Source organism: Panthera tigris, chromosome B3, assembly GCF_018350195.1.
Source record: "Panthera tigris isolate Pti1 chromosome B3, P.tigris_Pti1_mat1.1, whole genome shotgun sequence".
In the NCBI taxonomy this organism is placed as follows: Eukaryota; Metazoa; Chordata; class Mammalia; order Carnivora; family Felidae; genus Panthera; species Panthera tigris.
Window position 1 is genome coordinate 36,472,043 of NC_056665.1, and position 144,179 is coordinate 36,616,221.

Sequence of the window (144,179 nt, forward strand, 5' to 3'; positions counted from 1 at the left end):
GGCTTCTGGTTAAGGTGGCCCGAAGTCTGCCCCTTGAGGACCCCTCATCTATACCACACACAAAGCAATGACTGATAAAATACTTTAAAAAATGTAAAAGACCAGCTGCTCTCAAAAATAGGATAAATATCTCTGTCGGCCAGAGATGAAACAGAAACACACAATGGCTGTAAAATGGAATCTCTCGTCTCGCTCGCCTCTGGGAGCAGAGGCTTCTAAGAACTCTGCTCCTGGGGTAGGATGCGAGTCTCCCGACTGATGGATCAGGGCTGAAAACAGCTGTGACCAACCATTGCCGGGGATTCACTTATTTTGTACTTGGGAGAAAAAGAGGAGTTGACATTGTCTCCTCACCCAGACCTGGACAGGCCAATGCCTGTTTGGTGACTGCACTCCCAGTGCCCTCAGATCTCCATGGATGGGAGCCCTGGGCCACCAAGGTAAAACCAGTACTGAATTGGGGAGGAGGGGTAGGCAGAAAGCTGGATGGAAGCAACAGTGAAACGTCTAGAGGAAGACTGAGCATGAACACACACACACACACACACACACACATACACACCCCATCCAAGATGAGCCAACAAGCTAGGATTCCAAAAGTCCCCAAAAGAATGGATGCTAAGAAGACAGCCAATCAAACCAATAACAGGGAGAATTCATTCTGTAAGTTGTGAAAATCATAGACTTTAAGCCTATGTAGATTCCTTGAAAAGAGAAAAGAAAGAAAAACACCCATTAGAAAAAAGAAATAAAGAAATAAAAAATGGACAGAAGGGAAACCAGTTTCAGCCGGTGTGAAGAAAACCCAGCTAGACATAGGGAGAATGACATGGGTATTACAATTCAATAAATAGGATAACGTTTTTAAACTAGACATATTCTAAGCATTTCTCATTATTGGCAGATATGAAAGTGTCCAAATGTTGTAAGCTAGTGTTCAATGTCTAGACATTTGATTTTTCCATATATATTCCATTACTGTAAACAAGTTTCTGAGAAATCTTGTGATTAATCTTTGCCCAAGTTTTCAATGGTTTCTCTCCATTCCCCAAAAAGGGATTGCTGAGGGTAAAAGGAATAAACTTTACAAAGCCTTTTGGTAAAGCCAAAGAGCCAAATTGCTTCCCCCAAACCTTGGGCCAGTTTTCTCTCCCACCTATGTTTTATTTTTTTTATTATTAAAAAAATTTTTTTAATGTTTATTTATTTTTGAGAGAGAGACAGACTGTGGGTGGGGGAGGGGCAGGAGAGAGGGGGCAGAGAGAGAGGGAGACACAGAATCGGAAGCAGTTTCCAGGCTCTGAGCTGTCAGCACGGCTTGAGCTTACGGACCTCAAGATCATGACCTGAACCGAAGTCGGTTGCTTAGTTGACTGAGACACCCAGACACCCCTCCCACCCATGTTTTAAGAGAATGCCTACTTCACCAAATACTTGTGAATAATAGGGATTATTCTTTAAAATACTCGTCAACCACTGGGGCGCTTGGGTGGCTCAGTCGGTTAAGCGTCTGACTTTGGCTCAGGTCATGATCTCAGGGTTCATGAGTTTGAGCCCCGCGTGGGGCTCTGGGCTGACAGCTCAGAGCCTGGAGTCAGTTTCAGATTCTGTGTCTCTGTCTCTTTCTGCCCCTCCTCCACTCATGCTCTGTCTCTTTCTGTCTCTCAAAAATAAATAAACTTAAAAATAAAATAAAGTACTTGTCAATCAGGCAAAAAAACGATACCTTACAGGTTTTGTTTGCCTTTGTCTGATTAGTGAAGAAGTGAAACATCATCATGGAAGGAAAAGTTGTAAAATGCTCTTTTTCTTTTTTCTCAGATGAATTGGCACATATTTTACCATAGAAGGGACATGAGCTTCTTTTTTATAGTCATGTTCCCAACTGGTGGATTTTTTTTGTTTTTTTTTTGGGTTTTTTGGGGAATAAAGTACCTTTTTTTCCCTACTTTTTTTTTTTTTTCGAAGGCATGACATGTTTTCATTCTATCCCTATGGCAGATGGCTGATTTTTGGGCCTGATTTTGAGTCTCGAGTCTGTAGCCCATAGATACTTCCCTGCTTGCTGGAGGATGGAGACACTGCTATGGCATTTCCTCTGCCAGGGAAAGTCAGGGAAGGCCGCTGAGATGTGGACAGAGGGCAGGGGAGACCGTGGGTCACTGGCCTGTGCTCCTCTGGGTGGCTAGTCTGCCACCTGTGTCCTGGAGCCCGAATCCCCTTACCCCCCTCGACGTCTCCGGCTATTGCCCAATTTCTCCTTAATAGCAAAACTTCCTGAACGAGTTGCTTATACTCAGTCTCTACTTCCTCATTTCCTTTTTTTTTTTGGAGAGGGTGGGAACCCACTCCAATCAGACTTCTATCCCAAAAGAAGCCTTTCTTAATGAGATTACCAATAAGCTGTCCATGGCTATGCCCAGGGGTTATTCTCAGTCCTTAGCAGCCTTCAGTGAAGGTGAGGGCGCCCTTTCCTTTTTGAACCTCGCTCTTCATTTGACTTCCAGGATCTCGTCCTCTCCTGGTGTCCTTTCTAACTCACTGTCTCCTTCTCGGCCTCCTGCCTTATTGGTACATACTGTCCTTTCATGTGACTTTGAAAGTTGGGCTCAGTCCTCAGACCTCTTTTCTTTTCTCTATAGGTTAGCTTCCGGCTAAGTGCATCTAGCTGTAAGTGCCTGCTCCGTGTCTCCACTTAGATGTCAATGTGCATCTCAGACCGAACGCCTCCCAAATTGGACTCGCGGTGTCCTTAACTCTGAGTCACCTGGCGTGAATGATCTCAGTGAATGATCCCCTCTCCATTTTACCTAGCTTTTCTGACGATAAACAACGGAGTATTCATCTACTCTTTTCTTCCACACACCTGACATCCAACCCACAAGCAAATTGCTTCTACATTGGAAATAGATCCAGAATCTGACTGCCTCTCTGCGGCCATCACCCCAGCCAAAGCCACCATCACCGCTCACCCGGACTCTGACAGCCTCATTCACCTCCCTGTTCCACCCCTGTTTTCTACTCAGCCGCCCTGGAGATTCTGTTCAAATGTAAGTTAGATGAAATCACTCCCTTGTTTAAAGTCTTCGCGTGGTTTCTTGTCCTGCAAGGCCCCCCCGTAGTCCCTCCATGACATGGCCTCATGACCTGGTGCCCTCATCTTGGGCTCTCCCCCTCACTCACTCAACTCCAGCTACACTGGCCTCCTCAGTGTTTCTTTCTTTTTTTGTAATGTTTATTTATTTATTTTGAGAGATTTTGAGGAGGGGGGGTGGAGAGAATCCCAAGCAGGCTCCATGTTCAGCACAGAGCCTGATACAAGGTTCTATCTCACAAACCTGAGATCATAACCTGAGCTGAAATCAAGAGTCAGGTACTTACCTGACCGAGCCACCCAGACACCCCCTCAGTATTTCTTGATCATACCAGGCACACTTCTGCCCCAGGGCCTTTGCACTGACTATTCCCTCTACCCGGAACACTCTTCTCCCAGACATCTACCTGGCTAACTGCCTCACATCCTTCAAGCTTTTGCTTCCCTCACACCTTCTCAGTGGAAGTCTACCCAGAGCACCCTATTTTAAAATTGGGTGTCACCTTACCCCAAACTGCTAATTCTCATCGCTCTGCTCTCTTCTTTCCACAGCATGTATTATTTTCTAACATACTATACAAAAATATACTTCCTTATGTTTGTTTTTTGTCTGCCTTCCCCCTGACTAGAATGTAAGCTCCAGGAGGGTGAGGACTTATCTGTTTTATTAGCAAATGAATCTAGAGACTAGCACAGTACCTGGGCTGTGAGTACCCCGTAGAGAATCTCCCCACTCCAGCTGACCGTTCCCAATGCCCCACTCTGGTTCTAAGGAGGGTCAGCAGGAACTGAGGGCCACCCAGCTCCAGGCATTAGTAAGGAGAAGTGGCCCGGCGCAACTTTGGCCTCCTGGAGACCCTGACTGCTGTCCCTAGCCCTGAGTGTCCTGTGTTCCTGCAGCCCTTACTGGCTGCACCACAAACTTGGCCTGAACACGTGCTGTCTTGCAACATCTCATACCATTGTTTTGTATGGTAATTTAGTCCTTGGGTCATAATTTCCCTTTGTGTGTGTGTGTGTGTGTGTGTACCTCTTCTCTTCCCCACTAGCTCATCAGCTCTAGAGAGGCGGAAACCATCTCCATTCATTGTTTATTTCATTCATCCATTCCTTCAAGAGATAAACTGGTGATCAAGGGAGACACGGTTCCTGTCCTCACAGAGCTTTTATTCCCTATTTATTCCTTATATCCCCACACAACTCAATATAATCCAGCTATATAACCAGCAGGCAAGAGTTCATGGGGACAGCCTCTAGCCGGCGAGTTCCAGCACCATGTGTCCCTTTGGTCTGGTCAAAGCCAAGCAGGAAGGACCACAGAGACAGGGTCTGTGTGGGGCACCTTCTAGGTGACAACCCCAGAAAGGAATTCCTTCTGGGTCCTGCTCCGGGGATACTTTGGGGGCCCACCCATAAAAGGGTCAAAGCCCTCAGGCCCTGAAGAGGCCTTAAGGCTCACCAAGGGAACATTTCTTGGCATAGAGGGGGAAACCGAGGCACCTAGAGGTCTGTAGTCGCTCTCCTAGCCCAGTGCTCTTCTCCGAGGATCCCACTGAGGTAGGATTTCCTGCCGAAGAGAAGGACTGTTTTGCTGCCTGGCAGTTGAGAGCAATTCTGGTGCACAGGAGTGTGTGGGTGGAAAGAGACCCCCCCAAAACCTGAGCTCTCAGTAGTGGGGCTCTGTCCGCTCTGCCCATCGTTCTCCGTGCTTGGGAGGATTAGATGAAACGCCTGGCCCAGAACAGACACTCAATTCGTTTTCACTCATTCAGAAGACCATTTTGATTATTTTCAACCAAGTTCCTGAAAAAGAACCCTAGTTGGTCTTCTTGAAGCAGAAAGAGCTGAGTGCACGTGACCTCAACTGCCGCCCCAGGGGTCTCGGTCCTGATGCTCCAGCTCACCCTACCACCCACAAAATGGGTGCTTTGGGTCCACCCCTTGATGTCTGAGGCCAACATGCTCCTTTCCCTATTCCTTGTTTTCTCTGCCTGTTAAAAAGGGGCTGTTCAGCCCTGCCGCCTTGAGGTTGTCAGACTCTGCTGAGATGCCACCACGGATACACTTCTCTGCAGGTGGCACTGGATCATGCTGGCTCCTGTCCCCCGTTGCTTCTCCTCCTGGAGGAGTCTGTTCTCTAGAGAGAGTGGGGCAGGGTTCCAAGGCTGGGTGAAGGCCTCTTCTCCTTGGCCACCCCCACCACCCCCTCCCAGCCGCCTTCAGAAACACACGCGGCCAGAGCCAACAGCTGCTGCCCCCACTGTTCAGCTCAGGTGACAAGTGTGAGGCACACTCCCATCGGTAAAAGAAGGCAATGGGCGGGCAGGGGTTTTTGTGGGGACCCCTTCCCCCTCCTTCCTCCTTGCTTTGTGAGCTTGGAGAAGTCTAGAGACTTACAGAAATTATGTCTGCATACAGCCTTGGAGATGACGTATTCCAGTGGCTTCCAAACACTTAACATTAATTTCTAGCTCCTTGGGTCATGTTTTAACTGACCTCAGTAAAAAAAAAAAAAAAAAAAAAAAAAAAAAAAAAAAAAAAAAAAAAATGCATACAGATTTTTTTCTATGAAAGATCTAGTACAACCTTTCCTTTCTAGAAGGGGAAGGTGAGGCCCAGCCTGAGGAGTGGGTGTGGCTTCCTAGAGGTAACTGGGGAGTTGATGTGGCTGGGACTAGATCCCTGGTCCCCTAACACAGCATTCTTTCCAGTAGCCTTAACACTGAGGAGGTGCCTGCAAAACTGAGGCTCGTCTCAGCATTGAGAAGGAGGAGGGAGACAGGATGGGGTACTTGCAGCTTACATGAGAAAAGAATCTTCAGCTAATCCAGGAACTCTGCAGATGTGTATCTTAATCCGGTTCCCTAAGAATTGGTTCTTGGAATAAGGCTAGCAGCTGTAAACTCAGACTTTTTATCGGAAGAAATAAAAATATTATCCTTGCCTTTTGTCGTTAAGAGGTTTTGTTAAGAGCCACCAGGCTTTGGGAAGGCCAGAGGAAGGAAGCGTGGGCTCAGATGTTAGACTTTGGAGAATGCCTATCCCTGGTTCCCACCGAGAGTTGTGGCCTGAGATCTTCACCAAAGCTGGCTTGCCTTGACTTCCCCTCTGCCCCCCGCTTCCCCCCTGCCTCATTTCTCTACCTTGCCTTGTCCTTCCTTTTGTCCCTTCTCTTGTGTTCCTTTAACCCTTTAATTTGCACCCAAGGAACCACAGCATGAATGGCAAGGCCTTACTCTAAGGCAATGGCCCAGCCTGTGCCCAGAATGCTGGTTCCACAAGAGAAGCGATGGAGCATCTGGTGATTCGGAGTATATTGGCATATTACAGGCTCTGGGTTGACCAAACATGTCCTAGCCAATGACAAGAGGGCATTGCCTCTCTCCAGACTCAGAGTTCACCTGAACCTGCTCCTTAAATCCTGGAGATGTGGAAGGGCTGGGGTCGTGGCAGCATAGGATAGTTCGGGAAGGCTCTAGATAGAGTCAGGCCCTTGGTTTAAGCACCAAACATATGATACCTCTCCTCCTCATTTCTTTACCTGGTAAACTCTTTTTTTTTTTTTTTAATGTTTATTTATTTTTGAGAGAGAGACAGAGACAGAGCGTGAGTCGGGAGGGGCAGGGAGAGGGAGACAAAGAATCGGAAGCAGGCTCTAGGCTCTGAGCTGTTAGCACAGAGCCCGATGCGGGGCTCGAACCCACAAACTGCGAGATCGGGACCTGAGCCGAAGTCGGACGCTTCACCAACTAAGCCACCCAGGTTCCCGTAAAGGTGCTTTTATACGAGAAACACTTGTCTTCAGAGAAGGTACACCGTGCAGCACAGAGCACAGAATACAGAGTCCTAAAATAACACTGCTGACTCACTCACACACTAGTGTTACTAGAGGCATCTTTTGGACACTTGGGACCCAGATTGGTGTGAGGATGCTGCTGTCCCAGTGGGGAGGGGGTGTCCAAGCCCCCTGCACACAGGCCAGGCCTATATGTTGTGTCACCAGGAGCAATGGCTGCCATGGAAACTAGAGGCTACAGACCCCCTTTTCAGACTGCTAAATCCTGAGGGGGAGCTTTTGCAAACCCCAGGGAGAGGAGAAAGCAAGGATGTGACAATACAGAACTTCTGTTCAACCTTGCTTAAGGAGGGTCCAAATGGGATTTAACTTCTTTTAACAAAAGCCAGGCATGAAGGAAAAAAAATAAATAAACGAGGCATGCATGCATGCACATAGTGAAAACTGGAACAGCACAAGAGAGTAGACAAGGGAAAAGGAGCCCCCCTCCCTCCTCAGCCCCTGGTCTCAGTTTCCAGGGGTGAGAGCATTCGTGGTGTTATGTTTGTGGACTTGCACACAGTGGATGATCACAGAGCCACCTGCACGCACCACCTCGTTCTTTTTGGTGGCTGCAAGCATCCCATTTCCAGTCCCGTTTCAATGGACTTCCTTGATTTAGACACTCTCAGGAATGTTACATTAGCTGCACCTGGAATGATTTCATTTCTACATTTATCTAGGCATTTCTGTCGACATATATTTATGCCTAATATTCCACATATTGCCAGGATTTGTAATCTGCATCTCCCTCCCTCCTAGGCTGACCCCCCCCAAAGGCAAGGTCTGGAAGGGAAAGCAGTGGCCAAGGGTTAGGAATGGAAGGTAGGGCACAACGACGAAAGGGAGGCACAGGGAGCTCCTTTGTGGCGACTGAACAGCTCTGTACCTGGATCGTGGTGATGAGCACACAAATCTATACATGTGACAACAATACACAGAAGTACGCACACACACATACACACAAAGCTCTGTGGGGTTGTACCAATATCAACTTCTTGGTTTCAATATTACATGGTAGTTTTACTTATGTTTTTACTATTGGGGGAAACTGGGTGAAGGGTACCTGGGACCTTTCTGTGCCGTATTGGCCACTCCCTGGGGATCTAGAATTATTTCAAAAAAAAGTGAACATGACAACAAGGTTGGAGTCTCCTGCATCCAAGTATTCCATTCCTGGCTCTGGTGCAAACCCTGGCACAGAGATGTGCTCAGTAAATATAAGTGGAAGAAGCAAGGGGTGTCTCATTTCTAGGCCTCAGTGTCCCCATCTGGGAAATGAGGCCATGGACTGAATGATCTCCAGTGGCCACACATCCCACACGTTTCCAGTCCCCACATTCCATTCTGTTTGGTCAGCACGTGCCCCTGCCTGTGGAACCAGTCACCCGACTCTCCTCCTAGCTGCTGATCTCCCGTACCGTCACCCCCTCCCTCTCACTTGCCGGCCCCATAGGCTGATACCCACTAAGTTTCCCAGCAGAACATAATAGTAGTGTGATGAACTCACCAGCCAAATTAAAATGGAAGATGTAGCACTTCTTGAAAAATGATCTTTCTTAAAGTCTCTGATGTGAAGAGCAAAAGAAATTTGCCAGCTATGTCTTAGGGTGGCCTGGTTTGCTCGATGGACTGAAAGTATACAACCAAGTGAAAGAATAATGTAATAGTGAAGACAGGGTTCCAAGCTCCAACCTTCCTTCAAATGAGGCTGCCACAGTCTCTGTAGACCAAGCCTCGGGCTTGCTAGGATTTGAGGAGATACTGGCTTATAGTGGATAGTGTTGCTGCTCCACACAGACCCCTTTTCATCATTTCTGTGCCCCTGTTCACATTCCACAGGTGGCACCCTCACCTCTTCTGAGAAAACGGCTGAGGCCAAGAATGCTGGGCTTGGCCTGGGAGCCAAAATCTTCCTCCTCTCCCACTGGGTGATGGGCAGGGCAGCATGAGAGCCCAGCTCCCTGGCCCCAGCTTGGGACATGTGAGTGTCACTTACACTCTGGACTCTCCCTGTGGGATTGGGTGGCACTCAAGAGATAGGTGAGGCCTTTTGTCTGAGGCTGCACTGGCTTGGATTTCCCCTTCCCTGTTCTGCTTCCCAATCAATCCCCTTACAAGTGTTCCCTGGGAGCTTATTAAATGATTTGCTTACAAATTCACATCTCAGTACCCGCTTCTGGGGAATTCATTTGAGCTATGGTGTCCTCAAACAAGTTCTAGCCATTGAGATTTGTCTCAATGCCACTCCTAAAGGGTGGGTGTCATCATGGAGGGTCCCCCTCTCAGACTGAGGCTTGGTGAGTTCCTCCAAGGGTGCAATCAGGCAAGATGGTTAGAAAAGGAGTTGAGAGAAAATTAACAAGGGAACAGGAGCTTTGAATAACACACTGAATCAGATGGACTCAACAGATAAATTCAGAACATTCCATTCTAATACAACAGAATACATATTCTTTTCAAGTGTACATGGATCATTCTCCAGAATAGATCACATATTAGGCCACAAAACAGGCCTCAACAAATTCAGAAGATTGAAGTCATACCATGCACCTTTTCTGACCACAACGCTATGAAACTAGAAGTCAACCACAAGAAGAAATCTGGAAAGACAAAATACATAGAGGTTAAATAACATACTACTATTAAACAATGAATGGGTCAACCAGGAACTCCAAGAAGAATTTTAAAAGTACATGTAAACAAAGGAAAATGAAAACACAATGGTCCAAAACCATTGGGATGCTGCAAAAGCAGTCATGAGAAGGAAGTATATAGCAATACAGGTCCTCCTCAAGAAGTAAGAAAACTCTCAAAAACAAACAAACAAACAAACAAACAAACAAAACACCTAAAATTATACCTAAAGGAGATAAAAAAAAAAGAGGAAAAAATGAAGCCTAAAACCAGCAGAAGGAAGGAAATAATATAGATTATACCAGGAATAAATGACATAGAAACTAAAAACAACAACAACAAACAAAAAACAAACAAAACAAAAGAAAAACCACAAAATAGTAGAACAGATGGATGGAACTAGGAGCTGGTTCTTTGAAAAAATTAATAAGATTGATAACCTCCTAGCCAGACTCTTCAAAATGAAGAAAGGACCCAAATAAACAAAATCATTAATGAGAGAGAAGAATTAACAACTAACACCACAGAAATACAATTATAAGAGAATATAAGAAAAATTATATGCCAATAAACTGGACAACCCAGAAGAAATGAATAGGTTCCTAGAAATAGATACATTACCAAAGCTGAGGAGGAAGAAATAGAAAATTTGAACAGGCTGATAACCAGCAAGGAAATTGAATGAGTAATCAAAATCTGCCAACAAACAAAAGTCCACGGCTGGATGGCTTCACAGGTAAATTCTATCAAACATTTAAAGTAGAGTTAGTACCTATTCTCCTCAAACTAAATAGAAAAGGAAGGAAAATTTCCAAAGTTATTGTATGGAGCCAGCATTACCCTGATATCAAAACCAGATAAAGACACAACACAAAAAAGGCCATGTTCTGATGAACATGAATGCAGAAATCCTACACAAAATACTGCCAAACCAAATCCAACAATACATTAAAAGAATAATTTACCACGATCAAGTGGGACTTATTGCTTGGTTCAATATTCACAAATCAATCAATGTGATACACCACATTATATACCACATTAATAAACGAGAGGATAAGAAGCATATGATCCTCTCAGTAGATGCAGAAAAAGCATTTAACAAAGTACAACATGCATTCATGATAAAAACGCTCAACAAAGTAGGAATAGAGGGGACATAACTCAATATAATAAAGGCCATATATGGAAGACATACAGATAATATCATCCTCAATGGGGAAAAACTGAGATGTTTCCCTCTACTGTCAGGAAGAAGACAGGGATGTCCACTCTCATCATTGTTATTGAACATAGTACTGGAAGTCTGAGCCTCAGCAATCAGACCAGAAAAGAAATAAAAGGCATCCTAATTAGCAAGGAAGAAGTCAAACTTTCCTTATTCACAGATGACATGATACTATATATAGAAAACCCAAAGGATTCCACCAAAAAATTGCTAGAGCTGATACACGAATTCAGTAAAGTCACAGGATATAAAATCAACGTATAGAAATCTGTTGCATTTATATACACCAATAATGAAGCAGCAGAAAGTGAAATTCAGGAATCAATCCCATTTACAATTGCACCAAAGCCAATAAGATACCTAGGAATAGATCTGCCCCAAGAGGTAAAAGACCTGTACTCTGAAAACTATAAAACACTAATGAAAGAAATTGAAAATGACACAAAGAAATGAAAAGATATTCCATGCTCAAGGATTGCAAGAACAAATATTGTTAAAATGTCCATACTACTCAAAGCAATCTACACATTCGATGCAATCCCTATCAAAATACCAGCAGCATTTTTCACACAGCTAAACAAACAATCCTAAAATTTTTATGAAACCACAAAAGATCCAGAATAGCCAAAGCAATGTTGAAAAAGAAAAGTACACCTACAGGCATCACAATTTCAGACTTCAACTTATATTTCAAAGTTATAGTGATTAAAACGGTTTGGTACCGACACAAAAATAGACACATACATCAATAAAACAGAATAATAGGAAGCCCAGAAAGAAACCTACAATTATATGGTTAATTAATCTTCAACAAAGAAATAAAGACTATCCAACGGGAAAAAGACCATCTCTTCAACAAAATGGTGTCGGGAAAACTGGACAGCCACATGCAAAAGAATGAAACTACACCATTCTTTTTCACCATACACAAAAATAAACTTGAAATGGATTAAAGACCTAAATATTAGAGCTGAAAAGAGAAAAATCTTTAAAGAAAGCACAGGCAATGATTTCTCTGACATTGGCCATAGCAACTTTTTTCTAGATATGTCTCCTGACGCAAGAGAAACAAAAGCAAAACTAAACTAAACAAAAATACTAATTCAAAGGAATACCTGCATCCCAATGTTTATAAAGGCATTATAAACAATAGTCAAACTATGGAAAGAGCCCAAGTGTCCACTGACTGATGAATGGATAAAGAAGATGTGGTAGATGCAGACAATGGAATATTACTCAGCCATAAAAAGGAATGAAACTTTGCCATTTGCAACGATTATGGGTGGAGCTAGAGAATATTATGCTAAGTGAAATAAGACAGAGAAAGACAAATACCACATGATTTCACTCAGATGTGGAATTTAAGAAACAAAACAAAGGCGCCTGGGTGGCTTAAGTCGGTTAAGCGTCCGACTTTGGCTCAAGTCATGATCTCGAGGTTCATGAATTCGAGCCCCCTGTTGGGCTCTGGGAGGACAGCTCAGAGCCTGGAGCCTACTTCAGATTCTATGTCTCCCTCTCTGTTTGCCCCTCCCCTGCTCTCTCTCTCTCCCCCTCTCTCAAAAATAAACATTAAATTAAAATTTAATTTAATTTTTAAAAATTTTTAAAAAGAAACAAAGCAAATAATCATAGGGGAGGGAGAGAGAGAGGCAAACCAAGAAACAGACTCTTAACCATAGAGAACAAACAGTTACCAGAGAGGACGTTTTAGGGGGAGGGGTGAAATAGGTGATGGGGATCAAGGCGTGCATTTGTTGGGATGGGCACTGGCTGATGTATGGAAATGCTGAATCGCTATATTGTACACCGGAAACTAATATCACAGTGTATGTTAACCAACTGGAATTTAAATAAAATCTTTAGAAAAAGAAAAAGAAAAGGAGCTGAGAGCAGGGACTGGCTGCAGAGGGAAGGGGGAAAGGTGGCTGTAGCAAAAACTAACATCACGTAACTTGCTGTTGATAACTGCAGCCTAGCGAGAGGCCCAGGAAGAAAAGTTGCAGTCTGCCTCTGGGCCAGTGCAGCCGGTACCAAACACGAAGCTGGGCTATGTTTGCCCTCCACTCTCCCTTATATTCTCCACTTCCCTCCCTGTAGGCCCCCAGCTCCAGGCACAAACTCTCCAGACTGTATTATTTAAATAGCACTACTGAGGTATGATTACACGCAATAAACCACAACTATTTCAGGTGTGCAATTTGAGGTTTTGGCACACGCATATAACCCATAACACCATATCACAGTGAACAGCAGGTATACTCATCGTCCCCCAAAGTGACTTGCGATCCTCAATCAGTGTCAGAAGGACATAGCAACATGGAGGTGGAAACAGCGAGAATCCAGGGACAAGGGTGCCAAGTGGTGTCCAGATCACACTGTTCCTGAAGGTGACTTGGCTGTGTTTCTGTCTACCAGCTTCCTTTAGGTGTGTGAACACTCTGACCCTGGCTTTTCAACTTCTCCATCAATCTGTGAACACCCTGATAGCCTAATCAAGTACTGCGGAAGTTACTTATAACATAAAACCTCAACTGACAGATGAAGGGTGGGGAATGGTTGGACTTAGGTCCCTGGACAGAGATTTCTAGGCGGGGGTTGATCCAGGGACCTTCAAATCCATCGGTTTCTCTCCTTAAACCTCATGAGCCAATCTCTGCTAACTTCCCAATTTTCTTCGGCAGCCTCCTCACCTCTCAGCCTATGTAGAATTGAAGAGGGTTAGGGCCTTGCTCTGGATTAGGCTTTGGCTTAAGGAAATGTGGCTGGTTTATCTTTCTTTTTTTTTTTTTTTAATTTTTTTTAACGTTTATTTATTTTTGAGACAGAGAGAGACAGAGCATGAACAGGGGAGGGTCAGAGAGAGGGAGACACAGAATCCGAAACAGGCTCCAGGCTCCGAGCTGTCAGCACAGAGCCCGACGCGGGACTCGAACTCACGGACCGTGAGATCATGACCTGAGCCGAAGTCGGCCGCTTAACCGACTGAGCCACCCAGGCGCCCCTATCTTTCTTTCAGATCACTAAAGCTTTCTCCGTATCAGCAATAAGGTCGTTTTGCTTTCTTATCACTCATGTGTTCACTAGAGTGGTGCTTTTAATTTCCTTCAAGAGCTTTTCCTTTGCATTCGCAACTTGGCTAACTGTTTGGCACGAGAGGCCAAGCTTCTGGTTTGTCTCTGCCTTCAACATGTCTTCCTTACTTGCTTAGTCCCTTCTAACTTCTGATTTAAAATGAGAGATGTGTGACTCTTGGTTTCACTTGAACACGCAGAGGCCATTGCAGGTCATTAATTGGCCTAATTGTGATATTGCTGTGTCCCAAGAAACAGGGAGGCCGGAGAGGGAGAGACACAGAGAAATGGCCGGTCTGAGGAGCAGCAGAGACACATGAGATATGTATCAATTAAGTTTGCCATCTCATATGGGTGTGGTTTGTGGAGCCTCAACAATTACAACGGTAACCTCAAAGATCTCTGATCACAGGTCACCATAGGAGATATAACAATAAGAAGGAGAAAGTTCCAAGTATTGCAAGGATTACCAAAATGTGACACAGAGACACAAAGTGAGTGAATGCCACTGGGAAAATGGTGCCCCTATGCTTGCTCGATGCAGAGTTGTCACAACCCTTTAATGTGTGTAAAAAAAAAAAAAAAAAAAAAAAAAAAGAAGCAATATTTGCAAAGCATAATAAAGTGGAGTGCAATCAAGTGAAGTGTACCTGTACCTGCAGATTCCCAGAAACAGGAGGCATGCCACGCCTCTCAGGGCCACATGGGTAAGCACCAGCATCAGTGGGGAGGTGGAGGGAAGAGGGGAAGCGGTGGGCAGGAGACTTGTGGTCATTTCCATGGGAAGGATGGGTGAGGCAGGGTAGGCAGGCTCAGGATTGGCTAGTTTGAATACTTTTAGCAGGCTCTGGGACATAGGGGGTGTCTGTCCCTAGTTGTCTGGCACCTGGCCCTGAGGTGAGTAGTTTCCCAAAGTGCAAGAGGAAGGGGTTGGGGGGGTGGGGGCTCCAGAGAGGCTGGTTTGCACTGAAAAGTGCTCTCACACTACGGCCACACCACCTGAATATGCCCAATCTGTCTGAAAGGTACACTCATATATGTGAGTTATTTGCTGTCTCTAGCAATTAGCTCACCCAGGGAGGGGCAGTTCCTTTAGGGGCAGCAAGGCCCCAGATGTCAAAGATTAAATTTAGAAAATAAGGAGACGTAGAGGCACCCGGGTGGCTCAGTCGGTTAAGCGTCAGACTTCAGCTCAGGTCATGATCTCACGGTTCGTGAGTTCGAGCCCCATGTCAGGCTCTGTGCTGACAGCTCAGAGCCTGGAGCCCCGTTCAGATTCTGTGTCTCCTTGCCCGCCCCTCACCCGCTCACACTCTGTCTCTCTCTCCTTTAAAAATAAACAAACATTAAGAAAAAAAGGAAAAGAAGAAGGCATGGGTAATGCACTGATGCATGCCTAATATGTTTTTATCACACTGCTAGGCCATGTGCCACAGGCCTGTAGACATTATCTTGTGCCTTTCCAAACAGCCCTGAGACATCAAGCAATTTATCCAGGCCACAGATCGGTAAGGGACACAGCCAGGACCGGAAACCGTTTGACCCCAGAGCTCCATGCTATGTTGCGTGCAGGTCCTTGAGTGAGCCCCCTTCCCTTGGTGGGCACCCAGAGGGCTTCTTTGGTCGGCACAGAAGAGTGGCTTTGTCATTGGCTTTCTGTCAGGCCTCACCATTTAAGGAGGCTTTAACTTTCATTTGAACTGGCCTCCAGCCTGCACACACGAATCACACCGATGTTCCAGTCCACCCCTTCAGTGGGAGATGCACCCCCCCAGTCATAAAAGGGTGACATCAAGACATCTGTGAGACTGGGGAGGCTATCAGGACGGAAAGCCATCACCCAAGAGTCTCAGTGCCCCTTTGTGCATCTGGAAGCCCAGGAGAGGGCTGCGGTTTGAAACAGAGGAGCGGCGAAGGTCATGGAGGTGAGGATATGTAGGGGGGGGGGGAGGGAGGGGCCGTAGGTGCATTGAGTGGTGGCGGGTCTGCGCTGAGGGAACAGATGCATTAAATCGTCCAGGATGCATTTCCAGATCCTTTCCCCACTGTACCCACCTGAGGAAAAGGTCTGTTTTGGGAGCGCCTGCAGGGCCTAGTTGGTTAAACATCTGACTCTTGGTCATGATCTCACAGTTCATGAGTTCGAGCCCTGTATTCGGCTCTGCCCCTCCCCTGCTCATTCTCTGTCTCTCTCAAAACTAAATAAATAAACTTAAAAAAAAAAAAAAACAACCTCACTTTTACAAAAGAAAACACAAGGTCTGTTTTGTACCTTCTTCTGGACCTCCTACACGGGCGTCATTGGGCAACAGCAAACTGACCTGATAATGGGCTATATCATTATTTACTAGGGTTTCTTTTGTCTTGGTGGGGCCTTGCCACTATAGCTAAAACCGACATGGCACTTCTTCCATTCTCCCTGTGTATGAGTCTCCCTCCCCCACGTGCTCGGGTGGGATGCTGAGGGCCAGCATGGGCTTGCCTGGGCCCGTCTCTTGTCACCACTTACCTGGATAGGGACAGAGCACTTGGGCTCGGGCAAAACCCCTGCTCACACTTGCATCTGTTGAGCAAATTCAATGGAGGAGACTACATAGGAACTACATAGGAACTGAAACGACCCCCCTTCTGGCCTCTTGAGCTGTCCCAGACTAGAGCGATCGGGGCTTTTTCAGTTTAGCACTAAAAGTCCTGTGTCCTGCAAAACCCCTGGCCCCAGGCACACCGGGACAGTTTGTCTCCCTGCTTGGACACTGTTGGTTCCTGCCCCTCAAGCTCTTTCCCAGAGCAGACCTGCTGGAGACCTTTCCAAGGTGTTCCAGGCACAAGCCCTGCCATAGCTCCCTGACTGTTAGCTTTTGGCTCCAGTAGCAGGTTCAATCCTTCGGCAGTTTGGATTAGATCCTACCAACCAAGATCATGCTGATAGAATGCCGTGAGGTCAGGAAGGAAGTCAAATTGAAAGAGGTTGTTTCGAAGGGTGTGATTTTGACTTGAGACAAGAAATATGACAGGATGCCCCGGGAGGTGGGAAACTGCATGCTTTTAATAAAGGAAGACAGATAATAGACTCTCACCCTCAGATGGCAGCTAAGATTAGCAGACAGCTTGTGTGTTCAGGCAGGGGTCCCCGCCCAGGACTGCCAAAGAAGACTTACCAGCAGATAGGGACACTGCTAGAATGAGAGCACCAGAAAGACTCCAGTAGAAAGGTTAAAAGCGGGGTGCCAGTTGGTTAAGTGGCCGACTTCGGCTCAGGTCATGATCTCTCAGTTTGTGAGTTCGAGCCCCGCATCTGGCTCTGTGCTGACAGCTCGGAGCCTGGAGCCTGCTTCCGATTCTGCGTCTGCCTTGCTCTCTGCCCCTCCCCTGCTCGCACTCTGTCTCTGTCTCTCATAAAATGAATAAACATTTAAAAAAATTAAAAAGAAAGCAAAAGAGAAGTTAAAACCGCAGCTAAGGTTTTGCAAGCAAGAGGACAAGGATAAGGGAGGTGGGTCTGGAAGGGAGTCAGGAGCAAGCGAGGAAGGCCCAGCCTGGCTTGAGCTGAGGCGAACAGAGGAGAAGGAACAGAGAACACGGAGAAGGCAAAGCCCTGAGTCCTGGGAGAGGAGGTCCCCACGGGGCTGGGGGGCGACTCACGACTCATTTACTGAGAACCAAACCTAACCCAGGCCTTGCCCAGGTACAGAGCGTTACACTCTTTCAAGGCTCAGATTAGCGGCTCAAGCCTTGGCCTGCACGGCCTATGTGGATACGTGCAAGGCTGCCAGGCCGTCATGGTGGAGCACGGCGTATCTTATCACCGGTGTTGTTTGGAATTGCTCATGCATGATGATAACGAAAAGCGGACCACCTTTTACTTCTAAGGTCACCAGGTATTACTATCTAAGGTCACACCTCCTATTAGGAGCTCTCTCACACAGCACGCTCTGTCCCCGGGTTCTGGTAAGTCTCCTTCTCCTCCCCATTCTGGGCTGAGGGAAATAATGGTGTCCCCGCTGTCACTTGCCCTGGGACGCTGCACTCTTCTTCGTGGTATCCCTGCCCGTACCTCTGTAAAAGTTTCTTTACTAACTCTCCTAAAATCACGTAATTTGAGAGGGCCATCTGATTCCTGAGTGGTATGGAATGTGGCCCCCAGAAAGCCCCTCAGAATGGGATTCCAGGGTGAGAGTGCTCACATATTTGTGCAGCACAAGGATATATACTCCTTGCTTGGGAGAAGGGGTGAAGCAGACAATCCACAGAGTATAGTGGTATCATAAATGCTCAAATTATCACCTGAGTGCTGTGGTGGAAATCAGAAGTGCTCTCAGGCTACCTTCTCTGGGCCCATCTCTGATTTCAGCCTCAGATACCTCCCTTGTTCTCACCACCCTTTTGCCTCAGGCATTTCCCCTGCGCCAGAAGAACGTGCTCAGCCTGCATGGAAGGAACACCCAGCTTGGACCTGTCGGAGAGCTGCCCTCCACACTTGGGAGACAGCCGTAAGAGTCAAAAGATGGCCACACTTCCTCTGGGGGGGACACGCCTGAGGTATATGCGTCATGATCTGTTAGAGGGTCCCCAGAGTGATTAAACCCCGGTTGCTCGCAGAAACACCAGCTCAAAAATACTCTTTGCATTTGCTGTCTTTCTCTTCAAACGCCTTTATCCCTGCTCTCTTGGATCATCTGGCAAATAAACTTCCTGTGTCCACATCTTTGTCCTAAACTCTGCTATCTGGGAGGAGCCAAAGGAACGTAATGGGTGCCAGGAATGGCCCGAGAAAGGAGTCCCCTTGGGATGAGATTCTGGAACTGGGCCATTAAGTCAGATGGCAGCACACGTCTCATTGCTGGTCGTAAGTGGGGCAGTTGCGCCCCCTGGTATGTTGAAGCTTCAGAACTACTAAGAGTATCCCGTGCGGTGAGTTGGCAGGTGGTTAAAAGAGGGAGGGGAAGTACACGCAAAAGCTCTACACTCGGTGTGAGGCCATCACAGAGGGCCAAGACTAAGGTGAAGCAAGTAAGATGTCTGGGCACAGCATCCAAGGAGGTGCATGTTCTCAGGGCTGTGCAAGTGCGGGGTTGGCATTTGAGAGTGTTTCCTTGAAATCTGCACTGTAGGTGCCTCCACTTGGTCACCCTCATCCTGGCCTGGCATCCTGGCTCCTGGTTAGAGTGGGGATTTAGGACCCCAGGTGGTCAATTGGTTCTTTGCTCATATTTGTTTCACACTGCTTCCAAAGGCTCCATACACTACCCTCTGGTTATTTCACTGTCCCTGAGTATATTGAGGCAGAGTTTCTTAGCAGCAACTAGTCCTTACGTTGTCTTCCTGACCTGTAGCATTTGGGTCATTATATAGGAAGGGCAAGTGAAAGCTCCTAATTTAGTGCCCCCCCTCCCCCAACAACCAAGATGGCAAATCAGTAGAAATAATGAATCCTTATGCATTTGCTGAGTGTCACTCTCAAAAATTTAAAGGATGCTGGGTGGTAATCCCCATCACGTCCCCCATTCAATTCACTTTTATGGCCCCTGCAAAAACTAGACAGACTGTGGCATCACGTGATGTACAACCAAAAATTAAGCCAAGTGGTAGCTCTAATTACAGCTGCTGGGCCAGGTGTTACAGGTTTGCTACAACAGACCTGATACTTAGTATGTGACTAATGTTTTGGCAGATGCAGTATTTTCAATCTCCATCAATAAAGAAGAGCAAATGAGGATAATATTTACATGAAAAAGGCAGATGTACACATTCATTGTCTTGACCCAGAGCTATATTAAACACTCTTGTTCTCTGTCATGAGACAGTCCTCAGGGATTTTGATAATTTTATCATTTCACAGAATATCGTGCTGGTCCACTGTATTGATAAAACATCATATTAATCCGTTTCAGTAAACAAGAAGTAGGAAGTTCTAGGGAAATGTGCCAGAGGGTAGGAGGTGAACCCTACCAAAATTTGGAAGCCTGTCATATCAGTGAATAGTCTGGCCATGCCAGTTCATCCTTTCATAATATCAATTTTTTGTACCTCTTTCCCCCGTATCTTTAAGAAAGAGACACAGCACGGGATGGGTCTCTGGATTTTGGAGACAATGTATACTTCATTTGGTATTGCTTCCATTCATTTATCGGGTAACTCAGCAGGTTATCAATTTTGAGTGAGGCCCAGAATAAGAGAGGGCTCTGTTGGCTCTAGGATGTGAACAGCACTGACATTTGGGCCATACGACCCAGCCTATCCAAGGCACTAGAGATAAACAGAGTAGATAAATACACAATGAGGAGTCTCTGGCAAGCCCTGATAGGAAACCTATGATTCTGACCTATAGGGTTTGGAGCAAAGCCAGGCCTTCTGCAGAAAAACAAAACAAACCAAAATAAACAAAAAAACTCTTTCTGCTTGGAAAAGAGGTCCTGAGGTGAATCTTAGTGGAGACTGAGCACATAACCATAGCATATCAAGTGACCATGAAACACCCGTCATAAGGTGTTTATCATCATATCTACCACCTCAAAAGATGGATAGATATAGCGGTAATCCATTGTCTCGTGGAAATGGCATAATCAGGATTGGGCTCACGTGGGCGTGGAAGGCACAGATAATTCACATGAACAGGAGACCCAAACATCCAAGATTCCCACAGCAACAATACATGAACAGGAGACCCAAACATTCAAGATGCCCGCAGCAACACCTCACCTTGAACCTTGGGGAGGGGTTCCCTACAATCAGATAAAGGAAGGAGAAATAACTCGGATCTGATTCACAGATGGGTTAGCTTGGTATGTTGGTATAAAGCAGGAAGGACTGCCTGCTGCAGCACATCCTCCGTTAGGAGTGTACCCAAAGAAAGTGTAGGTGGTGGGGAATCCTCTCAGTGAGTACAGCTTTGAGAACACAAGAGTTTGGGGAGGGAGAAATGACTTAAAGATATATGGGGGTGTCTGCATAGTGACAAATGGCCTGAAAGGAGAAAGAATGGAGATTAGCGGCTCTGCGAAAGAGACAGGTAGATGTTCCATATGGGTGGGCATGAGTGTGTAGAACTTTGACTCTCAATCAATGCCTACCTGAGAGTATCTCTTCAGAGGAGCACTGCGAAACCCAGTGAAAATGATGATTCATCAAGTGCAGGTAAGCTAGTCTCTGTCTTTGGCTACCTCGGTGCTTGCAAAATGATCCCATGAATGGAACAGCCATAGTGGAAGGAGTAAGGCCGTATGTTGGCCCAACAGCATAACCTCCTTTTCACTAAGGCTGATCTAGTTACTGCTACTGCTGACTGCCTGACTGTACAACGACATAGACTGAACCTGAGCAGTCAATGTGGTACCATCTCTTGAAAAGAACAAGCAGCTAACTACATCGAACCCCTTCATCATGGAGGGGGAAGTTATTTATCCTTCCTCTTCTTTATATATGGGGATTTTCTTTTCTGCCCACAGCACTTATGCCAAAACTGCCATCTGAGGGCTTACAGAATGCCTGCTCATGGGATCCCGTGTTACATTGCCTTGGACTAAGGTACCCATTTTATGGTGAAGGAAGTATGACAATGGGCACATGACCAGAGAACCCCATTGGCCCTAACATATCCCTAGAAGCAACTGAGTTTATTGACTTCAGTGTACTCACCCAAGATTCAGGACTTAATATGATGGCTTAAGCCCTGGAGGGGGTGTGGGGGGTAGCATTAATAGTCTGCTAGATTATCTAAATGAGGCCTGACCTCAACAGTGGCCAGCACTGTCCTTAGACCTACTTTTCTTCCAGGCCCTTACCCATAGACAGGGCCACCATACTCCAGAGTGGATTCCAAGGAGTCTTAGAAAATTCTAAATCTTAACCTTCTATATATATTTTTTGAGGTAGGAGGACAAATTTAACTTTTCAAAACTTGATTTATAAATGTTTTTGTATTTTAAATATTTAGACAATTGAACAACACTGCAAGCAAACTAGACCTAGCAGACATATTGGACATTGTACCCAACAACAAGAAAATACAGTCTTCTCAAGGGTACATAAAACATAAATCATATGTTAGGCTACAAGAAAGTCTCAATAAATTTTTAAAAATTGAAATGGTTCAAAATATTCTCTCCAGACACAATGGAAAAAAGTAGAAATCAATAACAGAACAAAAACTAGAAAAGTAAGAAATATGTGGAAATTAAACACTACTCTCTAAAACAACCATGGGTCAAATCAAAAATCACAAAGGAAATTAGAAAATACTTAGAGGTGAGTGAAAATGAAACACAAGATCTCGAAACTATTGGGTGCAGTAAAAGGGAAATTTATAGCAGTGAATTTCAGAGTGCTCAGAGGGAAATTTATAGCAGTAAATGCCTACATTAAAAAGAAAACGGGAATTATCTTGGGATGCCTGGGTGGCTCAGTCAGTTAAGCATCTGGGTTTTGATTTTGATTCAGGTCGTGATCTCATGGTTTGTGGGAATCAGCTCCCATGTTGAGCTCCACACTGAGTGTGGAACCTGATTGGGATTCTCTCTCCCTTTCTTTCTGCCCCTCCCCTGTTCATGCATGCATGTGCTCTCTCTCACTCTCTCTTTCAAAATAAATAAATAAAACTAAAACTAAATATATATATATATATCTTAATAAATATATAAATATAAATATAAATATATCTTAAATATAAATATATCTATAATATATTTATATTAAATATAAATATATCTATAATATATTTATATTAAATATAAATATATCTATAATATAAATATATCTTAAATATATCTTAAATATATCTTAAATAAATATATAAATACATAAAAAATATATAAATATATATTATATATAATATATTATATATAATATATTATATATATATTATATACATAAATATAAATAAATAAATAAAATATATCTTAAATATATCTTAAATAAATAACCCACTTCACTCCTTAAGGAGCTAGAAAAAGAAGAGCACATTAACCTGAAACCTAGCAGAAGGAAGGAAATAATAAATATCAGAGTGGAGATAAATAAAATAGAGAATAGGAAAACAAAAGAGAGAATCAATCAAAACTAAATTGGTTTTTTGAAAAGATCAATAAAATTGACAATCTTTAGCTAGAATAACAAAAAAAGAGAATGAGAAGTTTCTTAAAATAACTAAAATCAGAAATGAAAATGAGAACATTACTACCTACTTTGCAGAAATAAAAAGGATTACGAAAGAATACTATGAACTGTTATATGCCAACAAATTAGACCTAGATGACATGGACCAGTTTCTAAAACACAGATACCAAAACTGGCTCAAGAAGAGATAGAAAATCTCAGGGCACCTGGGTGGCTCAGTCAGTTAAGCGATAGGCTCTTGATTTTGGTTCAGATCATGTTCTCATGGTTTGTGAGATCAGCCCCGCATTGGGTTCTGCACTGAAAGCACAGAGCCTGCTTGGGATTCTCTCTCTCCCTCTCTTTCTCTCTGTCAAAATAAATAAATAAACATTTAAAAAAAAAAGAAAATCAAGGGGGGAGACAAGATGGCAGAATAGCATGGGAGTTTTTTGTGTGTCTCGTGTCCATGAAATACAGCCAGACCAACACTAAACCATCCTGCACACCTAGAAAACTGATGTGAGGATTAACACAACAATCTGCACAATCTGAACCACAGAATTCAGCAGGTACATGGTGCAGAGAGGTGAACTTGGGGAGCAAGAAGCTGCGGTGGGCAGGGAGCTGCTTTTGCGGACAGAGAGAGGACAGAAACAGGACGGAGATGGGGGGGGGGTGGAGAATATGGGAAAAGCACCCCTCCCCCAAAGCAGCTGGAGAGAAAGTGGAAAATTGGAAACAGCCATAGGGACTAAACTAAAAAGGGAGAAAGGAGAAAGGAGAGGGTTTAAATTCCATTAAGACTGTAAACAAGGGGAGCGCAAAGTCTGCAACTCCGCAGCTCCATACCTGGCAGTGCTCTGGTGGGAAGGGCAAATTCCCAGGAGCAGAGTGGGGTCCAGGAGGTTCTTGGGCCACACGGGGAGAAGAGGTTCCACTGCTGGAAGGACATTTGGTAGAGACTGTTGAGGCCCTCTGGTCCCAGCAGACCCCAGAGAACGGCCACATTCGCTGGTGCTGGAACAAGGTCATTAAGGGTGAAGCCTGGTGCCAGATGTGTGTTGTGATTTTCCATAATCCCTGAAATGCTACTGCTACACTATCTTACAAACTTTTTCTGGGGCAGGCTGGCACCTGGCCGCAACCTCAGGGCACCGGCAGCAGCAGAGTCCAGCAATCGTTCCTGGGGGCAGCTGGCAGCTGGCATTCGGCCATTGCTTGGTGAGACCCTCCCACAGAGGGGCGGGATGGGTCAAAGCCGCAGTCCTTCAGAAGTAAGGGGTCGGGAAAACCAGCCGTATCAGAGACAAAACTCACGAGGGAGGTGCTGCCTGGGGCTTGGTCACGGATAGTGAAAAAGCAGGGAGTGGATGAAAGCTGAAGATAGGACAGGTGCACGATTGCTGATCAGGGAGAACAGAGTTCCGATACTAGAGACTGGGTAGCTGGGTGATGCCATTTTCACTGCTCACGCGCATGCCCATCCCGGTAAGCTAAGCAGCGCCATCTAGTGGAGAACGGAGCCGTTACACTTAAGCCCCGCCCAGCTGGGCCAATCTTGCTCTTCAAGAACACAAGTCTCACCGCCTGCTTAGTTTATGGACTATAAAGTACTTCATAGTCTGACTTCTAGGGGAAAGTGAAGTAATTTCAGTCATATTTCAATCTGTTAGCAGATCCATTAAATTTTCTTTTTTCTGTTTTTTTCCCTTTTTCACTTCTTTTTTCTTGAATACAGAAAGAAAAATTTCAGTTTTATTTTCAATTTTTATTAAAAATATTTTTATTAAAAATTTTTTTAGAGCAGAATGGATTCTCTGGAGCCAAGCATAGTCAAGAGGCCCACAGAAGAGGGTAGGAAGGGCGGCAAGGCGGTGCACGCTACACGGACTGGCAGGAGGGAGCGGGGCGGAGGGGCGGCCCGCCGTCAAAGCAGAGCCCCTGAGTCTGGCTTGCAAAAGTGGAGGGGCCGGACAGAGTATGTTCGAACAGCAAGTGGGACTTAACATCTGGAAGGTTATTAAGTTAACAGCTCTGCTAGGAGAACGGGCGGGTTGGAGGACAAAGGGAGGGAGAGTTGTTGAGCCTTGGACGACAGAGCTCAGCTTGGCGGGGAACAAAGGTGCTCGCCAGCGCCATCTCCCTCGCCCATCCCCCAGCCAAAATCCCAAAGGGAACCAGTTCCTGCCAGGGAACTTGCTTGCACAGCGCAAACACCCAACACTGTGCTTCTGCGGATCCATCCCTCTGGCGGTGGGTCTGACTCCCTCCCGGTGCCGTAGGGCCCCTCCCGAAGTGGATCACTGAAGGAAAAGTGAACTGAGCCTACCCCTCCCGCCCCTGTGCACCTTGCCGATCCACCCCAGCTAATACACCAGATCCCCAGCACCACAAGCCTGGCAGTGTGCAAGTAGCCCAGATGGGCCACGCCACCCCACAGTGAATCCCACCCCTAGGAGAGGGGAAGAGAAGGTACACACCAGTCTGACTGTGGCCCCAATGGTGGGCTGGGGGCAGACATCAGGTCTGACTGCGGCCCCGCCCACCAACCCAAGTTATTCAAGACAGCACAGTGGAAGTACCCTGCAGTTCCACACCACTCCAGGAACTATCCAAAATGACGACACGGAAGAATTCCCCTCAAAGAATCTCCAGGAAATAGCGACAGCTACCAAACTGATCAAAAACGATTTAAACAATATAACAGAAAGTGAACTTAGAATAATAGTCATAAAATTAATCGCTGGGCTTGAAAACAGTATAGAGGACAGCAGAGAATCTATTGCTACAGAGACCAAGGGACTAAGGAACAGCCAGGAGGAGCTAAAAATGCTATTAATGAGCTGCAAAATAAAATGGAGGTGACCACAGCTCAGATTGAAGAGGCAGAGGAGAGAACAGGTAAACTAGAAGATAAAATTATGGAAAAAGAAGAAGCTGAGAAAAAAAGAGAGAAAAAAATCCAGGAGTATGAGGGGAAAATTAGAGAACTAAGTGATGCACTAAAGAGAAATAATCTATGCATAATTGGTATTCCAGAGAAGGAAGAAAGAGGGAAAGGTGCTGAAGGTGTACTTGAAGAAATACTAGCTGAGAACTTCCCTGATCTGGGGAAGGAAAAAGGCATTGAAATCCAAGAGGCATAGAGAACTCCCTTCAGATGTAACTTGAATCAATCTTCTGCATGACATATCATAGTGAAACTGGCAAAATACACGGATAAAGAGAAAATTCTGAAAGCAGCTAGGGATAAACATGCTCTGACATATAAAGGGAGACCGATAAGACTCGTGACGGATCTCTCTACTGAAACTTGGCAGGCCAGAAAGGAATGGCAGGAAATCTTCAATATGATGAACAGAAAAATATGCAGCCAAGAATCCTTTATCCAGAAAATCTGTCATTTAGAATAGAAGGAGAGATAAAGGTCTTCCCAAACAAACAAAAACTGAAGGAATTCTTCACCATTAAACCAGCCTTACAAGAGATCCTAAGGGGGGATCCTGTGAGACAAAGTACCGGGGACATGGCTACAAGCATGAAACCTACAGACATCACAATGACTCTAAACCCATATCTTTCTATAATAACACTGAACGTAAATGGACTAAATGTGCCTACCAAAAGACATAGGGTATCAGAATGGATAAAAAAACAAGACCCATCTATTTGCTGTCTACAAGAGACTCATTTTAGACCTGAGGACACCTTCAGATTGAAAGTGAGGGGATGAAGATCTATCATGCTACTGGAAGTCAAAAGAAAGCTGGAGTAGCCATACTTATATCAGACAAACTAGACTTTAAATTAAAGGCTGTAACAAGACATGAAGAAGGGCATTATATAATAATTACAGGGTCTATCCATCAGGAAGAGCTAACAATTATAAATGTCTATGCGCCGAATATGGGAACCCCCAAATATATAAAACAATTACTCACAAACATAAGCAACCTTATTGATAAGAATGTGGTAATTGCAGGGGACTTTAATACCCCACTTACAACAATGGATAGATCATCTAGACACACGGTCAATAAAGAAACAAGGGCCCTGAATGATACATTGGACCAGATGGACTTGACAGATATATTTAGAACTCTGCATCCCAAAGCAACAGAATATACTTTCTTCTCGAGTGCACATGGAACATTCTCCAAGATAGATCACATACTGGGTCACAAAACAGCCCTTCATAAGTATAAAAGAATTGAGATCATACCATGCATACTTTCAGACGACAATGCTATGAAGCTTGAAATCAATTACAGGAAAAAGTCTGGAAAACCTCCAAAAACGTGGAGGTTAAAGAACACCCTACTGCAGAATGAATGGGTCAACCAGGCAATTAGAGAAGAAATTAAAAAATATATAGAAACAAACGAAAATGAAAATACAACACCAAAAGCTTTGGGATGCAGTGAAGGCAGTCCTGAGAGGAAAATACATTGCAATCCAGGCCTATCTCAAGAAACACGAAAAATCCCAACTACAAAATTCAACAGCACACTTAAAGGAAATAGAAGCAGAACAGCAAAGACACCCCAAACCCAGCAGAAGAAGAGAAATAATAAAGATCAGAGCAGAAATAAACAATATAGAATCTAAAAAAACTGTAGAGCAGATCAATGAAACCAAGAGTTGGTTTTTTGAAAAAATAAACAAAATTGATAAACCTCTAGCCAGGCTTCTCAAAAAGAAAAGGGAGATGACCCAAATAGATAAAATCATGAATGAAAATAGAATTATTACAACTAATCCCCCAGAAATACAAGCAATTATCAGGGAATACTATGAAAAATTATATGCCAACAAACTGGACAACCTGGAAGAAATGGACAAATTCCTAAACACCCACACACTTCTAAAACTCAATCAGGAGGAAATAGAAAGCTTGAAAGGACCCATACCCAGCGAAGAAATTGAATCAGTTATCAAAAATCTCCCAACAAATAAGAGTCCAGGACCAGATGGATTCCCAGGGGAGTTCTACCAGATGTTTAAAGCAGAGATAATACCTACCCTTCTCAAGCTATTCCAAAAAATAGAAAGGGACGGAAAACTTCCAGACTCATTCTATGAAGCTAGAATTACTTTGATTCCTAAACCAGACAGAGACCCAGCAAAAAAAAAGAGAACTACAGGCCAATATCCCTGATGAATATGGATGCAAAAATTCTCAATAAGATACTAACAAATCGAATTCATCAGCATATAAAAAGAATTATACACCATGATCAAGTGGGATTCATTCCTGGGATGCAGGGCTGATTCAACATTTGCAAATCAATCAACGTGATACATCATATTAATAAAAGAAAAGATAAGAATCATATGATCCTGTCAATCAATGCAGAAAAAGCATTTGACAAAATTCAGCATCCTTTCTTAGTAAAACCCTCGAGAAAGTCAGGATAGAAGGAACATACTTAAACATCATAAAAGCCATTTATGAAAAGCCCACAGCTAACATCATCCTCAATGGGGAAAAACTGAGAGCTTTTTCTCTGAGATCAGGAACACGACAGGGATGTCCATTCTCACCGCTGTTGTTTAACATAGTGTTGGAAGTTCTAGCATCAGCAATCAGACAACAAAAGGAAATCAAAGGCATCAAAATTGGCAAAGATAAAGTTAAACTTTCACTTTTTGCAGATGACATGATATTATACATGGAAAATCCGACAGACTCCACCAAAAGTCTGCTAGAACTGATACATGAATTCAGCAAAGTCACAGGATACAAAATCAATGTACAGAAATCAGTTGCATTCTTATACACTAATAATGAAGCAATAGAAAGACAAATAAAGAAACTGATCCCATTTACAATTGCACCAAGAAGCATAAAATACCTAGCAATAAATCTAACCAAAGATGTAAAAGATCTGTATGCTGAAAACTATAGAAAGCTTATGAAGGAAATTAAAAAAGATATAAAGAAATGGAAAAACATTCCATGCTCATGGGTTGGAAGAACAAATACTGTCAAAATGTCAATACTACCCAAAGCTATCTACACATTCAATGCAATCCCAATCAAAATTGCACCAGCATTCTTCTCAAAGCTAGAACAAGCAATCCTAAAATTCATATGGAACCACAAAAGGCCCCGAATAGCCAAAGTAATTTTGAGGAAGAAGACCAATGCAGGAGGCATCACAATCCCAGACTTTAGCCTCTACTACAAAGCTGTAATCATCAAGACAGCATGGTACTGGCACAAAAACAGACACATAGACCAATGGGATAGAATAGAAACCCCAGAACTAGACCCACAAAAGTATGGCCAACTAATCTTTGACAAAGCAGGAAAGAATATCCAATGGAAAAAAAGACACTCTAACAAATGGTGCTGGGAGAACTGGACAGCAATATGCAGAAGGTTGAAACTAGACCACTTTCTCACACCATTCACAAAAATAAACTCAAAACGGATAAAGGACCTGAATGTGAGACAAGAAACCATCAAAACTCTGGAGGAGAAAGCAGGAAAAGACCTCTCTGAACTCAGCTGTAGCAATTTCTTACTTGACACATCCCCAAAGGCAAGGGAATTAAAAGCAAAAATGAACTATTGGGACCTCATGAAGATAAAAAGCTTCTGCACTGCAAAGGAAACAATCAACAAAACTAAAAGGCAACCAATGGAACGGGAAAAGATATCTGCAAATGACATATCAGACAAAGGGCTAGTATCCAAAATCTATAAAGAGCTCACCAAACTCCACACCCGAAAAACAAATAATCCAGTGAAGAAATGGGCAGAAAACATGAATAGACACTTCTCTAAAGAAGACATCCAGATGGCCAACAGGCACATGAAAAGATGCTCAACATTGCTCCTCATCAGGGAAATACAAATCAAAACCACACTCAGATATCACCTCGCACCAGTCAGAGTGGCCAAAATGAACAAATCAGGAGACTATAGATGCTGGCGAGGATGTGGAGAAACGGGAACCCTCTTGCACTGTTGGTGGGAATGCAAACTGGTGCAGCTGCTCTGGAAAACAGTGTGGAGGTTCCTCAAAAAATTAAAAATAGACCTACCCTATGACCCAGCAATAGCACTGCTAGGAATTGACCCAAGGGATACAAGAGTACTGATATATAGGGACACTTGTACCCCAATGCTTATAGCAGCACTCTCAACAATAGCCAAATTATGGAAAGAGCCTAAATGTCCATCAACTGATGAATGGATAAAGAAATTGTGCTTTATATACACAATGGAGTACTATGTGGCAATGAGAAAGAATGAAATATGGCCTTTTGTAGCAATGTGGATGGAACTGGAGAGTGTTATGCTAAGTGAAATAAGCCATACAGAGAAAGACAGATACCATATGTTTTCACTCTTATGTGGATCCTGAGAAACTTAACAGAAACCCATGGGGGAGAGGAAGGGAAAAAAAAAAAAAGAGGTTAGAGTGGGAGAGAGCCAAAGCACAAGAGACTCTTAAAAACTGAGACAAACTGAGGGTTGATGGGGGGTGGGAGGGAGGGGAGGGTGGGTGATGGGTATTGAAAAAGGCATCTTTTGGGATGAGCACTGGGTGTTGTATGGAAACCAATTTGACAATAAATTTCATATATTAAAATAAATAAATAAATAAATAAATAAACAAACAAACATTAAAACAAACAAAAAAAATAAAACAAAAGAATTGAAATCAGGATGTTGAAGGATATCTGCCCTCTTGTGTTCACTGTAGCATTATCCACAATAGCTAAGATATGAAAGCAACCTAAAGGCCCATCAATGGATGAATGGATAAAGAAAATATGGTATATACATACCATGGAATATTATTCAGCCTTAAAAATGAAGGAAATCCTGCCATATGCTGCAACATGGATGGATCTGGAGGATAATATGCGAAGTAAAATAAACCTTGTTGTTATAGAAGGACAAATACTGCATGATTCCATTTGTATGAGGTGTATAAATAGTCAAACTTATAGAAATAGAGAAGAGAATGGCGGCTTCCAGGATCTGGGGTAGGGGAGACAAGGAATTACTGTTCAATGAGTAAAAAGTTTCAGTTATGTAAGATGAATAAGTTTTAGAGATCTTCTGTACAACATTGTGCCTATAGTTAACAACTTAACATTTTGTTGAGAGGACAGATCTCATCTTAAGTGTTCTTACAACAACAACAAGAAAAGTCATCACAACAACAACAACATCTCATAACGATAGCACCCTATAGGGGTTGAAAGATAAAAGAAAGAATGGGACACAGTATCCAAGAATGGGACAGTATTTGCAACTTGTATTACTGAAAAAAGTTTAAATTTGGAATAAAGAAACAAATAAATTTTTTAAAAAATTTTACTATTTTTTTACTTTTGGGTAAATCTTTTCAAATTCTATTTTACTTCCATCATTTTATTTTCGTCTACTTCAGTACTGTATTCACTTTTTCAAATTTTCAAATGATTTCCTTTTTTCCTTTTTCTTTTTTCTCTTTTGCATTTCTTTTTCTTGAATACAGAAAGAAAAAATTCATTTTTATTTTCAGTTTTTATTAAAAATATTTTTCTTTAATTTTTTACTATATTTTTTACTTTTATGTAAGTTTTTTTCAAATTCTATTTTACTTCCATCATCTTATTTTAGTCTACTACAGTGTATTCACTTTTCAAATTTTCAAACGATTCCCTTTTTTTCTTTTTCATTTCTTTTCTTTTTCTTGAATACAGAAAGAGAAAAAAATCATTTTTATTTTTAATTTTTATTAAAAATATTTTTCTTTAATTTTTTCTACTATATTCTTTAGTTTTGTGTAAATTTTTTTCAAATTCTATTTTACTTCCATCATTTCATATTAGTCTACTTCAGTGTATTCATTTTTTTCAAATTCTCAAATGATTTCTTCCTCCTCCCCCCTTTTTCTCTAATCTATCAAACCACTTTCAACACCCAGACCAAAACACACCTAGGATCTAGCATCATTTATTCAATTTTGTGTGTGTGTTTTAGTTTTTTAGTCTTACTTTTTTTAATTTTAATTTTTTTAATTTTAATTTTTTCTACCCCATTAATTCCTTTTCTCCCTTCAAAATGGTGAAACCAAGGAATTCACCCCAAAACAAAGAGCACGAAGAAACGACAGCCAGGGATTTAACCAACACAGTTACAAGCAAGACGTCTGAATCAGGATTTAGAATCACGATAATAAGAATACTAGCTGCAGTTGAAAATAGACTACAATCCCTTTCTGTAGAGATAAAAGAAGTAAAAACTAGTCAGGATGAAATAAAAAATATTGTAACTGAGCTGCAATCGTGGATGGATGCCACAGCGGCAAGGATGGATAAGGCAGAACAGAGAATCAGTGATATAGAGGACAAACTTATGGACAATAATGAAGTAGAAAAAAAAGAGGGAGATTAAGGCAAAAGGGCACGATTTAAGAATTAGAGAAATCAGTGACTCATTAAAAAGGAACAACATCAGTATCATGGGGGTCCCAGAAGAGGAAGAGAGAGAAATAGGGGTAGAAGGGTTATGTGAGCAAATCATAGCAGAAAACTTTCCTAACCTGGGGAAAGACACAGACATCAAAATCCAGGAAGCACAGAGGACCCCCATTAGGTTCAACAAAACCCAACCCTCAACAAGGCACATCATAGTCAAATTCACAAAATACTCAGGCAAGGAGGGAATCATGAAAGCAGCAAGGGGAAAAAAGTCCCTAATCTACAAGGGAAAACAGATCAGGTTTGCAGCAGACTTATCCACAGAGACTTGGCAGGCCAGAAAGGAGTGGCAGGATATAGTCAATGTGCTGAATCAGAAAAACATGCAGCCAAGAATTCTTTATCCAGCAAGGCTGTCATTCAAAATAGGAGAGATAAAAAGTTTCCCAGACAAACAAAAAGTAAAGGAGTTTGTGACCACTAAACCAGCCCTGCAAGAAATTTTAAGGGGGACTCTCTGAGGGGAGAAAAGATGAAAATAAATAAATAAATAGGCAAATAAATACCAAAAGCAACAAAGATTAAAAAGGACCAGAGAACACCACCAGACACTCCAACTCTACAAGCATCATAATGGCAATAAATTCATATCTTTCAGTACTCACTCTAAATGTCAATGGACTCAATGCTCCAATCAAAAGACATAGGGTAACAGAATGGATAAGAAAATAAGACCCATCTATATGCTGTTTACAAGAGACCCACTTTAGACCTAAAGACACCTTCAGATTGAAAGTAAGGGGATGGAGAACCATCTACTATGCTAATGGTCAACAAAAGAAAGCCGGAGTAGCCATACTTATATCAGACAATCTAGACTTTAAAATAAAGACCATATCAAGAGATGCAGAAGGGCATTATATCATAATCAAGGGATCTATCCACCAAGAAGACCTAACAATTGTAAACATTTATGCGCCAAATGTGAAAGCACCCAAATATATAAATCAATTAATCACAATCATCAAGAAACTCATCAATACTAATACCATAATAGTAGGAGACTTCAACACCCCACTCACAGCAATGGACAGATCATCTAATCAAAAAATCAACAAGGAAACAATGGCTTGAATGACACACTGGACCAGATGGACTTAACAGATATATTCAGAACATTTCATCCTAAAGCAGCAGAATATACATTCTTCTCCAGTGCACATGGAACGTTCTCCAGAATAGACCATATACTAGGACACAAATCAGCCCTCAGTAAGTACAAAAAGATCGAGATCATGCTGTGCATCTTTTCAGACCACAACGCTATGAAACTTGAAGTCAACCACAAGAAAAAATTTGGAAAGGTAACAAATATTTGGAGACTGAAGAACATCCTACCAAAGAATGAATGGGCTAACTAAGAAGTTAAAGGGGAAATTAAAAAGTATATGGAAGCCAATGAAAATGATAACACCACAACCCAAAACCTCTGGGATGCAGCAAAGGCAGTCATAAGAGGAAAGTATATAGCAATCCTGGCCCTCCTAAAGAAGGACGAAAGATCTCAGATACACAACCTAACCTTACATCTTAAAGAGCTGGAAAAGAACAGCAAATAAAACCCAAGATCAGCAGAAGACAGGAAATAATAAAGATTAGAGCAGAAATTAATGCCATCAAAACCAAAACAAACAAACAAACAAACAAACAAACAAACCCACAGTAGAACAGATCAATGAAACCAGAAGCTGGTTCTTTGAAAGAATTAACAAAATTGATAAACCACTAGCCAGTTTGACCAAAAAGAAAAAGTAAAGGACACAAATAAATAAAATCAAGAATGAAAGAGGAGAGATCACAACTAATACAGAAGAAATAAAACCAATAATAAGAGAATATTATGAGCAATTATATGCCAATAAAATGGGCAACCTGGAAGAAATGGACAAATTCCTAGAAACATATACACTACCAAAACTGAGACAGGAAGAAATAGAAAATTTGAACAGACACATAACCAGTAAGGAAACCAAATTAGTAATCAAAAATCTCCCAAAAAACAAGAGCCCAGAGCCAGATGGCTTTCCAGGGGAATTCTACCAAACATTTAAGGAAGAATTAACACCTATTCTCTTGAAGCTGTTCCAAAAACTAGAAATGGAAGGAAAGCTTCCAAACTTTTTCTATGAAGTCAGCATTACCCTGATTCCAAAACCAGACAGAGACCCCACTAAAAAGGAGAACTATAGACCAATTTCCCTGATGGACATGGATGCAAAAATCCTCAACAAGATATTAGCCAACCGGATCCAATGATACATTAAAAAAATTACTCACCACGACTAAGTGGGATTTATACCTAGGATGCAGGGCTGGTTCAATATCCGCAAAACAATTAACGTGATTCATCACATTAATAAAAGAAAGGACAAGAACCATATGATCCTCTCAATAGATGCAGAGAAAGCATTTGACAAAATACAGCATCCGTTCTTGATAAAAACCCTCAAGAAAGTAGGGATAGAAAGAGCATATCTTGAGATCATAATAAGCCATATATGAATGACCCAACGCTAATATCATCCTCAATGGGGAAAAACTGAGAGCTTTCCCCCTAAGGGGGGCAAGACAGGGATGTCCACTCTCACCATGTTATTCAACACAGTATTGGAAGTCTTAGCCTCTGCAATCAGACAACACAAAGAAATAAAAGGCATCCAAATCGGCCAGGAGGAGGTCAAACCTTCACTCTTCGCAGATGACATGATACTCTATATGGAAAACCCAAAAGATTCCATGAAAAAAACTTCTAGAACTGATTCATGAATTCAGCAAAGTTGCAGGATATAAAATCAATACACAGAAATTGGTTGCATTCCTATACACCAAGAATGAAGCAACAGAAAGAGAAATCAAGGAATCGATCCCATTTACAATTGCACCAAAACCCATAAAATACCTAGGAATAAATCTAACCAAAGAGGTGAAAAATCTATACACTGAAACTATAGAAAGCTGATGAAAGAAATTGAAGAAGACACAAAAAAATGGAAAAAGATTCCATGTTCCTGGATAGGAAGAACAAATATTGTTAAAATGTCGATACTACCCAAAGCAATCTACATATTCAATGCAATCCTTATCAAAGTAACACCAGCATTCTTCACAGAGCTAGAACAAATAATCCTAAAATATGTATGGAACCAGAAAAGACCCCGAATAGCCAAAGCAATCTTGAAAAAGAAAACCAAAGTAGGAGGCATCACAATTCCGGACTTCAAGCTCTACTACAAGGCTGTGATCATCAAGACAGTACGGTAATGGCACAAGAACAGACACTCAGATCAATGGAAAAGAATAGAGAACCCAGAAATGGACCCACAAACATATGGCCAACTAATCTTTGACAAAGCAGGAGAGAATATCCAATGGAATAAAGACAGTCTCTTCAGCAAGTGGTGCTGGGAAAACTGGACAGCGACATGCAGAAAAATGAACCTGGACCACTTTCTTACACCATACACAAAAATAAACTCAAAATGGATGAAAGACCTAAATGTAAAACAGGAAGCCATCAAAATCCTCGAGGAGAAAGCAGGCAAAAACCTCTTTGATCTTGGCCGTAGCAACTTCTTACTCAACATGTCTCTGGAGGCAAGGGAAACAAAAGCAAAAATGAACTATTGGGACCTCATGAAAACAAAAAGCTTCTGCACAGCAAGGGAAACAATCAGCAAAACTAAAGGGCAATCAACAGAATGGGAGAAGATATTTGCAAATGACATCAGATAAAGGGTTAGTTTCCAAAATCGACAAAGAACTTATCAAACTCAACACCCAAAAAACAAATAATCCAGTGAAGAAATGGGCAAAAGACATGAGAAGACACATCTCCAAAGAAGACATCCAGATGGCCAACCAACACATGAAAAAATGCTCAACTTCACTCATCATCAGGGAAATACCACAGTGAGATACCACCTCACACCTGTCAGAATGGCTGACATTAACAACTCAGGCAACAACAGATGTTGGCGAGGATGCGGAGAAAGAGGATCTCTTTTGCACTGTTGGTGGGAATGCAAGCTGGTGCAGCCACTCTGGAAAACAGTATGGAGGTACCTCAAAAAACTAAAAATAGAACTACCCTAAGACCCAGCAATTGCACTACTAGGTATTTATCCAAGGAATACAGGTGTGCTGTTTCAAAGGGATACGTGCACCCCCATGTTTATAGCAGCACTATCCACAATAGCCAAAGTATGGAAAGAGCCCAAATGTCCATCGATGGATGAATGGATAAAGAAGATGTGGTATATATATACAATGGAGTATTACTCAGCAATCAAAAAGAATGAAATCTTGTCATTTGCAACTAGGTGGATGGAACTGGAGGGTATTACGCTAAGTGAAATTAGTCAGTCAGACAAAGACAAAAATCATATGACTTCACTCCTATGAGGACTTTAAGAGACAAAACAGATGAACATAAGGGAAGGGAAACAAAAATAATATAAAAACAGGGAGGGGGACAAAACAAAAGAGACTCATAAATATGGAGAACAAACTGAGGGTTACTGGAGGGGTTGTGGGAGGGGGGATGGGCTAAATGGGTAAGGGGCACTAAGAAATCTACTCCTGAAATCATTGTTGCACTATATGCTAACTAATCTGGATGTAAATTATAAAAAAAAAATTAAAATTAAAAAAATCAAAAAAGTAAAAAAAAGTAAACTCACAAACAATAAAAAAAGAAAAATAAAATCAATCAGTGTAACATATCACATTAATAGAATAAAGGAAAAAAAACAATGCAATCATCTCAATTGACACGGCAAAAGCATTTGACAAAAATTCAATACCATTTTATGATAAAAAAAGAAAACAGAGAAAACTAGAAATAGAAGGGAACTTTCTCAACATGATAAAGGGCATTCATAAAAAACCCACAATTAGCATCACACTCAGTGGTGAAAGACTGAAAGCTTTCTTTCTAACATCAGGGACTATATAAAGATGCTCACTTTCACTGTTGCTACTCAATATTGTATTGGATGTTCTAGCCAGAGCAATTAGGCAAGAAAATAAAAATAAATGCATTCACAAGGAAAGGAAGAAGTAAACCTTCCATCTCTATTTGCGAACACATGTTTCTATATATAGAAATCCCAAATGATTCACAAGAAAAGCTACTAGAACTAATACACAAATTCAGGAAAGTTGGAAAGTACAAGATCAACACACACACACAAAATCAGTTGTGCTTCTATAGACCAGCAAAGCTGAAAATAATTCTATTTACAATAGCATCAAAAGGATAAAATACCTCGGAATAAATTTAACCAAGGAGGTGAAAGTTTCATACACAGAAAAATATAAAATATTGCTGTCAGGCATTAAAGAAGAGCTAAATTTTTAAGAAATTCCTACGTTCATGATATATTGCTATTTTAATATAGTGACACTATCCAAAGAGACCTACAGGTTAAATGCAATCCCTATCATCATTCAAACAGCAGTTTCTGTTTTTCTGTTTTTGTTTTTGTTTTTGCAGGAATGGAAAAGCCAATTCTTAAATTCATATGGAATTACAAGGAACCTTGAATAGGCACAACAATCATGAAAAAGAAAAACAAATTTGGGGGACTCATACTTCCCAATTTCAAAACTTACTACAAAGTACAGTAACCAAACCAGTGTGGTAATAGCACAGAAATAAACATATAGACCAATGGAATAGAATTGAGAGTCCAAAAATAAACTCATTTATCTATTGTCAGTTGTTTTTCAACACTGAATTTGTGCAAGCCAATTCAATGGGAAAAAAATAGCCTCTTCAAAAATGGTGCTGGATATTCACATGCAAAAGAATAAAATTGGACTCCTATTCCATACTATATACAAAAATTAACTCAAAATGGATCAATGACCTAAATATAAGAGTTAATACTATAAAACACTTAATAAAATATACACGATCATACGTATCTTGAAAAGCAAGGACTAAAGAAAGAATTTTCAAATGAACGAAGAAAAAGAGCTAACACTATAAACTCTTAAAAGAAAACATAGAGTAAATCTTGATGGCTTTGGATTAGGCAATGGATTTTTATTTGTTTTTATTTTTTATTTTTTATTTTTTTATGAATATAATTTTATTGCCAAATTGGCTTACATACAAAACCCAGTGCTCATCCCAACAAGTTAGGCAATGGATTTTTTAAAAGGACAGCAAAAGCACAAGCAACAAAAGAAAAAAAAATAGACACATTGGAGTACATCAAAATTAAAACCTTTTGTGCATTGAAGGCCACTATCAAGAAAGCAAAAAGAAGGGCACCTGGGTGGCTCAGTCCGTTAAGCATCTGACTCTGGCTCAGGTCATGATCTCACGGCTTGTGAGTTCGAGCCCCACATCAGGCTCTGTGCTGTCAGCTCAGAGCCTGGAGCCTGCTTCAGATTCTGTGTCTCCCTCTCTCTCTACCCCTCCCCAATTCATACTCTGTCTCTGTCTCTCAAAAATGAATAAATGTTAGAAATTTTTTTTAAAAAAGCAAAAAGATAACTCATAGAAGAAAATATTTGCAAACCATACATCTGCTAAGGAATGGTATAGCATTCAGAATATATAAAGAACTCTTACAACTCAAAGCAAAACAAATAAACAAACAAACAAAAAAACAGCTCAATCAAAAAATAGGCAAAGGACTTGAACAGTCCTATCTCCAAAGACGATATATAAATGGCCAATATGCCCAAAAAGACATGCTCAACAGGGGTGCCTAGGTGGCTCAGTCAGTTCAGCATCTGCTTCTTGATTTTAGCTCAGGTCATGATTCCAGGTTGTGAGATCAAGCCCCACATCAAGCTCTGCATTGAGCATGGAGACTGCTTGGGATTCTCTCTCTCTCTGCCCCTCCCCTGCTTGTGTGCTATCTCTCTCACTTGAAATAAACAAACTTAAAAAAAACAAGTTTCTTTTAATACTTTGCTTAGAGAAGTCATTTGAATAACATTTCTGTCTTTATATTAAAATATCTGATTAATAAAATTTAAATTATTTTGTCATACTGATGTGTATTTTGGAACATTTACTTTTATAAGCAGTTTTAAGAGTGAAGTTCATAACAATAAATGCCTACTTTAAGAAATAAGAATGATTCCATATAAATAATGTAACTTTTTGCCTCAAGGAATGAGAAAAAGAACAAACAAATCCCAAAGATAGTAGGAAAGAAATAACGGATATTAAAGTGGAAATAAATGAAACAAAGACTAGAAAGACAATAGAAAAGATCAACAAAATTAACATCAGATTATTTGAAAAGCTATACCTCAACATAATAAAGGTCATATATGACAAGCCCACAGGTAACATCATACTAAATAGTGAAAAGTTTTGTACCTAAGATCAAGAACGATACAGGGCTGCCCACTCTCACCACTTTTATTCAGTATAGTGTTAGAAGTCCTAGCCAGAGCAATCAGGCAAGAAAAACTAAACTGAACTAAACTAAGCTAAACTAAGCTAAATGGCATCCAAATCAGAGAAGAAGTGAAAGTATATCTGTTTGCAGATGATATGATCTTCTATATAGAAAACCCTAAAGATTCTACCCTAAAAAACTGTTAGAACTAATAAATGAATTCAGTAAATTTGCAGGATACAAAATTAATATACAAAAACCTGTTGTATTTCTATACATTAATAACCATTAGAAAGAGAAATTAAAACAATCCCATTTACGATAGCAACAAAAAGAATACAATACTAAGGATAAATGTAAACCAAGGAGGTGAGACATCTGTAATCTGAAAACTACAAAAAACTGATGGGAGAAATTAAAGAAGACACAAATAAAAAATAATTCCATGCTGGTAGATTAGAAAAACTAATATTGTTAAAATGTCCATACCCCCAGAGAAATATACAGATTTAATGCAGTCCCTATCAAAATTCCAAGAAATAGGAAAAACAATTCTAAAATTCATATGGAACCACAAAGACTTGAATGACCAAAGCAATCTTGACCAAGAGGAGCAAAGCTGGAGGCATCACACTTCCTGATTTCAGACTACATTGCAAAGCTATAGTCATCAAAAAACAGTATTGTACTGGCATAAAAACATACACATACGTGGAACAGAAGAGGGAACCCAGGAATAATCCATTCATATACAGTCAATTAATTTTCAATACAGATGCCAAAAAACAGTGTCTTCAATAAATGGTGTTGGGAAAACTGAGCATTCACATGCAAAAGATTGGAATTTGAGCCTTATTTTTCACCATACATAAAAATCAACCCAAAATGATTAAAGATCTGAATGTAAGACCTGAAACTGTAAAACTCCTGGGAGAAAACAAAGAAGTAAGTTCCTTAACATCTTGGCAATGATTTTTGATTTGACAAATAAAAAGTAAAGGCAACAAGGGGTGCCTGGGTGGCGCAGTTGGTTAAGCGTCCGACTTCAGCCAGGTCACGATCTCGCGGTCTGTGAGTTCGAGCCCCGCGTCGGGCTCTGGGCTGATGGCTCAGAGCCTGGAGCCTGTTTCTGATTCTGTGTCTCCCTCTCTCTCTGCCCCTCCCCCATTCATGCTCTGTCTCTCTCTGTCCCAAAAATAAATAAAACACGTTGAAAAAAAAAAATTAAAAAAAAAAAAAAGTAAAGGCAACAAAAGCAAAATAAACAATTGGGACTACATCAAACTAAAAACCTTCCGCACTGCAAAGGAAACCATCAAAAAAATTAAAGGCAATCCATAAAGTGAGAGAAAATATTTACAAACCACGTATCTGATAAGTGGTTAATATCCAAAGTATATGAGGAAGTCATATAACTCAATAGCAAAAACAAATAACCTGATTTAAAAATGGGCAACTGGAGTCGCCCTGGGAGGCTCAGTCGATTAAGGAGCCAACTTCAGCTCAGGTCATGATCTCGCAGTTCATCAGTTCAAGCCCCACATCGGGCTCTGTGCTGACAGTTCAGAGTCTGGAGCCTGCTTCAGATCCTGTGTCTCCCTCTCTCTCTGCCCCTCCCCCACTTGTGTTCTGTCTCTGACTCTCAAAAATAAATAAACATTGAAAAACAAAAGGGCAACAGATCTGAACAGACATTTTTCCAAAGAAGACATATAAATGGCCAATAGGTATATGAAAAGATGCTCAACACCACTAATCATCAGGTAAATGCAAATCAAAACCACAGTGAAATATCACTTCACACCTGTTGGATATCTATTAACAAGAAGAAAAGAGAAAAATACTGGTAAGAATATGGAGAAATGGGAACCCCTACACACTATTGGTAAATATAAACTGATACAGCCATTATTAAAAAAAAAAGTATGGGGTACCTGGGTGGCTCAGTCAGTTAAGCATTTGACTGCAGCTCAGGTCATGATCTCATGGTTCATGAGTTCAAGCCTCGTATCCAGCTCTGAGCTGTCAGCACAGCTTCAGATTCTATGTGTCTCTCTCTCTCTTCCCCTCCCCTGCTCATGCTTATGCTCTGTCTCTGTCTCAAAGATAGATAATAAACATTAAAAAAAATTTAAGTAATGAGGTTCCTCAAGAAATTAAAAATAGAACTACCGTATGATTCAACAATCCCACTCCTGGTTATATATCCAAAGGAAATGAAATCATGATCTTGAAGGGTTTTCTGTACTTCCACATTCATTGCATTGTTCACTATAGCCAAAATATGAAACAACCTAAGTGTCTGTTAGTGGATAAATAAATAAAGTGTGTGTGTGTGTGTGTGTGTGTGTGTGTGTGTGTGTGTGTGTGTTGGAATATTATTCAGCCTTAAAAAAGGAAACTGGGGCACCTGGGTGGCTCAGTCAGTGAGCATCTGACTCTTGATTTTGGCTCAGGTCATGATCCCAGGATTGTGGGATCAAGCCCTGTATTGGGCTCCACGCTGAGCATGAAGCCTGCTTAAGATTCTCTCTTTCTCTCTCTCTCTCTCTCTCTCTCTCTCTCTCTCTCTCTCTCTCACTCCCTCCCTCCCTTTGCCCCCTCCCCGCTCATGCCCCACCCCCAAAAAAGAAGGGAACCCTGGCACTTATGACAACATGAATGAATCTTGAGGGCATTATGCTAATTGAATAAACTCGACAGGGAATCACATAAATACCACCTGGTATCTTTTCCATGTGTTAGCTAAAAGGAAAAGACAAAATCATAGAAAAAGAGAGTACAATGGTGATTGCCAGAAGATAGGGAACGGAGGAAATGGGGAGAGCTTGTTAAAAAGGTACAAACTTTCCATTATAAGATGAATAAGGTCTGAGGATCTAATGTATAGCATGCTGACTCTATTTGGTAATACTGTATTGTATAATTGAAATTTGTTAAGAAAGTAGATCTTGAGTGTTCTCACCAAAACAAAACACAGTAACTATGTGAGGTGATGGATGTGTTAATTAACTTGTGGGAATCCTTTCACAATGTATAATATATCAAATTATCACATTGTATACTTCAAATATATTACCATTTTATTTTTCAGTTATACCTTAATAAGGCCTTATAATAAATACCTTATTATAAATAAATACCTTACTTCTTAAATAAGAAATATGACAAAAAATAAGCATAAAATAATTTATAGAAAACAAACTTCCATTTTGTAAAAGAAATGCTAGCAAATTCTTATAGGAAATATTAGCAAAGTCACTAGTGTATTTTTTTCTACAGAATACCCTTCATTGTTTTTATATCATATTTGAATCAGAAATGATCATTTTTCTTCATAGTGTCTATTACAAAGCAAAATGCAACGTACAGCCCAATAGTTGTCTACTAAATGCTGTTCTTTAAAAGACAATACATTGAGGAGGGCACCTGTTGGGATGAGCACTGGGTGTTGTATGGAAACCAATTTGACAATAAATTTCATATTAAAAAAATAAATAAAAAACAATAAATATATGTTGTGTTAATTTAATGAAACTTATATATGCTAATTTGTGACCTTATTTTTGAGAATTAAGGCATAATGTAGATTTTTGTCTATCAAACCTCTGACTACATATTAAAGCTTTCCTAATTGCACATGAAGGCAAACAGGATTGAGCAGTCTGGCAGGAACAAATACTCGACTGAATTCACAAAGATGTGGTAGGCAGTGAAGGTCAGATACAACTATCTACACGGAATATGTAGTCTATCAGGCAGAACACATGGATGAGAATATAGAACATTGATGTGCTCTCAGTGGTTAACACAGTGCGACTGGGTGCCCTAGAAAGGAGCAGGTGTTTATGGTATAGTGGTTTTCAAACTTTAGCATGCATCAGAATCATTTGGAGGGCTCATTACAACATAGATTTCTAAACTCCATTCCCAGAACCACCGAATTAGAAACTCTGTGTGTGTGGCCCAATAATGTGCATTTCCAACAAGTTCCTAGGCAATGTTCATGCTGCTGGTTTGAGGAGCACAGTCTGACAACCAGTGATGTAGAGGAAAAGAACACTCATGAAGGCAGGAAGCATCAGGTAAGCCTATTAGTGCCAACTCAGTGGGCTGGGATCTGGCAAAATTCTAGCCCCTGAACAGGAATTAGTCTAGAGCAGTACGAAAGGAATGATAGATTACTAAAGTTGGGATTCAGGTACAAGGTTCTGGTTATTAAACCTGGGGTGTGAGGTGGCGATGAAGTCTCAGGAATAAAGAAGGAATAGGGATCTTAGAACTGGTTCACAAGATCAAGGCCAGTGTAATAGTCAAGGTGAGTTGATGCTAAATCCAAAAGTGTTGAGTTATATTATTCCTGCTTAAAGTCAAAGCTGGTCCTAGGTTCAAGTCTCGGTCTGCAGGGAACACCAAAAGAGATTTTAGTAGAGGGACTCCTGGCTGGTTCAGTCAGTAGAGCATGCGATTCTTGATCTCAGGTCATGAGTTCAAGCCCCATGTTGGATTGAGATTAATCTAAAAAAAAAAAAAAAACTTAAAATGGATTTTAGTAGGAATTAATAACAGTTTTAAATCAAGTAGAAGTTGGTTTCAATTTAAAATAATATATTCCACCAAAACAAGAACATACAAAACAGATAAAGCAGTTTCTGACTATGCTTTAATCCAATTTAAATGTTTTCTCAAAGTAGAGTTTCAAGCACTTTGTCAGACTATAGGGGAGATGTTTGAATTTTCTCAAATCACATTGTACTACATTGGTCCTATATAATCATATTCTTTAAAGCTATAAGTAACACAAAACTACTATTCATTAACACCTCCTATGTACTAGACACTTCACCTATACTATCCTTTTTAAACCTTCTAACTCACTCAATCTCAGCAGATATCCTCAATTTATGCATCATTTGAAAAAAGGAAGGAAGAGAAAATAAAGAGAAGAAGGAGGAGAAGGAGGGGAAGAAAGGGAAGGAGAAGAAGAGGGAGGAGGAGAAGGAGGAGGAGGAAGGAGGAGGAGGAGGGGAAGGAGAAGAAGAGGAATAAGGAGAAGGAGGAGAAGAAGGAGAAGGAGGAGGACAGGAGGGGTGGGGGAGGAGGAGGGGGAGGAAGGGAGGGGAAAGGAGGAGGGGGAGAACAAAGGGGGGAGGAAGAGGAGAACAAAAAGAAGGAGAACAAGAACAACAAGAAGAAAAAGAAACAGCAGCAGCTATAATTTGGAATTCCCTCAATTTTTGCTACCAAATCTATAAGCCTGTCTTATCTGAATCCATTCTTTCTCCACCCCACCCCACCACTGCAATAAAGCAAATGTTCATCTTTCCATCTAAAGTAAAAATGCTGTTGGTATTTTAATAGGGATTACATTGAATGTGTAGATTGCTTTGGGTAGTATGGGCATTTTAACAATATTTGTTCTTCCAATCCATGAGCATGGAATGTTCTTCCATTTCTTTGTGTCTTCTTCAGTTTCTTTCATAGGTCTTTTATAGTTTTCAGAGTACAGATCTTTCACCTCTCTGGTTAGGTTTATTCCTAAGGTATCTTATCATTTTGGTGCAATTGCAAATGGGATTGATTCCTTAATTTCTTTTTCTGCTGCTTCATTATTGGTGTATAGAAATGCAACATATTTCTGAATGTTGATTTTGTATCCTGCGACTTTACTGAATTCGTTTATCAGTTCTAGCAGTTTTTTGGCGGAGTCTTTTGGGTTTTCTCTATATAGCATCATGTCTTTTGCTAATAGTGAAAGTTTGGCTTCTTCCTGGCTGATCTGGATGCCTTTTTTTTCTTTTTGTTGTCTGATTGCTGTGGCTAGGACTTCCCCCACTATGTTAAATAACAGTGGTGAGAGTGCACATCCCTGTCTTGTCCCTGACTGTAGAGGAAAGGGGATACATGCCCCCTGATGTTTATAGCAGTATTCTCTACAATAGCCAAACTATGGAAACAGCCCAAGTGTCCACTGACCGATGAATGGATAAAGAAGATGTGGTGTGTGCATGTGTGCGTGTGTGCGTGTACTATATATATTATTCAGCCATAAAAAGGAATGAAATCTTGCCATTTGCAATGACATGGATGGAGCTACGGTGTATTATGGATGGAGCTAAGTGAAAGAAGTCAGTCAGAGAAAGACAAATACCACATGATTTCACTTGTATGTGGAATTTAAGAAACAAAACAAATGAGCAAAGGAAAAAGAGAGAGGAGAGAGAGAGAGGCAAACCAAGAAACAGACCCTTAACTACAGAGAAAAAACTGATGGTTACCAGAGGGGAGGTGTTTGGGGGATGGGTGAAATAGGTGATGGGGATTAAGGGGAGCACTTGTTGTGATGAGCACCAGGTGTTGTACAGAAGTTCTGAATCAGTATATTGTACACCTGAAACTAATATTACACTGTATGTTAATTAACTAGAATTTAAATAAAAACTTAAAAAAATAAAAGTAAAAATAAAGTAAAAGTCCTCTACCAATGTTCTGGATCTTATTTGCTCCACTGACTATTCCACTGTCCCACCTGGTCTTCAACTTCTTTTCTATTGGCTCCTCTCATCAGCTTCTAGACATGGTCTAGTCTAGTCTATTTGAAAATAACAAAGAAACTAATATCTTCCTTGGGGTTTACTTTCCCTTCCAGCTATCATCTTTTTCTCTTATTCTAGTCAGTTACATATTTCAAGAGTTGTCTGTATTTTCTGTTTCCATGTTCTTATCTCAACTTATTCTTCCAATGTCTCTACCAAAAGAATTTTTTAACTACTTCAGTGGATGATTTCCAATCTTTATCTTGTTTGACTTCTCACTTACAACAGAGTTAACTCTTTCCTCTTTCTTTAAACACTTTTCCTTTGCCTTATATTTGACTACACTTTTCCTGTATGCCCCCTACTTTTCTGACTATTCTTACCCAGTTGCTTTAGGAGCTCCTTTTCCTTTTTTGTCACTTTAAGGCAGAGTTCCTTAAGCCTTAGCTCTAGGCTTTCTTTGTTTCTCTATATACTCCATGAAGAATCTCTCTATTTCAATGGCTTAGATTCTCATTTATATGCAGAGAGTTACCAAATCCCTATTTACTGTTACCTCTTAAGCTCTAGACCAATGTTTAAATGGGACAGTCTCATAGGCACCTTAAACTTAATATATTCAAAAATAACATTTCCAAAATCATCTTCCCCACAATAATGCTCACTCTTTTAAATATACTGTAATGTATTAATATTTATTGAGCATATAATTACCGGCCAAACATTGTGCTAGGTGCTGGAATTACAGCAATGAACAAAACTCTCATGGCCCCTCTTCTCTCAGGCTTAGTCTAATGAGGGGAGGCAAACATTAAACAAAAACTATATACAAATAACTATAAAATTATAATTGTGACAAATGCTACTAAAGAACAAGATACACTAACACCCACCTGGTGGTGCAAGTCAGAAACATAGAAGTTATTCCTGCCTCCCTTATTTATGTTGGATATCAATCACCAAGTTCTATTGATTCTTAGTTCCCGAATAGCTCTCAAATTCAACTACTTACTTCCATTTCCTTTGTTACCATCCAAGTGCGGGACATAATTGTCTTTATGATTCCTCTAGCAGTCTCCTAACTGGCCTCTACTTCCAGTCTTGCTTCCTCTTATCCTTTATCTACACTGCAGCCAACTGGAATGACTTGTTAAAAATGCCTAAAATATTTCAAATATGTTCACTGTCTTTAGGATAAAGTACCAACTCTTAAACACAACTAAAAACCCTGGACATTATATATAAAATAAACATAAGAAGACTTATGTGGAAAAAAAGAAAAAAAAGGTGGAAAAAAGAAGGTACACTAGCAAGGCACCTCTGAATCGAAAAAATAACATGGTGGTGTATTCTCCAGACTTTTTTCCCTCATATATCTCAGACTTAGAGCTAAAGAAGCTGACAACCCAGAAACACGAGCAGGCACTGAAATAACAAACCCAACAAAAGCCATTCTCTTTAGCCAAAGGATTAGAAAGGGGCAACCTAGCAACACACAAAACTTTTAGACAGTAATCACCCTATTCCAGCCAAATATTACAGAAAAACTGTGACTGCCAACCCAATCCCCATTCCCACCAGCAAAAGCTAAATATGGACCCTTTCCTCACCAGGGTGTATCAGAGAAGGCTGGGTAGGAAACCAGGACTTTCATCCCCAATAGGTGTACTTAATCTCCCACTTCATGTTAGCGAAGAGTATGTGGATAGGCTGAACTTCCACCGTTATCCAGCAGTAAATGAGTCATCCCTCCTTCTCACCACTAGAATGGTGTCAGAGGAGGCCTAGCAGAGAGTCAGGACTTTCACCACTACCAAGCCGATACAACAATCAATAGATGTCAACACCAAGATAACAGTAATATTAGCATTGTATGACAAAGATGTTAAAGCAGCCACCATAAAAATGCTGCAATGAACATTACAAATACGCTTGATATAAATGAAAAAGGGTATAAAATCTCCCCCAAAGATATAGAGAATTATAAGATATAGAAAGAATTAGAAGATATAAAGAAGTACCAAGTGGAAATTTTAGAAATGAAAAATAAAATAACTGAAACAAAAAGCTCAGTGGATGGGCTCAACAAAGAACAGAGGGAACAGAGGAAATAAATAACTAAATTTGAAGACAGAATAACAGAAATTACTCAATCTGAACAATAAAGAAAAAATAGACTAAAAAAAATAAATTATCAGTGCTCCAGGGATACATGGTACTATAATAAAATATCTAGTAGTCACATCACTGGAGTCCCAGAAGGAAAGAAGATGTTGGGGTTGAAAAAGTACTCAAAGAAATCATAGATAAAACTTTTCCAAATTTGGCAAAAAGCATAAACCTATAAATTGAAGAAGCTGAACAAATTCCAAATAGGATAAATCCAAAGTAATCTACACCAAGACACATTATAGTTAAATATCTGAAAATTGGGGCACCTGGGTGGCTCAGTTGGTTGAGCATCCAACTCTTAATTTCATGATCCCAGGGTTGTGGGATCAAGCCCGACATCTCACTCTGCACTGAGCAGGTAGACTGCTTAAGATTCTCTCTCTCTCTCTCTCTCTCTCTCTCTCTCTCTCTCTCTCTCTCCCTCCCCCCTTGCTCTTCTCCCCTGCTCATTCTCAGAAATTAATTAATTGATATCTGAAAATTAATGTGAAAAAAAACCCAGAAAAATCCTCGAAAGCAGTGAGAGAGAAATGACATTTTACCAATAAGAAAAACAATGCAAATGACAATGGGTTTCTCACCAAAACCCATGGAGGCAGAAGGGATTAGTACAACCCTTTTAAAGTGATGAAAAGAAAGAACTATAAACCCAACAGGCTATAATCCAGAAAAAATATCCTTCAGGCATGATAGGAAAATGAAGATATTTGAGACAAGGAAAATATGAAGGTTCATTGGAGGATTCTAGAAAATGTTGAAAGAAGCATTAAAACCAATTTACATAATCGTTTCCAGAAAATTGAAGAGAGAGGAACACTTCCTAATTCCTTAAATGAAGCTAATATTACTCTGATACCAAAACTGAAAAGGAAGTACAAAATAGGAAAACTACAGACCAATATTGCTCATTAATATAGGTGCAAAAATCCTTAATAAACACTAGCCTATGGAATTAAGCAATATATATGAAAGAATTAAACAGTAAGACTATTTTAGTTTCCTAGGACAGTCATAACAAAGTACCATAAACTAGATGGCTTTAAACAACAGAAATTTACTCTCTCATGGTTTTGGAGGCTAGCATTCCAGAATCAAGGTGTCAGCAAGGCCATTCTCCCTCTGAGACTCTGGGCAGAATCTTGCCTTTCCTCTTCCTTGCTTTTGGTGATGGCCATTGATCCTTGTCCTTCCAATCTATGTCTCTGTCATCACACTGTGTTCTCTGTCTCAGTCTTCATATGGCTTTTTAATCTTCTTATGAGGACATCAGTCATACTGAATAAGAGAACTTGCATTTGGAAATTGTTTCTTAGACATAACATGAAAGCACAAGTAGCAAAAGAAAATGTAAATTGGACGATGTTAAAATTAAAAACTTTTGTGCTTGCTTTCTCCTCTATGATTTTGATGGCTTCCTGTCTTATGTTTAGGTCTTTCATCCATTTTGAGTTTATTTCTGTGTTTGGTGTCAGAAAGTGGTCTAGGTTAATTTTTCTGCATGTCGTTGAGCCCAAACATCCATTGACAAATGAATGGATAAAGAAGATGAGGTATATATATATACAACGGAGTATTGCTTGGTGATCAAAAAGAATGAAATCTTTCTATTTGCAACAATGTGGGTGGAACTAGATGGTATTATGCTAAGCGAAATAAGTCAGTCAGAGAAAGACAAATATCATATGACTTCACTCATATGTGGGATATAAGGTACAAAACAGATGAACATAAGGGAAGGGAAGCAAAAGGGATATAAAAACAGGGAGAGGGACAAAACATAGGAGACTCTTAAATACAGAGAACAAACTGGGGGTTGCTGGAGGGGCTGTGGGGGGGTGTGGGGTAAATAGGTGATGGACATTAAGGAAGACACCTGTTGGGATTAGCACTGGGAGTTATACATAGGGGATGAATCACTGGAATCTACTCCTGAAAACATTATTGCCCTGTGCGCTAACATGGATGTAAATTAAAAACAAACAAACTTTTGTGCTGAAAACAGTACCACTAAGAAAGTGAAAAGGCAACTGACAAAATGAGAAAATATTTTCAAATTATATATCTAATAAGGAGTCAGTATCCAGAATATATATAAAGAATTACAACTCGATAATAAAAAAGACAATTAAAAAAAATGGCAAAAGGAAGCATGGAAGCTTTTTTTGCATCTCGCATCCATGAAATACAGCCAGACCAACATTAAACCATCCTGCACACCTAGAAAACTGATTTGAGGATTAACACAACAATCTGCATAACCTGAACTACAGAACTCAGCAGGTACGCAGTGTGGAGAGGTGAACTGGGGTTGAGAAAAGCCATGGAGGGCAGGGAGCTATTTTTGCTTGGGGAGAGAGGACGGAGATGGGGGGGAGAGTACAGGAAAAGCACATCCCCCCCAAAACAGCTGAGAGAAAATGGGAAAATGGAAACAGCCACAGGGACTGAACTAAAAAGGGAGAAAGGAGAAAGAAGAGGGTTTAATATCCATTAAGACTCTATAAACAGGGGGAGCGCAGAGTCTGAAACTCTGCAGCTTGATACCTGGCAGTGCTCTGGTGGGAAGGGCAAATCCCCAGGAGCAGAGTGAGGTCTGGGCGAGGTGGGGGGGGGGGGTGAGGGGGTCCTTGGGCCACATGGGGAGAAGCAGTTCCACTGTTGGAAGGACATTTGGTAGAGGCTGTGCGGCCATCCCACAGGCAAAGGTCTCAGCAGACCCCAGAGAACAACCACATTTGCTGGTGCTGGAATAAGGTTGTTAAGGGTGAAGCCTGGTGCCAGATGTGTGTTGTGATTTTCCATAATCCCTGAAATGCTGCTGCTACACGATCATGTGAACTTTTGCTGTCACCCAGGGGCTGACACCCAGCTGCAGTCTCTGGGTATTGGCAGCAGCAAGGTCCTGTGAACATTCCTCGGTGTGGCCAGCACCTGGCCTTTGATCGGTGAGACCCTCCTCGAGAATGTCTGAGCGGGTCTGACCTTGGCCACAGCAACTTCTTACTCAACACATCTCTGGAGGCAAGGGAAACAAAAGCAAAAATAAACTATTGGGACCTCATCAAAATAAAAATCTTCTGCACAGTGAAGGAAACAATCAGCAAAACTAAAAGGCAACCAATGGAATGGGAGAAGATATTTGCAAATGATATATCAGATAAAGGTTTAGTATCCAAAATCTATAGAGAACTTATCAAACTCAACACCCAAAAAACAATCCAGCAAAGAAATGTGCAAAAGACATGAACAGACGTTTCTCCAAAGAAGACATTCAGATGGCCAATCAACACATCAAAAATGCTCAACATCACTTATCATCAGGGAAATACAAATCAAAACCACAGTGAGATACCACCTCACACCTGTCAGAATAGCTAACATTAACAACTCAGGCAACAACAGATGTTGGCGAGGATGCGGAGAAAGAGGATCTCTTTTGCACTGTTGGTGGGAATGCAAGCTGGTGCAGCCACTATGGAAAACAGTATGGAGTTCCTCAAAAAACTAAAAATAGAACTACCCTAAGACCCAGCAATTGCACTACTAGGTATTTATCCAAGGGGTATAGGTATACTGTTTTGAAGGGGCACATGCACTCCAATGTTTATAGCAGCACTATCCACAATAGCCAAAGCATGGAAAGAGCCTAAATGTCCATCAATGGATGAATGGATAAAGAAGATGTGGTATACACACACACACACACACACACACACACACACACACACACACACACAATGGAGTATTACTCAGCAATCAAAAAGAATGAAATCTTGCCATTCACACCTACGAAGATGGAACTAGAGGGTATTATGCTAAGAGAAATTAGTCATTCAGAGAAAGACAAATACCATGACTTCACTCATATGAGGACTTTAAGATACAAAACAGATGAACATACGAGAAGCAAAAATAATAAACAGGGAGGGGGACAAAACATAAGAGACTCTTCAATATGGAGAACAAACAGAGGGTTACTGAAGGGGTTGTGGGAGGCAGAATGGGCTAAATGGGTAAGGGGCATTAAGGAATCTACTCCTGAAATCATTGTTGCACTAGATGCTAACTTGGATGTAAATTAAAAAAAATAAATTAAACTTAAAAAATAGCAAAGGATCCAGATAGACTTTTCTCCAAAGACGATGTACAAATAGCCAACAGACACATGAAAAGGTATGTAACTGCATTGGCCATCAGAGAAGGATGGCTATAATAAAAAAAAAGACATTGGTAAGTGTTGGGGAGGATGTGGAGAAACTGAAATCCTCATACATTGCGGGGGGGGGGGGAATGTAAAAAGTGGTTCAGCCCCTTTCAAAAACTGTTTGGCAGCCTCCCAAAGTTACACATAAAGTTACCATATGACCCAGCAATTCTGCTCCTAGGTATACACTCAAGAGAATTTAAAACTTACGTACACACAAAAGCACGTTCATCTGTAGCAGCACTATTCCTAATAGCCCAAAAGCAGAAACAACCTGAAGTCTATCAACTGAGACATGCAAAATGCAGTATGTTTATAGAATATTCCATTATGTAAGTAATAAAGTGCTGATACAAGCTAGAATATGGGTAAACTTTGAAAACATTGTTAAGTGAAAGCAGCCAGTTACAAACACATATTGTGTGATCACTTCATATGAAGTGTCTGGAATGGGCAAATCCATAGAGACAGAACACAGTTGCCAGGGACTGGGGGAGAGAGGAATGGAGAGATGACTGCTAATGGGTATGGGGGTTTCTCATGGGGGTGTTGAAATATTCTGGAATTAGACAGTTGTGATGGTTGTAAAATTTTATAAATATACTAAATCTATTGAATTGTACATCTTAAAATAAATAGATGTTAAGTAATGGTGAGGACACCAAATGCTGGTGAGGTTTCAGAGAAACTCATACATTGCTGGCGGTATTATGAAATGGCACAGCCACTCTGGAAAATGGTGGGCAGTTTCTTATAAAACTGAATATGTAACTACCACATATCACAGAAATTTCATTCCTGGGCATTTATCCCGGAGAAATGAAAACTTATGTCCACCCAAAGACCCTGTAAATGAATGTTTACATGAGTTCTGTGATAGCCCAAACCTGGAAATAACCCAGAGGCTGTTAAACAGGTAAATGGTTAAACAAAGTGTGCGGCATGACTCAAGTAAAAGGGAAGGGATTGATAAGGTGCAACAACCCTGATAAATCTCCAGAGAATTAAGCCAAGTGAAAAAAGTCAATCTCAAAAGTATACAATATACTGTATGATTCTACTTATGTAATATTCTTGAAATGATAAAATTATGGAAATGGGGCAGATAATAGTGGTTACCAGTGGTTAGGGGGGTGTGAAAGCAGGAGGGGAGTTGGTGTAGCTATAAAAGGGTAACATAAGAGATCCTCATGGAATGGTTAATGTATCTTATACCAACATATTTATCTTGGTTGTGATATTTTACCATCGTGTTAAAAAATATTACCATTGGATGCAATGAGTAAAGAGCTCATTAACTAGATCTCTTCATATTATTTCTTACAACTGCATGTTTATAGTTATCAAAAAATAAAAATTTTAATTAAAAAATAATAGGTCACAACAATGAGAGCACTACACACCTATTACAATGATGAAAACCCAAAACACTGACAACGCCAAATGCTGGTGAGGATGTGGAGCAACAGGAACTCTCATTCATTGCTGGTGGGAATGATAAATGGTACAGCCTCTTTGGAAGGCCGTTTCATGGTTTCTACAAACCTAAAAATGCTCTTGTCATACAACCCCACAACACAATTGTGCTCCTTGGTATTAGCTCAAAGGAATTGAAAACTTATGTCCATACAAATACCTGCTTATGGTTATTTATAGCAGCTTTACTCATAATTGCCAAAACTTGGAAGCAGCCAAAATGTCCTTTACTGTTAAGTGGATAAATAGACTATGGTACATCCAGATGATGGAATATTATTCAGAGAGCTATTAAGCCATGAAAAGACACAACAAAATCTTAAATGTGTATTGTTAAGTGACAGAAGCCAATGTGAAAAAGCTATATACTGTATGAGTCCAACTACGTGATGTTCTAGAAAAGGCAAAACTATGGAAACAGGAAAAAGATCCGTGGTTGCCAGGGGTTGATGGGAGGGAGGGATGAATAGGCAGCGCAGAGAGGATTTTTAGGGCAGTGAAACTACTCTTTATGACACTATAATGGTGGAAAAATATCACTATACATTTGGCCAAACTTACAGAATATACCACCAAGGGTGAACCCTAATTTAAAATACAGACTTCGAGTTATAATGATACAACAATGTAGATTTAGCAATTGTAACAAATATACCACTTCAGTGGGGGATGTTGATAATGGGAGAGGCTATACATGTGTGAGTATATATGGGAAATCCCTGCACTTTCTGCTTAATTTGCCTAAAACTGCTCTAAAAAATAAAGTTCATTTTTTAAAAAGTAAAACTATTAAAACACTAGAATAAAAAAGAGGAATTTTGTAAAATCTCAGAGAAGGAAAGGTGACACAAAACACAAAACATAAAGGCACCCAAAGGAAAAAAATATATAAATTTGAATTTATAAATATTTTCAATTTATACATGGAAATATCAAAATACAAATAGTAAACTAGACAAAATAGCTGTAAAAATATGACACAAAATTCCAATTCCCTTGTTACACAAAAAGATTGTATGTATCACTAAGGAAAAGCAAACCAGTAGAGAAATAAACATGAGCAAGCCATTTTCAGAAATAAAAATTTTTAAAAAATGCCCAACGTCACTCATAATTAAAGAAATATACATTAAAGCAACAACTAGGTAACACTTTTCATCTATCAGATTGGCCAAAATATAAAAGTTTGCTAACTTTGCATGTTCAAAGATATGAAAAAAAAAAACTGGCATAATTGAAATTTATGTCTACTTAAAAACCTGCACACAGATGTTTATAGCAGTATTCATAATTGCCAAAACTTGACAGTAACCAAGATGTCTTTCAATAGGTGAATGTATAAACTGTGGTACATCCATACAATGGAATATTAGCACTAAAAGAAAGCTGTTAAGCCACATAAAGACATGGAGGGATTTTAAATGCATATCGTTAAGTGAAGCCAATCTTAAAAGGCTATATTCTATAAGATTCTAACTACATGACATTCCAGAAAAGACAAACCTGTAGAGAGAGTAAAAATATCAGTTTTACCAGAGTTTGGAGGGATGGGGGAGGAAGAGAGAGGGATGAATAGGTGATGCACAGGGAATTTTTAGGGCAAACTACAGTGTATGATACTGTAATGGTGGATACATGTTACTATACATTTGTCAAAACCCATAGAATGTACAACACAAAGAGTGAACCTTAATGTAAACTATGGACCTTCAGTTAATAATAATGTATCAATATTTGCTCATCACTTGTAAAAAATGTACCACACTAAGATGTAAATAATACAGGAAACTATGGTAGACTAGAGGGAGGTATTTAGGAACTCTGTATTTTCCCATCAATTTCTCTGTAAGACTACAATTGTTCCAAAAGAATAAAGATCTAATTAAAAAAAATTTTAATGTCTATTTATTTTTGAGAGAGAGAGAGAGAGACAGAGTGCAAGTGGGGGAGGGGACGGAGAGAGAGGGAAACACGGAATCGGAAGCAGGCTCCAGGCTCTGAGCTGTCAGCACAGAGCCAGACATGGGGCTCAAACCCACGAACCCGTGAGACCATGACCTGAGCCAAAGTGGGACGCTTTCAAACGACTGAGCCACGCAGGAGCCCCAATAAAGTTCTAATTTTAAAAAACAGGTCACCATTAGAGGATTCTATGAACTAAATTATTTTGAAAACTGTTAAACAAAGAAAGATTTTATGTCTTTCCAATATATCCCAGACCCCTAGGGAATCAAATAATAGAGAGGAAGTTTCTCATTACAGACATATTCCAGCTAATAAGGAAGGGATGATACGTCCATTTTGCAACACTGATCAATAATCTATCTAGATAATGATTATCAAAGGCTGCTCTATAAATACAAAAGCAAACACAACCAGATGGAAGAATACTACACTATCTTGACAAAAAAAGAGACAAACCTGGGTCTGATAAAGTCTGACAGACTCAGCTATCAATTTACAGAAGATACAGAAGACAGGAAAACATATAAATGGCATCATGGGGATACAATCAGCAAAATCCACAGGTGTAAAACTATAGGTCAAATGACCAATTGCTTTGACAAATAAGTTTCAAGGGGGAAAGATTAAAAGACTTACGAGTCATATCAACCAATCTCAGTGTGTGAACTTTATTTGATCTTGATTCATACAAATTCTAAATTTAAAAATTATTAGTTGAAAATTTGAACATTGACTGGGTATTTGATGATGCTAAAGAATCATTAAATTTGTATGTGTGATGAAATTGTGGTAGTTTTTTTTTTTTAAACTTAAAGAGCTTCACACTGTCATATTTACAAATGAAATGAAAAGTATCTGGGATTTAATTCAACATAAAGTAGGAAAGAGGAGAAAGGGTGGGGGTTTGGGTGAAACAGGACTGGTCGTTAGCAGATCATTGTTGAAACTGGATGACAGTCACATAGGTTTATTACGTTAATCTGCTGACTTTTCACATGTTTGAAATCTTCTAAAGTAAAATTATTTTTTAAAATAAGCAACACACACACACGCACAAAATAAATAAACAAACAAAAAAATCCAGTGAAGAGTGTTGTTGTGAAACAAAATCCGTGTGGTCTTTTGGGTAGGAATTCTTTTTGATCCCTGCTACTCTCTCAGTCTCCATATCCATGCAATCACCAAATACTGTTGATTCCTACCTCTAAACTAACACTTCTTTCGAACTAGTCCAAGCTAAATTTGGCCTTTGCATAGTGCACCTCTACTTCTGTCTACCTTCAAAACTACAGCCAGAGTGTTTTGTTTTTTTTAACACAAATTTGATCATACCTCATCCTTTGCTTAAAGTCCACAAATGCTCCTCACTGATCATAGGATAAGAGCTGACATCGTCAGTACACGCTTTAAAGCCTCACAGGATCTACTCCAACCCTGTGTACCTGACCAGCTCCATCTTGAGATGTTCTGCCTACCTTTCTACACTCGTTACTTCTTGAACTTGCCATACTCATTCCCAACTCAGAGCATCACACCTGTTGTTGCCTCTGCTTGGAATGCCTCCTTCTCCCTACACACACCTTAATCCTTCAGATCTCACCTTAAATGCTACTTTCTCAGGGTAGCTTTCCCATTATTTTGGTCTAGGTGAGGTCAAATTTCTCACAGATTCTTACTGATTGGTCACAACTGAAATTTAAAAATTATTGAAGTCATTTATTTAACATCTGTCTTTCTCAAAGAGAGAAGGAACTAGGTCTTACTATATCCCCAAAGCCTAGCATTTTGTCCTGCACCTATGTGTAGGAGGTCAATAAGCCTCCAGTAAGCTAAAACTACTGGCTCGGTGAATGAATAAATGAATTTAAATATAATACCGATCAAATCATGAAAGAGAATTACTTGCCCCATGATCATGATACTACACAATTAACCTTAATTTCATTAGTCATACTCCGAACAAAAGATTTGCAAAGCTTCAATATAAATGTATAGAAACAAACAAAAGGAGGAAGTGAGAATGACTACGTTATAAACCCAAATTACAGTCACTCACTGATATTCCAGAAGTACTTACTAACAAAGAAAAAGGGTTGTATCTTCATATACCATCCACCTTTGAAAGGAGGCAGACATATATACAAATAAAAGTTCTGATTCAAGTTCCAACTTTGCTATTCAGACTGAAAACTCTCAGTTTCTCTGAAAGAGTAATAAAGACCATATGTACTAAAATCTTACATTTATATTCAATTATTTAAAACAGGCTACATACAGATTGCACACAGTCTCTTGACTTTCAATAAAACAAGTGAATTTAATCTATTCAAGTAAAATCAAAGCTTAAACATTTTAAAGATTAGATCTTCATAATTTTTTAAGTTAATTAATGAGGAAAAAAAACTACGAACTCCTGAACCAAAATTTTATTTTAAATTATTAGGCTTTAGTGCACATGAGAATATTTTAGAACATATGACATGTAGAGATGTTGGCACATTGAACAGTAGAAAATATTTTGTTATACAACTTGTGAATCACTAATGTGCTTATTTCTTCTGTGAAGTGAATGCATAGTTTGTTTCAATCAATTTTTGTCATGGAATATCAAGTAGGTGCAACATTTTTATATTATTGTTTAATAACTTCCTAATAAGGTTTTGAGTTTCTAGTTGACTTACACATAATATTTTTTTCAATGTATTGAAGACTGTAGTAGCCTTTTCTCTCATCTCTGGTGGAACATATTTAATATCCAAATATTCAGATAATTTAGACCTAGAATTGTACAGCATGTTAATTACAGTTTCAATGTCATCAATTTCACTACTGCTTCGGCCAAGTGGTAAGAACTGGGATCTATACATTTTTTGTAATTTATGTTCTGCTGCTTCTGCTAAAGCAAGGCTTCGTTTTAGGTGCTCTCTAGAGGCTCGAATGTCCTCTCTGTATTCTGGCTTGAGGCTTTCAACAAGAGGTGCCTGCCGCACCTGTGAACTAATATCTGAAATTTTTTTCAAAATGTCTTCATTATTCAAAATCTGTGGGTGTCTTCCAAATGTTATTGTTTCAAGTGTTCCCACTGTATATTCGCCTGAGAGCTGAGGAACATCTTCTGGTTCTGTGACAGTATCCATGTCAGTGCTCCTAATTAAAGGGGTGACATCTGGACTTGTGGATGATTTAGTAACATTTGGCAATGGCTTTGGCGCCTCAGTGGATCTTACTTCTGAATCTGGCTCTGGCTCTGGCTCTTTAATAATATAAGGTTCATCGGCATGTAAAACAACCGAAACATTATTTGGTTTAATTGACCAGAATGCTGTACTTTCAGTAGATTTTTCCTTCCTTCCTGGCATTGTGAAGCCTCCAGTAGGAGAAGTTGTGGTTTCTTCACTGACAGGATTCATTAAAACATCATTTTCAGTTGAAGTGTCTCCATGTGTAATTATCTCCTTAAATCTTGATAACTTTGGTCCTATAGAATGAGCATTATTTGGAGACTTTGATTTTTCCTCACGACCTGGCTCCCTAGTAGGAACACTTAGTATTAGGTTCTGTAAAACTTCTACATAATGATTTAAGTTTTGTTCTTCATCAGGCGTCACAGTTATACCTTAAGGGGAAAAAAATCAAATGGTAACACTTAGTATTACATATTGACATATTGACAGAATCTACTGACCTAAATTTACTTCATATATTATCACTTAAAAGTTGAGATAAAGAACCAAGAAATAAAGCACTTTTGACTCAGTCAACTCTCACTTATATAAACAAAATTATTTTTTCAGATTGTTAAACAGATGAACAAGGTTAGTGTAAAAGTTGCGTATTAACACAATTCTCTATATTTTTTCGCTCCTACCTCCCATATAACTTATGATTCTGTAGGCAGTTTATTAAAACAAAATTCCTGATTATAATCTCTAGAAGTGGTGTGTTGGAATTGCCTCATACTGGCTCACTAGAGCCAATTATTAAATTTTTAGGAATTTTGTAAGCCAAATGTTAAACATAGACACTCTTAAAAATTATTTTAATTTGCAATTAGATATATTGTATCAGAAATAAAGGTAATAAATATTCAAAATTCATCACTTCTTATTTTTATGTCATTTTACTATTATCTATGGTCTTGAGGTTATTTACATCTTGCATAGCTGTATGGCAGAAATGCTTGCAATAGTGTACTACTCTATATCTCTTTCTATGTCCCTGTTCAGTAATGTCAAATACATAGCTTGAAACCAACGATGGTGGGAGTATTTACATCATATAAATGGGCAAATGCTATAAATCTGGGTTTACTAGTCTCTCCAAAAAATCATTTGTCGAACATTTACCAGTATCCAACTGCCCTCAACCCAGCAAAGCTCTAACTACAGCCTGTGGGTCATATCCACCTAACTGTTTTTATAAATCAAGTTTTCTTGTAATCCAGCCAGTCTCGTCCATTTGTTTATGTATTATCTATGGCTGCTTTGGGTTGCAACAATAGAATTGAGTAGTTGCAATAGAGACCATATGGTATACAAATACTGAAAATACTTACTATCTGGCCCTTCACAGAAAACGTTTGCCAATTCCTGCTCTAAACCATCAACATTTCACTCTTAACACAAAATGGCAGTTTTTGGTTTTTTTTTAATTCAAGGTAATTAATATACAGTGTAGTATTAGTTTCAGGAGTAGAACCCAGTGATTCATCACTTACATATAACGCCCAGTGCTCATCCCAACAAGTGACCTCCTTAATGCCCATCACCCATTTAGCCCATCCCCCCACCCACCTCTCCTCCAGCAACCCTCAGTTTGCTCTCTGTATTTAAGAGTCTTATGGTTTGCCTCCCTCTCTGTTTTTATCTTATTTTTCCTTCCCTTCCCCTATGATCATCTGTTTTGTTTCTTAAATTCCACACATGAGTGAAATTACGGTATTTGTCTTTCTCTGACTGACTTATTTCACTTAGTATAATACACTCTAGTTCAAAAATGGCAGTTCTATTTATACTGGTATTTTGCAGCATCTGAGTGGTTGATGAAGCTTCTCATTTCCAACATGGAAAACAAAAAAGATAATTGAATAAGATATTCTGAAATTCTGCTCAACTCCCCTTTTCTTAAAACAGCTTTTAATTTTAAGTGCTGGGATTTTATACATGTCATTTTGAAATCATTTTGCCACTATCATATATATAAATGGCTTAATTGAAGAAAGTAAGTCACTTTTTACCAAACTGTCATGCATAACTCATACCTAAACCCTCCCTCTTCAGGCAAAATGAAATAACAAACTTTCTGTTCAGAAGGCACTTCTATTCAGCACTTCGGCAAGCACAAAACAGTAAAAAAAAAAAAAAAAAAAAAGCTTTATATTTACATGTTTTTCCTCTCTTCCTTAACTCTTCTGTTGCAACTTAGAGAGACCAGATGGATATTTAACCAAAATTGAAAGCTTATTTCTCAATTTTAAAAATTTCTTAATAAGAACATTTTAGTGAGGCAGAGACAGTGGAAAGATACCAGACTTGTCTGGAGATCTGACTCTAAAAGTAGATTCTGTGTTTCATGTTATGCTTAGAAAAGCCTTGCATACTTCAAGATCCATATGATGATGATGGGTGAGGAAAAAAGAGGAGGTAGATTTTGATAATGACCTTGTAATATTTATATATATATTTTAAGTAGGTCCACACCCAGTGTGGAGCCCAACGCAGGGCTTGAACTCACAACCCTGAGATCAAGACCTGAGCTGAGATCAGGAGTCTGTCCCTTAGCCAACTGAGCCATCCAGGTGCCCCAAACCTTGTAATAATTTTCTTAAAATCACTGACACAGTATCAAACATTTTTGTCCGTGAATTGTGGATTTTTAAAAAGGAACTAGAAGGTTAACATACCTAACTCTTGTGAGCTATTGCCTATTTTGTGTCAGTCTCAGCCTACCTATAGTAAGACTACCAGCTAGAAATGCCTGGTGGTACTCACCTGGGCTTGGCCATTGTGGGGTGGGGGCAGCTGTTTCCACAGAAGAGTCCCCTTTCCAAACCAATGTGACCACTGGACTGACCCTTGTGGTTCTTACTATAATTGCAAAACACCCTTCAGCAACAACCATCAGGAAATTTGGGGGGAAAAAAGTTTATTACTTACAAGATCTTGAAATTGCATAGCACACCTGGGGCCACACTGGGGGAGGAGGACGGGGTGGACGGGGTGGAGAAAGAGAAAGAAAGAGAGGGAGGGAGAGAGCACCCTAGAAAGCACCGGAGAGAGGGTGGTAGGGGTGGAGAGTGCAAATGGGACAGGGGTTCTTTTTTTGTTGGGGTCAAATGTGGGGACCCTAGGGTTCACTCTTTATCGAATTTAAAACATTAAGACCATGAATTTGAAGCACAGGAAAGGAAAAAACAAGTAGCCCAAAAGGTCAGTTATCAAAATCAATTAAGATCTCTAAAATAAATGAACCAGGGTGGCCTGCTGGCAATGTGTTTATTCAAGATAGCAGTCTTTGAAATGGATGGCTCTTTGAAATAGATGCCTCTACAATCAAAGCTTAAGTCTTGCCTTTGCATTACAAAAAAGAAAAATACTACAACTGTCAGGGTTTATACTACATTGATTCTGAGGAGAGGAAATGGGACCAGAGTTGGTCATTAAAGAGGACTAGCCTTCTCCGTATATAGTATCTTACTCTCTAAAAACACACAAGCACACACACCCAATCACTTAATATAGTAAACCAGTAAAACTCACATTTTAAAAGGGAAAATAACTTATTTATGTATTCTCATGGGTATGTAAATCATTGTCCTGAATCTATAGTTTTCCTGGAGGAAAATATTAAAGTAATAGGTAGCCTACTGCAGTGAAAATTTTTTTTTTTATTTTTGTCCTGTGGGTACCACTTTCTAACATCATGACCTTAGATAATTACTTAATTTCTCTGAACATTTACTTAACTATAAAATTAAGATACTGTATCTACCTGGAACCAAACAGATACTTGAAAACACTTTAAAAGTTCTATAAAGAAAACTCCTGACATTTCTCAGCTTAAAATATAAATTTAAATCCTTAAAAAAAAAAACATTAAAAATATGTCTTGGATCCTATCTATAAAAAACCTTAGACCCTTTCCCACTAAAGACAGAAACAAGATCAGGATACTAAGATTTCCATTACCACTTAACATCGTGTTGGAGGTTATTAGTAATTAGACAACAAAAATAATTGGAAGCATGAGAATTGGGAAGAAAAAGGTTAAACTATCTTTATGTGTAAACGATATAATAATACTTCCAGACAACACAAAAGAATTCATTGAAAAGCTCCTACAAGGACTAAGAGAATTTAGTAAAGTAGCAAGTTATAAAATCAATCTATGAAAAACGATATACAAATATAAACCAGTTAAAAGATGAGAAAGAAGATGCTATTTTGATAACAAATAATGAAAGAAAATATCTAATCATAAATTTAAAAAAACATGCCCAAAACTATAGGAGTAATTCTATTAGGCTGAATATAGGCATGCAGAGGTCAGGTCCTCATCTCTGGAACCTGTAAATGTTACCTTATAAGAAAAAAAGGTCTTTGCAGATATGATTAAGTTAGGGATCTTGACAGGGGATTATCCTAGATTATCTGGGTGAACTCTACATCCAATCACAAATGTTTTTATAAGAGAGAGACAGAGATCTGATACCCAGAAGAAGAAGAGGGTAATATAGAGGAGGAAGCAGAGAATAGAGTGAAATGGCCATAAAACACAGAATGCTGGCAGCTACCAGAAGCTAGAAGAGCCAATTAAAATATTATCTCTTGGGGCACCTGAGTGGCTCAGTCAGTTAAGCATCTGACTTCAGCTCAGGTCATGATCTCACGGTTTGTGGGTTCAAGCCCCGCATCAGGCTCTCTGCTGTCAGCTTGGAGCCTGGAGCCTGCTTTGGATTCTGTGTCTCCCTCTCTCTCTGCCCCTCCCCTGCTAACACTCACTCTCTCTCTCTCTCTCTCAAAAAGATAAACATTTAAAAAATCTCTTAGAGCTTGCAGAGGGAACACAGCTCTGCCTTACACCTTGATTTTGGCTCAGTGAAACTGATTTTAGACTTATGGCCTCTAAAACTGTGAGAGAATAAATTTCTGCTATTTTGAGACACCAAGTTCATGGTAATTTGTAATATAGCAGCCACAGAAAACTGATATAGAAATATAATAAAATCTTCTGAAAGACATAATGCAAGCTTTAGCAAGTGGAAAGATATACCATGTTCTTAGACAAAAAGATTCAACATCATAAAGATGCTCAGATGTCATGTTCTCTCTGTTAAGGTATACATTTAATATGATTCTAACAAAATATCACTATTTCCTGGAGTTAGAAAAATGGATTTTAAAGTTCATCAGGAAGGAAAACTGAGTGAGAATAGCCCAAAAAATGGGGGCTAGATAGACCCAATAGACATGAAATTATATTATAAAGCCTCTGTTATAAATCTAGTATAGCACTGCACATGAATATTCAGATAAATGGAACAGAACAGAAAAGATAGAAACAGACCCAACTGTATATGGAAAAATAGCTCAAAGTGAGGGGAGCTTTCAATTTATAAACTTATTCTAGCTAATAAATGAAGAAGCCACTTAGAATATGACATTTTGCAATGATTATTAATATCAGTGATTGTTTATACCCCCCAAAAGATACAAAATCAGATATTATCTATTTCCTGATGAAAGAATACAATACCACCGATGAAGCAGTCTTGCAAAAACAGTCAAAACCTGAATCTAACGATTTTTCTAGGTCTAACTAACAATATACTGAAAATCCATGGGACAACAAACAAAGGAAGATATAAACTATGCCATAGGGATATAATCAGGAAAATCTAGACTGTGGGAAACTATAGGACATATGATCCAATTTCCTAACAATTACATTGCAAGGAGAAAAACAGAGATGAAAGAAGAATATACATTAAAATGGAATTAAAAGACATATCAATGAATTACATGTATGAATCTTATTTGAATCCCAATTCATCCAAACAAAATTGAAGAGAGAAAATCAGGAAAGTTTGAACATTGGCCAGATATCTGATAATACTCAGGAATTATTATCTTTTTAGGTGTGAAACTAACATTGTTATTGTGTTTAAGTACTTATATTTAGTCTTCATATTGAAATATTTACTAATGAAATTATATGATGTTTGGAATTTGCTTCTAAAAAATTCAAATCTGAGAAGTTAGAGAGAGGGACCAGGAAGATGAGAGGGAAAGGAATATCAATAAAACAAGATTAATTATGGGTTAGTAGTTGAGTTTGGTTATAGATACATGGAGATTTATTATACCATTATTTCTACTTGTGTATATATTTAAATTTCTCCATAATGAATTTTTTTTATATATGTTTTGGAAAATTTTCAATTCTGGGCCACTATTCACATACAAATCTAAAATCTGCGGCCAACAAAGGCCTAAGTGCTTTTAAAAAGACATTGCCATTAGATGGTAGGCTGCTAAACACTCCATTTTTAATCATTTAGCTTGTCCCTTCTCAAAGTAGTAAACAGGACACCCAAGTCACTATTAGGTGAAGGAGATTGTCAAAGGACTGGAAAAGGACATCCTTACTGCTAGTGGATTCCTAAAAAAAACTGAAGTACTCATTATCCCTTTACACTATTACTTAGGCAACATTAAAAAGCCTGTTCATGGCTGCTGAACGATACAGCACCCTACTTTCTACCTTGCTTTTCTTCCCTTCTTCATGTACCTTTTGTCTCCATATTGTTCTGTTGTTAAATCCATCCACTCCCACACACTTCCCACCTCCTACTTTTGTCCCACTAAAAAATCTACATACTTCATAGTGACTTCATAGTTCTACTAATCAGGACTGCTCTTGCAAATCAATTTGATCTTTATACAGATATTTGCAAGCAAGGTAGTAAAAGATAGTCAAGACTCCAATATCCCTACAAATGGTCCTGGCCACTATGAAAACCTGCTTTTCCTCTTTCTTCAGAAGTTATGAGAAAGAGGAACAAAATTCACATTCTTACAAAGACCAGACTACTCTGCTAGAAGTTGAGTTTTTGTACTTTGGATACTTGTAGTTTACGCTGGCACGCTTTATAATATCCCCCTCTCTCTTTACCAGTCAATGTTCCAGCCAAACAGAGCAATGTCTCCAGGTAATGTTCCAGCTAAACAGGGCAATGTCTCCAAATGAGGACAAGTAAGAACCTCTTCCACCTTGAGAAATCATAATGCTGCTTTCCAGTGCCTCTAGTAAGCAGGATGGCTCCCTGCAAAGCAGGTTTACAGTTTAACATGAATCATAGATATGGATGTCACAGCTGTGCTTGAGACTATCTGTACTTCTTTTCTTGAAATAGTACAAGGGAGAATGAGTCACATGACAGGAATAATAGGAAACTAAACAAAATGGTAAAAACAACTGCAGGAAACAAAAGTGGCACCAAATCTGAAGGGCAAAATTTCAAGACAGTGATTGAAAAGACCATAATAGCTCTGACTGACTGAGGGATTACTACGTGCCTGGCACTACACTGAGGGCTCTGAATGTGAGCAATGTTTTTATAAGGAGGAAAAGGAGGATACTGAGAAAGGACAAGTAATTTGCCTAAGATTATATTCAATTTGTAGGTGGGAAGAATGGCATTCAAACAGGCTGCCTTCTTTCAAAGCAGGTACACATAATAACTACACAATGTTGTCATAAAAACATGACACAAGGATGCTGGCAAAGTAGAAGTATGATAATAAAATTATCCTGGAGGAATACAACTTTCTTTTAAAATACATGTAAATATGAAAATACAGTCAATACATAAGTAAAATATACAGAATTTTGCTCTACTGTCAACTGGACAAAAATACACCCCATTCATATATTAAGATGTACTTGGAAACATTTGAACTGATCCCAAAATTTTTTACTTTTTTTGAATTTTTATTTTGTTCTATTTTTATTTAAATTTCAGCTAGTTAACAGGGTGCCTGGATGGCTCAGTTGGTTGGGAGTCAGACTCTTGATTTCAACTCAGGTCACGATCTCATGGTCATGGGATCAAGCTCAGCATCAGGCCCCTGAGCTGGGCATGGAGCCTGCTTGGTGCTTGGGTCTCTCTCTCTCTCTCTCTCTCTCTCTCTCTCTCTCTCCTACCTCTGCCCCTCCCCTCCTTGAATATGTCCTCTCCCTCTTTCAATAAATAAATTAATTAATTCCAGTTAGTTACATACAGTATAATATTCGTTTCAGGTGTACAATATAGTGATTCAACACTTCCATAGAATCAATACCTGGCGCTCATCATAACGAGTGTACTCTTTAATCCCCATCACCTATTTCACCCATCCCCTCTCCCCCATCCACCTCCCCTCTGGTAACCATCATTTTGTTTCTATATGGTTAAGACTCTGTTTCTTGGTTTCCCATTCTCTCTTTTTTCCACTTGCTTGTTTGTTTTGTTTCCTAAATTCCACATATGAGCAAAATCATACAGTATCTGTCTTTCTCTGACTTATTTCTCTTAGCGTGATACTGTTTAGCTCCATCCACATCATTGCAAATGGCAAGATTTCATTCCTTTTTATGGCTGAACAATATTCCATTGTGTGTATATATATACATATATATGTATATACATTCTTCTTTATACATCTTCTTCTTTATACATCTTCTTTATACATTCATCAATTGACGGACAGTTGGACTATTTCCATAGTTTGGCTATTGTAGATAATGCTGCTATAAGCATTGAGGTGCATGTATCCCTTTGAATTCATATTTTTGTATTCTTTGGGTAAATACCTAATAGTGCAATTGCTGGATTATATTTTTAACTTTTTGAAGAACCTCCACAGTTTTCCACAGCGGCTGCATCAGTTTGCATTCCCACAATCGTGCAAGAGGGTTTTCCTTTCTCCACATCCTCACCAACACCTGTTGTTTCTTGTGTTGATTTTATCCATTCTGACAGGTGTGAGGTGATATCTCATTGTAGTTTTGATTTGCATTTCCCTGGTGATAAGTGATGATGAGCATCTTTTCATGTGTCTGTTGCCCATCTGTATGTCTTCTTTGGAAAAATGTCTAAAACTGATCCAAATTAGGTATGTTTTGGTACTACAAAGTATACATAGGAACTGACAGTCAATGATGCAAAAAGGATCCATTCACTTCACACAGAAGCAAAAATAAGTTACTTTTGAGTTTATTTTGAGGAAAATAATAAAATCATGATTTAAAATAAGCAATGAAATATAAAACTTCAATCAACAAATAATATATTCAAAACACATATTCCTTCTCCTAGAATGGCCACTTAAAGAAGGAAGAAGAGAGTATAACGAATAAAAAGCCCATTAGCATGAAAAGTTGCTATAGTTCACTGTTCATAAAAGAAATGCACGTTGAAAACAATCTTTATTTTGCCAGTCAGGGAGATAAAATTTTTTAAAAACAATAAAACCTAGGATTGGCATGTGTATGTATAGTTACTTCCTTAGTAACAAAAGTAACTTCAATACCTCCTTTATGAATCCCAGATCCTTCATCAGTCTCTCTCTAGCACACTGATCTTTTCTTTATAGAATTTAAGATCATCTTAACTATCTAAATTTAATGTCTGTTAACTACTACATATTGAAAACTCTTTGAAAGCTGTGACCATGTCTACTTTGTTCTCTATATCCTGTTATACCCAGAGCCTACAGCCATAGCAGACAGTCAAAAAGCATTTGTCAAATGAATGCTTGAATAAATGAACCAAATGCTGGTAAGTATATAAATTAATTGTACCTCCAGTGATTTATCTTAAAGAAATAATAACAGGTTAAAACAGTTCTATAGAAGAATGCTATAGAGGAAAACTAAACATCATGTTATGTTTAAAATAAATCTGCTGGTCTAAAGACTGTCTTTTGGTTTGTTTTTGTTAGTTTGGTTTTGGTTTTTAGCTAACAGTCCAATTATTATTAGGGAGAAAATCTGGACATTAAAAAAAGTCCTCTTATTTTAGGCAAAGGAGGCACTTTTTTACAACAATAAAAGATACAGCTTTAATTATATTTTTCTAAATTTCTAAGTCTGAAGTTTATCAACAGTATCATAAATATTGTAGTTAAATAGCTACAATTTTCAGAAACTCCCTGCACTTCCTTAAACTGGCCCTTACTAAATGGCCTAGAATAAATTTAGATCACATAAATTTAACTAGATTTGTTTAAGTTCTATTAATCCCCTTTTAATTCATTTTATCAATCTCTAAGGTAACATTGAATTAACACAATTTTAAGTAAATTACAATCTTAGGGATTAAAAATCCCTAAGGGTTACTAGGAATAAAATTCCTTCATAACTTATCTTTTACATATTTTGAAGTATACAATTCAGTGGTGTTTAGTATAGTCACAGTTGTGCAACCATAACCATTAAAACATTTTCATCATCCCCCAAATATGCCCATTCCCCATTTCCCTCAGCCTTAGGCAACCACAAATTTACTTTCTATCTCTATGGATTTGCCTATTCTTGGTGTTTAATATAAGTGAAATTATATAATATGCATTCTTTTATGACTGGCTTCTTTCACTTAGCATAATGTTTTCTAGACTCATCCATTTGGGAGCACACATCAGTATTTCATTCCTTTTTATGGCCAAATAATATTCCATTGTATGCATATACCACAATTTATGAATTCATCAGTTGCTGCTCATTTGGCTTCTTTCTACTTTTTAGTGACAATGGGTAATGCTGCTATGTTCACATACAAGCTTTTGTGTGGATGTATGTTTTCATTTCTCTTGTACATATGTCTAGGAATGGAATTACTAGGTCATATAGTGATACTATGTTTAAGCTTCGAAGAACTGCCAAAGCAGCTGCATTCCCACCAACAATATATAAGGGGTTCAATTTCTCCAGATCATCCTCTGTTCTTTTGATTACAGCCATCCTTGTGAGTGTTAAGTCATATCCCATTGAGTTTTGACTTATATTTTTCTAACGGCTAATGATATTGGACATCTTTTCACATGCCTGTTGGCCACCTATATATCTTCTTTGGATAAATCTGTATTCTGATGATATTTTACCCATTTTTTAATTGGGTTGTCTTTTTATTATTGAGTTGCAAGAATTCGTTATATATTCTGGAGACAAGTCCTTTAGCATATATATGAGTTGAAAGTATTTTCTCCTACTCTGTTAGTTGTATTTTCATTTTCTTAAGGTTATCGTTTGCAGCACAAAAGTTTTTAATTTTGATGTAGTTCAATTTATTTATTTTGTTGTTGCTACTTGTGCTTTTGATATCACATCTTAAAAAACCATTGCCAAATCCAAGGGCACAAAGACCTACACCTACATTTTCATCTAAGAGTTCTATAGTTTTAGTTTTTACATTTAGATCTATGATCTAGCTTGAATTAACTTTTGTATATAGCCTGAGGCAAGAGTCCAACTTCATTCCTTTGGCTGTTATCCCAGCACCATTTGCTGAAAAGGCTATTCTTTTCCCCACTGAATTGTCTTGGTATCCTTGTTGAAAAGCAACTGACCATTATTAATGTAAAAGGTCCTTTCTGGACTCTGAATTAAATTTGTCACTTATATGTCTATTCTTATGCCAGTACTACACTGTCTTGATTACTGCAGTTGTAATAGTAAATTTTGAAATCAGGAAGTGTGAATCCTTGAACTTTGTTCTTTTTCGGGATTGTTATGGCTACTCTGGGTCCCTTCCAATTCCATATGAATTTTAGTATCAGCTTGTTCATTTCTGCAAAAAAAGCAAGCCAGATTGTGAAATGGATTGTGTCAAATCTGTAGATCAATTTGGGGAGTACTGCCATCTAATAGATTTTTTTTTTAATTTTTTAATGTTTATTTATTTTTGAGAGAGAGAAAGAGAGAGACAGAGCATGAACAGGGGAAGGGCAGAGAGAGATGGAAACACAGAATCTGAAACACCTCCAGGCTCTGAGTTGTCAGCACAGAGCCTGATATGGGGCTCGAACTCGGGAACAGTGAGATTATGACCTGAGCCAAAGTCGGATGCTTAACAACTGAGCCACTCAGGCACCCCTCCATCTGATAGATTTTTTAACAGAATTCAAGATTATACATATTTATATAAATAGGATCGTAATATATTATTATATTTGATCAACATTTAAATTTTTATTGAAATGCCTTTTATACATTGTTAAGTCCTTATTTAATGAAGACACAAAGCCAAGAATCTAAAAAATTGGGTATTTTTCATCTGAAGTGTAAGCAACACAATTTATTGTTCATTTCATCTTCTATGACTAAATGGTACAAATGAAATTTTCAGAGCAAGATTATTAGGCCTAGTGTGTCAGTTCTTGGCTTCTAACATTGTCTTTGGGGATGTTTTCATCCACTCCATTCTTTTTAAGAACCATGAAGGGCAAGGAGAGGAGTTAAAGTAGCCACCAGCAACAACTACTAAACCCATCAAAAAGCAAACAAATGTAAAGAAAAAGCACAATTCTCTATTTTTTATTACTTTTTAAATGTTGATTTATTTTTGAAAGAGAGAGTGTGCATGTGAGCTAGGAAGGGGTAAAGAGAGAGGGAGATAGAGAATTCCATGGAGGCTTCACGCCGTCAGCACAGAGACCAATGTGGGGCTTGAACTCACAAACTGTGAGATCAAGACCTGAGCTGAAATCCAGAGTTGAATGCCTAACTGACTGAGCCACCCAGGTGCCCCATAATTCTATGTATTTTAAGCACATTTAAAAGGTCACTTGACTTTGGCATCAAGTTTTCTTTATCCTGTTGTGGTATAGCTATCAGGATCAGTTGAGAGAGCACCTTCATGTGCATGGACCATCTTAATACATTTCATTAACTTCCGAAACAATATGGCAGTATATCTTCTAATATGTGAATCCTGTTGGTGGGTAGCCTATGGGGGTGGGTAGTAGCAAAAGAATCATGAGTCTGTCCACAAATATTTTACAGGAAGAAAGTAAGATCTTGTAAAGCATTGATTTGTATTAGTTTTGTGTAAGGAAACACTTTTGCCTGTCTTGGGCACATAAATAAAATGAAACGTAAACAGTATTTTTAAATATCTGAATAAACTTCACCTGAGTAAAATATTAGGTAGTAAAAAGTAGTTCTCACACTTTTGAGTTTCATTATGACTCTTAGATTTTTTTTAACAGTTTTAAACTATCATTTTGTTTTTTTATGCTCAAATAGTCACAACTTAGTCAGCTGGAGCCACTGTAAGCTGTCTCTTGTATCCTTTTGAGGGAACCTCTGAATTTTTAAAGTATCCTTGTTTGTTCTCTGGTAGTTACTGCTGCCTGCCTCCCTCCCATCTTCTACCCCACTCTCATCCTTACCCCTCAAGTCTAGACTTTATTTTCCTAAAGATGAAAATCAGCTATCCTTTCAAGGAATCCTAGTTTCTTTTCATGGAAAACAATATTAGAGATAAAAATCTGAGGGTTAGAGGTACATATCAAGACTAACATTAAGAAGTGATATTGTTATCAAGCCATTTTAGTCAACAGAACTAAAAAATATATATGAACAGACATTCATTTTTACTGATCTTTTCCAGCTGAGTTTTAACATTAAGGCACACCAACCTGAATTTTAAACCCCCTATCTAAATTATAATTGCATTCCTTTTTATAATATAATAAGCCATACAACTATTACTTTTAGCTGGAAATCTTGATTAAAACTGACATAATTATTGGTTCTGTCAATAACAATTTATTAATATTAAAACTTACCATAAAAATACTAATGAATAACAAGGTTAAACATTACAATTGCTTTTGTATAATCGGACTACATTCCACTCCAACTAATGAATGGTCAAATTATCTTGTTTGGGGTTTTGTATAATTTTAAAAACTGTTTTGTTGTTAAATACACCACTGTCTGATATATTCTCTGTTCTAATTGCTTAATTTTAATGTTTTAACTGACAATTTCTTCTTAGTACAGCATTACAGTACTAGAGTTTAAAAAAAGCTTGTTCTTTTTTAGTACACTTTATGAGATGGATGAAAAATGTAAACAGTTTGAGCTGTCATATTCAAGAATCTTATTTGGTTAACCTAATGATTCATGTAGTTACATGAATAATCTTTCTCTCTACATAAGTTCTTTCTGGAGAAACCCAGTTTTGTAAGTGTAAGTAATTTAGAAAATTCCAGTCACTTAAATTCCTATGCAAGATTTTAAATAATTGCAAGTATTAAAATATAATACTTGTAAACTAGTCTAGGCTAGTAATATTTTATCACTTAGTTCAGGCCTGTGATTTGTGTACCTCATTGGATGTATATTATGAATTTAAAATGTCATGCTTATAACTCTGTTTTGCATTATAGTTACTGGACATTAACACAAAGATAAAACAAAAATATCATTTTTAAAGAATAGTTTATAAAATTTAATCTTATCAATAAATGCTATTTTCACTGTAATGTAACTAATTGAACACATTCTATAAACCAAGCTATATTTCCTAGTTTCATCATGCCATAAATTTTATTACTTTAAACTGAGACAAAATTAACATAAAATTTCTTAAATTTAAGATTATGGATATGACAGTATAATTCATAAGATTTTTTTCTTCTACCAAAGAGTTAGGAGTGGTCTGGTTCCCTTGTCTCACCTGAGAAACTATGGTTTTTGTGGCCAGAGATATTACAAATTTTTAGAAATTAAAAAATGTGATTTTTTTTTTACCTCTAGTCAGTCATTTTAAACCGCAAATCATGGTTTTAACATGTAAATTAAGTGGCTTCTTTTCTTTTTTTAAAGAAACTGAATAACAAACCCAAGAAAACCTAGTGCCCTATTATCTATGCAAATATATTGTAAATTAATTGAGTTTTTAAAATATTTGGAAGTCTCAAGTTCTTACAAATGCACTATCAAGCATCAATTAAAATATCTAATTGTATACATAAAACTTCCAATTGTTAAGAGGTGTAAAAAACCAAATAATTTCTTCTACAATGTCTATTTAAGAGAACAAATATATATGACTATGTTCATAAAAATCCAAAAGGCTACACCTTTATTTGTTTCTGGAGAGATTTCCTAATTGGTAAAGCTAAAATGGTATTATGCATTAACTGTTTTAACTAACAATTTTTTTTCCACAAAAAACTTACACTCAAAAATGAAAAAAAAAGAAAAAAAGATTCTATGCTTCTAAGAAGTGACAGTATGACAAAAATTACAATAAAATGTAATGATAATAATAAAAATGCTAATATTAAAAATCTTATACAGTAATATACCCAGTTCCTTGAGACTAAAGTTTTAAGAGAGGAAAACCATGGAAACAGCTTGATTTCAGGACGGGTTAAGATGGCAGAGAAGTAAGGGGACCGGGATTTTCCTTGTCCCTCAAACACAGCTGTATTGAGGTCAGATCACTCGGAGCACCTAGGAAATGGATGTGGAGTGACATCAAGATCTCCACAGTTGGAGGGAGACAGCTTGGCAGGATGGAGCCTCTGGAGCTAAAACTTGGAGGTACAAAAGTGAGCGACTTTCTCCAAACGGAGCTGGAAGCCATTGCCATGCTCCTGGGGAAGAGGGAGCCAGCCCTGGAATGCATAGTGGAGTGTAGCCATCTCAGGGGCACACTGGGAGAAAACAGTCCTCTTCCCAGAGTACTGTAAGAAGAGGGTTTACTGCCTCCCCAAGGACAAAACACCCTGCAGGTGCCAGCCAAAGGCCTTTTATCAGCAGGGCGGAGTGGTGCTACTCCAGAACAGGGTCTGCACAGTGCAGGGTCATTTAAGACATCAGATTTTGAATCCCAGTTGAGCTCCTAGAGGCACAGGAGAACTGTGGCACAGGGCAAGCTGACGGCCCTCCATACTCTGTGAGGGCTGCCTGAACGGCATGATTTGCAACACCTGGTCAGAGGAGGAGAGATTGGGTGTCGCCATTTTCCTCCTCGACACCAACATGAAGGGACTTCAGGGAGCAGGACAGTGGGCTCCCAATGGAAGTGGTACCAATTTACACCAAACCCTGCCCCTTGGTGCCTGGCAACTGCTTATCTACTGGAGCAAGACTGACCCAACACAAAGTCAGCCTCTCCTCCAGACCAGCACAGCCAACAGACAATTGTTTTTGTTTTTTAATTTTAGTTTATCTTATTATTCTAGATTCTTTTTTTTTTTTTCTTTTGGAATCAAGCCCGTAGTTTCTGTTTGTTTGTTTTTTTTATTTTTGGTCAATTCTTATTTTATATACATTATAAATATAAATATAAATATATAAATATAATTTTTTTGATCAGGAATTTTTATTCTATTCTTTTTCCACCTTTTCTCTATCTTCTTCTTCTTTATTTTCCTTTCTCTTTCTCTGGATTTAGCCTTACAGTTTTTTTATTCTGTTTGGTCTTCTTTTTTACCCTTTAATTTTTCTTTTTTTATGGGATCAGGCTTCCCCCCACCCCCACTCCACTTTTTTTCCTTTTCTTTTTCCAGGGTTACTTCAACAAACAAATCAAAGCACACCGGGTTGAAGGTTCCAAACATTCCACCACTATAAGCAAGTAAAGAGCTCTGCAGAGGTGGGATAGAGCAGCCGAAACTCAACAACAGAATGCATGAAACATACACAAAAAACACTTCCTGAAGTCCCAGGACTTGGACAGGGTATGAGCACTTTTTAATATAGTAATACTCTCAGGTGCAGGTCACATAACAAGCTTTTAAAAAACACAAAAGACAGAAACTTAGCCAAAATGACAAAATGGAGGAATTCTCCCCAAAAGAAAATTCAAGAAGAAATCACAGCCAGAGAATTGCTCAAAACACATAAACAATATATTTGAAAAAGAATTTAGAGTAACAGTCATAAGACTAACAGCTCTTGAAAAAGCATAGAAGGCACCAGAGAATCCTTGCTATAGACATCAAAGACCTAAGAACTAGTCCTGATGAATTAAGAAATGTTGTAACTGAGATACAAAATAAACTAGACACAGTGACAGCAAGGGTGGAAGAGAAGGGGAAAGAATAGGTGAAATAGAAGATAAAATCATGGAAAATGATGAAGCTGAAAACAAGAGGGAAAGGAAATTACTAGATCATGAGAGGAGAATTGGAGAACTAAGTGAATCCATGAAACGAAACAATATCCGTATCAGAGGAGTTCCAGAAGAAGAGCTAGAGGAAGGGGAAGAGGGTTTATTTGAACAAATTATAGCTGAGAACTTTCCTAATATGTGGATGGAAATAGGCATTCAAGTCCAAGAGGTACAGAGAACTCCCTTCAAAATAAAAATGAAACAAAAACAAAAACCCCACAACATATCATAGTGAAACTGGCAAAATACAAAGATAAAGAGAATTCTGAAAGCAGCTAGGGACAAACAGTCCTTAACCTACAAGGGTAGACACATAAGGGTAGTAGGAGACCTGTCCACTGAAACTTGGCAGGCCACAAGGAAATGGTAGGAAATAATCAATGTGCTGAATAGGAAAAACATGCATCCAAGAATCATTTATCCAGCAAGGCTGTCATTCAGAATAGAAGGATAGATAAAGGCTTTCCCAAACAAAAACTAAAGGAGTTCATGACCACTAAGCCAGCCATGCAAGAGATCCAAAGGGGGACTCTGTGAGTGGAAAGCAGCAAAGACTACAAAGGACCAGAGACATCACCACAAACACAAAACCTACAGGTAACACAATGGCACTAAATCCATATCTTTCAATAATCATTCTGAATGTAAATGGACTAAATGCCCCAATCAAAAGACACAGGGTATCAGAATGGATAAAAAAACAAGATCTGTCAATATGCTGCCTACAAGAGATTAATTTTAGACCTGAGAACAACTGCAGACTGAAAGTGAGGGGATGGGGAACCATCTCATGCTAATGGATGTCAAAGAAAGCCAGAGCAGCCATACTTACATCAGACAAACTAGATTTCAAAACAAAGACTGTAACAAGAGATGAAGAAGGGCATTATATCATAATTAAGGGGTCTATCCATCAAGAAGAGCTAACAATTATAAATATTTATGCCCCCAACTTAAAACACCCAAATATATAAATCAATTGATCACAAACATAAGCAAACTTAGTGATAATAATACTATAATTGTAGGTGACTTTAACACTCCACTTACGTCAATGGACAGATCACCTAGGCAGAAAATCAATAAGGAAAACAACGGCTCTGAATGACACATTGGACCAGATGGACTTAAAAGATATATTCAGAACTTTTCATCCTAAAGCAGCAGAATACACATTCTCAAGTGCACATGGAACATTCTCCAAAACAAATCACATACTGGGTCACAAAACAGCCCTCAACAAGTACAAAAAGATTGAGATCATAACTATGCATATTTTCAGATCACAACACTAGGAAACTTGAAATCAGCAACAGGAAAAAAAAATTGAAAGCCCCCAAATACTTGAAGGTTAAGAACATCTTATTAAAGAATGAATGGGTTAATCAGGAAATTAAAGAAGAAATTTAAAAATACATGGAAGCAAATGAAAATTAAAACATGACAGTCCAAACCCTTTAGGATGCAACAAAGGCATCCTAAGAGGAAATACATTGTAATTCAGGACTATCTCAAGAAGCAAGAAAGGTCCCAAATACACAACCCAACTGTACGCCTAAAGGAGCTAGAAAAGCAGCAGCAAATAAAGCCCAAAGCCAGCAGAAGAAGGAAAATAATAAAGATTAGAGCAGAAATACACAAATAGAGGAAAAAAAAAAAAAGAGAGATCAATGAATCTAAGAGCTCATTTTCTGAAAGAATAAACAAAACTGATAACCCCCTAGCCAGACTTCTCAAAAAGAAAAGAGAAACCAAATAGATAAAACCATGAATGAAAGAGGAGAGATCACAACCAACACCACAGAAATACAAACAATTATTAGAGAATACTATGACAAATTATATGCCAACTGGACAATCTGGAAGAAATGGACAAATTCCTAGATACTCACACATTACCAAAACTCAAACGGGAAGAAATAGAAAATTTGAATGGACACATAACCAGCAAAGAAATTGAATCAGTTATCAAAAATCTAACAAATAAGAGTCCTGGGCCAGATGGCTTCCCAGGGGAATTCTATCAGACATTTAAAGCAGAGTTAATACCTATTCTGCTCAAACTATTCCCAAACATTGAAATGCAAGGGAAGCTTCCAGACTCATTCTATGAAGCCAGCATTACCTTGATTCCAAAACCAGGCAAAGACCTCTCTAAAAAGAAGAATTACTGGCTAATATCCCTGATGAACATGGATGTAAAAACTTCTCAACAAGATACTAGCAAATCTAATCCAACAGTACTTTAAAAGAGTTATTCAACATGATCAAGTGGGATTCATTACTGGGCTGCAGGGCTGGTTCAATATTCACAAATCAATCATGATACATCACATTAATAGAAGAAAGGATAAGAACCATATGATCCTGTCAACAGATACAGAAAACACGTTTGACAAAATACAGCATCCTTTCTTAAAAAAAAAAAAAAAAAAAAAAACCCTCAAGAAAGTTGGAATAGAAGGAAAATACTTTAACATCATAAAAGCCATTTATGAAAGACTCACAGCTAATATCACCATCAATGGGGAAAAACTGAGAGCTTTACCCCTGAGATCAGGAACATGACAGGGATGTCCACTCTCACCACGGTTGTTTAATATAGTATTAGAAGTCCTAGCCTCAGCAATCAGACAACAAAATGAAATAAAAGCACCCAAATTGGCAAATAAATCAAACTTTCACCTTTTGCAGAAGACATGATACTCTACATGGAAAACCAAAAGACTCGACAAACAAACTGCTAGAGCTAATACGCAAATTCAGCAAAGTCACAGGATATAAAATCAATGTACAGAAATCAGTTGCATTTTTATACACCAATAATGAAGCAACAGAAAGAGATATCAAGGAATTGATCCCATTTACGATTGCACCAAAAACCTAGCATAAAACACCTAGGAATAAACCTAACCAAAGAGGTAAAAGATCTGTATGCTGAAACTTAGAAAGCTTATGAAAGAAACTGAAGAAGACACAAAGAAATTGAGAAACATTCCAAGCTCATGGATTGGAAGAACATTGTTAATAATGTCAATATTACCCAAAGCAATCTACCCAATGCAATCCCTATCAAAATAGCACCAGCATTCTTTACAGAGCTCAAGAAAACAATCCTAACATTTGTATGCAACCACAAAAGACCCTGAATAGCCAAAGTAATGTTGAAAAAGAAAACCAAAGCTGGAGGCATCACAATCCCACACTTTAACCTATATTACAAAGGTATAATCACCAAGACAGTATGGTATTGGCACAAAAAACAGGCACATAGCTCAACAGTATAGAACAGAGAACTCAGAAATGGACCCACAAATATATGGCCAACTAATCTTTGACAAAGCAGGAAAAAGTATCCAATGGAGAAGACAGTCTCTTTAGCAAATGGTGCTGCGAAAACTGGACAGCAACATGCAAAAGAATGAAACTGAACCACTTTCTTACACCATACATAAAAATAAATTCAAAATGGATGAGAGACCTAAATGTGAGACAGGAAACCATCAAAATCCTACAGGAGAAAACAGGCAGCAATCTCCTTGACCTCGGTCACAGCAACTACTTACTTGACATGTCCCCAGAGGCAAGGGAAATAAAAGCAAAACTGAACTATTGGGACCTCATCAAGACAAAAAGCTTCTGCACAGTGAAGGAAAGAATCAACAAAACTGAAGGCAACCAACAGAATGGGAGAAGGTATTTGCAAATGACATATCAGATAAAGAGTTAGTATCTAAAATCTATAAAGAACTTACCAAACTCAACACCCAAAAAACATAATCCAGTGAAGAAACGGGCGGAGGATATGATAGACACTTTTCCAAAGAAGACATCCAGATGGCAAACAGACACATGAAAAGATGCTCGACATCACTCATCATCAGGGAGATACAAATCAAAACCACAATGAGACACTACCTCAGAATGCCTAAAATTAACAACACAGGAAACACATGTTGGTGAGGATGTGGAGAAATGGGAATGCTCTTGCACTGTTGGTAGGAATGCAAACTGGTACAGCCACTCTGGAAAACAGTATAGAGGTTCCTCAAAAAATTAAAACTAGAACTACCCTATGACCCAGCAATTGCACTACTAGATATTTAGCCAAAGGATACAAAAATGCTGATTTGAAGGGGCACATACACCCCAACATTTATAGTAGCCCTATTAACAATAGCCAAATTATGGAACGAGCCCAAATGTCCATCAACTGATGAATGCAGTAAGAAAATGTGGTATATGTATATATACAATGGAATACTACTTGGTTATGAAAAAGAATGAAATCTTGCCATTTGCAACAACATGGATGGAACTGGAAGGTATTATGCTAAGTGAAATAAGTCACTCAGAGAAAGACAGGTATCATATGATTTCACTTATATGTGGAATTTGAGAAAGTTAACAGATGAACATAGGGGAAGGGAAGGAAAAATAAGATAAAAACAGAGAGGGAGGCAAACCATAAGAGACTTTTCAATACAGAGAATGAACTGAGGGTTGATAGGGGAATGGGGGTGGATTAAATGGGGAATGGGCATTAAGGAGGGCACTTTTCGGGATGAGCACTGCATGGCATATGTAAGAGACGAATCACAGGGTTCTACTCCTGAAGCCAAGACTATACTGTATGTTAACTAATTTCAGAACAATAACATAACATAACATAACATAACATAACATAACATAACATAACATAACATAACATAACATAACATAAAATAAATTTTTTTTTTAAAAATAAGGAAAAACATGTCACTCTGAATCTTGGGCAAAGAGTCAATAGTTTCTAAGCTGAATTAAAAAGGAAAACTAGGGGTGCCTGGGTGGCTCAGTCGGTTGGGCATCCGACTCTGGCTCAGGTCGTGATCTCATGGTTCGTGGGTTCGAGCCCTGCATCTGGCTCTGTGCTGACAGCTCAGAGCCTGGAGCCTCCTTAGAGGCTCTGTGTCTCCCTCTCTCTCTGCCCCTCCCCCACTCAAGCTCTGTCTCTGTGTCTCTCAAAAGTAAATAAACATTAAAAAAATTAAAAAAAAAAAAAAAGGAAAACTAGGGGCGCCTAGGTGGCTCAGTCAGATAAGTGTCTGACTTCGGCTCAGGTCACGATCTCACAGTTCATGGGTTCGAGACCTACATTGGGCTCTGTGCTGACAGCTCAGAGCCTGAAGCCTGCTTCAGATGTGTGTCTCCCTCTCTCTCTGTCCCTCCCCTGCTCATGCTCTCTCTCTCTCAAAAATAAATAAACATTAAAAAAAATTTTTTAAGGAAAACTAAACCACTCCCACCTCCTTTGGTTAAAAAAAAAAAAAGGAGGGGGAATATAATTTTTAAAAAATATACATGTAATTCACGGGCACCTGGGTGGCTTAGTCGGTTGGGAATCTGATTCTTGATTTCAGCTCAGGTCATGATCTCACCTTGTGGGTTCAAGCCTCATGTCAGGCTCTGTGCTGACAGTGTGTAGTCTGCTTGGGATTCTCTCCTTCTCCCTCTCTCTCTGCCCCTCCTGTGTTCTCTCTCTCTCTCTCTCAAAAGAAATAAAAATATACATGTAATTCAAATTTGAGAACTTATACTTTAAAGGATAAAAAAAATACCGGGCTCTAATAAAAGTAAGTAATTTTAATATTTCTTTGGGGAGTTTCTTACTTAATGCTACAATTTAAAATTCTGGAAGAATATTGGTAAAATGTAGGTCTTTTAAAAAACTTTACTTTTTAAAAAAGTATTTTTTTTATGTGCTTCATTTGTGTGGTGATTGTATTGCTATCACAGAATACAAAACTCAAAAGTAAATAAGGCATATCCAAACCTATGCACAATTTGGATTTCTGCATTTAAGCTAATGTACCTAAACTTTTTGAGAAATGTACTGAAAAACATAAATATAATGTGAATATGCAATTTCACTTAAAATGTGCTACAAACAAAATATCTGGTGTCTTAAAAATTAGTTATAATATTATAAAATCATAATGACCAACAGAATTTTTCCATTAAAATGTTTTATGTATAGATTTTAAGTGTTATAATTCACTGATAATGTTTAACATGAATTGTATTTTATTTTGACATTAACTTGATTATAATTCCTGACATTCTTAATTATGGATATATAAGCTAACATTTAAATTAATAATATGTATTTCTCTAAAGACTTAGAAGAAAAACATTGAGGTTTGGCATCAAACTGCCTGTAAGTTAAAAGGAATGTTGCTAATAAAGTAATGTGCACTGGTCAACTGCCTATAAAAATAAAAACTTAAAGGAGAATTTTAGACAAACTCTCAAAATATTGAATTTATTTACATTCTATCTCAATTATTTAGGTAGAGTATTATGAATCACTAGTCAGATAAAATTCGATCTAAATTTAGATGTCTGATGGTCTATTAAGACTCCTCTCTCCTTTCTAATATCTAGTACTTTCTTTATACACAAACTAGGAAATAATATAAAGAAAAGCATTGCAAACATACTTCCAACATATTTTGACCAAAATTAAAAATAAAATCAGGTTATCACATAATTCCCATGTATGCTCTACTTAGGTATTCTTGCTTATTTGTAAAACACATGGTCTCTTCCACTAAGTCCCAAATAAAATGTTTTAAAACAATGTATCTGGACTTTCACTTCCAAAAAGATAGCATGCACTTTTCCTCTATTCTTCCCACTAAGTAGAGTTAAAAACCCTGGATACCATATACAAAACAAGTAATCTGAAAGGCAGAGAGAAGACAGACTAACTAGGAACTTCAAGACCTAAGGAATGACACAGCAGTGAGTTCCCTGGGTTTTCTTTTTGCCACACACACCTCAGACTAGAGACTGGAGAAGCAGGCAACTGAGAAACACCAATGGATGCAGACAAAAAATTTTCCGAGAGAAGACTGCTCTCTATAGCCAAAGGACAAGTAGATGGGTAGCCTAGCAAGACAGAAAGCTTTTAGGCAATAACCATCCTATTCCAGCCAAACACCATAGAAAACTTTATAGCCCTATGGCCAGTAGCAAAGGCTGAGTGGAGAACCCAGACTTTTACCCTCATCAGGCAGGCTTCAGTAAGGTGCTCCAACCTCTCTGCCTTTATCTCATAGAAGTGCTGCTACCAGGTATGAATTAATACCTTTTCTTCTGGTAGAGAAGGCTGAGGAGCAGCTGGGACTTTCATCTTCACCATGTGGTAACAAGGCAACATTCATTTAAATCTATAAATCAGTTAAATCTCTAATTCAGTCAATCTGTAACAGAAGATATAAATAAGATCTAGAGTCTTACAACATAATACCAAAAATATCCAGGTTTTAATCAAAAGACACTGGTCACAACAAGAACCAAGAAAATCTCCATTTGAATGAGCAAAGGCAGCAAAAGAAGCCAGCACGAAGATGACACAAATGTTAGAATCATCTGACAGGGGTTTAAAAGCAGCTATCATAAAAATGCTACAACAAGCCATCATGCACATGCTTGACACAAATGAATAATAGAAAGTCTCAGCAAAGAAATAGAATATATAAAGAAGAACCAAACTGAAAGTTTCGAACTGAAAAACACAAAGACTAAAATGAAAAAAACCTTCATGGATAGGCTCACAACAGAATGGAGGGGACAGAGGAAAGAATCAGTGAACTGGAAGACAGAACAATGGGAAATACCTAATGTGAAAAATAGAAAATGGACTGGAAACAAAAAAATGAACAGAGCCTCAGAGACTTGTGAGACTGTAATGAAAAGGCCTAACATTCATGTCATCTAAGTCTTGGAACATTCAAGTCATCCAAGAAGAAAGAGGTTGAGTCTGAAAAAGTAATCAAAGACATATTAATAATAACTGGAAAAAACTCCAAGTTTGGCAAAAGACATGAACTTATAGATTCAAAAAGCTAAGTGAACTTCAAACAAAATTAACCAAAAGAAATCCATGCTAAGACATATGGTCAAACTTCTGAAAACTAAAGACAAAGAAAAAAAAAAGAAATAACACCTTATCTATAGTGGAAAAACAATCTGAATGACAACTGGAATTCTTATGAGAAACCATGGAGATCAGCAATATTTGTCAAGAGTTCAAAAAAAAACAAACCCCAAACTGTCAACTTGGAATTCTCTATCAAGGGAAAATATCCCTCAGGAATGAAAGAATGATCAATACCTCTCAGATGAAGGACAACTGAAAGAAGTTGCTGTCCAAAGACCTACCCTAAAAGAATGGCTAAACGAGGTTTGTTCAATAGAAAGAAACTGATAGAAGAAGGAATATTGGAACACTGAGAAGGGAGAAAGAACAAAAGGAAGAGCAAAAGCATGAGTAAAAGCCTGAGTAAATGCAACAGTTTCTTTCTCTTGAGTTTTCCAAATTACATTTGACAGCTGAAGCAAAATTTGCAATACTCTGGTTCTCAGTGTATGTAGAGGAAATATTTAACGCAATTAGGCAATTATACTGCAAATGGGAGAGGTAAAGGACATAAAGGGAGGTAAGGTTTTGTTTAAAAAAAATTTTTTTAACATTTATTTACTTTTGAGAGACAGAGCACAAATGGGGGAGGGGCAAAGAGAGAATGAGACACAGAATCTGAAGCAGGCTCCAGGCTCTGAGTTGTCAGCACAGAGCCCAATGTGAGCTCGAACCCACAAACCGTGAGATCAGACCTGAGCTGAAGTCGCATGCTTAACTGAGCCACCCAGGTGCCCCAGGGAGGTAAGGTTTTGACATTTCATTCAAACTGGTAAAATGTTGATACCAATAGACCGTGATAAGTTATATATGCATAATGTAATACGTAGGTTATACAAAGAAATACACTCAAAAACACCTTAAGTCAGATGGAATTCTAAAAAAAAAATCTGTATCTCTCAATATAAGATGGGTGCTATCTGACCATGTAATATACAACTTATGTTTTAAAAAACAAAGGCTTTTTTTTTTTTTAATTTTAGGGAGAGAGAGAGAGAGAGAGAGAGAGCGAGCATACGAATGGGGGAGAGGAGCAGAAGGGGAGAGGAGTAGTGTTGGAGAGGAAAAGTGGTGGGGGGATAGAGAAAGGAAGAGAGAATCTTGAGCAGGTGGCATGCTCGGGACAGAGCCCGCTGCAGGGCTCTATCCTACGACCCGGGGATCATGACCTGAATCAAACGCAAGAGTTGGAAGCTCAACTGACTGAGCCACCGAGGTCCCCCTAAAAAACGAAGGCTTTAAAGCCCAAAAATACTGTTAATTTTTAAATGTGTGGTTTGGTATAAGAATACATACCTGGTAAGGTAGTAGTAAAATGTTCCTTATAATTGGGGGAAACTCAGTAAACTTTTTAACTTTCATACAAAGACAAAGAAGTTAAAGTTCAATGGAATACCTCTGGTCCTTGTGCTTTAAGGACTCACATGTTTTTACTTTGCCAATGGCCTGTAACCTCGATAGGGAAACTGGTGATCACACTCAAAATTTAACTAAGAATCATGGATGCCCATTTTTTTAAAGGTTCAAATATAACTAGGATTTTTATTACCACAAGAATGAAAAACAGAATGGTTTTATTGATAAGGAACTCATGTATATAAAGCTTAATATAGACCCAAGCAAGGAATCATGTATAGGTGGACCAGACTCTGGTAATGTCCTTAACTTTGGAGAACAATTTCTTTCTATTTTCCACCCATGTCATTAAGTGGGCTCACAAATAGACTTCCCTTATTCTACAGAAGTGCTGCAAATAAGAATTAATATCTGAAATATTTCATCACATAAGAACTGCCAGCTAACACACCAACACCTTCAAATTAAAATGAACTTAAATCACAAAGATGAAGTACTTCCAACTCAAATCAAAGTTCTAATAACTGTGCTTCATTAGGGGGGTACACTCAAAGAATGGTCACAAAGAGAAACATTCTATCTTGTTATTCATCCAGCAGTTTTCCCATAATTTGTTAATTCACATTTAAATTTTTGCTGACAGGTAAAATGAACAATTATGTTCCCATGAATTAAGTGTTTCAGTTAAAGAAATATAACTTTAGGGTTGGGGGTGGAGGAAATAGAGAGAGAGTCTGGTAAAAGGGTACAAACTTGCAGTTATAAAATGAGTAAGGCCTGAGGATCTAATGTATAACATATATACACTTGATCTTAGCCAAAAGGCCAAGAAGTGATAATGTATAACATATATAACATGGGGACTATGGTTGATATATACACAAAAAGGTAATTATGTAAGGTGATGCACTAATTAACTCAATAGTGGGAATCCTTTCACAGTACAGACATATATCAAATCATCACATGGTATACTTTAAATATATTAGTTTTCTCGGTTACACCTCAATAAGGCTGGGGGAGAAAAAAGAACTGTAACTTTGGGCTTTGCACTTCTTGGTATTTATGTTCTTGGTTAGTGTCTTCCCATAATGAATATGGGCTTGCCCAATGTGACTATCTTGGCCTATAGCGACATTAGTGAGTCTGACACAGCTTAAGCTTGATAAGAACTTACATACTGGGGTCCTGTAAAACTCCCTTTTAGAAGCAAGCTGCCGTGGTAGAAAGACATTTGGGCTAGGCTACTGAAGATAAGAAATCATGTAGAGAAAGACCTTGGAAGATAAGAAGCCATGTTGGATGTTCTCATCCCACTTGAGCTTCCAGCTGAATACAGCTGAATGACTGACCTCAACTCCACCTTATGAGGCAGAACTGTCCTGCTGAGCCCAGTCAACCCATAGACTCATGAGAAATAATAAATTTGGGGGGTGTTACTTTATTCTGCAACACATAACCAAAAAAGTGTCATATATTTATGTACACACACACATTTTTAAGTAATCCCTACACCCAACATGGGGCTTGAACTCACAACCCTGACATCAAGAGTCACATATTCTTGGGGCACCTGGGTGGCTCAGTCAGTTGAGTGTCTGACTCGGCTCAGGTCATGATCTCGCAGTCTGTGAGTTTGAGCCCCACATTGGGCTCTGTGCTGACAGCTCAGAGCCTGGAGCCTGCTTCAGATTCTGTCTCCCTCTCTCTCTGCCCCTCCCCCGCTCATGCTCTTTCTCTGTTAAAATAAATAAACGTTAAAAAAAATTTTTTTTTGAAGAGTCACATATTCTACCAGCTGAGCCAGCCAGGCACCCCAAATTACATTTTTTAAAAGGGATACAAATTTAATTCAGGTAAAAGGTTAAAAATCAGAAAGTTATCCCAGGAGTAATGTTAAATTTTAATTGGAACCAAAACAAACTGATGACTTTGAAATATATCTCTTCTAGTTCTGTTCAATAAAATGATGTAAATAACAGTATCACCCCATCATGTAAGTCTGATATGTATCCCAGGTACTTTAGTCTCTAATACTATGTCCTATGTCTCCTCAGAAGGATGGTCGATCCCACTGAAAGAAGGGAAGATAAAAAGTGGTCTTGGGACAACCAGCTAATAAGAGAAAACAAGAAGTCTTTAAAAACACATGAGATCCTACCAAAACAACACAAAAAACAGCTCAAAAGAACAGACAGACAGGACTTTTTTTCTGATAAAACATCGAAGGACAGCCTAATGCAACTACTGTTACGCCTCCCCTCTGGACATTCCATATTAGATAACATGCTCCTCATAAACATTAATGAGGTATGTTACAACATTGCATGTATAGGTTTGAGAGACCCTCCCAGAGCCATAGCCTTGGGCCTTGAAACAGTGTAAAGTGAACTTGCAGCACCAGAACCAAGTGAATTTGATCTTTTGATTGTACTTGAAATAAATAAAAGGAATCTGCTTTTCTTTTGAATTTATTTGCCAATACATTTCAACAATTATTATTGCTGTTTGCTGCTTTACTACTTCCTTTGCCTTCTGTGGTCTATTAGGACAAAGGCCTTCCTAGGGACAAAGATAGATGCCAAAAAACTTATATATTTAGCCTTCTTTAAACACCAATCTAGAGAAGCAAGTTAAGAGGTTTTCTGATCCTAGCTTGAAACAATCCTATGTCAATAACTCTACTTTCGCTGATTGATCCAAAGAGATAACCAGGGGAAAAAAAAACAATTTAATTGTAAGATATAAAAAAGAGCCTGCATGGCTCAATTGGTTAGGAGTCTGACTCTTGATTTTGGCTCAGGTCATGTGATCAAGGCTCGCGTGGGGCTCTCCGCTGATAGCTGGGAGACTGCTTGGGATTCTTTCTTCTTTTCTCTCTCCCCCTCCCCTGCTCACATGTGTGAGCACACATGACCACCCTCTCTCTCAAAATAAATAAACTTAAAAAAAAAAAAAGAAAGAAAAAGAGCCCAAAAGCTAATATTTCACATTCTTGTGTTTGTAGCTTCAGGCTTATGAATATTTGGTGACTTAAAATTATAAAAGGCAAATCGTATAATTTATTTTAATAATATTTAAATATATAACTATAGATACTTTCGAAGTTACATTTTTCTTTTAAAGCAACCAGAACTCTCATTAAGAAGTAAAGCAAGTTATACACCACCAACACATTAAAGGGGTATGATTTTTAAATGTGGTAATATTTAAAACTAAAACTATGGAAAAATCAGATACAAGAAAATTAATTGAGTGTACACAAATTTAAGTATATGGTACAAAGGTGATGCATGCACCATCAGGAGGTGTATGCATGTGGAAGAATCCAAGCCTCACTCGTGTCAAACTGAACTTGGATTAAAGTGGTAGTAGCTAAACTTGGGTTGGGCACATTAGAAAGGTATGGACAGTTAAAAGAAGTACTGAGGTTTTCAAAAAAATGTAATTACTTAATAAAATACCTATGATATTTGTGTAAGATGACCTCAAAACTGTCTTAGTATTCTTGAAAAAAAAGGCAAAACTGTACTTTTCATTATAAAATCTATGTGCCTTTTCTTTGGCATGACAGCATTTTTTATATGACTCTCACCCACAAATGTTGGAATAGCGGCCATATAAAATAAAAAATACAAATTGGATTTAAACCAAACACAAGGATAAGCCTGGTTTCTTTTGGTGTACTTACTCCAAAAAATAAATAAGCAGAATTAAAATTACCAGGAGAAAGAGAATGAGAGAGACAGAGAAAGTAGCCATGTAAACGTTGCTGTACATATCCCTTAATCCAATCCTGTGGAAGTCAATTACATTTTCCAAGATATCCTGTGTGATCTGTATATATTTTCCTTATGTCTTGTGTCATCTGTATCTTCAACACAATACCACTCTTTTTTCTTTTCATTTCCTGCGAGCTTTACGAAAGCTTAGGGAAGAGGGCACACATACAAAAAAGAACAAGCCATGAAATGATGCAGTTAAGCAGGAGACTGCACTGAGTTAAGGATCCAGCAATCGCAGAGTGTGGTGTGTGACAATATTAACGTCACTTCAATTAAAGTCTCCATACATGTCAGTCAGTTGCGACTTACTGATCTATGGCTACCAAAATACAATAACTGATGTTAGTAATAATGACCATCAGACATCACGAAAAGATATCATCTTCAGTATATTGTTCCTTTATGGCAAAGAAGAAAATTTTTACAAAAGATCTTTGTTCAAAATAGCTAACAATCATAAATGCTAGTACTTAAAGGGATGACTTTGGTATACGGCACTTTATCCAGAACTTTTCTCACCAGTATTCGCGATTTAGGTTGTGTTGTATTTTCACTTCTTAAATCTAATTTTTTACTAAGACCTTTTAACAATTCTGAAATAGAGTTCTTCATAACTGGCATGCTCCTTAGTACTTTTTTCACACCTACCTGTTAAACTTTATTTATTTACTTGGGTAGGTCAACCCCAACATTAATAAAAGTTACAATGAACTACAGTTAAACTAGATGGATGAGCCTCACAGTTACATCTGGAATATCAGACATGCACTTAAATATTTCAAGGTGTCCTCGTCAACATAGTAGTCTTAGCACGTCTGATCTTGATCTTACTAGTTTTCAGCTATTGGGGAGGGGCAGGAACAAGTTGTAAGTTAGAATTCTGCTCAACGGAGGTTTTGAATCCTGTGCACTGGAGGATCCACTGTTGGGGGGCATAGGGGGACACAGAGTGTCCTAGACAGCCACCACAATCCACCTGCTCTCCGTGTTTCACCACAGGGGTCAAACTTTTTCTGTAAAGGGCCCGAAGTAAACATTTTAGGCTTTGCACGCCATCCCGTCTCTGTGGCAACTACTTAACTCTGCTGTTAATGCGGTAAAGCAGCCATGGCCAATTAATAAAGGAATGCGCATGGCTGTGTTCCAATAAAACTTTATTTATCAACAATGCCACTGGAATTTCATAGTTCTCCACAAGTCAGGAGAGAGTATATCTCATATTCACCTTTAAAAACGTAAAAGCCATTCTTGGCCAGCCAACCTTACAAAAACAGGGCCCCTTGGCCCCACGGGCAGCAGTTTGCAGACCCCTGCTTTCTCTCACACGCAGCGACTCTGGCCAAGGGGAACGAGGTTAATGTCAAGGAATGTGTCCGCCAAGGGCGAGGAGGTCACACCCGCCAGCCCAGCGCATCCCGGGTGACGCCTGGGACCCGCTGCATCGCTACCGGCGGCGCGGAGGTCGCGGCGGAGGAAGGCGCGAGTAGGAGAGGGATACACCTCCACAACGGAGGCCAGGACCCCGGGCAGTGAGGTGTGGGAAGAGTGCAGGACCGGGTCTCCGGCGGACCCCGGAGCAGGGAGCTTCCCCCAGGACTGTCCCCTGGGTCGCTGCCGCCGCAGGTCGGTCACTCACTCGGAAAGGCAGGCACGGATGAAAGCCATAGCAACAGCACAACTAGGACTAAGGACTTCATGGGCACCGTCCGCAGCACTCCGCCATGCGACGGGAACGTCCTGGGCCACCAGGCCGGGTACCTCAGGGCCGAAAAGAGAGGGTGTCAGCCGCGACAGTCCCTCCTCAGGGCCGTGGGCGCCCTGCAACGGTTGTCCCCAGCGCGCAGGCGCAGCGAGGGCTTGGGGGAGGGGAGCGCGAGTGGCCGAGGCCCGCCCCTTCCTGGAGCAGCGCGCAGGAGACTGGGCCACAACGTTCTGCCCCGCCCCGGTGCGCATGCTCGCTTTGGCTTCCAAGCTCCGTGGCAGGCGCCGGCTCCGAATGTCTTGACGCCCGCGCGACTTCTGGAGCTACGAGGGCTGGGATGTGGCAGAGCTCGGCCGGCCGGTGGAAGCTGGGCGTGTGGCGGTGCCTGGAGGGTGCTATGTGATGGAAGACATGGACAAGTAGCGTGGCAGTCGCAGCCGCGTGGAAGTGCTGTAGTGGGGGAAGCACTAGGCACCGTGGGCACAGAGGAGCCCCCCCTCCCCAACCCAAAAGGGCGGGGAGGAGGCCCCCCCACGTGAAGAAAGCTGGGCGCTCCCACTCCCAGAGAACCGGAAATCGTTCCGTCTAATTGCAGCGATTGGGAGGGAGCACATGTTGGAAGTGAGAGAGGAGAGCTAGGTAGTCATTAAAGCCACTTTAAGGGGCTTGGGTTTGTTTTGTTCAAAAGACGGCCCCCCCCCGTTTTTTTTTTTTTTGAAAAGACAAACTATGGAAACAAGCTATGGCGAATAGATGGGTGGGTTGTCTGGGGTTAGGAATGGGGAGAGCGTGACTAAAAGTATGTATGAGAGAATAGGAGTGATGGAGAGTTGTGGTGGCCTCAGATTCTATACGTGTGTTAAAATTCTTAGAACTGTTGGGGCGCCTGGGTGGCTCAGTCCGTTAAGAGTCCGACTCTTGGTTTCGGCTCAGGTCATGATCTCACATGTGTGAGTTCGAGCCCCGCATAGGGCTTGGTGCTGACAGCGCAGAGCCTGCTTGGGATTCTCTCTCTCTCCCTCTCTCTGTCCTCACCCCCCACTCACACTCTCTGTCTCTCTCTCAAGAATAAATAAACAAAACTTAAAATTCTTAGAACTGTACACCACCAAGAATAAGTTTACCATATGGTAATTTAAAAAATCCATGGGGCGCCTGGGTGGCGCAGTCGGTTAAGCGTCCGACTTCAGCCAGGTCACGTTCTCGCGGTCCGTGAGTTCGAGCCCCGCGTCAGGCTCTGGGCTGATGGCTCGGAGCCTGGAGCCTGTTTCCGATTCTGTGTCTCCCTCTCTCTCTGCCCCTCCCCCGTTCATGCTCTGTCTCTCTCTGTCCCAAAAATAAATAAAAAACGTTGAAAAAAAAAATTAAAAAAAAAAAATCCATAGGCACCCATATCTCTGCTTCAGGAAGCAAAGGGCCTGGGTTTTATTCTGAGGCAATGGGGAAATACTGCAAGGTTCAGAGCTGGGAAAGGTATAATTAGATTTGCATTTCAGAAAGCTCTCCTTGCAATGTCAGGAATGGGTTGGCAGGAAGGAAGCAAGACTGAGAGGCAGGGAGCCAAGTGAGAAGGCTGTTCCAGAAATCCTGGCATGGATTGATGGAGACCTGGACTCATACTGGCAGAGGACAATGGGGCCTGTGGACAGAGTTGAGAGACATTTAATTAGAATCGACAAAACTGGGAAATTGTCTGAATGTGAGGACTGAGGGAGGAGATCATGCTCATGTTTCTGGCTGGAGCCCCTGGCATGTGGTGTGAGATGGGGAATACAGGAGTTTGGGAGGGGCGGTGGAGAAAGAGAAGTTTAGTTTCAACATTGTTCTGTTGAGATGGGCTTGGAACTACTACTGGCGGGGCCTGTCCAGTGAGCAGATGGATGCAGGGCCCCAGAGAGAGCTGAGGTGAAGAGGGAGGTGTAGGAGGCGTCAGAATCTAGAAGAGAAGTGTGAGATTGCCTGAGGAGAGCTTTCAGAGTTGAAGGCCACTGGGCCTAAGTCAGATCCTAGGAAACATGGCAGGCTAGCAAGAGGAGGAGGGACCTGCAAAGAAGACTGAAAGTGGGGAGAGGAAAACCAGGAGAGAATGAAAGCTTCATTGGAGGGGGAGAGTCTAAGGCTGTCACATGCTTCTGAGAACTTCCATTTAGCAACAGGATCCTTGGCAGAAGCAGTTTCAGTGGAGTGGTTTATGCAGAATCCAGACCATGTGAGTTGAGGAATGACCAAGAGCCAAGGAAATAGGGACAGCTAGTCCAGACAACTTTTTCAAGGTTGGTGGGGGAGTCTTGGATGTGCTCTACCAGTGTCTTAGCAGCCTTCTAGAATCAAATGATTACAACTACTTGGAAAGCAATTTGGAATATGTAACAACCCTTAACGTACTATAAATACTATTTTATAAGTTATATAACATAAATTCAGAGGGGGATATGTCCCAAGATAGCCGTAATGGATCATTATCTATAATATAATAAAAAAATATAAGAGAATGGTACATTTTGTTTATAAAAGAACATTCTAAAATACTGTTAGAATACTGGGCAACTATTAAAATGGGGTTCATAAATTATATCTAATTTGGGGGAAATGTTCCCATTGGAGTGGATTATATTTGCCTTATTAATTGAGGTCCCACCCTCCCTGGGCTTCCTTGCCCCACTACCTTTCATTCCACCTTAATGCATGAGCCTCAGTGAAAGACAGCTAGAATCTTGAACAGACAAGTCAAAAGAGGGGCTGGATTTTGTTTTTCAATTCATGATGTGGTTGAAAGTTAAACCACCTTTATAGGAGCGGGTGCTTAGGTGAAAAGTTTTGTTTCTGTTCATCTGTTTTGTTTGTATTTTTATTGGACATGCTTGCCTTTGAATATCAAAAGCCAAGGAAACTGAGGACAGGGGAGCATAAACTATAGATTGGGGGTATCACTCCAACACAGACTGCGGTTTGCAGACAGAACCTCCCTGATAGGTTTTGGTGGTTGCAGAGATTTGTTCTCCCAAATTTGCGTGAAAGGCTGTAAGTGAGAGGTTCAAATACGATGTCAGTTTGTTAGACCCAGGGTTGGGTTGTTTTTTGCTTTTTTGTGTGTTTATATAAATCTGGTAACACCTTAGCGGCTCTCATGGATCATCCAAATGGACGTGTTGAAGGGCACCTGGATGGCTTAGTTGGAAGAGCGTTCAACTCTTGGTCTTGGGGTTGTGGGTTCAAGCCACATGTTGGCTATAGAGATTACTTAAGTAAAGAAGCTTAAAAAAACAAAAAAAAACCCAAATGGACCTGGTGAAGTAGCCAAAGGATATCCTTACGGTGGAATTTTAGTTACCAAGAATGACTTTTAACTCTGTGTACTTTATGATCTATGTACTAACATAGGAAAATATCCAAAATAGGGTATTGAATATCTTTTAAAGTGCAGAAAAATACATATCAATTTATGTGAAATCATAGCACAGTTAAATATTTACATGAATACTCCAGAAATCTTTCTGGAAGAAAACACAGCAAGCTGATAACAGTGCTTGCTTCTAGGAAAAGGAATGAGATTGGGTGGAAAGAAGAGATTTTGAAGGGAGAATTTTTCTCTTTAATTTTTTCCTTATCCCTTGAATTTTTCCAAAGAAGAGTGTATTATATATTAATTCCTCATGTAATTAAAAATGAAAACTTTTTACAAAATCTAGAAGCTTAGAAGAGAAACAGTAGCAAAAGTAATGGATATCTTATGCCTCGTACTTTCTCCTACTGATTAACTGAAATATTTTTAAGGTGACTAATTCACTAACAACAACAAAACAAAAATAGTATTTTGCCTGTATCTCTGTTTCACCTCTAGACTCTGTCTGTGGACTGTTCTGAAACTTAATCACACAGTATTAAGTTAAATATCATTTACTATTATATGATTTTTTTTTTCTCAGGGATGTATTGTATCTCCGCTTTATCATGATTCTTATGCTTCTCTATCACACACAGCACCTTGTTGGTGCCCATAAAGATATACTAACATAACAGCTCATGCTCTTCCAACCTAAAGGAAGAGACACCAACCTTCCCTCCCTCTGAACTTCCCAGACCTATCAAAATCCACTTGTGTTTCAAGGCTCAAATGCCACGTTTGCTAGGAATCCACCCCTTCCTCAATTAGATTATATTGTATTTTCCCTATCCCATATTTCCACAGTGTTCTATTACAGCCATTTTTCATTGAATTACTGCATTTCATTTTTACAAGTCGACCCTCTTGACTAAAGTCTTTGAGGTCAAAGAAGCAGATCTAAATTATCCCTGCATTGCACCCTCCCCAGCCCAGCCAACGTCCTGCATTCACGGATTGCTCGATAAATGCATGTTTGAGTTCAAAGGAAATCAAAAGGTTGGGATTTTTATGTAGGCTTTTACAGAATCCCAAAAGAAACTAAGAATAGTTATTCAGCTGCAGAGACAACTTCAGGGAGTTCCTCAAGGAGGAACAAGGAGTTCCTCAGCTCTGAAGTGTCTGTGACGCCATTATTTAAGCCCAGGTGAAACAAATGGCACTGGTCTCATCATCTGCTCTTTTCTCCATATACCCCTCCAAGTAATTCTGAACAATAAATTCCTAATTGTGGAATTTCTGTCAAATGGATTGTACCAACTTCTATACCCATCAATAGTATAATGACTTACTAATCCTGGGTGTCATCATCTTTGAAGACCAACCATATTAAATATGGTATCTTGTTCTTTTAATCGGTCTCACTTTGTTTTTCAGTGAGGCAAAGAATTCTGCCTACTCTCCCTCCATGCCCCCACCTAGAACTTGCCCTATACTTCTTCTAGGGTGTATCTGAAGCCTGCATTTACCTGCTCTGTATTCTTTCACCTGTTGACCCAATGGATTTTTTTTTTAATGTTTATTTATTTTTGGGAGAGAGAGAGCATGAGCTGGGAAGGGGCAGCACAGAGCTGACGCAGGGCTCCAACTCACGAACTGAGAGATCACGACCTGAGCCAAAGTCAGACACTTAACCGACTGAGCCACCCAGATGCCCCGACCCAATGGATTTGAATTCATAGGCTATGGTTAGCTAGAGTTATGTTTGTCTCCCTGGAGAATGAAGCATATTTGGGAAGTCCTGCCCCCATCACCGTAAGTCATTTCCCCAATCTTTGTCACTGCCCCCGCTATTCTGGAACCAAAGCACAGGGCAGCCTGACCATAGCCCTTGCCTTATGTAATGCCAATGCAATTTTCAGATCTGAGATCTCAAATGTCACTTCCTAACAGCACTTGGCACTATTCTGGAAGAATAGTTGAAGTTCAGTATTTACTAAATGAATCCACCCATCTCCCTACCCAACCATCTACTCCACAGTTCTAAAAATCCTAACACTAAAAATCCTAACAGGAGCACCAGCGACTTTGTCAGAGAAGGACTTCAGCCACCTGGGGGCGGCAGAGCCTCGCCAATGGCTGGCATGGTACTTGCAATTACTTCTGAGCATCACTCCGGCTGGGAGTCTGGGAAGTGGGTTCTGATTTTGTTGTGCTGGAGCATGTTTTGCTCTCGTGTGTTTTGTCTTATTCTCATGCCTTGCACTCTGAACACACCAAATAGCATTTAATAATAGTAAAAATGATTACATAATAATAGCCTTTGTCCTCCAACAGAGATTTTCTTCAGCGCAGGCTGTCTAGAGGAATGCTGCACATCAAGTCCTCCACTAACTGCTGAAGCTACTCCATTTGCACTTATATTAAAGACAGACCTTGCCTGAAATCAGTTTGTAAAATGAGACCTGGAAGCACACGGAGGAGGTAGGCTTACCGTTAGGGTTGCCCTCTTTCACTAGGCTCTGCACCACTTGAGGTAGGCAAATGCATTTTTTATTCCCAATACAGGATTCTGAATTGGATCCATGGGATGTATTTACTTTGTTTTAATTTATGAGTGGCAAAGAAATTTTGGAATGTGGATGAGAAGAGCTGGGAAGGGGTTGGAAGTATGTGAACCTAGGAATGTTTTTAGTTCTTTCCAGGGAAACCCTCCCTCTTTCCTTTTAGCTCTACAAAGTCAGTGTGCAAAATCCCGTGAAAGTCTTAGAATGTAGTTGGTGACTTACAAAGATGTCAGAACAATGATTTATTGCCCCATGGATCCATCTACTTAGGAGGGTCCTGGAATTCTAAAAGAGTTCTCAATACAAATTAAATTTTAATTCACTTAACTTTTGAAAAATGTTACATGTCCCCACTAAATAGAAAGATTCTGAAGGACAGGGACTGTATCTTTTTGTGTTTGTGTCCCAGGGACTTTTCACAGAATGTACTCTCTAAGTATTTGTTGAATAACTTGAAATTTTCTTGCCAAAACCACCAAATAAAATAGAAAGTGACCTTGGGTAAGAAGGACCTTAATCTCTCTGGATCTCATTTTCCTTTTCCTTCAAATAATAATCCTTTGTATTTGAATACTTGGTTTAGTCTAAACCTTACAGACTCTATATTTCCTTTTATACTCAAGTATAACAGAAGGGTAGATTAAATATGTATTAGCATCCCAGCGCCATATATGAGAAAATTGAGACTCAGGCTAAAAGATTTGGTTACCTCACCACATCCTCATGCACTAAAACTACAAAACACAGGTCTTTGCCTCTAAGTACAGCATGCTTTTCACTGTACTTCTCTGGGTGTACCTGGAGACGGGGCATCTGGGTGGCTCAGTCAGTTGAGCACCTGACTTCGGCTCAGGTCATGAGCTCATAGTTTGTAGTTCAAGCCCCACATTGGGCTCACTGAGTCAGCACAGAGCCCACTTCAGATCCTCTGACTCCCCCTCTCTCTGCCCCTCCCCCACCCATGCTCTCTCTTTCCTCTCTCAAATATAAATAAACATTTAAAATTTTTTAGAAAGATAATTGTACTAGTCAGTCTCCTCAAACTGCTTTTCTGGCCCCAGCAATGGTTCTCAGTCCTCACAGCACAGAGTTAGTACAGAGCTTTTTATTTATTTAAAAAATTTTTATTTAGTTTATTTATTTACTTTGGTGGGAAGGGGCAGAGAGAAAGGGAAAGACAGAATCCCAAACAAGCTCCATACTGTCACCGCAGAGCCCAACGTGGGGCTCAAACTCATGAACCATGAGATCATGACCTGAGCCGAGATCAAGAGTTGGACACTCAACCGACTGAGCTGTCTAGGTGCCCCAGTACAGAGCTTCTTAAAAATAAACAGTAATCAAGACTGTGGTATTGGCAGCAGGGGGATAGACACATAGATCAATGGAACAGAATAGAAAATCCAAAAAGAGAGTCAGACATATGTGCCCAACTGATTTTTTACAAAATGCAAAAGTGGGGGTACCTGAGTGGCTCAGTTGGTTGAATGTCTGACTCTTGATTTCAGCTCAGAGTGAAATCAGATTTCAGCTCAGGTCATGATCCCAGGCTTGTGTGACTGAGGCCCACAACAGGCTCCATGCTGAGCAGGGACCCTGCTTAAGATTTTCTCTCTCTCTCTCTCTCTCTCTCTCTCTCTCTCTCTCTCTCTCAAAATAGATAGATAGATAGATAGATAGATAGATAGATAGATAGATAGATAAAAGCAAAACCAATTCCGTGGAAAAAGGATAAACTTTTCGAGAAATAGAGCTGGAGCAATTGGACATCCATAGGTTAAAAAATATAACTGAACCTAAATTTCACACCTTTCACAAAAATTAATTCAAAAAGGGTCACTGTAAAATTTTAGGGAAAAAATAGAAAAACTCTTTAGGATTTAGAGCTGGGCAAAAATTTCTTACATTTGACACTAAAAGCATGATCTATACAACAAAAAATTGAAAAATTGGACTTCATCAAAATGACACTTTTTCCAAGAAAGACCCTTGTTAAAAGAGCGAAAAGACAAGTTATAGCTTAGAGAAAATATCTGTGAACAACAAATCTGACAAGCACTATTATCTAGAATATATAAGGAATTCTCAAAACTCAGCAGGTAAGAAAAAATTCAATTAGAAATGGGCGAGACACACGTCATTGAAGAGATTCTACATGTGGCAAATAATACACATGAAAAGATATTTAATTATCATTAGCCATTAGAGAATTGCAAATTAAAATCACCACAAGATACAACTTCACACATTAATTAGAGTGACTAAAATAAAAATAGTGACAACACCAAATGCTGCCAAGAATGCAGGGAAAGGGGCTGGCTGGCTTAGTCAGTAGAGCGTGTTATTCTTGATCTTGGGGTCATGAATTCAAGCCCCATGTTCGGTATAGAGATTATTTAGATTAAAAAAATGAAGAGAAACAGGATTATTCATAATTGCTGTTGGGATGTAAAATGGCATAACCATTATGGATGACAGTTTGGCATTTTCTTATAAAACTAAACAAAACAACTATATGACTCAGCAGTTTCAATCTTGGGCATTTATCCAAGAGAATTGAAAATTTAGGTTTATACAAAAACCTTGACATGATTCTTCATAGCAACTTTATTCATAATAACCAAAAGTGTTGGAAACAACTTAGCTGTTATTCAGATGAATTGACTCTTCTACATATTATGTCCTTGTTTGTCTCATTAGAGTTTTTGAATTAAGGTCTATTTTTTCCTGATTTTAGTATAGTCATACAGTTCTGTTTGGGTTACTATTTGCATGGGGATCTCTTTCTACAAACTTTCACTCTCAACCTATGCATGTTTTTAGATCTAAAGTGACTCTCTTGTAGGTAAAGAGTTTCTCAGACAAACAAACTAAAGGAGTTTGTGACCACTACACCAGCCTTGCCAGAATTATTAAAGCAGTCTTTTTGAGTGGAAGGAAAGACCAAAAGTGACAAAAACTAGAAAGAATAGAGAAAATCTCCAGAAACAACAACAAAACAAATAAGAAAATGGCATTAAGGGGCGCCTGGGTAGCTCAGTCGGTTAAGCGTCCGACTTCAGCTCAGGTCACGATCTCACGGTCCGTGAGTTCGAGCCCCGCGTCAGGCTCTGGGCTGACGGCTCGGAGCCTGGAGCCTGCTTCGGATTCTGTGTCTCCCTCTCTCTCTGCCCCTCCCCCATTCATGCTCTGTCTCTCTCTGTCCCAAAAATAAATAAACGTTAAAAAAAAAAAGAAAGAAAATGGCATTAAATACATATCTATCAGTAATGGATGTAAATGGACTAAACACTCCAAACAAAAGACATAGGGTATCAGAATGGATTAAAAAAAGGGAGAGAAAGAGGGAGAGAGAGAGAGAGAGAGAGAGAGAGAGAGAGAGAGATACCCATCTATATGCTGCCTATAAGAGATTCATTTTAGACCTAAGACACCTGCAGATTGAAAGTGAGGAGATAGAGAAACATTTATCATGCAAATGGTGTCAAAAGAAAACCAGTTACAATACTTATATCAGACAAACTAGATCCTAAACCAATGACTCTAACAAGAGATGAAGAAGGGCACCATAAAGTAATAAAGGGGACTAGATCCAACAAGATCTAACAATTGAAAATATTTATGCCCCCAACTTGAAACACTCAAATATATAAAACAATTAATAACAAACATAAAGGAACTAGAAAATACTATTATAATACAATAATAGTAAGGGGATTTAACAACCCACTTACATCAATGGACAGATCACCCAAAAACAGAAAATCAATGAGGAAACAGTGACTTTGAATGACACCCTGGAGCAGATGGACTTAACAGATATAGTAAAAACATTTCATCCTAAAGCAGCAGAATACACATTCTTTTCAAGTATATATGGGACATTCTCCAGAATAGATCATATACCAGGTCACAAACCAGACCTCAACTACAAAAAGATTGAGATCATACCATGAATATTTTCTGACCACAATGCTATGAAGCCTGAAGTCAACCACAAGAAAAAATTTGGAAAGAACACAAATACATGGAGGTGAAAGGACATGCCACTAAAGAATGACAGGGTCAGCCAGGAAATTGATGATGATGATGATGATGATGATGATGATGATGCTGATGATGAAGGAGGAGGGGGAGGAGGAGGAAGAGGAGGAGGAGGAGGAAACAAATACATGGAAACAAAAGAAAACGAGGACACGACACAGTCCAAAACTTTTGGGATGCAGCAAAAGCAGTCATAAGAGGGAAGTATATAGAAATACAGACCTACCTTAAGAAGCAAGAAAAATCTCAAATAAATCTAACTTTACACCTGAAAGAGCTGGAAAAAGAACAATAGACAAAGCCTAAAGTCAGCAGCAGAAGAGAAATAATAAAGATTAAAGCAGAAAAAAATAATACAGAAACAAACAAAAAACCCAGCAGAATAGATCAATGAAACCAGGAGCTAGTTCTTCGAAAAAGTTAACAAAATTGATAACCCCTTAGCCAGACTTATTAAAAAGAGAAAGGACCCCAATAACTAAAATCACAAATGAGAGAGGAGAAATAACAAACACCACAGAAATATAAACAATTATAAGAGAATATTATCAGAAATTATATGCTACCAAATTGAACAATCTGGAAGAAATGGGTAAGTTCCTAAAAACATATAAACTTCCAAAACTGAAACAGGAAGAAATTGAAAACATGAACAGACTGATAACCAGCAAAGATTTTGTTTCAGTAATCAAAAATCTCCCAACAAACAAAAGTCCAGGGCCAGATGGCTTCCCAGGAGAATTCTACCAAACATTTAAAGAAAAGTTAATACCTATTCTTCTCAAACTATTCCAAAAATAGAAATGGAAGGAGAACTTCCAAACTCATTCTATGAGGCCAACATTACCCTGATTCCAAAACTGGACAAAGACCCTGCTATAAAAGAGAACTACAGGTAAATATCCCTGATGAACACAGATGCAAAAGTTCTCAACAAAATACTAGCAAATCAAATCCAACAGTACATAAAAGAATCATTTGCCACGAGCAGGTGGGATTTATTCCTGGGCTGCAAGAGTGGTTCAATATTTGCAAATCAATCAACATGATACACCACACTAAGAAAGGATATGGGGCGCCTGGGTGGCTCACTTGGTTAGGCATCCGACTTTGGCTCAGGTCATGATCTCACGGTTGGTGGGTTTGGGCCCTGCATTGGGCTCTGTGCTGACAGCTCAGAGCTTGGAGCCTGCTTCGGATTCTGTATCTCCCTCTCTCTCAGCCCCTCCCCTGCTCACTCTCTCTCTCTCAAAGGTGAATAAACATTAAAAAAATCTTTTAAAAATAAAAGAAAGGATAAGAACCATATGATCCTCTCGACAGATACAGAAAAAGCATTTGACAAAGTACAACATCCATTCATGATTAAAAAAAAAAAAAAACCCTCAACAAAGTAGGGATAGAGGGGACATGAAAAGCCACAGCTAAGATTATCCTCAATGGGGAAAAACTGAGCGCTTTTCCTCTACTATCAGGAATAAGACAGAGATTTCCACTGTCCCTACTATTATTTAACATAGTACTGGATGTCCTAGTCTTAGCAATTAAACATGAAAAGAAATAAAAGCCATCCAAATCAGCAAAAAAGGAGTCAAACTTTCACTATTTGCAGATGACATTATACAATATATTGAAAACCCAAAAGACTCCACCAAAAAATTGCTAGAACTGATACATAAATCAAGTAAAGTCACAGGATAAAAAAGCAATGTACAGAAATCTGTTGCATTTCTATACACCAATAATGAAGCAGCAGAAAGAAAAATCAAGGAATTGATACCATTTACAATTGCACTAAAAACCATAAGATACCTAGGAATAAACCTAACCAAAGAGGTGAATGGTCTGTGCTCTGAAAACTATAAAACATTCATGAAAGAAATCAATGACACAAAGAAATGTAAAAACATTCTATGCTCATGGATTGGAAGAATAAATATTGTTAAAATGTCTATATTACCTACAGCAATCTACACATTTAATGCAATCCCTATCAAAATACCAACAGCCTTTTTCACAGAGCTAGAACAAACAATACTAAAATTTGTATGAAACCACAAAAGATCCCAAATAACCAAAGAAATCTTGGAAAAGGAAAGGCAAAGCTGAAGGCATCACAATTCCAGATTTCAAGTTATATTACAAAGCTGTAGTAATCAAGACAGTATGGTACTGGCACTAAAATAGACACATAGATCAATGGAATAGAATAGAAAGCCCAGAAATGACCACACAACTATATAGTCAACTAATCTTCAACAAAGCAGGAAAGATTATCCAATGGGAAAAAGACAATCTGACAAGTGGTGTTTCGGAAACTGGACAGCAACATGCAAAAGAAAGACTGGACCACATTCTTACACTGTACACAAAAATAAATTCAAAATGGGTTAAATACCTAAATGTGAGACAGGAAACCATCAAAATCCTAGAGGAGAACACAGGCAAAACCTCTTTGATATTGGCCATAGCAACTTCTTATTAGATATGTCTCCTGAGACAAGGGAAACAAAAGCAAAAATGAACCATAGGGATTACATCAAGATAAAAAGCTTCTACAAAGTGAAGAAAACAATCAACAAAACTAAAAAGCAACCTTTGGAATGGGAGAAGATATCTGCAAGTGATATATCTGATAAAGGGTTAGTATCCAAAATATAAAAAGAATTTATAAAACTCAACACCAAAAACAAATAATCAGTTAAAAAATTGGCACAAAACATGAATCAACATTTTTCCAAAGAATATATACACATGGCTAATAGACATATGGAAAGGTGTTCAACATCACTGACCATCAGGGAAATACAAATCAAAACTACAATGATATTACCTTACACCTGTCAGAATGGCTAAAATTAACACACAGGAAACAACGGGTGTTGGCAAGGATGTGGAGAAAGGGGAACCCTCTTACACTGTTGTGGGAATGCAAACTGGTGTGGCCACTCTGGAAAACAGTATGGTGGTTTCTCAAAAAGTTAAAAATAGAACTACCCTATGACCCAACAATTGCACTACTAGATATTTATCCAAAGGATACAAAAATTCTGATTCAAAGAGGCACACGCACCCTAATGTTTGTAGCAGCATTATCAACTAGCCAAATTGAAGGCGTGTGTGTGTGGGCGTGTAATGGAATATTACTCAGCCATATAAAGGAATGAAATCTTGCCATTTGCAATGACATGGATGGAGCTAGAGAGTATTATGCTAAGCAAAATAAGTCAGCAGAGAAAGACAAATACCATATGAATTCACTTATATGTGGAATTTAAGAAACATTACAGATGAACATAGGGGAAAAAAGAAAAAAAAAGGGACAAACCAGAAAACAGACTCTTAACTATAGAGAACAAGCAGGGTTACTGGAGGGGAGGTGGGTGGGGGTATGGGTTAAGTGGGTGATGAGTATTAAGGAGGGAATATGTTGTGATGAGCACTGAGCGTTGTATGTAAGTGATGAATCACTAAATTCTACACCTGAAACTAAAATAATAATAATAATAATAATAAAATAAATAAAATGAGTCTATTTTAATCAATAATATTGCATCATAGTTTTTTAAAATTCATTCTGCCAATCTCTGCCTTTTGTTGGAGAGTTTAATTCATTTATACTTAACGTGACTATTGATAAAAGACCTTTTCATTTACCTTTTTTTTTTCTGTATATCTTATACCTTTTTTGTTCCTCCATTTTCTCCATTACTGCTTCTTTGGTGCTCATTAATTTTTTTGTAGTGTAGCATTTTGACTCCTGTCTCATTTCCTTTTGTATATCATTTTTAGATATTTTCTTAGTGGTTACCATGAAGATTACCTAAACGGCAATCTAGTTTGAATTGGTTCCAACTTAACTTTAACAGCATACAAAATTCTGTTCCTATACAGCTCCATTTCTTCCTTAGGTTGTTTTGTTTTTTGTTTTTTCACAAATTACATCTTATACATTGTTCACCCATGACATAGACTCAGTGATTGTTTTATGCATTTGTTTTTTAATCATGTAGGATATAAGAAGTAGAGTTAGAAACCAAAAATACAGCAATGTTGGCTTTTATATTTACCTATGTAGTTACATCTACTGGAGAGCTATATTTTTCATATGGCTTTGAGTACTGCTTAAAGTCTGTTCATTTCAACCCAAAGAACACTTTTAAGTATTTCTTATATGGCATTTCTACTAGCAACAAATTCCTTTACTTTTTGCCTATCTAGGAGTGTCCTAATTTCTCCTCCATTTTTGAAGGATAATTTTGCCATAAACACAATTCTCAGCTGCCAGTTTTTTTCTTTCAGAACATTAAGAAATGTCATCTCACTCCCTTCTGGCCTCCATGTGTCTGATGAGAAATCTACTGCTAATTTTATTGACGATCCCTTTTATATATTTAGTCAACTTACCTGTTGTTACTTTCAAGATTCTCTTTGTCCTTGGCTATTGACAATTTGATTATGTGTCTCATGTGTCTCTTTGTGTTTATCTTTCTTGGAATTTGTTGAGCTTCTTGAGTGTGTAGATACATATCTTTTATTTATTTTGGGGAGTATGGGGCCATAATTTCCTTAAATATTCTTTGTGCACCCTTCTCTCTGTTCCTTCCTTCTGGGACCCCCATTGTACATATGTTAGTATGATAGTGTCCTACACATCTCTTAGACTTTGTTGAGTTTTCTCCATTGTTTTTCCTTTTTGTTCCTCAAATTGGATATTTTCACTTTCTATCTTCAAGTTTACCATTTCTTTCTTCTTCCTGTTCAAATATATTGAAATGTTCTAGTGAGTTTTTCATTCAATTATGGTATTTTCAGTTTCAGAATTTCAGTATGGCTTTTTTTAAATCATTTCTATTCTATATTAATATTCTTCTTCAAATTGTTCTCCAGTTTTCCTTTATCTATTTATTCATGATTTCCTAAGTTGTTTGAGAATATTAAATACAATTTACTTAAAGGCTTTTCCTAGTAAGTTCAGTGTCTTCCCTAGGGACAATTTCTGTTCATATCTTCTGTGAATGAGCCATACTTTCTTGTTTCCTTTTGTACTTCATATTTTTTTGAAAACTGACCCTTTTGAATATTATAATGTGGCAACTCTGGAAATCAGACTGTTTACTCCTTCAGTGTTTGTTTGTTCCTTGCTATAAGCTTCAGCTATTTGTTTGCCTAGTTACTTTTCTAAATTATTCTGTAAAGTCTTTAATCTTTGTTATAAGTGATGTCTGAAGTCTCTCTTTTTTCAGTTTGTATTCACATAATGTTTTAACAGGTTTCCTTGAATGCCAGGAACTGAATGGCAGAGAGACTTCTCCAGTCTTCATACATTGGCTCAGTTCTAGGACACTCCTTCAATGCTCCTTCAACTTGTTTCAATTCCTAATTTCTCCGGCTGGAATTTCCAGTATGATGAATAGTAGTGACAAAAGAGGGCATGCTTCTCTTGATTCTAATCTTAAAGGGAGATTTTAGTCTTTCACTATTGAATATGGTGTTATTTGTGGGTTTTTCATAAATGCCCTTCTTGGTTTGTTGTTGTTGTTATTTTAGCTTTTGTTTTCATCAAGCCTATACAGAACCACTGATCTTATTACAGAAGAGAAGCACAGAATGTTGGAAGTGGAAAGGACCTCAGAGTTTATAGTCCAAATCTCACATTGTACAGATAGAGAAGCTGAGGCTACATGTCTTATCCAAGTTCACTAAGGTTGTTGAAGGCAGAACCTGGACCAATAATAATAACTATGATTTATTACCTGCCTACTAAATGCCAGTTATGAACACTATTCATTTATTCATTTATTCTTCATATTAATACTCTGAGGTAGGTATCATTATTTCCATCTTATAAATGAGGATGCTGAAGCTTGGTAAGTTTAAGAAAATTGTTCAGCTAGTGAGTTGATGAGCTGGTGAGCCTGGATGATCTTCTTATGTCATAAAGTAAGGAAACTTTCACAGGCTTATAAAAGCTTGTCAACAGGAATAAACTGAGGATCAAAAAATATTTAATGTAATTGGTTGAAGTATTTAGAATTCATAGTGATATTATATTACAAATTCACAATGCAACTTGAATAAGAGTAAAACAATAAGCTCATTTATTACCAGTAGTGGTGGCTATACCATTAACTTTGAAAATTGGTAATTAAAGGAAAGTAATTAAATATTTATTCCATTTTTTCATTAGGATCAGTTATCAGGATAATCAGATTAACCTTGTTGATGAGGGAGAGTCTGATATATAGAGGAATGCTGGATAATAAATGTTGAAGGAATAATAGAATTAGAAAATCAATTTACAACCCCTAATGAAATAGTTGATTCATGCAAGGATCAACAAAATATGCTAAAAGCATTAGGTTAAAGACTGATGGGAAACTGGTATTTTACATATTCACAAGATTTTACCCCACAGGTTACTTGCTAAGCAAGTAATAATTCTAGTAACAGGCTATCATCATCTTAACCCAATGATCACACTTAGCATTGCAAATATTGGGAGAACTAGATTCATGTGCCTTTTAACATGATGAAATATGAAGTACACAGCACCATCTATGAGGTAATTTTTGCCAAAATTTTTAACTTCTGATTGAAAGGAAGGAGAAGGGATAGAAAAATAACTCATACCACTGGATGAAGAAGCAAGCAGACAAGTCCAGAAGGTGTGGCTTCAACAAATGAATGGTAAGATAGTTTAAGATTGAGGAGACATACAATAAGATAATAAATGAATAAATCAGCTATGAAGATATTTGGGGGACAGTTGGAAAATCTTGAGTAACTTCTAGATATTAGATTATATGAAAGAATTGTTGTTAGAGATGATAAAGTTATTGTGGTCATGTAGGGAAGTGACCTTTTTACTTTTTTTTAAGTTTATTTATTGAGAGAGAGAGAGAGGGAGGATGATCAGGGGAGGGGCAGCGAGAGAGTAAGAGAGAGAGAGAGAATCCCAAGCAGGCTCTGCACTGTCAGCTCAGAGCTGGATGCAAGACTTGATCTCATGAACCGTGAGATCATGACTGGAGCTAAAAACAAGAGTCAGACACTCAACTGACTGAGCCACCCAGGCACCCCATGACCTTACTTTTCAGAGATGCCTACTGAAATACTTAGGGTGAAATATAATGATGTCCATGTTTACAACATCTCAATAATAAGACCAATATGGCAAAATGGCAAATATTAACAGTTGTTAACTCTAGTTGATTGGTTGGTGGATAGAAACTATGTGATTTGTCCTAGTTTTCTTTACGTCGAAAACTTTATCATGGGAATTGGGAGGAAGCATTCCAGGTTAAGAAGGTGTCCCTGATTTCCTTTTAGACACAAAGGCATGAAGAACAAATTTCAAGGACAATCTCAGGATGGGAGATCAAGTCCACAAGGAACAGCCAGGAGTACCACTCCAAAGTGACCAGCAAGAATAGAGGATAGACCAACATCCCTGCCACCAAAAGTACTGGATCAGACTAAAATTCTTAGCAGAAGAGCTGGAGAAAAAGTGACACAAAATTATGGAGGATGTCCTCTGGAGAGGGAAAGACACCAAACACCTGCAGTGATTTGGATGAATAATGGAGTGGTGACTAGAACCAGAGGCTCCAGGTGACAACTTTACTTACTACACGAAGACAAAGAGCACAATCACATTCCCCCTGGGTCATATGAAGAGGTGGGACATCTGCTTCATTGAGGGACTTTTAGAAGCCCCAGAGAAATTGAGGAGCTCAGCCAATCTCTTCCTGATTTTCCTGCATTTCCCAGGGAGGCTGCTGAATCATAAATCTTCCTTTTGTAAGAGATAGACCATGTTCAAAAATTGGAGACTTCGGTATTGTGACGATGTCAGTCCCTCCCAAGAGAGCCCAGAAACAGGCCCACACTGTCACTTGACATTTAAAAAATAACAACGGGGTATTCTGGGGTATTGATAATGCACTCTTTCTTAATCTGGATGCTGGTTACATGGGTGTGTTGAGTTTGTGAAAATTAATAAACTGTACACTTTTTATATTGAGCTTTTGTGTTTGTATATTATACTTCAATTAAAAGTTTATTTTCAATCCCTTTATAAGAGTTCAAATGATGTTTTCCAAGATTAAACTGATGTCGTTCAAAGCCATTCTTCTTAATTTCCTACATTTCTAATACTCTCTGTTAATTCTTTGGTTGCTTTCACAGAGTACTAAGCTGATTGGCAGGCATTGTTAATGGGTGGGGAGAGAGTTATCCTTGGTCTTTGAGTAGTTGTTCTTCAGTCTCTTCATAACTGTTAGGTCTCACAAGTATGTCCTGACCCACTCCATTCCCCTGGCCCATTTGGAACCTTCCAGAAATAACCCTTCTTTTAGAGGCACTCACTGACAGTTTCTGCTTCCTGTTTTAAAATATCTTAATTTACTTTAATTGAAAAGGGGCCCAAGATGGCAGAGAAAGAGAACCCTAGGCTCACCTCCTCTCACAGATACAGCTAGATAGCACTCACATCAGTGTAAGGCCAGAAAATGACCTGAGGACTGACAAAACAAACTCCACAACTAAAGGTAGATAAGAGGCCACATCAAAGAGGGAAGGAAGAGCAGAGATGCGGTGAGGACTGTGACTGACCATGAAGAGAGAGCTGCAGGCATAGAGAAGAAAGAGAAACAGACTATCACACTGGGGAGCCTGTGCAAGTAAGATGAATCCCCAAAATATTTGACTTTGAAACCTAGAGAAGTCAAATTTTGTGAGTTCTTACAACCAGGTAGACTTAAAGCCTGAATTTTAAAACTCAGAGGACTTGGCTCTGGGAGAGCCTGGAGGGCAATAGGAAGCTGAATCTCTACCCTTAAAGATATAGCATGACAAACAGCCTGTGAATTACAGCACAAAAACAGCAGTTTGAAAAAAATGTCTGGTGCACATAGAAGCAAGAGTTATTTATGCATCTCAGAGCACACCCCAGAGGGGCAGCATTTGAGGAGGTACTTCTCCAGGAACTAAGAAGGTGGCAGGCACCGTCTCCCTCTCCCACTCCCCAGCATAAATACACGGCCACCTGTAGGAACCAGCCCAGTGCCAACACACCACTGAAGTTACTTACACCAACACACCTACCCCATGCTTTGGGTATCCACCCTTCCCAATCACTTTACCTCAGTCCAGGCACTGTGGATTCCCTTTCCCAGAAGACTGACACAAATCTTCCAAACACCATGTCTTTCCACCAATGTGTTTTGTAGGGCCTTGGTCATGGTTGTGGCAGTGGTGGTGGCTGTGGGCGCTGTACAAGCCCAAGGCATACCTTCTTAAAACTGAGCACCCCATCCAGACAGTCCCAATCCCAGTCCCAGTGGTAGCAGCAGGTCTCATTTGGCAAGTTCACTGATGTGCACCTTCTTAAAACTGCATGTGTCACCCCAGCCAGGGACCAAATACTGTCCATAACAGGCAAAGAGAGCCTCTGCAGAGTATTGGACTGAAAGTAAAAGTGGCTAGAACACAACAGCAACACACATAGAAGACACCACTGAAGCACCAGGTTCTGGTGAGCAGGGGACACTGCACTTCAGGGCACTAGACGACCTCTTCTTCATAAGGCCATTACTTTCAAGAGCTAGAGACATAGCTGGCTTTCCTAGCACACAGAAAAAGACACCAAGAGGTAGACAAAATGAGGAGACAGAGGAATATGTCCCAAATAAAAGAACAGGACAAAACCACAACAAGAGACCTAAGCAAAACAGGTATAAGTAATATATCCAATGGAGAATTTAAAGTAATGATTATAAAGATACTCACTGGACTTGAGAAAAGATTGAAGGACATCAATGAGACCTTTAACAAAGAAATAGAAAACAAAAAAAGAACCAATCAGAGGTGAAGAACATAATAAATGAAATTTAAAATACACTAGATGGAATAAATAGCATGCTAGAAGAAGCAGAAGAACGAATTTGCAACCTGGAGAACAGAGTAATACAAAGTAATCAAGCTGAGCAGGTGAGAGAAAAAAAATTATGTAAAATGAAAACAGACTTAGGGAACTCAGTGATTCCATCAAGCATAACATTCACATCATAGGGATCCTAGAAGAGAAAGAAAAGGAGGCAGAAAATTAATTTGAAGAAATAATATCTGAAAACTTCCCTAATCTGGGGAAGGAAACAGAAATCCAGATCTAGGAGGCACAGAGATCCTCCAACAAAATCAACCCAAGGAGGTCCACACCAAGACACATAGTAATTATAATGGCCAAAAGTAATGACAAAGAGAATCTTAAAAGCACCAAAAGAAAAGAAGATAGTTACATAGAAATGAAACCCCGTAAAGCTATCAGTGGATTTTTCAGGAGAACCTTTGCAGACCAGAAGGGAGTGTCATGATATATTCAAAGTGCTGAAAGGAAAAAGTCTGCAGCCAAGAATACTCTATCCAGTACGGCTATCATTCAGAATAAAAGGAGAGGTAAAGGCTTTCCCAGACAAACAAAAGCTGAAAGAGTTCATGACCACTAAACCAGCCCTGTAAGAAATGCTAAAGGGGACTCTTTATGTGGAAAGGAAAGACCATAAGTAAGAGTAAAAAGGGTAGGAAGCACAAAAGCAGTAAAAATAAATACATCTGTAAAAATCAGACAAGGGACTCACAAAATAAAAGGATATAAAGTTAGCACCATATACCAAAAATCTGGTGGGAGTGAGGGAGGAAGAGTAAAGAATGGGCTCAAACTTAAGTGACCATCAACTTAATGTAGACTGCTACATGCAGAAGACGTATACAAACCTAATGGTAACCACAAATAAAAAACCAGTAATAGATATGCAAAAAATAAAGACGAATGATTCCAAGTATAACACCAAAGAAAGGCAGTAAACCATGAAAGAGAGCAAGAGAAGAATCAGAAAAGAACTACAAAACCACAAAACAAATATCAAAATGACAATAAGTATATACTTACAAATAATTACTTTGAATGTAAACAGACTAAACACCCCAATCAAAAGACATAGGGTGATGGAATGGATAAAAAAAAAAACAAGACCCATCTATATGCTGCCTACAAGAGACTCATTTAACACCTAAAGACATGCAGATTGAAAGTGAAGGGATAGAGAAGCATTTATCATGCAAATGGATATCAGGAAAAAGCAGAGTAGCAAAATTTCTACTGGATAAAATAGTCTTTAAAACAAAGACTGTAACAAAAGATTAAAAAGGACACTATATTATCATAAAGGGGACAATCCAACAAGAAGATATAACAACTGTAAAGATTTATGCACCAAACATGCAAGCACCCAAATACATAAAACAGTTAATAACAAGCATAAAGGATCTAATCAACAGTAATACAATAACAGTGGGAGACTTTAAAACCCCACTTACATAAGTAGACAAATCACCCGAACAGAAAATCAATAAGGAAACAGTGACTTTGAATGACACACTAGACCAGATGAACTTAACAGATATATTCAGAACATTCCATCCTAAAACAGCAGAATACACATTCTTTCCAAGTACGTATGGAACACTCTCCACAATAGATCACATATTAGGCCACAAAACAAGACTCAACAAATTCAAAAAGATCGAAATCATATCATGCATCTTTTCTGACCACAATGTTATGAAACTAGAAATCAACCGCAAGAAGAAATCTGGAAGGACCACAAATACATGGAGGCTAAATAACATGCTACTAAATAATGAATGGGTCAGCTAAGAAATCAAAGAAGAAATAAAAAATTACATGGAGACAAATGAAAATGAAAACACAATGGTACAAAATCTCTGGTATGCAGCAAAAGTGGTTCTAGAGGGAAGTTTATAGCAAAACAGGTCTACCTCAAGAAGCAAGAAAAATCTCAAATAAACAACCTAAACTTATACTTAAAAGAGCTAGAAAAAGGAGAACAAAACCCAAAACCAGCAGAAGGAATGAAATAATAAATATTAGAACAGAAATAAATGATATAGAAACTAAAAAACAAACAACAGAACAATGAAACCAGGAGCTGGTTCTTTGAAAAGATCAACAAAAGTGATAAACCTTTAACCAGATTCATGAGAGAGAGAGAGAGAGAGAGAGAGAGAGAGAGAGAGAGAGACAGGAGAGCAAGGGAGACGGAGAGAGATAGGACTCAAATAAATGAAATCACAAATAACAACATCACAGAAATACAAAGGGTTGTAAGAGAATATAATGAAAAATTATATACCAACAAATGGGATGACCTGGAAGAAATGGATAAATTCCTAGAAATATATAACCTACCAAAATGGAAACAGGAAGAAATAGAAAATTTGAACAGGCTGATTATTGACAATGAAATTGAATCAATAATAAAAAAAAAATCCCAACAAACAAAAGTCCAGGACCAGATGGCTTCACAGGTGAATTCTACCAAACATTTAAAAGAGTTAATGCCTATTTTTCTGAAACTATTCCAAAAACAGAAGAGGAAAGAAAACTTCCAAATTCATTGTATGAGGCCAGCATACATTGTATGAGGCTCTGATACCAAATAAAGACAGCAGATAAAGACACCACAAAATAAGAGAACTACAGGGGCACCTGGCTGGCTCAGTCGGTAGAGCATGTAACTCTTGATCTCAGGGTTGTAAATTCGAGCCCCACCTCGAGTGTAAAGATTACTTAAAATCTTAAAAAGGAGAAAGAGAAATACAGACCAATATCTCTGGTGAATATTGCAAAAATCCTCAACAAAATACTGTCAAACCAAATCCAACAACATGTTAAAAAATCATTCACCATAATCAAGTGGGATTTATTCCTTGGATGCAAAGGTAGTTCAACTACCTTTGATGCTGACTTGTAAATCAGCATGATACAATACATCAATAAAAGAAAGAATAAGAACTGTATGGTCATTTTAATAGACTCAGAAAAGCATTTGATAAAGTACATCCATTCGTGATAAAAAAAAAATCAACAAAGTAGGTTTAGAGGAAATATAATTCCACATAATAAAGATTTTATATGAAAAACCCACAGCTAACATCATATTCAATGTGGAAAAACTAAGGGTTTTCCCCCTGATGTCAGAAACAAGACAAGGATTCCACTCTCACCACTTTTATTCAGCATAGTACTGGAAGTCCTAGCCACCACAATCAGACAACAAAAAGAAATAAAAGGCATCCTTGGGGCGCCTGGGTGGCGCAGTCGGTTAAGCGTCCGACTTCAGCCAGGTCACGATCTCGCGGTCCGTGAGTTCGAGCCCCGCGTCAGGCTCTGGGCTGATAGCTCGGAGCCTGGAGCCTGTTTCCGATTCTGTGTCTCCCTCTCTCTCTGCCCCTCCCCCGTTCATGCTCTGTCTCTCTCTGTCCCAAAAATAAATAAAAAACGTTGAAAAAAAAAATTAAAAAAAAAAAAAAAAGAAATAAAAGGCATCCAAATCGGCAAGAAGTCAAACTCTCACTAATTGCAGATGACATGATACTATATATAGAAAACCCTAAAGACTCCACCAAAAAACTATTAGAACTGATAAATGAATTCAGTAAAGTGGCAGGATACAAAATAAACGTACAAGGGGCGCCTGGGTGGCTCAGTCGGTTGAACATCCGACTTCGGCTCAGGTCATGATCTCACGGTTCGTGAGTTTGAGCCCCGTGTCGGGCTCTGTGCTGACAGATCAGAGCTTGGAGCCTGTTTCAGATTCTGTGTCCCCCTCTCTCTCCGCCCACCCCTGCTTGTGCTCTGTCTCTCTCTGTCTTTCAAAAATAAATAAACATAAAAAATTTTTTTCAAAATAAATGTACAGAAACCCATAGCATTTCTATACACTAATAATGAAGCAGCAGGAAGATAAATTTTTAAAAATCCTATTAATGCAAACTGGTGCAGCCACCCCTGGAAAACACTATGGAGATTCCTCAAAAAGTTAAAAATAAAACTATCCTATAACCCAGCAATTGTACTACTAGGTATTTATCTAAAGGATAAAAAAAGTGCTGATCCAAAGGGGCACATGTACCCCAATGTTTATAGCAGTGCTATCAACAAGAGCCCAATTATGGAAAGAGCCCAAATGTGCATCGACTGATGAACAGACAAAGGAGATGTGGTATGTGTGTGTGTGTGTGTGTGTGTGTATATATATATATATATATATATATATATATATATATATATATATATATATAATGGAATATTACTCAGTGATCAAAAATGAAATCTTGTGATTTGCAACAATGTGGATGGAACTAAGTGTATTATGCTAAGCAAAATAAGTGAGTGAGAGAAAGAAATACCATATGATTTCACTCATGTGGAATTTAAGAAACAAAACAGATGAACATAGGGGGAGGGAAGGAAAAATAAAGAAAACCATAAGAGACTCTTAAATATAAAGAACAAACTGAGGGTTGATGGAGGGGAGGTGGTGGGGTGATGTGCTAAATGGGTTAAGGGCATTAAAGAGGGCACTTGGGATGAGCACTGGGTGTTACATTTAAGTGATGAATCACTAAATTTTACTCCTGAAACCAATATTACACTATATGTTAACTAATATAAATTGAATCTAAATTAAAAAAAAATAAAGATATTTCTCTAAAAACACATAATAAAAAAGAAAATAATCCCATTTACAATTGCACCCAAATAATAAAATACCTACAAATAAACTTAACCAAAGAGGTGAAAGTGCTGTACTCTGAAAACTATAAAATATTGAGGAAAGAAACTGAAGAGGACACAAAGAAATAGACATTCCATGCTCATGGATTAGAAGCACAAATATTGTTAAAATGTCTATACTACCCAAAGCAATCTACACATTTAATGCAACCCCTATCAAAATACCAACAGCATTTTTCACAGACGTAGTTATTCTAGCTATTGTTTATTACAATCCTGAAATTTGTATGGGGACCACAAAAGACCCTGAATAGCCAAAGAAATCTTGAAAAAGAAAACTGAAGGTACACAATTCCTGACTTCAAGTTATATTACAAAGCTGTAGTAATCAAAACAATATGGTACTGGCACAAAAATAGACACATAGATCAATGGAATAGAAAGCCCAAAAATGAACCCAGATTATATGGTCAATTAATTGTTGATGAAGGATGCAAGTATATGTAACGGGAAAAAAGACTGTCTTTTCAACAAATGGTGTTAGGAAAACTGGACAGCTACATTCAAAAGAATGAAACTGGACCACTTTCTTATACTATACACAAAAATAAATTCAAAATGGATTCAAGACCTAAATGTGAGACCTGAAACCACAAAAAATCCTAGAAAGAGGACTGACAATAATTTTTCTGACATTGGCCATAGCCACCTCTTTCTAGATATGTCTCCTGAGGCAAGGGAAACAAAAGCAAAAATAAACTATTGGGCCTATGTCGAATTTAAAAGCTTCTTCACAGAAAAGGAAACAATCAACAAAACTAAAAGACAACCTACTGAGTGGGAGAGATATTTGCAGATAAGATATCCCATAAAAGGCTAGTATCCAAAATACATAAAGAACTTATACAACTCAACACCAAAAAGGGGAAAAAAATAATCAAATTAAAATCGGCAGAAGACATGAATGGAAACTTCTCCAGAGTAGATATCCAGATGGCCAACAGACACATGAAAAGATGCTCAACATCACTCATCATCAGGCAAATGCAAATCAAAACCACAATGAGCTATCGCCTCACACCTGTCAGAATGGCTAAAATAAAAAACTCAGGAAACTTACCTCATCCTGTAGGTGAGGATGTGGAGAAAAAGGAACCCTCATGCACTGTTGGTGGGAATGCAAATGGTGTAATTTTAAAACATTAAAAATTTTAATGATCCAGCAATCACACTACTGGGTATTTACCCAAAGAATACAAAAACACTAATTCAGAGGGATACGTGCACCTCTATATTTATTGCAGCATTATTTACAATAGGCAAACTATGGAAGCAGCCCAAGTTTCCATCAATAGATGAATGAATAAAGAAGATGTGGTATACACAGAGTACCAGAGACATCACTATAAGCATGAAACCTACAGACATCACAATGACTCTAAACCCATATCTTTCTATAATAACACTGAATATAAATGGACTAAATGCTCCAACCAAAAGACATAGGGTATCAGAATGGATAAAAAAACAAGACCCATCTATTTGCTGTCTACAAGAGACTCATTTTAGACCTGAGGACACCTTCAGATTGAAAGTGAGGGGATGAGGAACTATCTATCATGCTACTGGAAGTCAAAAGAAAGCTGGAGTAGCCATACTTATATCAGACAAACTAGACTTTAAATTAAAGGCTGTAACAAGACATGAAGAAGGGCATTATATAATAATTACAGGGTCTATCCATCAGGAAGAGCTAACAATTATAAATGTCTATGCGCCGAATATGGAAGCACCCAAATATATAAAACAATCACAAACATAAGCAACCTTATTGATAAGAATGTGGTAATTGCAGGGGACTTTAATACTCCACTTACAACAATGGATAGATCATCTAGACACAGGATCAATAAAGAAACAAGGGCCCTGAATGATACATTGGACCAGATGGACTTGACAGATATATTTAGAACTCTGCATCCCAAAGCAACAGAATATACTTTCTTCTCAAGTGCACATGGAACATTCTCCAAGATAGATCAAATACTAGGTCACAAAACAGCCCTTCATAAGTATACAATAATCAAGATCTTACCATGCATACTTTCAGACCACAATGCTATGAAGTTTGAAGTCAACCACAGGAAAAAGTCTGGAAAACCTCTAAAAGCACGGAGGTTAAAGAACACCCTACTACAGAATGAGTGGGTCAACCAGGCAATTAGAGAAGAAATTAAAAAATATATGGAAACAAACGAAAATGAAAATACAACAATCCAAACGCTTTGGGATGCAGCGAAGGCAGTCCTGAGAGGAAAATACATTGCAATCCAGGCCTATCTCAAGAAACAAGAAAATCCCAGTTACAAAATCTAACAGCACACCTAAAGGAAATAGAAGCAGAACGGCAAAGACACCCCAAACCCAGCAGAAGAAGAGAAATAATAAAGATCAGAGCAGAAATAAACAATATAGAATCTAAAAAAACTGCAGAGCAGATCAATGAAACCAAGAGTTGGTTTTTTGAAAAAATAAACAAAATTGATTAAACCTCTAGCCAGGCTTCTCAAAAAGAAAAGGGAGATGACCCAAATAGATAAAATCATGAATGAAAATGGAATTATTACAACCAATCCCTCAGAAATACAAGCAATTATCAGGGAATACTATGAAAAATTATATGCCAACAAACTGGACAACCTGGAAGAAATGGACAAATTCCTAACCACCCACACACTTCCAAAACTCAAACAGGAAGAAATAGAAAACTTGAACAGACCCATAACCAGCAAAGAAATTGAACCAGTTATCAAAAATCTCCCAACAAATGAGAGTCCAGGACCAGATGGCTTCCCAGGGGAATTCTACCAGATGTTTAAAGCAGAGATAATACCTATCCTTCTCAAGCTGTTCCAAAAAATAGAAAGGGAAGGAAAACTTCCAGACTCATTCTATGAAGCTAGAATTACTTTGATTCCTAAACCAGACAGAGACCCAGCAAAAAAAAAAAAAGAGAACTACAGGCCAATATCCCTAATGAATATGGATGCAAAAATTCTCAATAAGATACTAGCAAATTGAATTCATCAGCATATAAAAAGAATTATACACCATGATCAAGTGGGATTCATTTCTGGGATGCAGGGCTGGTTCAACATTCACAAATCAATCAATGTGATACATCACATTAATAAAAGAAAAAATAAGAACCATATGATCCTGTCAATTGATGCAGAAAAAGTATTTCACAAAATTCAGCATCCTTTCTTAATAAAAACCCTCGAAAAAGTCGGGATAGAAGGAACATACTTAAACATCATAAAAGCCATTTATGAAAAGCCCACAGCTAATATCATCCTCAATGGGGAAAAACTAAGAGCCTTCTCCCTGAGATCAGGAACACGACAGGGATGTCCACTCTCACCGCTGTTGCTTAACATAGTGTTGGAAGTGCTAGCATCAGCATTTAGACAACAAAAGGAAATCAAAGGCATCAAAATTGGCAATGATTAAGTCAGGCTTTCACTTTTTGCAGATGACATGATATTATACATGGAAAACCCGATAGGCTCCACCAAAAGTCTGCTAGAACTGATATATGAATTCAGCAAAGTCGCAGAATACAAAATCAATGTACAGAAATCAGTTGCATTCTTATACACTAATAATGAAGCAATAGAAAGACAAATAAAGAAACTGATCCCATTCACAATTGCACAAAGAAGCATAAAATACGTAGGGATAAACCAAACCAAAGATGTAAAAGATCTGTATGCTGAAAACTATAGAAAGCTTATGAAGGAAATTGAAGAAGATATAAAGAAATGGAAAAACATTCCGTGCTCATGGGTTGGAAGAATAAATACTGTCAAAATGTCAATACTACCCAAAGCTATCTACACATTCAATGCAATCCCAATCAAAATTGCACCAGCATTCTTCTCAAAGCTAGAACAAGCAATCCTAAAATTTGTATGGAACCACAAAAGACCCCGAATAGCCAAAGTAATTTTGAAAAAGAAGACCAAAGCGGGAGGCATCACAATCCCAGACTTTAGCCTCTACTACAAAGCTGTAATCATCAAGACAGCATGGTATTGGCACAGAAACAGACACATAGACCAATGGAATAGAGTAGAAACCCCAGAACTAGACCCACAAACGTATGGCAACTAACCTTTGACAAAGCAGGAAAGAACATGCAATGGAAAAAAGACAGTCTCTTTAACAAATGGTGCTGGGAGAACTGGACAGCAACATGCAGAAGGATGAAACTAGACCACTTTCTTACACCATCCACAGAAATAAACTCAAAATGGATAAAGGACCTGAATGTGAGACAGGAAACCATCAAAACCCTAGAGGAGAAAGCAGGAAAAAATCTCTCTGACCTCAGTCGCAGCAATTTCTTACTTGACACATCCCCAAAGGCAAGGGAATTAAAAGCACAAATGAACTATTGGGACCTCATGAAGATAAAAAAGCTTCTGCACTGCAAAGGAAACAATCAACAAAACTAAAAGGCAACCAACGGAATGGGAAAAGATACTTGCAAATGACATATCGGACAAAGGGCTAGTATCCAAAATCTATAAAGAGCTCACCAAACTCCACACCCGAAAAACAAATAATCCAGTGAAGAAATGGGCAGAAAACATGAATAGACACTTCTCTAAAGAAGACATCCGGATGGCCAATAGGCACATGAAAAGATGCTCAACGTCGCTCCTCATCAGGGAAATACAAATCAAAATCACACTCAGATACCACCTCACGCCAGTCAGAGTGGCTAAAATGAACAAATCAGGAGACTATAGATGCTGGCGAGGATGTGGAGAAACGGGAACCCTCTTGCACTGTTGGTGAGAATGCAAACTGGTGCAGCCACTCTGGAAAACAGTGTGGAGGTTCCTCAAAAAACTAAAAATAGACCTACCCTATGACCCAGCAATAGCACTGCTAGGAATTTACCCAAGGGATATAGGAGTACTGATGCATGTACCCCAATGTTTATAGCAACACTCTCAACAATAGCCAAATTATGGAAAGAGCCTAAATGTCCATCAACTGACGAATGGATAAAGAAGTTGTGGTTTATATACACGACGGAATACTACATGGCAATGAGAAAGAATGAAATATGGCCCTTTGTAGCAACGTGGATGGAACTGGAGAGTGTGATGCTAAGTGAAATAAGCCATACAGAGAAAGACAGATACCATATGTTTTCACTCTTACGTGGATCCTGAGAAAATTAACAGAAGACCATGGGGGAGAGGAAGGAAAAAAAAAAAAAAGATTAGAGACAGAGGGAGCCAAAACATAAGAGATTCTTAAAAACAGAACAAACTGAGGGTTGATGGGGGTGGGAGATGGGTAGTGAGGAGGGCACCTGTTGGGATGAGCACTGGGTGTTGTATGGAAACCAATTTGACAATAAAGTTCATATTTAAAAAAAATTCATCTCAAAAAAAAGATGTGACATATATATATGTGTGTGTGTGTGCGTGTGTGTGTGTGTGTGTATATATATATAAAGATGTGATACACACACAGGCCATACATCAGGCTACATACTGACACTCGGGAGCCTGCTTGGGATTCTCTCTCTCTTTCTCTCTCTCTCTCTCTCTCCCCCTCTCTCTCTGCCCCTCCCCCGCACATGCTCTCTCTCAAAATAAATAATCACTTTTTTTAAAAGCCCTAAAAAATAGCTGCAAAACAATGACAATATGTATGTTTTGACATGGAAAAAATTAAAATATAATGTTAGAGATTCTTAAGAAAGCAAATAAGAAAAGTGGATGTGCAGCATGGCATCATGTTTGCAAAGTGAGTATACATGTGTGCTCTAAGTGACTGGCCTGAGTCAATGCTTGCTTGCATTTTTCTCCTCTCCTGCCTCCTCCCCCTCCCCCTCCTTGTCTGTGTTTTCTAAACTTTCATTTGTGTGTAGGCATAGGTTTTATTATATATACAAACAATAAAATCATTTTTGTAATTAAAGAAAAGAATGGAATTCTGGTCAACTGTGTCAAAGGTGACCAAGTCATTGATGAGGGTGATGTTCAAATTGGCCGCCAGGCTTTTCAATCACGTGTATATAGATAGATAGATAGATAGATAGAGATCTATAATGGAATATTATTCAGCCATCAAAAAGAATGAAATCTTGCCATTTGCAACAACATGGATGAAGCTAGAGAGTATAATGCTGAAGCAAGGTGAGCTGATCAGAGAAGAACAAATACCATCTGATTTCACTCATATGTGACACTTAAGAAACAAAACAGTGACCAAAGGAAGAAAAAGAGAAACCAAAAACCGGACTCTTCACTGTAGAGAACAAACTGATAGTTATCAGAGAGGAGGTGCGTGAGGGGATGGGTGCTATAGGTGAATAGGGATTAAGAGTACACTTGCCTAGGGAGGGGCCAAGATGGCGGAACAGCATGGACGCTTTTTGTGTGTCTCACATCCGTGAAATACAGCCAGACCAACACCAAACCATCCTACACACCTAGAAAACCGATTGGAAGATTAACACAACAATCTGCACAACCTGAACCATAGAATTCAGCAGGTACGAGACACGAAGAGCTGAACTTGGGGAGCAAGAGGCCCTGCAGGCAGAGAAAGGATGGAGACTGGGGCGGGGGGAGCATATGGGAAAAGCACCCCTCCCCAAAACCAGCTGGAGAGAAAGTGGAAAATTGGAAACAGCCACAGGGACTAAACTAAAAAGGGAGAAAGGAGAAAGGAGGGGGTTTAAATTCCATTAAGACTGTAAACAAGGGGAGCACAAAGGTTGCAACCCCGCAGCTCGATACCTGGCAGTGCTCTGTTGGGAAAGGTGAATCCCCAGGAACAGAGTGGGGTCCGGGAGGCTCTCAGGCCACATGGGGAAAAGCGGTTCCACTGCTGGAAGGACATTTGGTAGAGACTGTTGAAGCCACCTGGTCCCAGCAGACCCCAGAAGGCAGCCACATTCGCTGGTCCTGGGGCAAGGTTGTTGAGGATGAAGCCTGGTGTCAGATGTGTGTTGCGATTTTCCATGGTCCCTGAAACGCTGAGGCTACACTGTCTTGCGTTTTTTCCGGGGGGTGGGGGGCGGGGGGGCTGGCACCTGGCTGCAGTCTCGGGGCACAAGCAACAGCAGAATCCAGCGGGCGTTCCTGGGTACAGCCGACATTTGGTTATTGCTCATTCAGCCATCACTCCTTGAGACCCTCCTGCAGAGGGGCGGAGCGGGTCAAAGCCGCAGTCCTTCGGAAGCAAGGGGCCGGGGAAAACAGCCGCATCTGAGACAAAACTCGGGAGAGAGGTACTGCCTGGGCCCTGGTCACGGAGAGTGGAAAAGCGGAGAGTGGATGAGAGCTGAAGATGGAGGACCGGTGCGCGACTGCTGATCCGGGAGAACAGACTGGGTGGCTGAGTGCTGCCATTTTTCACCGCTCCTGAGCATGCACATGCGCACCGACGAGCACCGCAACAATCCACCCCAGTAGGCTAGCAGCGACATCTAGGGGAGAGCTGAGATGTTACACCGAGCCCTGCCCAACTGGGCCAATTCCCTCTTTAAGAACACAAACCTCAGCGCTGATTTAATCTATGGACTATAAAGAGCTACATGGACTGACCTCTAGGGGAAAACAAAGCAGTTTCAGTCCTACTTCAATCTGTCAGCAGGTTCATCTATTCAATTTTCTTTTTTCTCTCTTTCTCCTTTTTCTCTTTTACAATTCTTTTCTTTTTCCTGAATACAGAAAGAGAAAAAACTCATTTTTATTTTCAATTTTTATTAAAAATATCTGTCTTTAATTTTTTATTACTAGATTTTTTACTTTTGTGTAAATTTTTTCAAATTCTACTTTATTTCCATCATTTTATTTTAGTCTACTTCAGTGTACTCACCTTTTCAAATTTTCAAACAATTTCCTTTTTTTTCTTTTTCTTTTTTTCTCTTTTTCATTTCTTTTCTTGAATGCAGAAAAAGAAAACTTCATTTTTACTTTCAATTTCTTTTAAAAATATTTTTATTTAATTTTTATTACTATATTTTTTGCTTTCATGTAATTTTTTTTCAAATTCTATCTTACTCACATCACTTTATTTCAGTCTACTACAGTGTATTCACTTCTTCAAATTTTCAAACAATTTCTTTTTTTGCCTTTTCCTTTTTTCATCTTTTTTCTTTTTTTCATTTCTTTTCTTTTTTCTTAAATACAGAAAATGAAAAAATTCATATTTCCTTTTAATTTTATTGAAAATATTTTTCTATAATTTTTTTCTACTATATTCTCTACTTTTGTGTATTTTAGTCTATTTAGTGTATTCCTTTTTTCAAATTCTCAAACAATTTCCTTTTTTTTTCTCTCCCCCCCTTTTTTTTTGTTTCTCTAATCTGTCAAACCACTTTCTACACCCAGAACAAAACACACCTAGGATCTAGCATCATCTATTCAAATTTTGTGTGGGTGTGTTTTTAATTTTTAATTTTAATATTTTTTTAATTTTAATTTGTTTAATTTCAATTTTTCTACCTCATTAATTCCTTTTCTCCCTTCAAAATGACAAAATGAAGGAATTCACCCCAAAAGAAAGAGCATGAAGAAATGACAGCCAGGGATTTAACAGACTCAAGCAAGATGTCTGAACCAGAATTTAGAATCATGATAATAAGAATACTAGCTAGAGTTTAAAATAGATTAGAATCCCTTTCTGCAGAGATAAAAGAGGCAAAAAATAGCCAGAATGAAATTAAAAATGCTATAACTGAGCTGCAATCACGGATGAATGCAGCGGTGGCAAGGATGGACGAGGCAGAACAGAGAATCAGCGATATAGAGGACAAACTTATAGAGAATAACAAAGCAGAGAAAAAGAGGGAGATTAAGAAAAAAGAGCATGATTTAAGAATTAGAAAAATCAGTGACTCATTAAAAAGGAACAACATCAGAATCATAGGGGTCCCAGAGGAGGAAGAGAGAGAAATAGGGGTAGAAGGGTTATGTGAGCAAATCATAGCAGAAAACCTGGGGAAAGACACAGACATCAAAATCCAGGAAACACAGAGGACTCCCATTAGATTCAACAAAAACTGACCATCAACAAGGCATATCATAGTCAAATTCACAAAATACTCAGGCAAGGAGAGAATCATGAAAGCAGCAAGGGAAAAAAAGTCCCTAGCCTACAAGGGAAGACAGATCAGGTTTGCAGCAGACCTATCCACAGAAACCTGGCAGACCAGAAAGGAGTGGCAGGATATATTCAGTGTGTTGAATCAGAAAAATATGCAGCCAAGAATTCTTTATCCAGCAAGGTTGTCATTCAAAATGGAAAGAGAGATAAAAAGTTTCCCAGACAAACAAAAATTAAAGGAGTTTGTCTACTGGGACCTCATCAAAATAACTAAACCAGCCCTGCAAGAAATATTAAGGGGGACTTTCTGAGTGGACAAAAGATGAAAATTTATATATATATATATATATATATATATATATATATATATATATATATACCAAAAGCAACAAAAGATTAGAAAGGATCAGAGAACACCACCAGAAACTCCACCTCTACAAGCATCATAATGGCAATAAATTCATATCTTTCAGTACTCACTCTAAATGTCAATGGACTCAATGCTCCAATCAAAAGACATAGGGTAACAGAATGGATAAGAAAATAAGACCCATCTATATGCTGTTTACAGGAGACCCACTTTAGACCTAAAGACACCTACAGATTGAAAATAAGGGGATGGAGAACCATCTATCATGCTAATGGTCAACAAAAGAAAGCCGGAGTAGCCATACTTATATCAGACAATCTAGACTTTAAAATAAAGACTTTATCAAGAGATGCAGAAGGGCATTATATCATAATCAAAGGGTCTATAGACCAAGACCTAACAATTGTAAACATTTATGCACCAAATGTGAGAGCACCCAAATATATAAATCAGTTAATCACAAACATCAAGAAACTCATCAATACTAATACCATAATAGTAGGAGACTTCAACACCCCACTCACAGCAATGGACAGATCATCTAATCAAAAAATCAACAAGGAAACAATGGCTTTGAATGACACATTGGACCAGATGGACTTAACATATATTCAGAACATTTCATCCTAAAGCAGCAGAATATACATTCTTCCCTACTGCACATTCTCCAGAATAGACCATATCCTGGTACACCGATCAGCCCTAAGTAAGTACAAAAAGATCAAGATCATACCGTGCATATTTTCAGTCCACAATGCTATGAAACTTGAAATCAACCACAAGAAAAAATTTGGAAAGGTAACAAATACTTGGAGACTGAAGAACATCATACTAAAGAATGAATGGGCGAACCAAGAAGAAGAAGTTAAAAAGTATATGGAAGTCAATGAAAATGACAGCACCACAACCCAAAACCTCTGGAATGCAGCAAAGGCAGTCATAAGAGGAAAGTATATAGCAATCTAGGCCTTCCTAAAGAAGGAAGAAAGATCTCAGATACACAACCTAACCTTACACCTTAAAGAGCTGGAAAAAGAACAGCAAATAAAATCCAAAACCAGGAGAAGATTAAAGCAAAAATTAATGCTATCGAAACCAAAAAAACAGTAGAACAGATCAATGAAACCAGAAGCTGGTTCTTTGAAAGAATTAACAAAATTGATAAACCACTAGCCAGTTTGATCAAGAAGAAAAAGGAAAGGACCCAAATAAGTAAAATCAAGAATGAAAGAGGAGAAATCACAACCAACACAACAGAAATAAAAACAATAATAAGAGAATATTATAAGCAATTATATGTCAACAAAATGGGCAATCTGGAAGAAATGGACAAATTCCTAGAAACATATACACTACCAAAACTGAAACAGGAAGAAATAGAAAATTTGAACAGACACATAACCAGTAAGGAAATTGAATTAGTAATCAAAAATCTGCCAAAAAACAAGAGCCCAGGGCCAGATGGCTTTCCAGGGGAATTCTACCAAACATTTAAGGAGTTAACACCTATTCTTTTGAAACTGTTTCAAAAAATAGAAATGGAGGGGTGCCTGGGTGGCTCAGGTCATGATTTCGCAGTCCGTGGGTTCGAGCCCCGCGTCGGGCTCTGTGCTGACAGCTCAGAGCCTGGAGCCTGTTTCGGATTCTGTGTCTCCCTCTCTCTCTGACCCTCCCCCGTTCATGTTCTGTCTCTCTCTGTCTCAAAAATAAATAAACGTTAAAAAAAATTAAAAAAAATAGAAATGGAAGGAAAACTTCCAAACTCTTTCTATGAAGCCAGCATTACCCTGATTCTAAAACCAGACAGAGACCCCACTAAAAAGGAGAACTATAGACCAATTTCCCTGATGAACACGGATGCAAAAATCCTCAACAAGATATTAGCCAACCGGATCCAATGATACATTAAAAAAATTACTCACCATGACTAAGTGGGATTTATACCTAGGATGCAGGGCTGGTTCAATATCCGCAAAACAATTAACGTGATTCATCACATCAATAAAAGAAAGGACAAGAACCATATGATCCTCTCAATAGATGCAGAGAAAGCATTTGACAAAATACAGCATCCTTTCTTGATAAAAACCCTCAAGAAAGTAGGGATAGAAGGAGCATATCTTGAGATCATAAAAGCCATATATGAATGACCCAACGCTAATATCATCCTCAATGGGGAAAAACTGAGAGCTTTCCCCCTAAGGGGGACAAGACAGGGATGTCCACTCTCACCATGTTATTCAACACAGTATTGGAAGTCTTAGCCTCTGCAATCAGACAACACAAAGAAATAAAAGGCATCCAAATCGGCCAGGAGGAGGTCAAACCTTCACTCTTCGCAGATGACATGATACTCAATATGGAAAACCCAAAAGATTCCACCAAAAAACTGCTAGAACTGATTCATGAATTCAGCAAAGTTGCAGGATATAAAATCAATACACAGAAATCGGTTGCATTCCTATACACCAACAATGAAGCGACAGAAAGAGAAATCAAGGAATCGATCCCATTTACAATTGCACCAAAACCCATAAAATACCTAGGAATAAATCTAATCAAAGAGGTGAAAAATCTACACACTGAAAACTAAAGAAAGCTGATGAAAGAAATTGAAGAAGACACAAAGAAATGGAAAAAGATTCCATGTTCCTGGATAGGAAGAACAAATATTGTTAAAATGTCGATACTACCCAAAGCAATCTACATATTCAACGCGATCCCTATCAAAGTAACACCAGCATTCTTCACAGAGCTAGAACAAATAATCCTAAAATGTGTATGGAACCAGAAAAGACCCCGAATAGCCAAAGCAATCTTGAAAAAGAAAACCAAAGAGGAGGCATCACAATCCCAGACTTCAAGCTCTACTACAAGGCTGTGATCATCAAGACAGTATGGTACTGGCACAAGAACAGACACTCAGATCAATGGAACAGAATAGAGAACCCAGACATGGACCCACAAACGTATGGCCAACGTATGGCTTTGACAAAGCAGGAAAGAATATCCAATGGAATAAAGACAGTCTCTTCCGCAAGTGGTGCTGGGAAAACTGGACAGCGACATGCAGAAAAATGAACCTGGACCACTTTCTTACACCATACACGAAAATAAACTCAAAATGGATGAAAGACCTCAATGTAAGACAGGAAGCCATCAAAATCCTCAAGGAGAAAGCAGGCAAAAACCTCTTTGATCTTGCCCGCAGCAATTTCTTACTCAAAACGTCTTCGGAGGCAAGGGAAACAAAAGCAAAAATGAACTACTGGGACCTCATCAAAATAAAAAGCTTCTGCCCAGCGAAGGAAACAATCAGCAAAACCAAAAGGCAACCGACAGAATGGGAGAAGATATTTGCAAATGACATATCAGATAAAGGGTTAGTATCCAAAATCTACAAAGAACTTATCAAACTCAACACCCAAAAAACAAATAATCCAGTGAAGAAATGGGCAAAAGACATGAATAGACACTTCTCCAAAGAAGACATCCAGATGGCCAACCGACACATGAAAAAATGCTCAACATCACTCATCATCAGGGAAACACAAATCAAAACCACAGTAAGATACCACCTGACACCTGTCAGAATGGCTAACGTTAACAACTCAGGCAACAGATGTTGGCGAGGATGCGGAGAAACAGGATCTCTTTTGCATTGTTGGTGGGAATGCAAGCTGGTGCAGCCACTCTGGAAAACAGTATGGAGGTTCCTCAAAAAACTAAAAATAGAACTACCCTATGACCCAGCAATTGCACTACTATCCACGGGATTTATCCACGGGATACAGGTGTGCTGTTTCAAAGGGACACATGCACCCCCATGTTTATAGCAGCACTATCCACAATAGCCAAAGTATGGAAAGAGCCCAAATGTCCATCGATGGATGAATGGATAAAGAAGATGTGGTATATATATACAATGGAGTACCACTCAGCAATCAAAAAGAATGAAATCTTGTCATTTGCAACTAGGTGGATGGAACTGGAGGGTATTATGCTAAGTGAAATTAGTCAGACAAAGACAAAAATCATATGACTTCACTCCTATGAGGACTTTAAGAGACGAAACAGACGAACATAAGGGAAGGGAAACAAAAATAATATAAAAACAGGGAGGGGGACAAAACAAAAGAGACTCGTAAATATGGAGAACAAACTGAGGGTTGCTGGAGGGGTTGTGGGAGGGGGGATGGGCTAAATGGGTAAGGAGCATTAAGGAATCTACTGAAATCATTGCTTCACTATATACTAACTAATTTGGATGTAAATTTTGAAACATAAAGTTAAATCAAAAAAGAATTTGCAAAAAAAACCCCGGAAGATTAGTAATTATCTGTTTGAGTTTCATATTGATGAAGTTTTTTAAAATTTTCTACAAAAATGTCGATCTCAAAATTTTCACATCTTTTTCATCTGGAATTAAAAATATCTGTAGTATTCTTATGTGGATCCTGAGAAACTTAACAGAAGACTATGGGGGAGGGGAAGGGGGAAAAAAAGTTAGAGAGGGAGAGAGGCAAACCATTAGAGACTCTTAAAGACTGAGAATAAACTGAGGGTTGATGGGGGGTGGGAGGGAGGGGAAGGTGGGTGATGGTCATTGAGGAGGGCACCTGTTGGGATGAGCACTGGGTATTGTATGGAAACCAGGTTGACAATAAATTTCATAAAAAAAAAAAATACACTTACCTTGATGAGCACTGGGCCATATATGGAATATATGTTGAATCGCCATGTTGTGCACCTGAAACTCATATGACACTGTATGTTAACTACACTGGAATTAAACTTTTTTTAAAAGTGCAGGCAAAAAGTTGACTTTAAAGGAATGGTTTCTAGAGAGAGACTGATGTAGGCTTGGGAAAACCCAGGGAAGTGAGAGAGAACTTGGGAAAGAAGGAAAGGGATGCTTTATCCTTCAAATTTAAAATAGTGCAGTATGAATAGGTATCAATAGAGAACTTTGATTCTTTAAATAATATGTTATCTTCATTTCATAAGTGACTTCAAAGTGTAACGTAATTAAAACCTTGCCGAAAATACAGGATAGAGCAGCTCTTTTTTTTTTTTTTTCCATCCTTGTACCTGGGATAGCGTGAAAAGGCCCAATTTTACTTGCTGGATCCTTGGTGTCTTTTTACATACAATTCCCGGTGCCCCTTGTCTCTGATGTGGTTATTGCAAGGGAGAGGTACAGTGATTTTCAGAGTCAGCACCTAATTGACAGCATGTTCCTGATTCTTAAAAAAAAAAAAAAAAAAAAAGGAAATTCTGCCTTAAAAAAAAAAAGTAATGTAAGCACATCCTAAAAACATTTAAATGAAACATTCCCACTCTTCAAGCACTAACCATTCTTAAGTTTGCTGTGAATATAGTGCTTCTTGAATTATTTATGAGCATACATATGAATGTGTATTCAGATTGTTTTTTTGAATTTATTTTACAAAATAAATTATCCCGTGCATGCTGCTCTGAAACTTGCTATCTTATCCCCAGTGTATCCCAGACTCATTTCCAAGACGATGCACAGAAATCTATATCCTTCTTTTCGATGGCTGCAAGTACAGATCTACAATAAAGGTTTTAACACTGTTGTTAAACATCTAGGTGGTCAACTTTCCACGATCACAAATATCACAACTATTCAGCAATGAGCTTTCCTTGTTTGTATATTTTTGCAAATTTGTGCCAATATTTCTGTGAACAAAATTCTGAGAAATGGCTCTTCTCAATCAGATACACTATACATAAAAGTTTGTATTTAGGACCAAATTGACCTCAACAGAGTTTGTCCCACTTTACTTTTCCACAGTCACAGGTGAGCATGTTCAAACCATACTCTTATGGTGGAAGGCTCTTATTTGGCTCTCCACAAAGCTGATCCATTTCCAATCATTCATAAACTATGACTGGCTTTATTTTAACGGAACTTGCAGCTTAAATCTGACTGGTGCTGTGAAAGGCCAAGTTTTAAGTGGTCAGTTAATGAAGTTTCTGTAACCCATTTATTCTTTTAACCTGTGGGTGATTATCTTTCAGGTCTAGAAGTCTTTTATTGTTTTGTAAATAACAACAGGCAACGACGTTGATCAAACGTGATCACGAATGACTTTATTTCAGGGCTTGAGTTGTGCCATAAATCACTAGTTATAGATTCCCCAGATCATGCCATTGGTTGGAGGGCAACACATAAAGCATGAAAAACACCATCATTCTCTTTTACTACTACTTGTTTAAGCACAAAACCTCCACAATACAATAGCTTGGGGTTGTCAGTAACACTGTGTATTGATTTTTTAAGTTATTGGACTCACCCATGGCACAGTTTTAGCAAGATCATACACTCTCCAAACCTTTTATTTCATTACATTTTCAAAAGTCTGTATCCTTCAACTGTCTTAGATACTTCATATGTCAGCCTTGGAACCCCAAATCTAGGGTTTTCTGAATGTATACCACATAGGTATGGCAGCAGTCTCCAGGTGATTTTGAGAAAGCTAAATCTTTGCCAGGTCCTAAAAAAATCATCAAGTGTCTACATTCATCTTGTTTTTAGTTTGTAAAACACTCTAGTGTGATTTATACAAGGGATATTACATAATTGCATTTGTTGTTGTCATCAGATAAATGCTCGATTTGAGTTCGAGAGAGGTCAGTTTGAGGAGGAGTGGGCAGGGGAATATGGAGGCCTCATGCTTTTAGGCTGAATGCCCCTCGTATGAGTGCCTGTTTCAGCATAAAGGGGGAATGGGTAGCTTCTGTTTCTCTCCAGAAAAGACTTCCAGACTCAGCCAGTGAGAAACCAGCCATCCTGTAAGATCAGAGTGTGCTATACTCTGAAGGGTTTAGGCAAGACAGCCAACAATTCTGGTTTGCCTGGAGGGGACTTGTCCCACTTCTTTTTTTTTTTTTTATGTTTATTTTTGAGAGAGTGAGACAAGACAGAGACAGAGCATGAGCAGGGGAAGGGCAGAGAGAGAGGGAGACACAGAAACCAATGCAGGCTCCAGGCTCTGAGCTGTCAGCACAGAGCCCGATGTGGGGCTCCAACTCATGAACCAGGAGACCATGACCTGAGCCGAAATCAGATGCTTAACTGAGCCACCTAGGCACCCTGGGACTGTCCCACTTTTAACTACTAGAAGTCCTGCATCCTGGAAAACCCATAGGATCGGTTCCTATGGGAAACGCTAACAGTGCAAACAGGCTTAGCTATATCTATTACTTTGTCATTTTGTAGAAATGACAAAATGGTTATAAAAATTGTGGTACGTGCAGGGGCACCGGGGTGGCTCAGGCACTTAAGCGTTTGACTTCGGCTCAGGTCATGATCTCATGGTTCGTGAGTTTGAGCCCCACATCGGGCTCTGTGCTGACAGCTCAGAGCCTGGAGCCTACATCGGATTCTGTGTCTCTCCCTCTCTCTCTGCTCCTCCTCTGCTAGTGCTCTGTCTCTTTGTCTCTCAAAAATAAATAAACATTAAAAAAATTTTTTTAATTGTGGCACATGTTAACATTTTCTTACCACAAAATAATGCACTTGAAACACCCCAAATATACAATTCATTATACTTGTGCTATTCACAAGATAACTTCAGAATTTTTAATATTAATTTACACATAGAAGCCCAGTTAATGGCACAGGTTAAAAATTGTAAGGTGAACATCTTCCTTCATTCTTTTTTTTTTAAGAAAACCTGATTTTAGATATTCATAATTTCTTATTTATTTCAAAATGTCAGAATTCTCAGTCAGACTTGAAAACACATTAAAACAAGTCCTTGGCAATCTCCAATTATTATTGGTAACCTTGATATCTACTTGGCCATAATCTTGGGACCAGAAGGGCATGTAAACAGTCATTTCTTCATTGTTCCTTCATTCTTGTTGGTCTATCTGTCACTATAGGAATAGCCTCATTTAGATGGTACCCTTTCACACTGTTGGTGGGAATGCAAACTGGTGCAGCCACTCTGGAAAATACTATGGACATTCTTCAAAAAGTTAAAAATAGAACTACCCTATGACCCAGCAATTGCACTACCAGGTATTTATCCAAAGGATACAAAACTGCTGATTCGAAGGGGCACATGGACACCAATGTTTATAGCAGTGCTATCAACAATAGCCAAATTATGGAAAGAGCCCAAATTTCCATCAACTGACGAATGGATAAAGAAGATGTAGATAAAGAAAAGATAAAGATGTGGGTAAAGAATGGATAAAGAAAAGATAAAGATATAATGGAATACTACTCAGCAATGAAAAAGAATGAAATCTTGTGATTTGCAACAACGTGTATGGAACTAGGGTGGATTATGCTAAGTGAAATAAGTCAGGTAGAGAAAGACACATACATGATTTCAGTCATATGTGGAATTTAAGAAACACAACAGATGAACATAGGGAAAGGGAAGGAAAAGTAAAATAAAAACAGAGGAGGAGGCAAACCATAAGAGAGTCTTAAATACAGAGAACAAACTGGGGGCTGCTAGAAGTGAGGTGGCTGGGGGGATGGGCTAGATGGGTGATGGGCATTAGGGAGGGCACTTGTTGGGATGAGCACTGAGCGTTATATGTAAGTGATGAATCACTGGGTTCTACTCCTGAAACCAATACTACACTGTACGTTAACTAACTTAAATTTAAATGAATACATTTTTTAAAAAATGAAAAAAAAAAGGTGGTACATCTAAATTCTAAATGTAAGGTCCTCTGTGAATGCTGGGCCTGGGCCATGGCAGGTTCTGGGGAGGTGAGGATGGGGTAGTCAGTGCCAATGTTACTAGGGAAAACGCAGGAGACTAGGTCAGGTGGATTACCAAGGGCAAGGTGAGCCTGTCCCTGGTGCAAGCAAGAGGGGAACATTAAAGAGAATTTTCAAATGATAATAAAACTGACTGCAAATTGATCTGCTTTTTATGATCACTACTCTGACAATTCTGATAAAAAAATCATTGAAAGAAAAACACCAGCTCCCTGAAAAAATGTTTTTGTTGTTCTACATTCTTAAGAAGAGCGGTGACTACAGTTGGGTTTTAAGAATATACACGTAGGCGGAGACCAGCGCCTTGATTTCAGCTCAGGGCATGATCTCATGGTTTGTGGTTCCAAGCCCCCATCAAGCCCAGCATTGATAGTGTGGAGCCTGCTTGGGATTCTCTCTCTTTCTCTCTCTCTCTCTCTCTCTCTCTCTCTCTCTCTCTCTCTCTGCCCTTCCCCCCACTGGCTCTCTCTCTAAAAAAAAAAAAAAAAAAAAAAAAGGAATATACACACAAGCCTTGAAATTACACTTTTGTTTATTACTTACAGTTTGGTAAGCACCTGGTCTACGCGGAGGCTAATTTGGAGAACTCCCAGGTAGACCATTGGCCCCTAACACACTCAGCTGTGCACTTTTGTTTTGAGATTAAGTTCAAATTGTTCAGAATTCTTTGAGCCCTCTTTGGCGTCGCGTGTGCCTCGAGCACCGGTGATATGACATATCCCTGCGTCTAGATAGGAGACTTGACGTCAGCAATGATGGCACACGGTTGGAAAGATGAGAAAGCGGAGCCTGGGTTACTTCTGTTATTCTTTGTGACCTCTTGGAGTTTCTACTTGTATTTACAATTGAAAACAGTGAAATCGTGTGCCAATCATGAGATATAATTTTTTGTTGGTAAGTGCAAATTTTAGTTCATACCTGAAATAATCATTAAAATTTATATCTGTTCCTTTAAAAAATTTTTTTTAATATTTATTTATTTTTTGAGAGAGAGAGAGAGAGAGCAGGGGAACGACAGAGACAGAGGGAGACACAGGATCTGAAGCAGGCTCCAGGCTCTGAGCTGTCAGCACAGAGCCCGACGCGGACCTCGAACCCACTATGAAATCATGACCTGAGCTGAAGTCGGACACTTAATCGACTGAGCCACCCAGATGCCCCAGTTCCTTTTAAATAACTGTAAAACTAAAACCAAATCAAGAAAACTATTATTACTGATTATAAAGAAAATTATTTTATCATATGGAGGATAAGGGGTTACTAAACATGTTCATATTTGCATGTATCTGCTTTAACATTAACTTTTTTCTCTTTTGTATATGTCTTTTGTTTATAAGTCAAGTGACTTGTCCAAGATCGCACAGTCAGAACCTAACTCGCAGAAGCCGAAACCCTGTTCTGACTCTCACGTCAGTCCTTTCCACAACTGCATGATTACTGTTCACCGTCTGTTCTTGCACATTTTTCAAATGTAATTCAAGGCCTTAAGCATTTGGGTCTAGAAGTTCAGCAGTAAAAGAATCTGTTGTTTAAAAAGGACGTTTTTAGGGGCGCCTGGGTGGCTCAGTGGGTTAAGCGTTCAACCTTGGCTCAGGTCATGATCTCGCAGTTCGTGAGTTCGAGCCCCGCATTAGCTCACTGCTGTCAGCTCAGAGCCCACTTTGGATCCTCTGTTCCCTCCCCCTACCCCGCCCCTCTCCCACGCACACACACACACTCTCTCTCTCTCTCTCTCAAAAATAAACACTTAAAAACTTTTTAAAGGATATTTTTGTTCTTCGTGTGCAAAATTGTATTTTGCACAAAAGTAGCTGTGGTTCTCCTAAATGTTTTCCTTTTTCCCCCCAAGTATAAATTAATGTCTATGAGACCTTCCCAACAGCTCCTTCATAAACTGTGGGCTCCTCGGAAATGCTCTTCATTGAGTACCTAGGAGAGCTTATGGGGAGCTAGACCAGAAGCAGGAATATTCAGGGGTTACCGCTCCACCCCTGCAGGCTCATGAACGAGGTGAGACCCACGCAGGCAATAACCCCAAGAGTTAACTGCAGTGGCCGGGGAGAGACTCCTAGCAGACATTTAAAGACTTTGTACTGATATTACGCATGGCCAAGCTCATCATGGTCCAACATTTAGACAGACCCTAGGCATTGTTCATAGAACAGTCTATCATGCTGCTAACAGCAGTAACCTTTGGAGACGTTTTACATGTCCAGTGAAGGCACAGGTTGTTCCAGATCTTTCTGTTTGCTTCCCAGGCTAGCTCTACCCTGTAGCAATGAGTCATACGAATGTCACGGAGCACATATTACACTCTCTGCTTTCAAGGACACACATTTATGGGTCTTTTTCTTCCCCGGGGGGAAGGCAACATAAAATATAATGTCAATACAAGCACTTTGTATTTATTCCAAATCATGGTAGACTTGACTTCAGGTTTAAATTTAGCTTTAATGTACATAACACATTCTGATCTAGCTAGCAGTGGGCCCTCACCAAACAGTTTCTGAACGTTTTCTGCTCTTACCTTCGAAAAGGTTGTCCAACTTAGCTTGAACAGTTCGGCTTGTTTGTTCCCCAATTTGTGGAAGGATGAACTCAAAATGGCAGGTGTGTGCGAAGTGAAATAATTTAATAATGTAGTAACGATTCAGTTGAGAACGCCCCTCTGCCATCTTCGCTAGGTTAGTTTTCTGCTCAGTCGCAGCACCTGTCGCCTCCTGGCGACTTGTTCAACGCTCAGTTCTGAGCGTGTAAGATTTGTATACATTTGGCAGGCACCCCCACCGTGCGAAGGTTTGCGATATGCCTCTTGGCTTTTGCGAGAGACCTACGTTAGTACCTGGTTTCACTGACGGAAAGAAATCCGAAGAGGAGTTTTGTTTTTGTGAAGAAGGCCGCACGCGAAAAGAGCGCGTTCAGTGTTTTGCAGTGAGCGGTTGCGGAGACAGCAGACACCAAGCAGGGAGAGTGGCGCCGCCAAGCGCCTTCCCTGGGAACTGCACTCGGTATCAGCAGCGAGCCCTCGGCTTTGAACAGCATCTTGGAGCATTTGTGCTTTATCTCAATTTGTTTTGTGCATCTGTTAACAAGATGTGCCCTAAGATATCAGAAAAGCCTAAGAGAGGTTATTTTTGGGGGGGGGGGTCCGGGAACACTCAAAAAATTTTCGGTATAAATTAATGGTAATTGCTTCTTCACTTTATGCCATTTCGGCTTACGATAGGTATCATAGGCATACTCTACTTTTGGATAACGGGGGGCAACCTGTATTCCTTCTTCGGCATCATTTAATATATTTAAACCCAGTGATGCATCTGGAAGCAGACAATGTTTTCGTTTGGGTTTTAAATATATTAAAAGACATGTTCCAGCGGCATTCCAGAATCCAGCCTTGCTGGGTTCTCATTGGATTTCATGGCTTCTCTGTGAAATGTCTGGCCAACCCACTGTGACACTGTCCGGTAGGTGGTTCTCTTCTTCCCTTCTTCCCATGATGAAATTTACCTTGTCATTTTTCCCCCAAGGTTCATTAGTGCAACAGACATGTGGGTGTTAATTACTTTCTCTGTTTGTCAATTGATTTTTTTAAAACATTTTTGAACTTCTCTTTAGGAGTACATTTTAAAACTAGAATCAGTCAGGATTTCACTTGTAGTAATTTAAGGAATTGGGTTTCCTAGTTTTAGAATAGTGCGTGCAAACAGAAATCAAAATTCATTGCTGTTAGTGAAAATTAAATATTAGCTTGCAAAATATGCAATAGGCAATTATTCACTATTATAAAATGCAAATGAGTTGATCTCTTGTTTGTTAATCAGTCACATAAGGGAGGAAAAAGCTAGCATCCGCTTTTACTTCGAAGAAAACAACAAAATTGAGCAAAAATACATCAAGACCAAAGCCATTCAGGTTTTGGCAAAATTGCTCTTTCTAGATTGGCAATAAAGCAGGAACATTGGGTCTTGATAACTTTATAACTTCACATACTAATAATTACATGAATATAAGAATTATCAATATAGTGTTCAAGCCACAGCGCTGTTATTTGGGGAAAAATAAGTTAGATCCAGTTTTATTATATCTTATACCAAAAAATGTCTAGATAGATTAAACAGTTAAGTATATAAACATCAAGAAATAAATAGAAAAAAAGTAGAGTTGTATATCTGTCAGGTTCTATTGGTCAGGAGAATATCTCTCTAAATAAGGAGAAACTTCCTAAGTTCAAGAGCAATGCTAGAAACTCAAAGGAAAGAAGTGGCAGGTTTAGCAACATTAAAATTATATAAGACCATAAACATAATTAAAAGACCAAGTAGAAGCTGGAAAAAATTGCAGCAAATTTAATAAAGGGTAAATCTCTTTACCAAATAAAAGCCTCATATGTAGAAGCAAGAAAATTATCAAGGAGCGAACAGAACAATGGGCAAAAAATATGAATACACAATTCTGAAAAAAGAAAACAATAGCTAATCAATAAGCAAAAAATACACTTAACCCCAATTGTGTTCAAATTAATGCAATAACAAATACTATCTTGCCTAATTCAAATAGTGCACATAATTTAAAATGGATGATTATAAGCAATTCTGGTCAAAGTGCAGTAAGATGAATTCTTGTTCACTATGGTGAGTGTGTAAATATTTAGCTTTCTGGAACCAGTTCAATCACGTATACCAATAATCTGAAAAGGAACGCTATTCTTTGGCATAAAGATAACTTTAGGCTGACTGTATTCTTTTTTTTTTTAAGTTTATTTATTTATTTTGAGAGAGAACAAGCAGGGGAGGGGGGCGGAGAGGGGGGCGGGCACAGAGGATCTGAAGTGGGCTCTGTGCTGACACCAGAGAGCCCAATGTGGGGCTGAAACTCACAAACCATGAGATCATGAGGGCTGAAGTCAGATGCTTGATCGATTGAGCCACCCAGGCACCGGCAGCCTGATTGTATTCTTATGATATGGTTTAATATGTTGTTGGATCCACTGGTTGATGAGATTCAGGTTCCTTTTTTTTTTTTTTTTTTTTTTATTAGGCAAGGGTACTGCATGTGTGATGCTGTGTGCTTCACTCTACAGCACCTCAAGGGCACATCATAACCACTCATCCCATCCTTAGTAGTAGGTAACAGAGTAAACCACTCAGCCTTCCTATCCAGGATGTAACTCTATTTTTTTATATGTGTAAAATAATCAAGCTTAGATGAAAATCATGTTAGAAAGAAACTACAAATGTAAGCTCCATTTATAAAATGAGGAGGGGAGGGGAATGTTTTTTCTAATGTATGCTCTAGAATGTTTTTAATGTTCAGTGTGTAGTTGGTTATATATACTCCTGGAATACTGCAACTTACAAAGTAGTTGATTCAAATTTGATACAATTAGAATGCCTTCCAGAGAAGCCTTCTTTCACTTTTCTGTGCCACATGGAAGAACCACGATCAAAATGAGTGAGCCCAGAATGCTTCCAGAAACAGAACTGTAATGCATTGGACTTTAGTCTGATGATTAGTCCAGGAATTTTCCGACACCGAATTCGACCACTCAGTCTAAGGAGGAACTCCATCCAGGTGTTCAGTTTACCCTCATTTACCCTCAGTAATGGGAGTAAATTTTCTGGCTCCTAGGTCGCCCTCTTTAATCTTTGTACCACTTGAAATAAGCTGCTTGCCTGTGGTTAGAAGAGCTGAATGAGGGGGCGCCTGGGTGGCTCAGTCGGTTAAATGTCTGACTTCAGCTCAGGTCATGATCTTGCAGTTTATGAGTTCGAGCCCCGCGTCGGGCCCTGTGCTGACAGCTCAGAGCCTGGAGCCTGTTTCGGTTTCTGTGTCTCCCTCTCTCTCTGCCCCTCCCCTGCTCTTGTGCTCTCTCTCTCTCTCAAAAACAAATGAACTTTTTTTAAAAATTAAAAAAATACATTAACAACAAATATCCTGTGGTACTATAGCAAAAGGAAATGACAGTAAAGGAAACATGTATATTAGGCCATGTATGTACTACCCTTCATACTACTTTTCTCATGTTGAGGCTTGCCCTGGGCTCCACACAGCCCAATCTGCCACACGCACTTGAACACCATTGGATGTTCTGGGTTAGACTAGGGACAGACTACCTTCACTGCAGCCTGGTATAGCTTGAGAAGTATTGTTTCTCTGGGCCTCGCTCAAAGCTGGCAAGCATTTGCTTCTCCAAAGGTGTCCTATAAAGTACCTTATGTCTGTCAGACTTGCCTTTCATTCTGGAGCAAGCATCCAACATAACTCAGATGACTGGACCCCCCTACCCCCCGGGAACTTTACGGATGTGGCAATTCCCTGATTTTTCTTGGGCTGTATCTCCTCCCTTCAGCATCCAAGTATCTTACCAAGTCAGGCAGGGTGCCTGCTCTTTCCTGCTCATCAGTCCCGCTTAGCACAGAGACATCAGTATAGAGGACCAGGACCATGTCCTATGGGTTGGTGACAGGATCAAGGTTTCTAAGTACAAGGCTGAAGAACAGGAATGCCTGGGTGACTCAGTCAGCTGAGCGCCTGACTTCTGATTTCGGGTTAGGTCATGATCCCACGCTGGTGGCATTGAGCCTCATGTCCAGCCAAGCATGGAGCCTGCTTGGGATTCTCGCTGTCTCCCTTTGCCCCTCTCCCCCACTTGCACGTTCTCTCTCTCTCTCTAAATTAAAAAAACAAAACAACAAAAAAAGACTGAGGAACAAAACCATGTAGCTGATACGTCTGAGGCCAAAATGTTGCAAGTACTCGACAGTCCCTGTCATGTGAAAGCAAACCGCTTCTGGTGTCACTGTTTATTGGGACAGGGGAAGAAGCACTGGCCCAATTGATAATGACATACCTGTCATTATCAACATCTGTAAAAGAGATGCAGTTAAAGTCATTGTCATTCCATTCTCCATGTTCTTCTACGCTGTGCCTCAGCCACCTCATCAGGTAAATTGCGGATGTGATAAAAATCGCCACTCCTGCATCCTTCAAGTTGCTGCAGTCCTTCCAGGGATGCGATTTTACTCTTTGATATGGTAAAAAGGGGAGGTCTGGGTTTTCCCACCATAACAGCCCTCACTCCGGGGGATTCAGGATCCAGAGTAAAGATTCTGCCCGTTTCTAAGTGTATCAGTTTCAACACTACCCTCAGGAACTTGGAAAGTAATGACCAGATGGGTTCAAAACATCTTACCCCAGAGGTCAAGCCCATGATTTAAGTAAAACAGAAGTTTACCAGCTTCTCTCACTCTCTGCTTTCCCTCTACCTACATGTGAGGGCAATTCTATGGGATAATTTCTGAAAGTAAGTTTGCCGGGTCAAAGGGCAAACATTGATTTCCATCCCATGAACGATGGATTGACTTACCACTCAGCTTGGTGAATGGGTATCTTGTTCTTATCTTCATTTCTTTAATCTGTAGTGATGCAAAGAGCTCTACCTAGTCTTGCCTTCTCCACCCCAAACATCTTGGAACATTCTTCCAGTTTGGAGCCTCCTATGAGGCATATCTCATATCTAAGCACCATTTATTCCCCTGCCCACTGGACTCTCCACCCTCACTGATGGACCACCATGGCTGTCGAGCTCTTGGTATTTCTCTTTTCTCAGTGTATAGTTACTTAGTCAAAGACCACCAATCTCTTTGGGGAAGGCTTGGAAAAAGATCCTCAGGTCACCCTTGTAGTACCATTGCTGTGTTCTTCTTCAAGGGTCCCCAGATGCCCCTCCATTCTGGATCTGTGCATTGATTCAGATCTTGGAATCAGCAGTAGGGTTATGCCTCCCTAGAGTGAGGGCTCCATTTACTAAACCCAGCCTGGGGTTCATTCTTGTTGTTGTTGTTGTTGTCGTCGCTATTGTTCAAATTAAGTAGAACCTTAATGGGTTGCCCCTATTATGGTTGATCAGAGGGGAATAGTTAAGGAACTAAGGATACCATGGAATACTAGTGAAAAATAACGAGGTATATCTAAATAGACTGACATGTAAAGTTCCCTAAATATATTGGAGTAAAAATAAGAGTTGACGAAATGTTCAGAATCATTTATATAAAAGATACAGGAACTCAAAAAAAAACCCCAAAAAACCCTGTATATTTGTGTATGTACCTACTTGTACATAAACGCATAAAGTCCTGAGTGAATCCACACCAAACTGGCAATGGTAGTTCTATCTGGGGAGAGAGAGAGGATTAGAGGGGAGTTGGAAGTAGTAAAGGGAGGCTTTGATTTTCTTTTACTGTTTACACTTGAATTTCTTGCCCAAGTGTTTTCACGTATTGCTCATATAGCATTAAGAAATAACAGGGGTGCCTGGGTGGCTCAGTCAGTCAAGCATCTGACTTTGGCTCAGGTCATGATCTTGCAGTTCATGGGTTTGAGCCCCATGTGGGGCTCTGCGCTGAGAGCTCAGAGCCTGGAGCCTGCTTCAGACTCTGTCTCTCTCTCTCTCAAAAATAAATAAATGAATATTAAAAAAAGAAATAATAATACTTTTAAGCTAGAAGACTAAGGAAAGGGGGTGGTAAGAATGTACCTCTCATCTCTCCCTCCGTCCCCGGTAGGCTTCTTTCCACTGTGCTGCAAATATTTCAGGCAATGGTCTGCCCCATCTCTGGGTCCTGCTGGTAATATTGACACCTAATTACACCGTGGAATTTAACAGCACACTTTTTTTTTTCCCATGTGATGTGTTTTGTCTTGTTTTCATAGTGGAAAGTTCTCGTACTTCTGCGTCCTACACGGCACCTAGCAACACGCTCAGTATGTGCTCGGTACAGACATAAATAAATAAAGCCTCGTGCAGTTCTTTTTCTGAAGCAGAAGGGCCTCCCTTCCCCACCCCTGTGCCAAATCTAAGAAAATCTAATTAATTCTTCAAAATTTGTTCAAATGACATGTCTCCTGGGAAAATTCTTCACACATTTCTCCAATTGCAATTTATTGTGCTTTTCCTTTCTTCTCATAACACTTTTATTTTTTTTAATGTTTTATTTTATATTTGAGAGAGAGAGAGCAAGAGCAGAGGAGGGGCAGAGAGAGAGGGAGACACAGAATCGGAAGCAGGCTCCAGGCTCTGAGCTGTCAGCACAGAGCCTGACGCGGGGCTCCAACTCACAAGCAGTGAGATCATGACTTGAGCTGAAGTTGGACTCTTAACCAGCTGAATCACTCAGGTGCCTCTTATTTTTTTAACAACACTAATGTCCATCCCTACCATAGACATTTTTTTAAAGAACTTTCTTTTGTGGGGAAGTTTTAGGTTCATAGCAAAATTTAAAGGATGGTGCAGGGCCCCCAGATATCATTTCACTTATATATAAGTATATATATATATAAGCATTCATAATCAAATACATTATTGCTATTATCATTTGGTGGGGGTTTTGGTTGGTTATGCTTTTTTGTTTTGTTTTTATTTTTTGTTTCGTGTTTGTTTTGTTTTGTTGGAGAGAGAGGAGAAGGGCGGGGCAGGGGAGAGAGAGAGAGAGGATTTACGCAGGCCCCAACCACACTCAGCGCAGAGCCCGATGCGGGACGCGATCCCACAACCCTGGGATCGTGACCTGAGCTGAAATCAAGAGTCGGATGCTCAGCTGCTCAACCGACTGAGCCCCCCCCCCCCCCCCCCCCCCCCCCAAGGCGCTCCTGCTATTGTTATTTTGAACAAACCTTTATCCGTGAGAGATCAGTTAAGAATAAGAACAACAGGGGTGCCTGGCTGGCTCAGTCAGTGGGAATATGCAACTCTTGATCTCGGGTTGTGAGTCCAAGCCCCACGTGGGGTGTAGAGATTACTTAAAAATAAAATCTTAAAAAAAGAATAAGAACAACAAAAGTTTTCGTTTTGCCTTTACTTAATCCTTTGATGTACTTCTTAATGTAGATCCAACTTTCTGACCTACGTTATTTTCATTCTCTCCAAAGAACTTTTTAAACATTTCTTGCCGGCATGTCTATCGGCAACAAATTCCATCAATTTTTATCTGAGAAAGGCTCAAACAAACTCCTTCTCTTCAGAAGCATAATTTCACAGGGCACAGAATCCTCAGTTGGTGGTTTTCTTCTCTCAACACTGTCAACATTTCACTCTATTCTCTTCTTGCTTGCAAGGCTTCGGAAGAGAGGTTGGATGTAATTTGTATCTTCCCCCCCCCACCCCCACCCCGGCTTCTCTCAGGATTTTTTTAATCTTTTATTTTCTA

At 39.1% G+C, this 144,179-nt stretch overlaps 1 protein-coding gene and 1 long non-coding RNA gene across 2 annotated transcripts; one reads left to right on the forward strand and one right to left on the reverse strand.

The window, feature by feature from the left end:
- Positions 1-58,581: 58,581 nt before the first annotated feature.
- On the reverse strand, positions 58,582-91,334 carry SPESP1 (sperm equatorial segment protein 1). The gene is made up of 2 exons (XM_007084550.3): positions 91,087-91,334; positions 58,582-59,786 (listed from the first exon to the last, which is right to left on the reverse strand). Exons 1-2 carry the CDS (start codon positions 91,145-91,147, stop codon positions 58,768-58,770), a joined length of 1,080 nt encoding a protein of 359 aa, XP_007084612.2. The 5' UTR covers positions 91,148-91,334; the 3' UTR covers positions 58,582-58,767.
- Positions 91,335-91,501: 167 nt separating this feature from the next.
- Positions 91,502-109,104, forward strand: LOC122239215. The gene is made up of 3 exons (XR_006218169.1): positions 91,502-91,791; positions 96,812-96,958; positions 108,418-109,104. It is a non-coding gene; the product is annotated as an uncharacterized LOC122239215 (long non-coding RNA).
- Positions 109,105-144,179: the final 35,075 nt, after the last annotated feature.

Excerpts from the sequence above, each read along its gene's own strand:
- SPESP1 (XM_007084550.3), bottom strand. The coding sequence starts at position 91,147 with ATGAAGTCCTTAGTCCTAGTTGTGCTGTTGCTATGGCTTTCATCCGTG. Across the intron at positions 59,787-91,086 it reads ATCCGTGCCTGCCTTTCCGA|GTATAACTGTGACGCCTGAT; the intron begins GTGAGTGACCGA and ends TTTCCCCTTAAG.